General features: G+C 53.9%; 3 protein-coding genes, 1 long non-coding RNA gene and 3 pseudogenes across 6 annotated transcripts; 4 read left to right on the plus strand and 3 right to left on the minus strand.

The window, feature by feature from the left end:
* Window positions 1-7329: 7329 nt before the first annotated feature.
* On the minus strand, window positions 7330-10516 carry LOC140650823 (uncharacterized). Its single transcript, XM_072859621.1, is given in 6 exon segments — window positions 7330-7759; window positions 7857-8000; window positions 8195-8239; window positions 9456-9533; window positions 9650-9724; window positions 9850-10516. Coding segments are annotated over 6 exon segments (1341 nt in total). The 3' UTR covers window positions 7330-7427.
* A 750-nt stretch (window positions 10517-11266) lies between these two features.
* Window positions 11267-14315, plus strand: LOC140650444 (C-type lectin domain family 5 member A-like; annotated as a pseudogene).
* Window positions 14316-20950: 6635 nt separating this feature from the next.
* Window positions 20951-22482, minus strand: LOC140650825 (uncharacterized; annotated as a pseudogene).
* A 1082-nt stretch (window positions 22483-23564) lies between these two features.
* CD72 (CD72 molecule) lies at window positions 23565-26904 on the plus strand. The gene is made up of 7 exons (XM_072860030.1): window positions 23565-23649; window positions 23735-23824; window positions 24035-24124; window positions 24672-24986; window positions 25245-25393; window positions 25732-25865; window positions 26766-26904. Exons 1-7 carry the CDS (start codon window positions 23565-23567, stop codon window positions 26902-26904), a joined length of 1002 nt encoding a protein of 333 aa, XP_072716131.1.
* Window positions 26905-28536: 1632 nt separating this feature from the next.
* Window positions 28537-40645, minus strand: TESK1 (testis associated actin remodelling kinase 1). Of its 2 annotated transcripts, XM_072860120.1 has the most exons (10): window positions 40258-40644; window positions 33232-33353; window positions 33072-33120; window positions 32691-32837; window positions 32442-32524; window positions 31984-32074; window positions 31656-31739; window positions 31099-31188; window positions 30796-30946; window positions 28537-30553 (listed from the first exon to the last, which is right to left on the minus strand). In XM_072860120.1, the coding sequence occupies exons 1-10, from the start codon at window positions 40474-40476 to the stop codon at window positions 29511-29513; spliced, it is 2079 nt and encodes a 692-aa protein (XP_072716221.1). In that variant the 5' UTR covers window positions 40477-40644; the 3' UTR covers window positions 28537-29510. The 2 variants fall into 2 exon arrangements, with proteins under 2 accessions (XP_072716221.1, XP_072716222.1); XM_072860121.1 differs by lacking the exon at window positions 31099-31188 and having other exon boundaries at window positions 40258-40645.
* A 6725-nt stretch (window positions 40646-47370) lies between these two features.
* LOC140650586 (uncharacterized) lies at window positions 47371-53392 on the plus strand. Of its 2 annotated transcripts, XR_012042080.1 has the most exons (3): window positions 47371-47721; window positions 50829-50939; window positions 52529-53392. It is a non-coding gene; the product is annotated as an uncharacterized lncRNA (long non-coding RNA). The 2 variants fall into 2 exon arrangements; XR_012042079.1 differs by lacking the exon at window positions 50829-50939.
* A 2799-nt stretch (window positions 53393-56191) lies between these two features.
* Window positions 56192-100619, plus strand: LOC140650826 (uncharacterized; annotated as a pseudogene).
* The last annotated feature ends 1240 nt before the right edge of the window (window positions 100620-101859 follow it).

A 101859-nucleotide genomic window follows, 5' to 3' on the forward strand; every position in this document is an offset into this window, starting at 1 on the left:
CCCCATCCCCTAGCCCTGTGTCTCACCCTCCTGCTGCCATCCCCAGCCCTCGTCCCATGTTAGGGACCCCTCACAGCTTCAGCCCCAGTGTGGAGGGTGCTGGGTGAGGGCCCAGTGGGAGCCAGGCACCCGCAGACAGGAGATACAGCTACAGATGGAGCAAGCCCAGCCCCAGTGCATGCTCCTGCATTGCTCCTGCCATGGGGCATCTCTCCAGGTCCCTCCGCCGGGGCAGCACCACACTGCGGGTACCTGTCCCATGCATCTGGGACAGAGCTGAGCATGACAGAGCCAGCCCAGAGCAGGGACAAGGGAATCTGGGATGGACCCGGGGCATCAGGAACCAGCATTGCCGCAGTGGCACCCTGTGCCACAGCGCCTGGAAGTGTGAGAAAGCAGCGGGGTGGCAGGGGATGCACAATTTTGCATGGATGCACAGGCCATGGAGATGAGGGACAAATGGCTTAGCTGTACCCACAGGGACAAAAGCATTGCAGGGGTGCTGTGTCAAGGGACAAACAGCAGCTGCCATGGTTGCATGCTGGGGGGGAGCAGCGGACAGGGAGGGGGGGACACTGTAGCATGGGAGACTGGGCAAATGTGGCGGTGATGCAAAGCACCATGATTTTTAGCTACTGGTAATTTAATTTCTTGGAGAGGCTGGTGGGGGAACCCACGGGGGGGGGCGGATTTGGGACTTTATCCCTGGCAATTTAGATGAGGGCTGTTGAAGAGCTGCTCTGCTGAACGGAAAAGCCACTTGAGTTGTGTTTAACTTCATCAAGGGAACTGCATAGAAATCAGGGAGCTTGCTAAAAGAAATTAATAGAGCAGCCAGGAGGGCAGAGCGCCTGCAGACAGCACAAGAATTGCTCAGAGCAGCATGCTGGAGACTTCCAGTAAATGAACGTGTCCTTTAACAAGATTTGCAGGGCCAGCATGGCCGAGGAGCGGGCGGACAGTTAGGAAAGGGCATTCCTCAAGGAGGGGAACTGTGTCAAACTGAAGAGCGTGGGAAAGAGGATGGAGTTACATGGAAAACCAGAGCAAAACAACCCCCAAAAAGGCTGTGAGGAAGATCTTGGCAACAGTGTAAAATTGCAAATAATTTTGCAATGCCAACTTTGAGGCATTGCTGTAGCAATAAGACTTTGGGGGTGTCCAGGGGCGCACCAGAGCACTGCGACCTGGACCTATCTCCTTCGGATGAGTCTTGGGATAGGACCCGCATGTCCTGCAAGCCTTTGCCTTTTGTGTTAGGACAAGGAAGTCAAGCGTTTCTAGCCCTGGAGCAGACATCCAGTGCCCATATATCAACACAAAGGGATGCCAAGCTGAAGGAGCAGCCTCAGTGCATTGCGGCCGGTGAGCAGGGAAAGGATGTCCCGCAGGCTGCAATTGTGAGAACAAAGTCTACGAGTACAAAGTGCAGCTGTGCTCACTGTCAAGTGGTAGGAAATTAAGGCTGTTACTCTCATGAGAAATCAGTCTCGCACCAACAGAAATCAAACTGTTAAACCAAATGCAATCCTGGATAAATTTATCTTAACAAGCAAGCCTGCAGAGGAGGATAAAACCATGTTAGCAGAGGCTGAGAACATTTTCCATGGGACGCAAAGCCACCGTTCCCTTTATGGCTTGCAGATTAAAGTTTTCTCATAAAAAAACATTTCCCCCACTCAAATACCACCACTAAAATTTCCCTTGAGAGAACCAAGTGCTAAGCAATATGTTGTTATGTATGAACAGTGCTCTCAATGGAAGCCGTATTAAAGAAATCCCATTGAATCTTCCTGTTGGAGCGTGAGTGGTGCTTACACCGAAGGGAATATTACAGTTTATTCTTACTTTATATAAAGATGCTTCACCACCTCCAGGGATAAAACCCAGGGCTCCACATTTCTAGGAGGAGTATTTTGGCTAAAATTAAAATGGACTCGGAACAAGTGTAATCTGGAAGCGAGGTCAGGCTCTGGAAGCAAGGTCAGGCTTTGCAGGAAGATTAGAGAGCTGTGGTTCGTATATGCAGGGAGAAGACACGAAAGGCCAAATCTCAATTAGAGTTGAAACTGGCCAGTGTTGTGTCAGACAACAAGAAAGGCTTTTTTAAGTATGTTAATAGCAAGAGGAGGTCTAAAGAAAACATTGGACCGATACTTGTTGAAGATGGTCACCTGACTATTAGGAATGAAGAAAAAGCGGAGGCATTCAATGCTTTTCTTGCCTCAGTCTTTAATAATACTGAGAGACCTTGGACTGCCCGGTCCCCTGAGTTGAAGGACCACGAGTGTGGGAACAGTGCCTTTCCATTTGTGGATGCTGAAATTGTAAGGGGCCAGCTGTATCAGCTGAATGTTCACAAGTCTATGGGGCCTGATGGGGTTCATCCCAGAGTACTGAAGGAGCTAGCGCATGTTATGGCAGGACCCCTCTCAATCATCTACCAAAGGTCTTGGGAGTCTGGGGAGGTCCCTGCTGACTGGAAGCTAGCCAATGTTATTCCAATCTACAAGAAGGGTGTGAGGGAAGACTCAAGAAACTACAGACCTGTTAGTCTAGCCTCAGTACCTGGAAAAATTATGGAGAAGATTATACTGAGTACTATTGAAAGGCATTTAAAGAATAATGCAATCATCAGGCACAGTCAACATGGGTTCACAAAGGGAAAGTCCTGTCTAACTAATTTGGTATCCTTCTATGATAAGGTCACTCACCTAGTGGATGAAGGGAAGGCAGTGGATGTAGTTTTTCTGGATTTTAGTAAGGCTTTTGATACTGTCCCTCACAGCATCCTTCTGGACAAGTTGTCCAACTGTGGGATGAGCGGGTTCATGGTGCACTGAGTGAAGAACTGGCTGAATGGTAGGGCTCAAAGGGTTGTAGTGAATGGGGCTACATCTGGCTGGTGACCGGTCACCAGCAGTGTTCCTCAGGGCTCAATTCTAGGGCCGGTTCTGTTCAATATTTTTATCAATGGTCTGGAGTGCACCATTAGCAAGTTTGCTGATGATACCAAACTGGGAGGTGCTGTTGACTCTCTTGAGGGACAAGAGGCCTTGCAGAGGGATCTAGATAGATTGGAACATTGGGAAATCATCAATGGCATGAAATTTAACAAGAACAAATGCCGGATTCTGCACCTGGGATGGAGTAACGCTGGGCACAAGTATAAATTGGGAGAGGAGTGGCTGGAGAGCAGCCCTGCAGAAAGGGATCTGGGGGTGCTGGTTGACAGCAGGCTCAACATGAGTCAGCAGTGTGCCCTGGCAGCCAAGAGGGCAAACCACATCCTGGGGTGCATCAAACACAGCATAATCAGCCAGTCAAGAGAGGTGATTATCCCACTGTATTCAGCATTGGTGCAGCCTCACCTTGAGTATTGTGTGCAGTTCTGGGCCCCACAATTTAAGAAGGATGTGAAGGTCCTTGAATGCGTCCAGAGGAGGGCAACAAAGCTGGTGAAGGGGCTGGAAGGCAAGTCCTATGAGGAGTGGCTAAGGACTCTGGGCTTGCCTGGTTTGGAGAAAAGGAGGCTGAGGGGTGACCTCATTGCTCTCTACAGCTTCCTGAGGAGGGGAAGCGGAGAGGGAGGTGCTGATCTCTTCTCCCTGGTATCCAGTGATAGGACGCATGGGAATGGTTCAAGCTGCATCAGGGGAGGTTCAGACTTGACATTAGGAAGCATTTCCTTACCGAGAGGGTGGTCAAACACTGGAAGAGGCTTCCTAGAGAGGTGGTCGATGCCCCATGCCTGTCAGTGTTTAAGAGGCATTTGGACAGTGCCCTTAATACTATGCTTTAACTTTTGGTCAGCCCTGTAGTGGTCAGGCAGTTGGACTAGATGATCGTTGTAGGTCCCTTCCAACTGAAATAGTTCTATTCTATTCTATTCTATTCTAGTGGCCAGCTGAAACTGCCCGATGATGGTGCAGGTCACCTGCTTGCATCCCCGGGCCGGGGGCTCACCAAAAAGGGGCTGGGGTCCAGCCCTGCCCCACTGCCTCTCTTGCACTCCCCTATGCCCAAGCTGGGGGGGGCAGGGGGGACCCCAAGCTGTGCTGCGTCCAGTGCTTTTGGGGCAGGGCAGGGGGACAGGCGGTGCCGTGTGCGTGCCATAGCGTGCTCCTGGCAGGACACCCCCATTCATGGCCAGCAGCTCACTCCAGGCACCCCTGCACCGGAGGGGGGGGAAGCAGCACCCGGGGGGGCTCACCCCCTTTGCACTGAGGGGGCGACCCCCTGTTCTGGGGGGGCAATCCCCGCCCCGGGGGTGGCGATGCCCCAGCCATGGGGCAGGCTGGATCAGGCCGGGGGCTGAGCCCCCACAGGAGCCCCGGGGGCTGCCCCGGGCCTTCCCGCCCCGCCGGAGATCCCCCTCGTGACGTCACAGGGGAGCCCCCCTTCCCTCACCCTGCCTCTCCTCGCTGCATGATTGGCCGCCCCGCGTTTGCTCCGCCGCAGCCTCTGCGATTGGGTAGAGTGCCCCTCAGTCCCACCCCTCCCTCTCCTCCCTGACCTCCTATTGGCTGCCGAGCTGTCACTCTAGCCCGGCCCGCGATTCCGGCGCACCAGCTCTGCCCCCGCTGCCGCCCCACTGTACCCCCCCTGCAACCCCACTGTTGTAATAATCAAATATAGATATAGAAATTCACTTAAAGATTGATGCTGTTATAGAAATTCACATAAAGATTGATGCTGCTATAGAAATCCGCTGTAGAGCCCTACCCTATCTCCATAGGAACTTAGACAACGTACCTTTGTCTAATAAGTAGGATGTGGCTGTCGAAAAGCAGAAGTGTAACTGATGTATTACTAGTCTAGTTAGTAAACCATGAAGAACCGCTTGGATCTGCCAAAAAGGTAGGAAACTAGGGGACAGGTAATTCCTGCAGGGGGAGATTGCGACCACCGACTCACGGACCACCTACCCCAATTATACCTCTGACTCAAATGATGAAGTTGAAGAACAACAACTAAGCATGCGTACTAATTTACATGCTGGGCAAAGAGATTTTAGCCAATCATTTAATAGGAGAATACTGCATATGTATTAGGAAGTTGAATATGTTAATGCTTTGTCTATAAATAACTGTTAATTTGAAAGCTGTGTGTGCTGTCTTGGGACAGGCACCCATATCTGCGCAAATATGCAATAAAATACCTCTGCTCTGTGTGTATATTGGCATTTTGCACACCGGGTAAACAAACCCCGATTTTTTTGGGACTACACCACCGCCACCCTACTGCACCCCAATGCGCTCGCACTGCGACCTCACTGCACCCCACGCACCCCGTTGCACTCCCAGTCTAACCCCACCAGTTCCCAGTACTGCATGCCGCTGTCTCCCACTGCACCTCCAATGCCACCCCATGAACCCCCAATCTGCAAACTGCAGAGCACCCCACTGCAGGCCCCATCCCAGGGCCTGCACCCCACTGCAGGCCCCCACCCCACCCCTCACTGCACTTCATCTCTGGCTAGGGACCTAACCCCTCTCTGTGTGGGGGAACAGCCTGCCCCACAGCCCTAGTACCCCCAGGGCTCGGGGAATGGATGCCACAGTGCCCCATGGCTGGAGGGAGGAGGCTGTAGCCTCTGGTGGGGAGCATGGCAAGATGATGGGGAGCACAGCAGGGCGGTGGGGAGCTCGGTGGGATGATGGGAATCACGGCGGGGAGCTCGGTGGGATGACGGGGAGCACAGCAGGGTGGTGGGGAGCATGGGCAACCACAGCCCAAAGGTGCCCTCCCATTGCAACCTCACTGGTTGCAAGCAGCAGGGTTCAGGAAGAGGGATCCCACCTTCACCCACTCTGACCAGCTCCCAGGGGAAAGCCAGGGCAGAGCTATTTGCAGGCAGCAGCACTGCTGCTGCAAGGTTCAGGGCCAGAGCCACTGGCCAGCAGCCAGCCGCTTTCTGCTCCCTGCTTAGGAGCACAGAGGAGGGTTTGTGTGTGGCCATGGGAGCAGTGTCACTGCTGGGGCTGGCCCCGCTCCCGGCAGCCCCCGCAGGCCCCGGCTCCCTACCCGCTGTGTCATGGGACTGGCGTGCCTCTGTGCTTACGGCCCTTCTCTCTGACCTAGGGCATGTAGCTGGCATGGGATGAGGGATGGCACCGCGAGAGGTAATGGGCTTTCCCAGTACTGCTTGCCCACATTTCTCCCCTGTCAGATGCCAGCTGGGCTGTGGCATTGCCACTTGCCAGTGCCCTAGCCCCTGCTGTCCCTGGCCGCCTCACTGGCAGCCCTGTTGGCCATGCTCCCGGCCCCTCTCCATGGCCCAGCCACACGTAGGGTGCTCAGGAAGGGCAAGAGTTCAAGGACTGGGGAGCTACAGGGACATGTACTGCAACCTCACCCTGAAGGTCATGCACATGTTGAAGTGGGCGTCCAAGCAGTGCTGGCCCCATTTCAACCCAAAGATGGATGACAACTGCTTCAACATGGACTGGACCACCTGCCCATCTTCCTGGCTGGGCTCAACCCAGCGTGGACCGGCCTCTACATGGGGTCCCTCTTCTACCAGGAGAAGCAGCAGGTCATCTGCCAGCCCACCAAGCAAGTGGCATGTGGTGCAGCAGGACTATCACCCTGATGTCTACCTGCCCTACGCCAGTGGTATCAGCTACGTCCTCTCCCTGGATGCAGCCGAGAAGATCCTGGAGGTGGCTTGGTATGTCCACCCCATCCCCGTGGAGGACACCTACATGGGCATCCTGGCGGAGGTGACAGGGGTCTGGGTGAGAGCCAGCGCCCGCTTTGCCAAGCGCAACATGCCGTGGCATGTCTGCAGCTACCGCTACCTGATGGTGATCCACATCCTGAGCCCTCAGGAGCAGGAAGGGGCTCACTGCAGCATGCTGCAAGCTCCCAGCTCGCCCGCTGGAAGTGACCTGACAAGGAGCTGGTGACCAAGGGACAATGGCCGCAGCACATGCTGCCTTCCCAGCCCCGGTGCTGCCCAGCATCGCCCACCCTGGTCCCTTCCCTTGCAGAAAGATGCAGCCTGTGCCCCGGCTGGGCTCCCTGCCCTCCCCAGCCCCAGCGGCAGCCCCGCTCCCCTCCACAGCCCAGCAGCATGTCCTCCAGGCCAGGGTCCTGCTGGCCCCAGGCCCAGCTGGAAGCTGTCAGGGAGCAGGCAGGGGCAGAGAAAGTACATCTGCCCTGTGGTCTGCAGCCTGGGAGTTTCTTGGAGGCTGTAAATAGCCGAGTTCTCCTTCTGCTCATCTCAGAAGCAAGAAGGGGAACTTCCCCCGGAGAGGGGGAAAGAATCAGTCAATTGTTGCCGCTGGTACAAAAGCTATTTTTAATTTTATTAAAATGCGTCTCTTCTATAAACTTTCAAAATATCTGGGGCCTCTGCTATAAAGATTTGTGCCGCGGCTACATAGCGAAGCCGTCGCCCCTGGGGCCAGGGATGGTGGCACTCATGGGGGGGTGCAGCTGGCGGCAGGGTATGCCCGAGGCTCTTCTTTCTGATCTGGGGAGGTGTGGGGAGCACCGGGGGAGCAGGGCACCCCGGGCCTGCCCTCGAAAAGGGGCACATGGGGGACGTAGCGGCCGAGAGGGCTGGGGTGGGTCTGTGGCAGGAGCTGGTGCAGGGTCTCGCCCACCTGCACCAGGCTGTGGGAGAGGAGGTGGAGGTGGGAGATGGTGTCGCTGGCCAGGCTCTCCAGCAGCGCCTGCTGCTGCCGCAACGTCTGCAGGATCTGCACCAGCAGCTGCTGGACACTCTGGAGCAAGCCTGCCACGCCGGAGCCTGCAGCAAGAGGGGGGTCAGTGGCAGCAAACCCTCACCACAGCTCCAAGAGCCCTGCACGTGGTGCGGCTGTTGGGACGCTGCAGGGAGGACCCACCGTACAGGCTTGTGTCTGATGCCTCTTCACCCGCTGCCAGCTGCTCGATCACAGCAGCCGTCCCAGGGGAGCCTGGGGCTGTGGCAGCCACTGGCAGCACTTGGTTTCCTCTTCCCATCCCCAGGGATGTCTCACCAGGGAAACCTGCCACGATGGTTTGGCATGGAGGGAGCAACCAGGGTGCTGGAGCCACCCAAGCCCTGTGCTCAGCCTGATCCCGCCGCAGAACCCCGGGTGGGCACTGCCTGCAGGAGCCCCTGCCCTCCGTCCCCATGGGCAGGACAGGACAGAGCTGCTCCCCAGAGCAGGGGGACTTGCTCGAAGCTGCAGACCCTTACCAGCCTTTCACTCAGCTCTTTCCTGCTTCAGGGCAGTGTGACAGCCTGGAAGGAGAGCAGACCCAGCCCGTGAGCTGTGGCTGCCTCCTGCCCCAGGGCGCACAAGCACGGCCGCCTGGGCATGGTACTCACCCAGGAGGGGAAGGGGAGGGAAGCAGAGACCGGCATCTGCAATGAGAACCGTGTCAGACCCTGCTCGCAGGGCTGAGGGGGTTTACCAGGCCGAGTGGGGCAAGGAAAGCCTTACGTGGCATGGCGGGGGGGAGCAGACAGCACTCCAGCAATGTGGTCCCCACCAGCTGCTGGGAGAGAGCAGAGAGGAGAGATGTGCCGTCTGACTGGGACCTGCTGGGGGATTGCCACCAGCCTGGGGTCTGCCTGGCTTGCCCCAGCCAGCCCCACAGCCTGACATGCCCTAGCCACAGCTCCACAGCACCCTTCAGGGCTCCAAAGCGTTTCACGAGCTAGATACAAAAGCAGGCGTCACTCACCCACCACTGCAATGCAGCCACCTCTGGGCTGGAAGGCAGCAGCACACAGCAACGCTACACAACATATTAGGACTGGAAGTGAAGGAGAATCCTACATCCACTTGAAACTGCAGGGGGAATTTAGGGAGACAGAAGGCAATTAATTGCCCAGTGCGGATGCTGGCCGGGGCACCCACGCAAATCAGACCCAGGGATGTATCCTGCATCACCTCAGTGCCAAACCCCTGGGAGTGCACACAGCGAGGGGGGCGCAGGATCCGCCCCTGGGTGCACTGCAGGGCAGGGGAGCTGCAGGCACCTCTGGCCCTCACACCCATTCCTAACTCATCCGAAGCTTTATGGTGTTACTGGGGAAGAGGGGAGCCAGGACCTGCCAAAGGAAGGGGAGTCACATGCCCTGCAGTGCCGCACAGCCATGAGAGCCCCCTGGGCTGGATTGGGGCCACTGTCCCTTAGAGACCTTGAGCCTCACGACCTGCCCCAGGGCAGCCAGCAGCCTTGCCATGCCCTGAGGCTGGGTCAGAGCAGGGACCCCCTCCTGCCCCATCTCAGCCGTCCTCATCCCCTCATGCTCTGGGGCTGGTTTGGAGCCAAAGCTCCCAACACTCCCATCTGTGAGCATCCCTGCCAAGGGACCACAATGCGACAGATCCCTCCTGGGAAGAAAACACCCCTGACCCTCTGAGCCCCCCGTTCTCATCATGCTGGCGTGGGCTTGGGCTGGAGCCGTGGCTGTGCAGCCCAGTGCAGCAGGGCAGACCAGTACTTACGTCTCTCTGGCTCGTCCTTTGCACACTGCAGCAGCGGGGACAGCAGCATGCCCAGGGCATCCCTGACAATGTCGTGCTCTGCAGAGGGAGGGTGAGGGGGTGCATAAAAGAGCTTCAGTAACCAGGAGACAAGGAGTCCCAGCCACCCCATAGCAGGGACAAGTCCCACTCCAGCTGCCTGAGCCCACAGGTACCTGGCGGCTCTGGCAAGGACAGAGAACAGGCGGTGATGGCCAACCTGCATTTCCTGGGGGGCAGCTTCACCAGGTCTAGAGGAAGAGAAAGAGATCATCATGGGACCCCAGGTGGCCAGGCGGCACCAGCACTCCCTCAGCATCCCATATCCAGCCGCCCCACGACCCGCCAAACCCACCAGCCCACCCCTGGCACCCACCTGGCATCCTCCGCTCGCCAAAGATAGGCTGCCCAGCTGCCTTCCAGATGTTCTTCATGGCTTGGTAGTGCAGGGGCAGGCAGGGCGAGTGGCGGCCAGCCCTCCGGCGTGTCTCCCGCTCCAAGTGGAAAGCCTGTTTGAGTGCCTTCCACTTGGAGTGGCACTGGGCCACGCTGCACCCGTAGCCAGCTGCCGCCAGCCCCTGGGAGATCTCCCACCACAGCGCCTCGTTGGGTCGCGACGTGGAGGCCATGAGCAGGGCAGCCTCCCCCGAGCCCCCCACCAGCGCCAGGAGGCTGCTGACCTCCGCCTGCGTCCAGGCTCGCCTGCGGGGCATGCTGCCGGGGGCGAGGGTGGGTGCCGGGGGAAAGCTCGGCCCCGGGCCGGCGGTGAGGCTGGGATGGGCAGGGCTCAGCCCCGGGGCTCGGCCGTGTGCTCTCGAGGGCGCACGGCAAGTCTGCCGCGCCGCGCCGGGAGCTGCACCAGAGGCCGCGGGGATCCGCACCGGGAACCGCCGGCGGCCGCACCGGGAGCCGCACCGAGCGCCCCTGCGCTGCACCGGGCGCCGCGCCGGGAGCTGCCGGGAACCGCCGGGAGCCGCACCGAGCATGTACAGCCCCGGGAGGAGCCGCTGGGAAACGTAGTCCTGACCGCGCCATCCCCTCATCACCCGCCAGCCCGGCGGAGGGGGTCGTTGCCTGCCCGCAGGCATCCCCGCCCCTGCCCTGCCCGGCTGTAGGGGTGGAAGTGCGCGGTGCGGCAGGGAGCCCGGGGCAGGACCACCCCTGGGGGGCTGGGGGACTCTGCCCCCCACCCCCGAGGGCATGGCAGGGATGCCCATCACGGCAGCCCTCAGGGCTTGGGGAGGGGAAGGAGCACCCCAGCCCCCGACTTTCCAGGGCTGAGATGCAGCTGCAGTCCCATGCAAAAAAGGCAGCAGAAACCACATATGAGCAAACACTCCATGGCCTTGATGCTTCTGAGAGTGCAGAGCCTGGGGACGCGGACAGGGCCCCGTGTCCTGCTCCCCAAGGATGCCTAATTCCCCCGCACAGTCCCCAGGGCAGATCTGCTGAGCACCGAGTGGTTGGGGCAGGGGAAGCCTCCACACGGCTGCCTAGCCCAGCCCTGGCCCCACATCTGAGCTAGCAGCCATCCCCACCACTCACAGCCCCGGAGCCAGGGGTGTGGGGTTCCTTTGTGCAGGGAACGCCTGGGTGCTGGCCTCGCCGGGGCTCCCACTTCCCCTAGGCACTGGCAGTGCCGCAACCCCCCAGGGTTGTGGCCCAGGTGGTGCCTCTGGGGACCCTGCCAGGAAGTGGCACTTTCCATTTCACGTCACGCCCAGCTGCCAAAGGGAGCTGGGGGGGGGTTGCCGCTTCCCCCGTGGGGCGCAGAGCGAAAGACCGAGGGAGGGATGGAAGAGGGGGTCACGTACACCAATCTGCGCTTGCCCCCCACACCAGGTAATGGCACGCTGCTCCCTGCCCCTAGCACCCCAGCTCTCCCCACGGCTCCCCGGGGCTCAAGGGCAAAGGATGCTCACTGCACCCCAGCTGCATGGCACAGCGCACACAAGCACCTCCTGCTCTGTTCTTCCCTCCCCTCATGCCAAGCACTGTCTGCAGGAAGACAACTTCTAGGAGGGTCAAGGTGCTGCAAATGGGCTCTCCCTCAGTTTTCCTGGGCTCCCCTGCTGCTTCCTGAGACCCTGCCTGTGGCTCACAGACCTTTCCTGGCTGGGGGCTCCCCACCACTCCCACCAAGCCCCCAGGACCCAGGACCCAGGTTAACTCCCTCTCTCAGCTCCTCAGCAGCCGGTGCAGCTGCCCTGGTGCTGGGCAGCCCTCAGCCTGGCTCTTCTCCCTGCTGCTGCTGCTGGCACACATCATCCTTGTCGGCTTGAGCTTCCACTGTGAGTACCCTGGACCTCTCCGGCTGAGGGCTCGAGGTTGGCACTGTGGGGTCTGTGTGCTGGAGGGGTACTAAGCCCCAGGGCTGCTGGAGGGGGCAGCTGCCCTGGCCCTGCTGCAGCAGGCAGCAGAACTGCAGCCTGCCCACGAAGCTGGGCCCTCCTGCTTGGGGCTGAGGGCATTGTGGGTTTCTGGGCTCTGGGGCAAGCAGGAAAATTGGTAAGGCAAGACCTCACCTGTCTGGCTGGGAGAGGAAAGCAGGGAGACAGCATGGGCTCAGGGACAGCACCGGGGCATCCTGCTTCATCACATGGCAACAAAATGAAGACAGGAGGGAGAGCAGTGGCACTGAAACCAAAAGGCAGAAGCACTTTCCCCGAAAGCCTGTCATGTGATGGGCTCCCAAGCACAGCAAAAGCCGCAAAGGACCTTGGCAGGCTTGGCTGGCAGGTCACCTAAAGGGGGGGATGCCCTCAGCCACAGCTGCGGGGCTGTCCTGTGGGAGAGGGCACTGGATGCTGCTGGGAGCAAGAGCCCAGGGTTGGCAGGGACACTCCTGTGCTCCTCTTCTGTAGATTTAGGACAACAGGCGAGCTGCACCCATGGTCCCTGGAGCATGGAGGAGAGCCCTAGCTATGGGTGACAGACACTGCGAGGTAGGAGAGCCTGGCAGGCTCCTGGGTGAGGTTTGGAGAGGGCCTGGCTGCTCCTTTCAAGAGGCAGGATCTGTCCCTACTCCAGAATGTGTGTCCCCCCTCCAAGTCTTCCTCCACCCTTGCTGCCTGTCCCCTGGCTCACAGCATGGAGAGCTGCCCCAGCGCTGCTGAACAGGCTGCGCTGCTGGGATCCCTTTGGAAGAGATGACCCCAGCGCGGCTCAGCATCACCTGGGCACGCCACCAGTACTAGGCTCACAGCTGCCACGAGCATCCGCATGCCGAACGGCATCAAGCGTGCTCTTTCAACCAGCCTCTAGTGAAGCTGAAATCCCGACTGCATTCTCAGCACTTTGCAAATTATGTTTGTATCACCCCCAAACTTGGAGCTCCCCTCCTCAACCCACCTGCCTGATGCCAGCACCTTCATGTAACCAACCCATCTCCCCTGGGGCTCCCGCTGGGGAGCTGGGGCTGGTATGTGGGAGCTGGGCTCCAGAGTAAGGGCAAATGGAGTGTCCTCTCCATGGGGCAGCTGCAGGAGCACGCTGAGTTGGTTGGCACCCTGGCTACCCCTGCTTCCCTCTGGGCTGGGGGCTGGTGGCAGCTCCTGCTGGCTGCATCGTCCTGGCTGCTCCCCCAGGCTGCGTTTCTGGTGTGCAGGGTGATGCCAGTTCTGCCCAGCCAGCTGTCTCTGGGATGCGGGGCAGTGCTACTACTTCTCTGCCAAAAAGAGCTGGGAGCAGAGCAGAGAGGACTGCTGCTCCAGAGGGGCACAGCTGGTCACTGTCTGAGCCAACGCCACCCTGGTGAGTGCACCCAGCCTGGCCGGTCCAACCCCCCGTGGGCATCGGGCTGTGTTGGTGACCACCTCAAGGTCCCTCAACAGTCACCCAGCCATCACCAGCATCATCTCAGCTCCCCGGCTCTGGCCCACGTGCCCAAAGCCTAGCCAAGTCTCCAGGCAGGGAGCCGGCAATGCTGTGCCTGAACTGCGCAACCCCCGTTGCTAATCGCATGGCTGGGGCTGGGTGTCCCCCCGGGGAGCTCACGTAGGTCCTCTCCTGCACTAGGCTTTCCTGGTGCACATGGCCAACATGGAGGTCTTCCATGTGGGGCTGAAGCGGGACAGCTCCAGTTCTGACTGGAAGTGGCTGGATGGCACTGCACTGAAGGGGTGAGGCTGTCAGCTTGTCCCCAGCCAGAGCTGCTGAGGGTCCAACGCCAGGGCTCGGGGAGGTGACAGGAGGGACAGGCAGCCCACTGGAGGGCAGGGACGTGCTCCACATCTTGGCCACCTCTCAATTCCCCAGGGCTGCACTGGGGCATTTTAGGGAAGGGAAGATTGCAGAGGCCTGACCCCAGTGCCCCCACCCTGCTTGGGTGAGGGTTGGGGGGGTCCCCCAAAAGCAGGTTCTCAGCATGGGGCTTTGCTTGGTGCAACTGGTGCCGAGCCCTGCCAGGAGGGGCTGGGGGCTGCATGCCAAGCAGGCAGGGGTAGGGTGGGGGGGGAATCAGAACAATCAGAGCATGTGTCCTAATCGGGAGGAGGGTGGCAGGGGACAGTGCTCCATGGGGAAGGCGAGCTTTGCCCCCACAGCATCTCTGCGCAGCCTCCGGTCCCTGGCTGGAGGAGTTGCTGACAGGCCAGCCCCAGTCCATCCCACCCATCCCATCTCAGCCCACTCTCTCCCTGCAGGCTCTTCCCAATCCAGCGCTTCACCAGCTCCTTCCTGGCCTGCGGCAGGGTGTCAGGCTCAGGGCTGTCCGGCGGCCTCTACAGGGAAGCCCATGGCTGGGTCTGCGAGAAGAACACAGCAGCCCTGCAGTGGCTCTGGTCTTCGCCCCCTGCTTTCCTCTGGGGAAATACCACCTACACCTGTGTGGGGCCTTGGTAACCATGGGGACCTCCAGCCCGGCTGTCCCACCACCCTGTGCCCCCCCTGCAGCCGGAGGCATCCCTGGGCACCGTCGCCTCCTCACCCAGAGCTCTTCACCTCCCCCAGATCTCTGCATTTTGCCAATAAACTCTGGCACTCAGACACTGTGGCTGGCTTTGGGGAATGAGGGTGGTGGGATGGAGGATGTGCCTCCTCCAGCTCACTGACTCAGTCACATTGCTGCCCAGTGGAAAACAGCAGCTGCTGCCACTGAAGGAAGGGGCAGGAGCCAGCATCAACCCAAGCGTTCCCATGGCCTGGTGGCATCATGGAGCAGCTCCTGTGCAGGATGGAGCAGGTCCCCCAAAGCTCTGGGCTTTCTGATCATGGTGGCTGCCCAGGGTTTAAGCTTCTCAGGGAAGGCAGCTAAGAGGTGACCCTTTGCCTTCCCAGTCCCGCAGAGGGCTTGGGCTGAGCAGCAGCTTGTCTCCTGGTGCCTGCCCAGTCTGCGGAGGTTGCAGCAAACACACTTTGCTTTGAGGCTGGGTGATGCACAAGAGCCTAAAAGGCCTGCTGGGGCTTGGCTTGGAGGGGTTTGGTCCTGGGGGCCATTACGGGTTCAATAGAGACCACCTGGGTCGTGCCAGTAGCACGCAGCTCCCGCATGGACATATCTGGGTGTCCCTCCTGGCACATGTGGAGGACCAAGCCCCTTTCTCCTGGCAGGGGGTGGGATGAGGAAGGTGAGGCATGGCAGGCACGGCCCCACTGTGGCCACTATGCATGGGCTCCAGGGGCTCCTCGCAGCCTGGGGAGGCGGATGCAGAGTGTGCTGCCCAGGATGGAGCTCGTTCCCCCCCCAAAGTGAGAGCGACCTCAGAAATAAAACCACTTTTTGCAAATAACGCAACTACTTCTACTTGTCTGCACATGAAGAAGTGGCTCCACCCTACACGGTCTTGGCCACAGCCTGCCACCTGACTGCGGCGGAGCAGGGCAGGACCGAGTCCCCGAACTGCTGCTGCCCGGGGCAGCACCTGCCTGCATGGCCTAGAGCATGGTCTACGCCGATCTGAGGTTTGCCACGGCTCTGCCGCTCACCACCCCTGCCTGCCCCACAGTGCCCTCCGAGGCCGAGAGCCCCTACGAGAATGTGCAGCTGGGGCTGGTGCCCGTGGCAACCAGCCCAGGTGAGAGCCTGGCTGCAGCCGCCACCATGGGGAGGATGGGTTGGGGGGGCACCAGGCGGTGGCAGCGGGGATGCAGGGTGATGCCCGTGGCCGCTCATCTCTTGCAGGGTGCTGGCCCTGGCGGCAGTGCATCCCCGCGGGGCTGCTGGCAGCCAGCCTGCTGCTGCTGCTGGTGGCCACCGTGGCCCTGGGGGCTTGCTGTGAGTTGGGGCGGGAGCCACGGGGCGGGGGGCAGCTGGGGAGGGGGGCACTGGGAGCGGGTTTGGGGCTGCGTGAGGGCTGAGCTGCTGGGGGGCGGTTGGGGCCAGAGGGTGCCCGGGGATGGGGGCCCCGGGCGGCGCTGCTTCTTGCTTGGCCGCCCTGAGCTGCCCTCCATCTGCCTGCACTGCCTTCCGCTGCCTTCCCACTGCCTTCTCGTTGCCTTCCTATTGCCTTCCCCCTGCCTCCCATTGCCTTCCCTTTCCCTTCCCATCGCCTTTTCTTTCCCTTCCCTTTCCCATCCCATTGCCTCCCATTGCCTTTCCATTGCCTTCCCATTACCTTCCATTGCCTTCCCATTGCCTCCCCTCCACTTGACACTGTTGGGGCTTCTCATTGCCTCCCACTGCCTTCCCATAGCCTTTCTATTGCCTTGTGGCACCACGAGCCCTGGGTACCAGTCCTGGCAGGCTGTGGGGTGGAGCATGGCCTGCCCCGGGGCTCCTGGGCACCAGGTGGGTGCTGGGCATGGGGCAAGCGGTTGACAGCTTCTCTGCCCCCAGCATTTTGTGCAGGCACCTAGTGCTGCCTACTGAATTGGAGAGAGATATCAAAATCATAATGATAAACCTGAGGGGCTGGATGAGAAGCCGTATAAAGAGTAAGTTGGTCCATCTTGGCCACTGCACCTCTCCCACCTTCATCAGCCATGGATAGAGGTGCCGGGCACTGCCCAGGTGTCTGTCCTGGCCATGGGGCCAATGCTTGGGCATGGGCAGTTCTCTGGCCTTCCTGTCCAGGCTAAGGGGCCCTGGGGCTGCAGCTGCGTGTGGGGCACAGTGGGGCTGGCAGCAGGCTGGGAGCATGGTGGTGGCACCTCTCAAGTGCTTCTTCCCTTCTAGGAACAATTAGTTCACCCACTGTGCAAAAATGGCCTCTGGGAAGACAAGCTGCTCCTTCTGCTCTTACCATTTTCCATGGATCTGTGAGCAGCCCCCAAATCTGAGCAGCCCATCCAAGTCCCTCTTTCCTCTCCTGGTCTAGGGGTTGATTCTGAGACCCCCTCTCCATCACAGGACTGAGGGACAGGAGCTGGGGATGCACGGCAAAGACACCCTTCCCCTCCTGCACAGCCACATCCCTGCGCACCATTGCCTCAATCACATTGCAAAGCTCTGGGGAGACAGGTTGGGAAAAAAGGTGTCTGCATTTTAAAACAAGACTTATGAAAAGAGACTGTATTTCTCTGTCTCACACTCTCACCCATGCTTACATCCCCTACCCCTGCCCTCCAGCCCCGTCTCCCATGACTCAAGGAGGGGATGCTGGTACCGAGCCCTGCTCACCTCTGTTGCCTTCCTCTGAGGCTGGTGACCATGCGCTGGTTTGGGAGGTGCCTCTTGCACCTTGTGAAGATGAGTATGATGGTGCCATTGGTGTCTCCAAGCTGTCCCCCTCAGGGAGTCCTTTGGTTTTACTATCTGCCCCTCGCCTCTGTCACTGTCTGTCGCTGGCTCCTGTCCTGCCCTTTCTCCTCCCTCCATCACCTGCCCTCGGCCGCAGCCTGTCCTAGGGTTGAGCTTTGTTCTTCTGGTGAGAGAAGAGCCTTGATCCTGGGAAGAAGATGGAGCATGTCCTCCTGGGCATGCGATGGTGGTGGCTGGGGGGATCCAGGCAGGATTTACCAAGGGCAAGTGGCGCCTGCCCAACCTGCCTGCTGCCATGGGAGAACTGGGCTGGGGACAAGGGGAGAGCAATGGGGGCCATTTATTGTGACCCTTTGAGGTCTGGGACATGGTTTCCCATGGTCTCCTCGCTGGCAGAGTGGGAAGATGTGGCCAGGAGAAGGGGAGAAGGTGGGTGGAAACCTGGATGGTGGGAGGGCTGCAGGGGGGTGTCAGCGGTGCCCCATTCAGCTGGCAACATCCCTGCAGGGTCAATCCTGGGGCCAATGCTCCTTGAAGCCTTCACCGGTGCCCTGGATGATGGGATGGGGATGGCCTCAGCCAGCTGGGGGGGCAATAACAAACTGGGCAGTGATGGGTATATTGGAGGGCAGGACTGTTCAGAGGGGCCTGGAGAAACCAGCTGATGGGAGCCTGCTGATGTTGGATGGGGGAAAGGGTAAGTCCTTGTATTAGGTTTGCATGGCAAAGTTTTGATAGCAGGGGGGCTGCAGGGGTGGCTTCTGAGAGAAGATGCCAGAAGCTTCCCCCATGTCTGACAGAGCCAGTTCCAGCCGGTGCCAGGATGGACCCGCTGCTGGCCAAAGCTGAGCCAATCAGTGACATTGGTAGTGCCTCTGTGCTAACATATTTAAGAAGGAGAAAAAAGCTGCTGTGCAACAGCAGCCAGAAGAGGGGAGTGAGAATATGTGAGAGAAACAATTCTGCAGACACCAAGGTCAGTGAAGAAGGAGGGGGAGGAGGTGCTCCAGGCACCAGAGCAGAGATTCCCCTGCAGCCCGTGGAGGACCCCACGCCAGAGCAGGTGGATGCACCCGAAGGTGGCTGTGACCCCGTGGAGAGGAGCCTACACTGGAGCAGGTTTGCTGGCAGGACTTGTGACCCCATGGGGGACCCATGCTGGAGCAGTCTGTTCCTGAAGGACTGCACCCTATGGAACCATAGGACCCATGCTGGAGCAGTTTGTGAAGAACTGCAGCTCCTGGGAAGGACCCACGTTGGAGAAGTTCGTGGAGGACTGTCTCCCGTGGGAGGAACCCCATGCTGGAGCAGGGGAAGAGAGTGAGGAGGAAGGAGCGGCAGAAACAATGCATGATGAACTGACCTCAACCCCCATTGCCTGACCCCCTGCACTGCTCAGGGGGAGGAGGTAGAGAATTTGGGAGTGAAGTTGAGCCCAGGCAGAAGGGAGGGGTGGGGGGAAGGTGTTTTTAGATTTGTTCTTATTTCTCATTATCCTACTCTGATTTGATTGGTAATAACTTAAATTAATTTCCCTGAGTCAAGTCTGTTTTGCCCATGGCAGTAATTGCTGAGTGTCTCGTCCCACTCGGTGGGTTGCGAGATGGGTGAATCTTTTTGATTCCCCGACTGTTTGTGTACCGACAAAGGCCGATCTCTGCTCGGCAGAGCCGCGTGGCCGGTAGAGTCACGACAATGACTCAGAGGAACAGGCTGGCCAGCAACTTTATTAACTGGTGAATTCAACAAATGGACAAACTTAATGAACTAGCAAGCTCAACGAACGAACAGAGGCGATTTGGCAATGGAGCTATTTTCCGTGCAACCTGTCACAATTTATCCCAAACTTACATATATTGGAAGAGTAGAGGAAGAGAGAAGTAAGAAAAGGAAAGGAGAAGAGAGGAGGAAAGAGAAAGGAAAAGTATCACCACCCTTGGATCCCGCGATGATGATGACAGACGTGGCAATCCTCCAGTGGTGGGCGCGTGCGCGGTTCCCTGGAGGGCGTGTCTTTTATAGGCTAATCCCCGCCTCCAGGTACGCCCCTTGAGGACTTACATGGTTCTTGTTCTAGAAAGTTCTCAATCTTCTGCACAGGTGCTGGGGGAGGGGGATGGTCACGAGGGGTCTCTCGGGTGGTCGCAAGCCCCTTCCTCAGATAAACCCTTTGTGACCTCTGGCCATATATGGTAAGGTCCGTCGGAACCCAGAACCGTGCATCCTCCGACGCTCTCCATGTCCCGCTCTCGCTCTCCCCCACCCGGTGCTCACCGACCTGCCGTCGCCATGCAAATAGCGCCACAATATTTGAGACATTAACTCTTTCAGTCTCTCACACTGAGTGACCTCCCTGTCCTTATCTTGACCCACGAGCCTTTCGTTAGAGTTTCTCTCCCCTGTCTAGATGAGGAGGGGGAGTGACAGAGCAGCTTGGTGGACACCTGGCGTCCAGCCAAGGTCAACCCACCACAGTCCTGCAGCTGGAAAGGAGAAACCCCATGCGTCAGGATGGGTGAGTAAGCAGCCGTGCTGAAGAGGCCTAGGGGACCTGCAAACCAGAGGCTGGACAGGAGTCAACAGTGTGTCGTTGTGGTGACAGAGCCCAATGACACTGTGGGCTGTGGTGGCTGGAGCTCAGAGCTCCAGGGGAAGGGAGCCTGCTCCTCTGCGGGTACTGGGGAGACCACATCTGGGCTCCCCAGGAGAAGCCAGACACAGCAAGTCCTTGTTTCACACAATAGCTGAGATTGCAGACCTCCTGTAATCCTGTTCCAGCCTCCCAGCCTCACCATGCCATGGGCTGCCTCCATCAGCCTCCTTCCACACCTCTTCTCTCACAAGCTGCCCAAGTCCAGCTTAGCAAAGTGGTTCCCACCTCCCTCATTGCCCCCCTGGCAGCTCAGGGCTCGCCAGTCCCACCATGGTCTTAGGGATCTTTCCCCTGTGGTGGCAGGGCTCTCCCCTTTCCCCCGTGTTCCCAAGCCTCCCCAGGGCTCCCCCATCTCTCTCACTGTCTTAAGGCTCCTCACTGTACCCCTGTTTCCTCCCATAGCTTCAGGACTCCCTCATTTGCCTCCCATGATCTTGGGGATCTTCGCTGCACCCTCAGATCCCCCATGGTCTCAGGGTTCCCTCATTTACCCCCCATGGTCTCAGGGATCCTCATTGCACCCCATTTCCTCCACAGTCTCAGGGCTTCCTCATTTGCTCCCCATGGTCTCAGGGCTCCCCAGCACTCTCCAATCTCCCCCATGGTCTTAGGGCTTCCCAGCAATTTCTCATGCTGATGGTACCACTATCTTTACCTTCCGTGGGCAAGGCCCAGCCCAAAGCCCTGGGCAGGTGATGGAGGCAGGAGAAAGGGCAGGACGAGAGCTGTCGATGCTGAGGGAACAGGCAAGGGACAGGCAGTAAATCCACAGGAATCCCCAAAGAGGACAGGTCGGGGACACAAATGGCACCGTCATCCCCCAGCTCCGAAAAGATGCAAACGGCACATCCCACAGCAGCACACCACCAACAGCCTCAGGGGAGCATGGCAGGCAGGAGTTGGGCTCCGCACCAGAGTCCTGGGTCACTGCAAGCTGTGCTGGCTGGGGCACATGGGGACACGCACCTGGGTCTGGAGAGCTGGTGCAAGGTGGTATAAGTGTATGCGTGAGTGTGAGAGAGGGGAATAAGGTCTGTTTTCCATGAGCCTTGCTTTAAAATACAGACACCCTTTCCCAGTGCTTTGCAATGAGGTTGAGGCAATGCATGCACAGGGGAGAGGGCCTCGGGGTGCACCCCCAGCTCCTGTCCCTGAGTCCTGCGACGGAGCAGGATGGCAGCACAGTCACTCCTTGACCAGGACAGGAAGGAGGGTCTTGGATATGCTACTCAGCTTTGGGGGCTGCTTGCAGATCCACTGGTACTTTCTCCCGCATTTTGAACTCTCTATTTTCCCATTAGCTGATAGCCCGCAGTCTACAGAATGGTCGTACCTAGGAGAGAGGGCACATCTCAGAGGGGCAGCGACAGCATTCCCACCATGGAAACTTCTTCCCACAGCAGCTGAGCGGATTTCTCTTTGCTCTCCCACGAGGTGGTCTTCTCCACTGAGATGAAGAGGCACTTGCCCCTGTACAGCACCCAGCCCGAGGGGCAGCAGTCTGGGGGCAGGGGCATGGCTCAGGCACTCAGGGGGCTCAGCCTGGCCAGGATCGGCCCCCGCATCTCCCCAGTAGCATCACTGCCTGTCTCCCCACACTGCCACGACCCTACCTGCATTCACGCAGGCATGCAGGCGCACTGTGCTCTGGCCCACACCAGCTCCAGCCGCGTCTGCTCTAGGCTCTGCTCCCATGCGCTCACCTCCTGTGAGAGGCAGCCCCACTCGGCCACATGCTCGCGGGACGCATCCCACAGGCTGCAGGTGACCTGCCAGTCTGGGGACAGTCTGGGTGAGCTGGGGCATGGGGATGGGACAGTCCAGGCAAGGGGACATGGGACTGCCCCTGCTCGGGGGGCTGGGCGGGTATGGCCCTTGCAAGGGAGAGTGGGAGGCAAGTGTTCGGCTGCAGGCAGAGACAGTCCTGGGGGTGCCAGTGGGACGGGTAAGGAAGCCCCAACAGTGTCAAGTGGAGGGGAGGCAATGGGAAGGCAATGGAAGGTAATGGGAAGGCAATGGAAAGGCAATGGGAGGCAATGGGATGGGAAAGGGAAGGGAAAGAAAAGGCGATGGGAAGGGAAAGGGAAGGCAATGGGAGGCAGGGGGAAGGCAATAGGAAGGCAACGAGAAGGCAGTGGGAAGGCAGCGGAAGGCAGTGCAGGCAGATGGAGGGCAGCTCAGGGCGGCCAAGCAAGAAGCAGCGCCGCCCGGGGCCCCCATCCCCGGGCACCCTCTGGCCCCAACCGCCCCCCAGCAGCTCAGCCCTCACGCAGCCCCAAACCCGCTCCCAGTGCCCCCCTCCCCAGCTGCCCCCCGCCCCGTGGCTCCCGCCCCAACTCACAGCAAGCCCCCAGGGCCACGGTGGCCACCAGCAGCAGCAGCAGGCTGGCTGCCAGCAGCCCCGCGGGGATGCACTGCCGCCAGGGCCAGCACCCTGCAAGAGATGAGCGGCCACGGGCATCACCCTGCAAGAGATGAGCGGCCATGGGCATCACCCTGCATCCCCGCTGCCACCGCCTGGTGCCCCCCCAACCCATCCTCCCCATGGTGGCGGCTGCAGCCAGGCTCTCACCTGGGCTGGTTGCCACGGGCACCAGCCCCAGCTGCACATTCTCGTAGGGGCTCTCGGCCTCGGAGGGCACTGTGGGGCAGGCAGGGGCGGTGAGCGGCAGAGCCGTGGCAAACCTCAGATCGGCGTAGACCATGCTCTAGGCCATGCGAGCGGGTGCTGCCTCGACTGCCCTGATGGCTCCTACTCCTCCGCGCTCCTCCTCCCTGGGCCTGGACCACCATGTGCTCAGGTCATGCCCCATCTGTTTCCTGGGGATTGGGTGGAAGCTGCTCAACCTTTAGCTTTCCACACCTCCTTCTTGCCCTCTTTGAAGTTGGCTGTGATTTTTGCCTTTCTCCAGTCATTAAGTACTTCTGCTCTTGTAGAGATGATGGAGAGCGGTCTTTCAACGCTGTGCTCCACCAGCACCCCTGCACACCTCCAGTCCTGTCCCAGGAACTGGCTGTGTCCAGCTGTGTCCAGCTGGTCCCCAGCTCAGTGCCCCTCTCTGAAATGTGCCTTTCTCTGGATGTGGTTCAGTAGAGGCCTCTGAGATGCTGAGAGGCTGGAGGTCTGGATGGAGGAGGAGATGCTGTGAACACTGGGGTTGTGGTCTGGGGAAGGGAAGGCAAAGCGGATGTCATTGCTCTCTGCAACTCTCTGGTGGGGGTTTGGAGCAATGCCAGAGCTGAGGTCTTCTAGGAGGGGACCAGGGAGAGGACGAGAGGCAGCGGCACAAGCTACATCATAGGGAAATTCCCATTCCCAGAGCCTGGGAGGGGAAATCTGCATCTGCGGAGACCTTCAGCCCTCCATGGGGCTGGCCCCAGGGCAATATGCTCCTGTGTCCAGGCTGGCCCTGCTCTCCTCCAGCTCTCCCCTGGCCTAGGGATTTGGGTCTGTCCTTGCTCTGCCAGTGCCCTGGCCTCAGGCTGCGCTGCCCTGGCCCTGCCACATGCCCGGGGGGGGACCATGAGCACTTTTGGGGCGTAGGAGGGGACGGACTGGAGGTGCTGGGACCAATGAGAGCATGCTGTTCCCCACAGCCGTGCCTCACTGGTCCCATCTGCTACAGCTCAGAGCAAACTTCGGCTTCTGCAGACACTGGCTGCACTTCTCCTTTGCACCCCTGAGAGACGGTGCAATCACTGGGGAGCAGGACCATCCCTGAAAGGCATCCCAAAGGCAGGGTGGCAGCCAGCAGGACGGGAGCCAGCAGGGCTTAGGGCTTGCCCAGTGCTTGCCCACATGGCCCAGAGCATGGTTTATGCTGACCTGAGGTTTGCTAAGGTGATGGGGGGCTGGAGAACGGCCAGCCAGACGCTGGAGGCAGGTGAGAGCCCGCGGGAACACCCCCAATGCCCCCGCCATGCCCAGCCCCATGGACTCAGCCACTCTCCCCTGCCTTCCTCCAACAGCCCTTGGCATGGACGAGGCAGAGAGCCCCTACGAGAATGTGCAGCCAGCGCCAGTGTGGCAGGATGGGGATGGGGCCCAGCCCAGCCCAAGTGAGTGCCCAGCTGGAGCCCAGGGGACCCGGGGAGGTCTGGCGTGGGTAGTGGGTGGTGTTTCAGGGTGCTCCTGCTCCCATCCTTGAAGAGAGGAAGTGCCCACACTGTGCCACCTGTGCCATCACGCTGCCATTCTGCTGCCTGGGTTTCCTGGTTTCCAGTTGGAGGTGGCAGCAGGTGATGCCCGTGGTCGGTTGTGTCTTGCAGGGCGCTGGTCCCAGTGGTGGTGCATCACTGTGGGGCTGCTGGCAACCTGCCTGCTGCTGCTGGTGGCCACCGCGGCCCTGGGGGCTTGCTGTGAGTTGGGGGGGTGGGCACTGTTGGGGCTGGGGGTGGCTGGGCAGCACAGGGAGAGGGAGGCAGCTGGGCTGAGGTGGGTGCCACGGGTGAATAAGTGGGTGAATAGAGGGATGCCCACACACATTGCTTGGGGCTAGGTCCCTCTGTCCCATCTGCCCCATGCTGTCCTGTATCCCTCACATGTCATGGGTGCCTCACTTGCCTCCCATCACCCATCTTCCCCACCTTGTTCTCCCTTTCTGCTCCTTTCCCTTCCCTTCCAGGCCTTGCCCAGCCTCGTATTGCTGCACTCTCGCTGTCCCTGCCCTGCTCTGTCTGCTCCTACACCCTGTCCTGCCTTGCCCTGCTCTCCCCTGCCAGGTCCTGCCCAGCTCCTGACCATGCACTTCCCTGCCATGTCTTTCTCATCCAGCATGGACACCTCCCTGCCTTGCCCTGCCCGACCCAGCCATGGCCACACTACCCCCCTAGGCAGGGGCAGTCCCGTGTCCCCCTGCTCGGGCTGTCCCATCCCCATGCCCCAGCTCACCCAGACTGTCCCCAGACTGGCAGGTCACCCGCAGCCTGCGGGACACCTCCCGCGAGCATGCGGCCGAGTGGGGCCGCCTCTCGCAGGAGGTGAGTGCGCGGGAGCAGAGCCTGGAGCAGACACGGCTGGAGCTGGCGTGGGCCAGAGCGGAGCTACAGCGAGCGTGGTGGGAGGGCAACAGCAGCCGGCTGGAGCTGGGGAGTCGGGACACCGAGCTGGCACGTGTCATGGGTGTCCTGGGGAAGATGGAGAAGGAGATGCAGGCGGTGCAGGGGAAGCTCAACAACAGTGAGAGCACTGTGGCCATCCTGCGTTCCTGCACAGCTATAGGTAGGGTGATGGTGGACCAGGGATGGGGTGCCTTGGGGGACCCCAGCACCCCTCAGCAGATGCAGTGCCGAGGCACGGGCACTGGCTTTTTGGCCACATGGTGGGGACGGGGTGTTCCAAAGGCTGAAGCTATGCCTGGAGCAGAGGCTGAGCCTGCGATGTCTGCTGGGGAGATGTGGGGGCTGTTCCCGGTCCAGGCTGGCCCCCCCCCGGGGATCTGTGGCTGAGCAAGCACCTGAGCTGTGCTCCTGCCCCCAGACTGCTGTCCCTCAGGATGGCTGCTGTACAGGGGCAAGTGCCTCTTCATCTCATCGGAGAAGAAGACATGGGAGGACAGCAGAGATGAGTGCGAGAAGAAATATTCTCAGCTCCTGGTCACCAAATCCTGGAGTCGCTGGACCGTGCCGGTAGGGTGCTGGGGGAGCTGAGGGCAGGAGCTGGTGCATCCAGCCCTGGGCTCCCCAGGTGGGCCAGCACCGCTCTGGGGGCTCCTACCCTGCCAAAACATCGGAGGGTACAAGGCCGATCATTGGAGCACATGGCTGGTGGTGGATGTGGGGTGGAGAGGCTCTGGCACCCCTGGATGCTGCCCAGGCTGGAGCGGGGCACCGGGGCTGCTCAGCTGTTCTGCCCCATGGAGCTCTGGCCCCAGGGGCTCCTTGGGGAGATGGCTACCCCCCGCAGACACCGCAGTCCATAGATGCTGTGGAAAAGCCATGAAAAGGCCCTTTTTCCCCTTCCTCAGACCTTCCTGAAAAATGCAGACATCCCGTACTGGATTGGGCTGCAGAAGAGCAGTTTCCCCTGGTACGACTACGGCTGGCTGGAGGAAGGGGACCTGGACGCCTGGTTCTGGGTGGACGGTTCCCTTTACGAAAGGTACCTGGTGGCACAGCCTCTTGCCAAAACCCCCTCTCCTCCAGCACGGCTTTAGGAAGCGTTTTAAATCCCAATGGTACCCAGTCCCGGGCACAAGCACTGGGCAACAAAGAGCATCAAAGCAGCTGAGGCCAAGGGGAGGCAGGTGCAGTGGTGTGATGAGATGCTCGAAGGCTGTGCAAAAGGACAGTCAAGCCTTGGGGGGCATGTGCAGGGCTTGTGCAAGCAGGAGGCAGCGAGAGGGGACAAAAGAAACCGCAAGTTTTATTTGGGGTCTAGACAAAGCGTTCGAGCACCACCTCTATCACCCATGTGCCTCCTGGGTCCCTCCTCAAGGGGAAATCAAGTCTTCCCGTCCTGGGCTCCTCCCCGGCTTGCCACCACTTCCTCTTGCGGTATCTGAGAGCAGTGGGGAGGAACAGACCTGTCTGGCCCGGGTGCTGGGTACCCAGCCCCTGCTCACTGCCCACCCCTCCATCCTCAGCCCCATGGCTCAGGGCAGCGCTGCAGCTGCTGGATGGGCAGCTCCTCCAGCGATCCACGTGCCCTCGGGGAGGACTGGGCTCTCCCCACCACCGGGCGCTGCAGGGATGAAATATCCCCCAGTCACGAGGCTGAGATTCAAGCAGGGGGGCTAAAGGGAGTCGCAAGTAATGCAAACCTCAGGCAGAGGGGTTTCTCAGCCTGCCCGAGGGAGGGCAGGGATGCATCGGCCGAGACTTCAGCCTGTGAAACCAGTAAGGGAGGACTGGGGGATCCCCCCTTTGACTGCAGCATTCAACCCCTCCCCAGCGAGCGTGCAAGAGGGAACCCATTGGTGGCCCCGGCTTCCTGTAGCCCTCGGCAGGGGACGGTGGATAGTGCGGTGGCAGCCCCCTGATGTGCCATTTCCCCATCCAGGCCATGGAAGTCAAAGTTGAACGGGTCCTGTGCCATAATAAGCCGTGGGAACATCAAACCTACCCAGTGCGCCGGTCCTGATGACTTGCACCTCTGGATCTGCGAGAAGGTGGCAGGGCCAAGCTCCCCTTTCATATGATGATGGCCGCTGGCCCTGGCACCGCTGTGGTGAGTGTGCCCATGCCAGGCTCTGCCATGCCCTGGGGTGCGTGGGGCCTATGGGCTGTGCGTGGAGGAAAGTAGGGAGCCTGAGCCTCTGTGTGGGGCATGTTGACCCCTGGCTTAGCAGGAAAGGGAGAGGGATGCAGGCACATCCCCATACTGGACGGAGCCTGCCTCCATCCCTTCACTGCCACGGCAGCCCCTGGTCTGCAGTAGCTCAAGAGACACCCCCCCCCAAGCTGTGGGGCAGCAAAGGGGCAAGATGGGGGGGAAACCCCTTTGCAAGCTGCCTTCCCAGTCTCACTGCATGTGGGGGAGGCTGGGCAGCACCTCACCCTCACCCTCTGCCTTCCCTTGCAGTGCCTGTGCCCCGCACCACCTCTGCTTCAGCCTTGCTGCACCCCTGTCTGGGATGTCCCATCCACACAAGCAACCTCCTTTCCCTCTTGCAGACCCCTGCCCAGGTCTTTCCCACCTACTCCCCTGGCCACAGTGATGCTCGGCATCATGCAGGTGGGGGAGGCAGTGGCGGTGACTGTTCCTCCCCAGCTGACATGCTTCAGCAGAGCAGTACGGGCCCCACAGCTCAGCCCCACACCTGCACAGGGTATACACTGGGTCTTCCTGAGCACAGGGGCTGGCGCACCATGGGGAGCCCAGACCAGGCTGCAGAGTGGAGTGAGCCCTGATGCTCAGTGCTGCAGCCGTGCAACAGCCCCAGCATGGAGCGAGCTGTGGTGCAGGGATGCAAAGACGCGGGAGCAGGGGACGGCACAGCCCCACACCTGGCCAGGTCCCCTCCCCACAGCAGGGACTTTCTGCCTGGCCCCATCCCGGGAGCAGCTTGGCCCTGGCTTTCAGGCAACCCAGAAAGCAACAGCCTTGGCAAAGGAGAGAAGCTGCACCTGAACTGGCCAGTGCCTGTGCTGGCGGTTGGGGTTTTTTTGCTAATTAGGAAGTAGAGCAGTGACCTTTAGGATTGTACTATGTGACAGTGCCTTTCAAAAGCAAAAGCAACTCCAGCACTTGCAGCGGACTGACGCTTTGCGAGACAAATCATCAGGACTTTAAATAGTTACTACACATGTGCACATGCGAAGATTAAGCAAAATAGCCCTGATGTAACACTGCAGCCAGGCAAGAGCAGAGGAAGTCATGTTCAACCAGGCAAAGACACTCTCAGTTTATTATGGGGTTGTGTGTGCCATATATAGTTAATTAATTGCTACGTGAATTAGCTTGCTTGAAGAGCAAAAGGGTGTTAAAGGCAGGCGTTTTGGAGGTGGCACGTGACACTCTTGTCTGCTGGCTGAGCCCACTTTGTAGCAATAAAGAGACACAGCTTGTCTGCTCTTTCTTGTGTACCACCACAAACACGGACTCAAGGGCATGAACCCAACGAACCTAAATAATAAATGGGAATTTGACAAGCCGTTTCAACTGAAATGGTCACTTTGGGGGCGTTAAGACCTGGGCTGAGCCAGGCTGGCTCATGGTCCCCAAGGGGGGACCCCAGAAGCCCTGGGCAAGCCTGTGCCACCCTCTGGGGTGGGGCTCCCCTCCCCATCCAACATGCATCCGAGAGACAGAAGCGGCAGCCCAGGTCACTGGGACATTCAGTTTTTATTGAACACTTTAAATAAGCTGGGTATATATTACTAGCAATTATTATTATTATTATTATTATTATTAATAATAATAATAATAAAAAAAATCACAAGAGTTTTGCATTCACCAGTGCATTGTGCAGGAGGGAGGAAAGCCAGCTCCCACCCTTGCCAGAGGCTGGGCAGCCTGGCCACACTGTCCACCGGCCCCTTCCCCCCCAGCCGCCTGGGAGGCTCTGGGGTGGGACACCGGGCAGGACAGCACCCCAGCCCCTTTGCCAGCACCCTGCTCCTGACCCCATGTGTCAGGGGGACATGGGGCACCGTACCGGCTCAGCACCCAGCCCTCATCATTGGGCGGGCAGGGGGCAACCCCAGTGCTGGCAATCCTCCCTGGGCACTGCCCCATGGGCATCGCCCCTTTCCCAGCCCCCTGCATGCCTCTCCCCACATCAGGGACTGGGTGCGCTCCCCACGCTTGTGAGGAAGCACGGGGCCACCCACCAGCCCCACAGGGTACCCCAACACACACATACATACACTGACCCCTCTGCCCCCAGCTCACTGCACACCCCTTGGCGAGAGTCTGCGGAGGGGTGAGCCCTTGGGGAAGGGGGGGTCCCGCATCTAGGGCTTGAGCCCTGGGGGCCCTGTGGGGGACCAGCCCTGCTGCCCAGAGCAGCACTGGACCGTGCCTGGGGCAGGGGTGTTATTGCACTTCAGTCCCTGGCAGGGACCCAGCCCACCCCTGGGTCTCTCTGCAGACCCCCGAGGTCAATCCTGGCAGGATGGGTGCCTGAGCAGCACCATGGTGGCCACGACACGGGGCACTGCAGCCACCAGTAGCCATCAAGTGCCAAGTGAGTGAGGACAGACTGCGGGGACATGCTGGGCTTCCGCACCTGCCTGGTGCTGCGGCCACAGGGGGGTCCAAGGGGCGGCTGGACACCGCCCCGCTCTCCAGGGGTCCCCGGCACTAGGACTGCGCCTCCGGCAGCTTCAGGCTGGGCTCCACCAGCACCGGCCCCGGGGCTTTCTGGTGGCGGCCCCGGTCGTGGCAGAGGAGGCTCTTGGCCTCGCAGTTGAGGTTCTGGTAGCGGGGCGGGCTGGGTGTCGGCCGGCGGCAGACAGAGGCCAAGCTGAAGCTGAAGGGACCTAGGCAGCAGCTGGGGCAGGGCAGCACCTCGTTCTGCTCCAGCACAGTGCCGGAGCTGTGCCCGGACAGCATGGCTGAGTGTTCCGTCTGCTCCAGTACTGCCACGCAGGGAATGCTGAGCTCAGAGAAGTCGTGCTCCAGCCCGCTGCCCCAAGCCAGGGGTTTGCTCACCACTACATGGTTGTTGTTGAAGAGGAGCCCGTTGGGGACTCGTGGCTCCGGCTGCCAGGTTCGGGCGCCCAAGGCTGCCGTGTAGATGAAGTTGCTGTTGGGGGGTGGTGGGGGGGGCTGCGGCAGCTTGGGGCTGTCGGGGCCACAGTCCATCTGCTCCTCCGCCCCAGGGCTGGGGGGGGAGGCTCGTCCCCAAGCCCGGGGGAGGAGGAGGGCAGGGGGCTGAGGGTTGGCGGTGGGACGGGGGGACCCTACGCCCAGCACCAGGCCCCCTTGGCAGGGCAGCTCAGGGGAGGCAGGCAGCGAGTGGCACTTGCGGGGGGCAGCGGCAGGGGCCAAGAAGTCACACTGCACCTCCACAGCAGGCTCGGGCATCACAGGGGTGCTGAGCTGGGGCAGGGCGGCAGGTGGCAGGTCGAAGGTGAGCGAGATGACTGACTTGCTCGGCGTGTCAAAGAGCTTGATCTTCCCTCCCTTCAGGTCCTCACGCTGGGAGAAGGGGTTGACGCGGGGTGGCGGCTCCTTGGTCCTGGCCCCGCCGTAAGGCTCCAGCGGCCACAGTAGGGTGGGCGATTTGGGGGGGAACATGTTGGACTGGCTGCAGGACAGGCACTGGTCCGGCTGCAGGTGCTGTGTCCCCAGCTCGTGCAGGGGCAACTGCTCAGCGTGGCTGGCTGCCCTCCCGGCTACCCCTGGGCACAGGCACAGGAGTGGGTTACCGGCCGCCAGCAGCTACTGGCACAGGATGCCACGGGGTGCCAGGTACCCAACAACCCAGGGGCATACCCCAGAGGGGGAAACAGTGATTGGCTCCATCCTGTAGACCTCGTGCAACCCCTGTCTCCTTCCCTGATGGCTGCCGGGGTAGGATGGGACACCCCACAGCCCCCCTCCTTGCACACCCCTATGGCCTGTCCTCAGGGTGCCCACGTACCATTGAGTGCGGCCGCCGTCCCAGGAGCAGGCAGGCTCTCCCTGCTGCCAAAGAGGGTGGCCCCAGTGCCTTCGGCGCCCCGCTGGTGCTGCAGGACGCTCTCCAGGCACTGTGTGATTTCCAGGAACGAGGGGCGGGAGATGGGCTCCATCTGCGGGCAGGAGGAGTTCCCTGTGAGGTCTGCAGCACCCCCAGCACCCCAGGGCACCCTGCCCAGCAAAGGCAGCTCCCTGCCTCTCCCCCTGCACAGGCAAGGCTGCCTGTCCTGCCCGGCTGCCCTGGCAGCGGAGATGGGAAGCTCACACTGCAGCAGTGGAAAGCGAGCTGGAGGAAGGCCACCGGGCAGTCAATTCCCACCATGGTGCGGAAAGTGGTGATGTCCAGGCCAAAATCCTGCACCAGGGAAAGGAGGAAGAGTGAGGCTGGGTCTCCCGGAGCACCACATAGCCCAGGGGACCCAGGGTGGCCTGGCCTCCCCCACCTGCTGCGCTGACTGCATGTCACCCAGGGCTGCAGACCTGGCAGCACCCCAAGTTGGGTCAAGGATGGGGGATGCTGGGACACAGATCCCTCCTGCTCTCTGCCTGAATTCAACTGTCCCCTTCTCCCACCCGGGCTGACTCTGGGCTCTGAGGACGAGTTATCATCAGAGAGCATCCCTCCCCGGGCAGCAGCACCTGCAGCACCTGCTGCCAGGAGACATTTGGGACACAGCACCCCTGCCCCGAGATGTGGGGCAGCTCCTTCACATGGGGCTCTGCCCCACGCAGGAGGATGGTCCCCCTAGTTTGGTGAAGCGGCCCCAGCTGCGGTGCCGCTGCCTGCTGCCCTCCCTCCCCGTCCCCATCCCAGGGAGTCACCTCGGTGCGGGGCAGGTAGTCGGGGTCAGCGGGGACGCGAGCAATGGTCTCGCACAGGATGATGCCGTACGCGAACACATCCGCCTGCAGAGAGCAGGGAGTCACTGGGGGGGGCCTGCAGCCCTGAGGTGACGTGCCCACCCTTCTGTAAACCCACAGCCCCCCTCCTCCCCATGGAGCCACACCGGGGGCCCTGCCACCTTGCTCCTGAGGGATGCCCAGTTCCTTCCCTCCATGTGCCTGACCGCCCCCAGGGCCGCAAATCCTGCAAACCACCAGCGGCACAAGCCTGGATAAAGCCCCGCATGCAGCAGCCACGGCGCATCACCTTCTCGTTGTAGATCTCCCCTCGCAGCACCTCAGGCGCCATCCAGTACGGGGAGCCCACCACAGCCAGTGGCTCCTTCTCGCTGCCCTCGCTGGGGGACATGGCGGGATGTCAGGGGCCGCCTGCAGGCCCCTGCCCCCGTCCCACCTCCCATCCTACCGCTGGGGCAGCCCCAATTGCCATCTCCATCTCCCTTCCTGGGCCAACCCTCCTCCATGCACTCCACGAACTCATGTCTCCCCACCCACACCATCCCCTTCTCCATCCCCTCTTAGCTAGCCCTAAATGTATCTGTCTGTCCAATGAGTCCTCACTGATGGGGACCACCCCCACCGTCCCCCATCCCCACCCTTCTAGCTGCACCCCAAATGTCCATCCCTCCCCAGCTCCTGCTCCAAGTGGGCTGTAAACCCCCCACTCCAAGGACGGGGATGGATGGGTGGATGCTGCCCACACACCTGTAGGTGGGGATCTTCTCCGCCAAGCCGAAGTCACCCACCACAGCCGTGTAGCCATTGGCCTCGCAGCGCACCAAGCAGTTCTGGGGGGCACAGGAGGACTCCTGTCACGCCACCCGCGCCAGCCCTGCCTCACCAGCCACTGCTCCTGGGATGCCCTGGGCACAGCGCAGCCTCCTGCTCCCTGGCCAGCTGTGCCCGGGCAGCAACGTGGGTATGGGACAACAAGGGCAGTGGAATGCCCTGTACCTTGGAGGTGAGGTCACGGTGGAAGATGCCCTTGGAGTGCAGGTAGTGCAGGCCATGGGCGATGTCGAGGGCCAGCTTGACACGCATGGACCAGGAGAGGGGCACAGAGCTGTCCAGCAGCTGTTCTAGGTTCCCACCGTTGATGTACTGATGGGAAGAGCCGGGCCATTGCATCACTGCGCCCCTCCTCCCTCCCGTAAAGCTGGATCCCCATCTCTCACCCCAACGCATCCTCCAACCATCCCATGGCACAGCCCCCCAGCAGACCTTGTCCTGCACATGTGTCACTGGCCAAGAAAGTGTCCCCATAGCCATTGCTGTCCCCTCCCCAGGCCCTGCCCGCAGGAACCCCGAGACTTGTGGCTGTCGCCCCACTCTCACCTCTGTCAGCGCGTGCAGCTGTCCCTGGTGCACGCACACCCCCATGAACCTGTGAGACAGAGGGGACCTAAGGATGTCTGCGGTGGGGACCAGCCCCAGGAGCTTGCCCAGCCCCAGTAGCAGCTCCAACTGGGGATGGCTGTGGGGGAGCAGGTCCTACCTGAGGATGTTGGGGTGCGAGAGGCGGTTCATCAGCTGCACCTCCCGCAGCATGTTGCTCCGGTTGCTGGTCAGCTTGTTCATCTTCAGCACCATGATCTGCCCAGACTGGCGGTGCTGCACCTGGAGGGGGGTGCAGGGGTGGCTGAGCCCCACGTGTCTCCACAGCCCCCCCCAGATGCCAGCCTGCACCTGGCGCCCACCCCCAGCCCTAGAGGTTGGAGCTAAGCACCCCACACACCCGAGGCATGGGGCACCTCAGGGACTGCTAGGGTTAGGGGGGGCTCTCCCAGCACAGCAGCACCCCAAGGACCCCCAATGCTGATGACGCACAACCCCATCCTCCCCGGGGCATCCTGCTTGTCGCGCTCCCCCCACCACACTACACTGCCCAACCCTCCTGGAGAAGCAATGGCAGCTCCTGCAAGCCGTGACCCCGACCCCACTGAAAGGACAGGCAGGTGCAGGATTGGGGCACACCAGGGAGAGCTTTTTCAGGTCGGTACCACCCAGCCAGACCCCACCAGCATGAGGTGGAGGACAAAGGAGGCATATCGCCCCCGAACAAGGCCCGGGGGTGGCCAACGCTGCCCTGGCGCATGACCCCAGCCCCATGGGGCATGGTGCTCAGACAAGGCTGTATATTTAGCCATCCCCAGCCTGACACTGTCATGCAAGCTGGGGGCCTGGCCCCCCACCAGGAACAGCAGCTGAGAGCGCAGCCAAGCACAGACACCCCTGTCCTCTGGCAGCCCCTGGCACATGCGGGGCAAGGGACAGACATAGGATCCCCTACCCCAGCACCGCGCCAGAGGGCTGAGCCAGCACTGTGGGTCCCCTCCTGAGCAGGCGCTGGTGGTGGGATGGGACCCCCCCAGAGCAGCAGCTGGGGGGGAAGACACCCTGGCAGGTCCCAGCTGCCCCCCAGCACACACTGAGCCGCGCATGGAGGTGCAGGCATTCCTTGGCGCTGCCGTCAGCTCCCTGCTCTTCTCCTTTTTAGTCGATGCTGGTTGAAGCTGCTGTGCCGGTGCCAGCCCCTGGCCTGCCCCACACCTCTGCGCTCCAGGGATCGCCTCCCCAGGCAAAACACAGGGGGCTGGCTGGAGGCAGGGTCCCCAGTGCCCCCCATCCTGCTCTCAGCTTGGCCCCTGTCTCCATCACAGGGAGGGGGAGGCTGATGTGCTGGGCCCTCCGGGGCTCTCTTCCCACACCACGGCAGGCATCACTTCAGGGAGCGTCCTGGGGTGCACACCGAGATGGGGACCTGTCCAGTGCCCAGTACCCAGGGGATGGGCAACAGCTCCCCACCACCAAAGGGCCTAGGGGGAAATTAGGTCTTTATGAAGATTCTTCTTCATGTCTGGGTGCACCAAGGCCAAACCAGCCCCAGGCAGAGTGGAAGCGAGAGGCAATAGCCTGGCCAACCCCTCCATGCCACCACCAGCTCATTTAGTTCATGGAGAGGCTCTGAATAATTCAGCAGCCACCTGCCTGAAGGCATCCCACTCCGGTACACCTGCATCACCTCTGGGCCAGCTCCAGCCAGCCTGCTGGGACCCCCGGCCTGCCTCCTCCTTGCTGAGCAGCAAAGTGCCTGGGCTTGGGGAGAGCCCGTCCCAGGGTGACGGCACAGTCCCTGCTGCGGGGAGCACACTCCTCCAGCCCCGTGCACACCCAGGGTGCCCCATCTAATGGCACCCCAAGTCCTCCCCGTGCCCACCACCCGGCTCACCCCACCCCATCACTTGCAGTGCCTGGCACTGCTGTCAGTCCCATCCCCGGGCCCACACCTGCACCAGTGGGCAGGGCAAGGGGCACCCCCACATCATCTCCACCATCCCTGCTTTCCCTCCACCCCATCCCCGCATGTGGGGCAGCTGGAGGCAGCACCAGTCACAGAAACGGGGCTCCCAGCCTGGCCCCGGTGGCTGTGTGTGCTTTAAGGAGGGGACCTGCCTGGCCAAAGCAGGGTGGGCAGGGTCTCCCTTGGCTCCTCCAGCTCCCCACAGAGCCCCAGCCCAGCCCAGGCCAGAACCTGCCCGGGAGCACCCCACTGCTGGCCCCACGGACGAAGCCAGCAGGACCCCCCAGCCCCACTAAGCCTCCGGTGCTGGGTTCTGCCTGGCAAAGCCCAGTGTTCCCGACCCGGCTCGCCCAGTGGCAGTGCTACCTTCCCATGCCACACGGGACTGGCAGGACTGGCTCAGTTGGTTTGGCTGGCAACAGCAGCTGCCAGGCACCGAGACCTGGCTCGATGGCGCAGGCAGGCTCAGCCCCACCAGGATGGCTGCGGGCGGTGAGGCTCCGGTGCCACGTGCCCACGATGGGAATGCTGGGTGGCACACACAGCGCTGGCACTCGGTGGCCATGCGCTGTGGGGCTGGCCTGGTCCCCGCCAGCAGTAGTGTCCCTGCATCAGGGAACAGCCCCCAGCAGGCATCAGCTCAGCCCCACATCAATGGGACATGCCCGTGGCTTAATTCCTCATTAATAAGCCTCCTGCCATTGCAGTAGGCTGGGTCAGGTCCAAGTGCAGCCGTCGACGTCTAACACCTTAATCCTGGAGGAGAGGCAGCCTGAGGGAGGGAAGGTCCAGTGAAAGCCCCTTCCCTGGGATTTCTCCCAGGGGCCCCAGGAGCCCCCAGCTGGCACAGCGCTGCCCTGGTGCCCTGCTCCAGGACTCCATCCCCAAGGGCAGGGAGGGCTCCAGGGGCTCCGAGGACAGCCCCAGCCCCATGCACATGGGGAACTGCCTCCTCGAGGGCGTCCAGTGCCCTGAGCTCGTTTGTGAGGCCCAGTCCTGCTGTCTCCCCTGCACAATCTGCAGCTCAAGGCCAGCCCCTGCCCAGGTCAGCAGGGAAGGGGTTACGCTCCCCTGGGCTCCCTGTGGGCTCCCACATGCGCTGGCCAGTTTACCCAGTCCGGCTGCTAGCACCAGCCCAGCGACCCGGCCACCGGCCACCCTCCTCCGGAAGCAGACTTAGCAGAGGAGGGAGCAAGCCACGACCCCAGGCGGGACACAGCCCCGTGCTAAGGGGGTTTCCTTCCCTGCCGCCGTCCGGGGAAGGGAAGGGGCAGCAGAGCCTCCCCAGGCAGGACTGCATTCCCCCTCGCCTCTCCACGCTCTGGCATGGTGCTCAGGAATCCCAGTGCATTCCCCGGAGCTGAGTTCAGCCCGGCAGCCGCCGGGGTGCAGGGGGGGGACAAGCCACGGGCCCCCACCCAGGAGCCAAGCGAGCCCTCGCCCCTCGCTGATGCCCCCCAGCACCCTGCACGGCCCCTCCATCGGGCACCTCGTGGGGGTACCACGGCCGAGCCGGGGTTCCGTGGAGTGTCGGTCCCCATCCCATCTGTTGCCAGCATGCGGGGCTGGGGGATGGGACAGGGCTGGCTGCGGCCCCAGCCTGGGCACAAGGGATCTGAGCTCTTTTAACAGCGGAAATTAGAGTCTTATTTAAAGAGCATGCTAATCAGAGCAAGCAGACAGCCTGCTCCCTCCCCGCAGCCCACGTTCCAGTCTAGACACAGGGCAAAGCCCCCACCCACCACCCCCCCCACCCGGGGGTCTCAGCAACCAGCCCCTCCCTGCACCGGGGCCAGGCTCACATATCGCCCCACTCAGCGCACCTCCCCTTGCCCCAGCTTAGTGCAGGCAAGGCACAGTCACGCAGGGACATCATGTTGCACCCCTCACCCCTGGGAAGCCCAGTGGGGAAAGACAGGAGGGCAGGTAAGGGAGCTAGCAATGCCACTGGTAATCCCAGAGCCGCCCACAACAGCTGCGTCTGAGCTCGCAGGAATCCCAGTAGCGCAACAGGTCTTTTACTAGGTGGGACTGGAAAACCTGCTCATCACAGAAAAAGCAGAATCGGTCAAGACAGACTTCCTCTGGGGAAGCGAAAGGAGCAGGGCACGCAGCACTGGCTCCTGATGAACGCTTGAGCATCAGTAGCCCTCACCTCCCACGCTCTCAGGAGCGGTACCACGGGCACAATGGGAGCCGGGACAGTGCTGGCATCACACCGCGGTGGCAGGGTATTGCCAGCCCTCACCGGCAAGCCCGGAGCACACTCCGTGACAGCGCAGGAGAGGTGCCTGTGGGTCCTGGGCTAGTCAGCACAATGCATTTCCAGCGCCCAGGGCTCCTGAGTGGCGACAGCGGGGCCGGGGCTCCTCCCAGCCTCATCGCGGCTGGCTGACCTCGGCAAATTCACTTCCTCCCCGGCTGCCTTAGTTTCCCCATTCGTGCTGCCTGTGTCACGCTACTCCACCCTCCTTTGTAAAACAAGGCAATGTCCACTGATGAAGGGCAGCAGATAAGAGGGAGGGAGTTGTGTCATTAGTTGCACTGGTAAATTGGGAGTAAATGCAAAATCTCAAAGGTTGGCAAGGAAGCGAGCAGAGACGGATGGGCAGCAGCTCTGGGAGCTGCTAATCCCACCCCGGCACCATGGAAATGGGGTGCTGGGCTGAGCACACTGAAGGGCTGCGCCCTGGGAAGCAGCGTCTCTGGGAGGATGTGCAACAGCGGGGCATAAGGGGCAGAGCTGGATAAGCGAAGGCCTCTGGATACAGCCCCTGGGAGAGTGAAGCCAGGATACTGCCCGCAGCCCCTGCGTCTGCTGCAGACCGCACACAGGAAAGTAAGAGAGGGATTTGGGGAAGAGATGCAACAGCAGTTTAAGGGCTAGAGAAAATGTCTGGCACAAACACACCTGGCTCAATCTGCTCAGTCTATCGGAGATGGAGAGGCAGCTCGCTGCAATGTCCGTGTACTCGAGAAAACGGGTGGGCCTAGCGCCTCTGAAATTGCGCAGGGAAAAGCAATGGGAACCAGCTGCTTCAGAGGGAAACGGCCCAGCTCTACAGCACAGCGGGGGATTGGCAGGGAACAACCCCCGTGGAAAAGGGCAGCTTTCCATCACCGGTGTCTCCCGTCCGCTCCGGACAGCCTTCCCAAGAGAAATGCTTGGCTGGAGTGGGCTAAGGCTCAACCCAGGAGCAAGCTTGGGACACCAGGGCTCAGACGCTGAGCCCTTTGGCTTTAACGCTGGGAACACAGTCAGATGCCTGTGCCGGTACCTCAGCACCCTGCCTGGCCCTGGCTCAGCTGCGCACCAGAGTTGAACTACCTGGGTAGGGACACAAATGTCCAGGTCCCCTCTCTGTCCCCCATGCCCACTAAGGCTGGAATGAGGCAGGACCCAGCAGCCAAACGGAGGAGGGAGCCGCAAGTGCCCATGGCCATGGAAAGCACAGCAGGAACAAAGGAGGTGGGAGGAAAATGGGTCCTGCGCTGCCCTGCCAAGCTACATCCTCCTCGCAAGCTCAGGCAGCCAAACCCCAGCTCAGATCCCAGGCCTGCCCCACCATCCTGCTGAGATCTTGGACTCAACCCACCGCACAAGCACAAAGCCCCATCTGGCCCCCTCTTGCCCCTGCCTCCTCTCCGGCATGCACACACATCGGCTCCTGCAGCCTGATCCCGCTCCCACCCCCCAAGCTCTGCCGCTCCCCCAAATCCTACATGCAAGTGGCCCCGCAAGAACATGAACAATGGGTGGGAGCATTTTGTGGCTCCCGCAGGGCCTGGGGAAGCAGAAACAGGGAGGCAAGGAGAGACTGTGGCCTGGCCAAGACACGGGAGCATCCATTATTAAAGAGCCGTATCCATGCCTGACATTATTAAATGCCCCCCTCTGCTCCGAGGTGCTGCCGCGAGCTCCAAGCCAGAGATCAATAGCAGGAACCCGGCCAGCAGAGAGGCCATGGCTCCGCAGGGGCAGGAAGGAGCACGGAGGAGAGGGACCCCTCTGCACGCCTGCCACAGCCCCTTGCAGGACACCTCTCCTGTGGCTGCAGAGGAGCCGGGTCTCGAGGTCTCCTTGCTGAGTAGGGAACAGCACCAGGGCTGGGAAGGGACTCCAGGTTCCTGCCGGGGCGCGGCTGCCCAGCCATGCTGCACATGGGAGCATAGTCCCACACGGGGGACACAGCACAGTGCTGCCTGAGACCTCAGCGACTGTGGTGGGAAGTAGTGGGGGTCCTGCCCAGCCCAAAGCTGCTCTTTGAGGGGGATGAAGCCACCAGAAGCACGGCTTAAGGGCAATACTTGCCCGATGGCTTGCGGCACCTTGAGCCACAACAAGGACGAAAACAACACGTGCATACACCTACCCTCAGACAGGGAGAGGCGGCTGTGGCAGTGAGGCAGGGCACAGCCCCTCACACCCCGGCAGTAGCGCGTGGGCTGGCAGGGTACTGCCACCACGCACCTCTGCTGCACTGTCGGGACCCCGAACTCCCCACCAGCGCCCATGCACCCCTAACCAGTGTATGAGCCACACACGAGCATCCCTGCTCTGGCAGTCCCAGAGAGGACAGGGGACAAAGGCACCTCCGGGCTCCCAGCTGGGGGCCAGCCCCCGCGCTGCTCTACAGCATCACACACCTCTCCCAGACTCGGTCACCTTCGGGAGGCTTCCCGTGAGGTGCCCCACACATCTACCTGCCCAGCGCAGGCTGGAGCAGGCCCAGCAACGCTGGAAACCACCTCGGACCGGCTGCAAACACTGCCTGCATCCCCTGCCACAGGCACACCCTGGGCCTGGCGGGGTCGGGGCTCCAGGCTTTTGACAGGGGTCCCCGGGGCTGGGCTGCCCGCCACCTCACCGGCGCCCCGGTCCCCCACGCGGCCCCGCTGCGACCCACGCCGCAGCGCTTCGGAGCGCTCAGCCTTCCCGAGCTGTAAACAGAGCCGGCGCTCCCCTCCCCCTGCACGGAGGGATGGAGGAACAACAAACCCGGCGGGGACGGGGCTCCCCGGCACCCCAGGTCCCCGCCGCACGGCACCACCTCGTCCCCCTCCCCCCTCCCTCGCCCAGCTGCCGGGGTTGGGGGCCCAGACAACCCCCGCACTCCACCGAGGGCCTGGCCAGGGCTGCGTGGGAGCCGCGGTCCCCGGGGGATGCCCAAACAGGCGGGATGCCTCGGGGACCGACATCCCCGTTCCCGCCCCGCATACCTTGAAGACCTCGGAGAAGAAGCCGGCCCCGATCTTCTCGCAGTAGAAGTCGTCGATGCGCGCCAGGGTGGAGACAGCGCTGCGCAGCGCCCGGTACGAGGAGGGCCGCAGCCGCCCGCAGCCCGGCCAGGGCCCCGCCGCCTCCCCCTCGCCCTCCCCGGGCCGCCGCGGCAGCTTCTCCCACTCCATGTCGGTCCCGCCGAGCACACCCAGCGCCATTCACATCCCCGGCCGGGGCGCCGCCGCCCCCCCCCCCCGGGCGTTGCTAGCGGCAGCGGCGGCGGCGCGGGGCAGACGGCTCGGCGGGGCGCACGGCGCTCATGGCCCGGCAGTGGCGCGGCGGCGCCCCAACCCCCGCCGCGGCCCGGCGCTGCGCCTCCGCCGCTCCGAGCGCTGGCACCGGCGGGGCGGACCCGGGGCGGGGACAGCCCTTAACTCCTTGGGACCCGCCACCGCTAGCCCTGCCGGAGCCCCCCCGCACAAGCGGGCAGCGGGGACCCCGCACGCCCTGATGTTCGCATGCACCAGCCCCGGCCCCTGTGGAGGGTCCGTGGGTGCCGAGCTGCCATCTCTGTGCACGCCTGCATGGGCTATGGGGCCCTGAGCTCCCCGTGCATGGCTTGGACAGACCCCATGGACACAGTGCTCTGAACCTCCCCTACTCTGGGCCCTGCCCGGATGCACCTTGTAGATGTGGGACTCCCTTTCTCCCCTGGGCCCTGCCTGGATGCACCTTGTGGATGTGGGAATCTTTCTCCCCATAGCGCCCAGTCCCTGAGCGGATGGGCCAAGGGCGTGGGGATCTGATCTCCCCATATATCCAGCCCCACCTCATATGGGGTCATGGGTCCAATTCCCCCATACAACCAGCCGCTGCCAGGATGGGCCCCATTGGTACAGGCTTGGATCTCTTCACAGCCATCACCAAGCTGGATGGATGCTGTGGATGTGGGGCTCTGCTTCTCCCCATCCACCCACCCCTGTCTGGACGGTGTCCCTGGGGGCTGTGGGGGTCTGTCCTCCGGAGGAGCAGGAAAGTGCAGTCTGTCAGTGACAGTACACCCAGTGCCTCCTGTACCCCTTCGTGTTTCTCCTTTTCCTGGGATCTCCCACTTCTCCCCAGTTTCTTCCTGCTTCCTGCTCCCCCCCAGGACTTTTCCCTGCTCCGAGGCTGATCTGTCCTGTCCTTCCTGCAGCTGGATCTGCCCTTGCTCCATCCCACACATTTTGCTGCTGCTGTCCTGGGCATCCACCTGCCTGTGCTGGCCCAGCCCTGCCCCAGCTGCCTCCCCAGGCGCTGCCACAACACTCGTGCGCTGCCCTGCTGCCACAGTTGCCCCGTGACTGCTTTGCTCCAGCTGTTTCCCTGTGCAGTACGGCTGGCTCCACATGCCCTGCACTGCTCTAGCTGCTTTCCCTGCTGGGAAAAGCAGCCACATGGAGTGTGTCCTGGCATGGCATTTTTTGGCCCGTGTTTGGCTCCAGGTGCCACCAAACACAGTGTAGACACCAGGGACCAGGAGCCCTGGGTTTTCTTCCTTGTCCCAGGAGGAGAGAATAACCCTGTGGGCTAGAGCAGGGGAACTGAGCCTCTGTTTTCTTTATAGTGGGTGTGTTTTCTTATAGTGTAGTGTTCTACACTACACTGTAGTATAGTGAAAGTTCTTACACTTTCTATAGTGTAGTGTTTTCTTTATATTCTTTTTTCCTTAAAGTTTCTTTATAGTGTTTTCTTTATATATATTCTAATTTTCTTTATAGTTTCTTTAAATGCCTGGTATTTCTGCTCTTCCAGGTCCACAGAGGAGAGTGGGTCTGTGCAGGGCAAGTTTCCTGCATGTGGGGAGGCAGAGCCTGGGGACAGGGCTCTGCCAGTCCCTATCTCGCAGGGTCTGAGCCATCTCTTTCCTTGCCAGTGCTGCTCCAGCCTGGTGCCTCCACCTGCCAGGGTGATTGATGGCATGTGCCAGGGAGGCTGCTGCAGCTGTGGGGAACCACACTCTGCAACAGGCCACATTCCCAGGCTTCCCGGGCCTCACACGTCTGTCCCACTGACAACGGCCTGACAGAATGACAGGAGCAGCTTCACGGGCCTCTTGTGATGGGCATGGAGAGGAGAGACCAGTGTCTGCGTGTGGGGACAGAAGGCTGCAGGCTCTGCCTTTCCACCACAGTGGCCAGCTGCAGCTGCTCAGATTGCAGCAGGTGCCTTCCCTGCCTGCCCGGGCTCAGCCCTGGTACCCAAGATTTGAGCACCCTGCTGCACCCACATCCTGGTGACCTCCAGCTCCTCAGTGGTGTAGGAAGCCGCTCAGAGGAGCAAAGCCAGCTCAGCTGGGACCAGAAGGAGAGCAAATGTTGCCTCTCCCTTTCCCTTGAGTGCACGTGAGCAGCAGCCCCCTGAGGGTCAAGGCACCTCAGCAGAGATGGGGAGTCCTGGTGAGGCATCTTGCAGAGAGAAGCTCAGGACCACTGCCTGTTCAGGGCTCCTGCTGCTTGCAAGTGACTGAGTTTACATCCAATTAAGTTGTAATGGATAAATTAAAGCCCTGGAGGCAGCCCTGTCTGTGAAAATTGCTGCTGCAGGATTTATGGTCCCTTCTCTCATCAGCACTGGTAACTCTATTGTGCTATTTCCACCCCGTTCTGTTCCTGCCTGGCACAGCAGCATTGAGCTGAGACATGGCTAAAGGTCCCTAGTGCCCCAAATCCCTCCCGTGGTGCAGGCAGGTACACTCTGGGCAGCTGGGTGCAAAGCCAGGCTGGGCTGAGCCTGCAGCAAACCCCGAATTAAGCTCCTCAAGCCCTGGTGAGGAAGAGCAGGAAGGAGGTCTCCCTGACTGTGCTCTGCTCCTGTGGAGCTGTAGGGGGGAGAGGAGGGGGTCTGTGTCCTCTTTGCCCTTCTCTGTCTGGGCTCCACACCCTCCCCCTCATGGGGAGAAGGCTCAGGGATTAACAAACATCTTCTCCCTGCCTGCTGGGGCTGATGCATCACCTGGGCAGAGCAGGGGCAAGAGCCTTCAAACAGCCCGGAGAGGCCGGTGCTGGAGAGGTGCAGGGGCTGGGGGTGTCCTGTAAGGAGCGGGGCATACCATGGTCATGGGGTGGCCAGGCTGTGTGCAGGGCATCAAGGGGTGCAGGGGGGGCTTCCATGCAGAAAGCCTGGTACTCGCTGCACCCCCACCTCTATTCCATGACAGCACCTGCGGCACCGTGTCCTTGCAGCACAGCTCTGGTTGGGATCAGCCAACAGTAACCCACCCTGACCAAAGGCTTGCCCTGCTCAGAGCCCCGGAGCCAGACCTGCAGCAGTCCCCTCCTTTGCACCCATGTGCAAGAGCCCATCTGTACCTGAGGCTTCTTCTCTGCAAACACTCAGGAACATCAATGGCTGCTGCTGAGGGGGATCCAGGGATGGCTGCAGGGAGCAAGTGTGTGAAGCTGTGCCAGAGCAGGCACAAGGCTTCATTGCAAGATGGTTTTCCAGCCTGCAGGGGCTGTGCAGACCCAGAGGTGAGCAGGACAGGGGAGCATTGACTGACTCAAATGACTCCCTTTGGTGCTCTCTCCCAGAACGTGAGTGCAGCCTCTTGGTCCCAGGTGTCCTCTCGCCTCCTGTCCCCTGACAGCCTCTGCTCTTTTCCCACATTACCACACATCACCCAGCAGATCCCTGCACCTGCCCCTGTCCTGCATATTCCCCAGCTCCCTGCTTATGAGGTCTCTGACAAACCTCTCCCTCTTCTGCCCCATAGGAAACAGGAGATGGGGGCACAGCAGGGTCTGTTGCAACCTGCTAGGAGGCCTGGTCAGTGCAAGGAGCCCAGAGTACGTGGGAGAAGGTCCCAGCCCCAGTGGTTCATGTGCAGCCTGGTTATGCTCAACAGCACACAGTACAGGTGATGCAGCAGGACTACATTTCCCAGTGCGCTGCACGTTGCTGAGCTTGGCGAGCGCAGGGCCATGCACGCTCAGTGCCCAGCACCATGGCTGCAAGCTGCAGCAGCCCTCGTCCAGCTGTGAGCAGGGGCTGGTAAGGTCCCCGCTGTGCAGGCACGTTGCTGCCCCCCATTCCCTCCCCGGCACTCCAGCTGCAAGGCCAATGCGGGGCTGTCTGTAGCAGGAGGGCTGCAAATATTTGTTGTGTCATTAATTTTCTGTGAGCAGAGTCAGCACAGCACCTGGCAGCATTTGCTCACTGTCTCCTGTTAGCTCCTGTTGATGCTTCTCACACCTGGGTGCTGGTACCATGACATCTGTGCAGGCAGCATCCACATCCCATCCCTGTCTCTTAGTGGTGGGCAGTGATTTCAGCTCCCTGCTTTGCTTCTCCTCAAACAAGCCCTGGTGCCCCTGCCAGGGTGCACAACAGGGTGGCAGGGCACTGAGCAGCCGATGCCTGAGCCCAGATGAGTGCATCCCTGCTGGAAGCCCTGTGGGCTGTGAATTTGAAAACATTGAGAACACTGATAAAAAACCCGAACCACCACCTCTGAAAAGGAGGGACAGGCAGCTCTGGCCATGCCTGCACCACCTGTGACCCACAGTGATGTGACATGCAGCCATGTGAGCACAACTACATCCTTGCAATGAACCAGCACTGCAGGGAGCTTCACTGGTCACCAGGAGCTGGTCACCTCATGCCAAACAAGTAGGGGAAACGCTACCACCTCCAGCATCTCCCACCCTGCTCCTGAACCAGCCTGAATGGCTTATCTCCCAATACCTCCCATCTTCCAAGGCTGTCCAGCAGGCAACAGGGCTGCTCCTTGCCCTCTTGACCTGGCCCTGGGCAATGGGGCTCTCAGCAGCTCCACACTCATCCCAGGAGGCTGTGCCAGCCTTGCTCCATCTCCTGCCTCTTGCCAGGCTATTAGTAATACTCCCCAGCCACAGTGCAGCATCCCTGAAGTGCTTGTGGTTCTGCCAGATGTGAGCCAGGAGCAGAGAAGCTGGTCTGGCTGCAGTGGTGGGCCGAGCGGGACCACATCAGAGCGCTGCCTAGGACTGGCCTTGGCTGAGCTGGTGGGAGCAGCCCTGTGACCCATGCCACCAGCTGCAGGAGAGCAGGGCAGGGAACAGGGCTGAGAGTGCTCAGTGGGTCTTGGCCTATGGCTTTGGGGAAGAGCCTTCACCTGTGGTTCATCGCTGCCCTTTGATCTGCACAGCTTGACGTCGCTGCATGGAGGAACTCAGAAGCAGCACGGCAATGTGGAGGGAAAGGCTGGTGAGGGCATGCATAGCTCAGCACAGTGCCTGCCAGAGACCCTACAGAACAAACCCACATGCGCAATCCACCCCAGAGACCCTACATTAACAAACCAACATCCTCAGCCTTTCCCTGGCTTCCTTACCCATCCCAGAGCTGACAAAAGGAAAACCTGGAGGAAAGCAATGCATCAGGCTGGAGAACCATTCCCCTGTGAGCTCTGAGCTTCTGTTCTGGAAGGGTGCATCCCACCCTGGCCACAGCAGCATGGGTGAGAGAGATGCTCCCAGCCCCTTCTGCTCTCCTGTCCCCAAGTAGAGACTGTGGAGCCCTGCTTATTTTCCTGGATGCCTGAGCAAGAGGTAGGTGCTGCAAGGGGCTCCCCACCCTCGAGCCAGCAGTCACTCAGGCTACATCTCTCTGAGTAACTCCTTGGCCTGAGCATAGCCCTGTAATCCACACTGCTCAGTTGGTTCCCTGACACAGTTTTGGCCTGTGCCAAATAGGACAGGTTCAAGGGAGGTTACGGGCCATGGCCACCTCCAGGCAGAGAGGAGAGTTGAGCCGAGTGCCTGGCCTCCTGCAGCTGCTGCCTTCCCTTTTGGCTTCCCCTGTCTGTGCTGGGGCACAGAGGAGCAGGGTGACAATGCTGGGCTCTGGATGTCCATGGGAGCTTTTTGCCTGGGGGTCACTGATGCCAAGGCCACATGGGGACAGTCATGCTCTGTCCAGGTGTCAGAGGGGCCAGAAAACAGAGCATCAGCTCTCTGTGCACCAGCAAGATCAGGAGCTCCCTGTGGCTGGGGGCACTTCCCAGCCCCTTCCCTTGTCCCTGTGCCCTGGCCAGACCCTGGCCAGGCAGGGCAGGCTGAGGTAGCACAGGCTGGAGCATGGCCCAGAGTGGGGAGGGAAGGCAGCTGTGCTGTGTTCAGCATGGAAGTCGCTGTCATGCCACTGCTTGCAGCTGATTCAATCACAGCTCTTTATTGCTTCTCCTGGCTGTTGAGAATCTCATTAGGTTTAGCGAGCTCTGTGAGCAGCGCTGCCAGCCTTTCTCATCTCCTGCCTTCTCCCATGAGTCAAGGCACCCTGTCCTCCAAGGAAGTGCATCAGCACGCTCCATGGGGCCTGGGCCGAAAAACCTTCCCGTACCCTGGCGTATGTGAACGGGTCTGGCGCAGACAAGGTGTGCCAGGGTCTGCCATGAAGACGCATGGTGTAAGTGCAAGGAAAGGAGGTGTGGTGGTGTTCTACATGGGGACATCTCTACAACACAACAGGACAAGGGAGCAGGGCTGTCCATACACAGCAGCGTTGTACCCCATGGTGGGTAAAAAAATCAGAAAAGAGAGTCCTACTCAGCTACATTAGAGGCAAATATGTGAGGCCGATGCTCCCAGGCCAGCAGCAGCAGAAGCAAATGCTACTTGAGGCAGGGCAAGTGGTGGCAGTGCTGCCTTAACCTGGGGTCTCTGCAGGCTCCAGCAAAAGGTAGAGCTGAGATGAATGGGTGTCGTGGTTTAACTCCAGCCAGCAACTAAGCACCACACAGCTGCTCGCTCACCCTCCCCCCTGGTGGGATCGGGGAGAGAATCGAAGAGTAAAAGTAAGAAAACTCATGGATTGAGATAAGAACAGTTTAATAACTGAAATAAAATAAAGTAAAATAACAACAACAACAACAACAACAATAATAATAGAATATACAAAGCAAGTAATGCACGATGCAATTGCTCACTGAGGAGGAATTAGGCATAGCAGGAGTGAAAGGGTTAACAAGATTGAAGTACTGAGGGTCTGGGTTATGCCTGAGGGAAGGAGGCTGTGTGTCAGGAGTAGGAGTGGATGGGATTGGAGAGAGATAGGCGAGTGCGTCATTTTTTGTTGCGAAGAAAGGAGCTACAAAGTTGCAAAAAGATAGCCAATCGTATTAGCTGAAGGAACGCATGAAGGACACGTGAACAAGACATATAAACCAATAAGAGTTCTCTCAGTAGCGCATGTACAAACAATTAGAAAGTATATAAGCCATGTAATAGTTCAATAAAGGGTCTTCGATTTACCCCTCAATCGGAGTCCGTGCATCAATCCGCTACAAATGGCGCCCGAACAGGAGACTTGAAGTCTGCGGGACAGAAACTTGAAGTCTACGGGACAGAATCGCGGGAAAGAGCGACCGGTAGCGGAGCCTGGCTGAACGTATAATCAGCGGTTGGAGAGCTGAAAAGTCCGGACAAAGTAATCACCTAGATCAGGTGAGCAGCCAGGGACAATGGGGGCAACAATGTCTGCAGAAGAAAAATCGGTGGTAACTATGTTTAAGAAGATATTAGAAAAGCGCGGCATTAAGTATGATGAGACGCAACTGCGCATGCTGCTCGCCTGGCTTAAAGGCCGAGGTGTAGCTCCAGAATTGACTGAGATATTTGAAATATGTACATGGGAAACAGCTGGACAGGTTTTATGGGACGCGGCTACTAGGGGGGATTCCAGTGCTACGGGCTTGTTAACGGCATGGCACTTAGTTACAGACTCATTAAAGCAATTAAAGGCAGATCGCACTGTAACAGCTGCTGCTGCAGCAGCCACTGTAGGAGAAAGACAAAAAGAAGCGGCAGCTGCCACAGCTAATGAACTAGCGCCCACTGCACCTCCCTCGCCCGATTTTCCACTGCCACCATCACCTATGAATATGGATTTGTCATTTGCAGAGGACCCGTACAAGGAGAAAAATAGAGGGGACTTTGAATGTGTTGAAACAGATTATAATCCAAGGAAACATTGGCAGGAGTTGCGGCAACAAGCCGAAAGAAGCGGCGATCAGGATATTGCTGCTCTCATAGCGTGTCCTGTAATTCGAGACGCTCAGGGGCGGGCAGAGTGGCAGGGGTTGCCGTTTGGACTAGTGAAAGAACTGCGAAAAAATGTTATGGATTATGGTTTTGGGTCACCATATGTACAGAATTTATTGAATAACGTGGTTTTTAATTATGAACTGACCCCGTATGATATTAAACAGATATCCATGTTAATATGTACACCTACGCAAAGGGTAATGTTTAACGCACATTGGCGGACTGCCTGTGAGATGGCCGCCATAACTAATTTTGAACGGCCGGATGGCGACCCCTTGCGGGGTGCAGGAATACCGCAGCTGATGGGGGAATCACCAGTACAGACACCGCAATTACAAGCTAGATTGAACCCTGCTATTCTGCAGCAGTCTCGCCAGTTGGCATACCAAGCTCTGCTGAAAACTCCTGATACAGGGAAGGCTACTCAATCATTTGTCTCTATAAAGCAGGGGATAACCGAATCATTTATGTCATTTATAGATAAGCTGAAAGAAGCAATAGAGAAACAAGTTGAAAATGAGACAGCAAGGGAAGTGTTAATGAAGCTAGCTGTAGAAAATGCAAATGTAGATTGTAAAAGGGTGTTACAGACCTTACGCAATCCCAACTTGGTAGAAATGATGGAGGCCTGTCAAAAGGTTGGGTCATTCGAACATCAGGCTCAAGCCATGGCCTCCGCATTCGAAGCCTTGAGATTTGATAATAGAACCTGTTTTAGGTGTGGGAAGACAGGACATTTTAAGCACAATTGCCCAAACGTAAATCAAATTCAAAACTCAGGACCTGGAGTTTGCCCCCGATGTGGGAAGGGGCGTCACTATGCTAATCAGTGCCGTTCCAAATGGGGTAAAGATGGCAAATCAATTCAGGGAAACTTCCGAACCAGTGCGAGCCGGCGGCGCGCACAGACACAAGTGCCTCGGCAAGCCATGACAACAGCAATGGCCTGCGAGGTCGAACCGCAGGAAGCGCTGGAATGGATGTCACCACAGATGCTGAAATAATAATAGAAGACCAGACTGTGCACCGAGTGCCATTGAATGCAAAGGGACCCCTGGGGGGCGGTTTAAGTGCCTTGTTATTGGGACGTTCTAGTGTGACTGTGAAAGGACTCTTTGTGCTCCCTGGAGTCGTTGATGCAGACTATGAGGGCCAGATACAAGCAATGATATGGACTCCCTTTCCTCCAGTTGTCATTCCAAAAGGCAGCTGGAGAGCACAGCTTGTACCGTTTAGAAGTCAAGTTCCAGTGACAGACTCAGTTAAAAGAGGAAAAGGTGGCTTTGGCTCCACAGGAACGCCCTTGATCTTATGGGCCCAAACAGTACAGTCACGACGGCCTATGTTAACATGTACTTTAAGTAATGGCCAAGGGACGCCTAGAACTATTAAACTACAGGGCATGATAGATACCGGAGCGGATGTTACAGTAATTTCAAAAGCAAAATGGCCCCAAGGATGGCCAATAAAAGAAGTTGCCTCTGCCCTATCTGGTATTGGAGGGACTACCACTTCGTATCAAAGCGTATATATGATACAAGTCATTGGGCCTGAAGGCCAGGTCTCAGCTACTCGCCCTTTTGTTGTTGCCATGCTGCTGATTCTTTGGGGGCGAGATGTTCTCAGCTCCTGGGGAGTCACTATCGGTACACAAAATTTTTAATGGGGGTCACTGAAGCGCGGCCTACCATTCCTCTACAATGGCTCACTAACGAGCCTGTCTGGGTGGATCAGTGGCCCCTCACAAACGAAAAGATCCGCGCTCTGAATTAACTAGTGCAAGAACAGTTACAACAAGGTCACATTGTTCCAACTACAAGTCCATGGAATACCCCTGTGTTTGTTATAAAGAAAAAAAGCGGTAAATGGCGATTGTTACATGACTTGAGGCAAATCAATGCAGTGATCGAAAGCATGGGGGCTTTGCAGCCGGGACTCCCTTCTCCTACTATGATTCCTGCGAATTGGCCAATAATAGTGATGGACTTGAAGGATTGCTTTTTTACAATTCCTTTAGCGGCCCAAGACTGCCCTCGATTTGCTTTTTCGGTTCCCTCAATTAACAACAGCGAACCCATGCAATGATATCATTGGACGGTCTTGCCTCAAGGCATGAAAAATAGTCCCACAATATGTCAAATATATGTCGCAAGAGCACTCTCTGGGGTTCGAGAACAATACCCACAAATACTAATATATCATTATATGGATGATATACTCATCGCTGGAGCTTCTGTAGATAATATACAGTTAGTAGTAAAAGACACAGTTCAAGCATTACAGAAATTTGGATTACAAGTGGCACCTGAGAAGGTGCAAAAGGAACTCCCCTGGCGTTACTTAGGGTGGAAAATCATGGAACGTGCTGTTGAACCTCAGAGAGTGGCCTTGAAGTGGGAAGTCAGCACTCTAAATGATGTACAAAGAATACTTGGTGCCATTAATTGGGTTCGACCCTTGCTGGGAATCACAAATGATACACTACAACCTCTCTTTGATCTATTAAGAGGTGATCCCGCATTAGATTCCAAACGTATACTGACTCCTGAAGCGAAGGAGGCCTTGGCTCACATCGAACAAGCAATACAGTCACGACAAGCCCATCGCATGCATGACGGGTATGGCCTCCAGCTCTATATCATTAACACTATTACATAGCCATTAGCTCTACTGGGGCAATGGGTAGCAACCAATAATGATCCTTTGCTTTTGATAGAATGGGTATTTTTGCCATATCAGCCTGTGAAAACTATTACTACCAGAGTGGAAATGTTTGCGATGTTAATTCGTAAAGGGCGGAAACGTGCTGTACAGTTACGAGGTGAGGAAGTGCATACAATTTACATTCCATTGACGAAAGAACATTTGGACTGGAGCTTAGCTAATAGCATACCGTTACAAACTGCTTTGCTAGGCTATGCAGGAACACTTAGCATCCACATGCCAGCTCATAAATTATTTATGGCATTTAAAGACATTGAAATAGTTGCTCGACCCAGATGCAGCCCTGTACCAGTCTCTGGAATTACTGTGTTTACCGATGGGTCAGGAAAAACGGGCCGAGCAGTCATAGTTTGGAAAGAAGAGGAACATTGGAAGGAAGAGGTCCATGTGGTCCAAGGCACTCCTCAAATAGTGGAATTAGTAGCAGTCATAAAAGCATTCCAAAAATGGAGTGAACCATTGAATATAGTGACTGATTCACAATATGTATGCGGGGTAGTCCAACGATTAGAGAAAGCATGGTTCAAACATGTTAATAACGAACAGCTGTTCTCTTTATTTAAACAATTATGGTATGAGTTAAATCGTAGGCAAAACGATTTTTATGTACTACACACCAGGAGCCATACAAATCTACCAGGTTTTATCGCGGAGGGTAACCGTAGAGCAGATCGCTTGACCGCTCCAGTTTGGGCAACCCCAGTACCACAAATTATAAAACAAGCCCAGCTATCCCATGAGTTTTTTCACCAGTCAGCTAAAGCACTAAGAAAACAATTCGGCCTCTCTTGGGATACAGCCCGCGCCATTGTACGTGCGTGCCCTGATTGTCAAACTTTTGCTGCCGTCCGCAAAACGGGGGTAAATCCGCGAGGTCTCTACACATTACAATTATGGCAGACAGATGTCACTCATATAGCTGAATTTGGAAGACAAAAATGGGTGCACGTTTCTATCGATACTTGTTCGGGCGCTTTATGGGCAACTGCAGAATCTGGAGAAATAGCAAAAGATGTCATTTGACACTGGACTGCGGCTTTCGCAGCCCTGGGGGTGCCATCTACTATCAAAACAGATAACGGGCCCGGGTACATTAGCCAGAAAACCCAACGCTTTTTACAGCTATGGGGTGTAGTACATGTAACAGGCATTCCACATTCCCCACAAGGCCAGGCTATTGTTGAACGCAGTCACCAAACCCTAAAACATATGCTTGAAAAACAAAAAGGGGGAATGGTGGGAGAAAGCCCTCAAGTATGGTTATGGAAAACAGTTTATACCCTAAATTATTTAAATATTAGGGAGACCGCAATGGAACAGCGACCACCAATTGTTCGACATTTTTAAAGTCTTGGTTCGACCGACAAGATAGATGTATCTAGCAAGGATGTTAAAGTGTGGGTACGGTCTCTACAATCGGGTCAATGGGAAGGACCTTATACATTAATAACATGGGGTCGAGGATATGCTTGTGTCTCCACAGAGCAAGGACCATGCTGGATCCCCGCTCGATGTGTAAGACCGGCCCTTGAAAAAGCGAATCATGAAGACACCAACAAGCCTGCCCTTGCTAATGACATGGGGACTGCTGATGCTGACGACCATAACAGCAGCGAACCCCATGTCAACGATAACCTAGAACAGTAGCAACATATGGGAGTCTTTAGCGCGAACGCTGAATCAAACTGCTTTTTGTGTATCTAGGGAACAACTGGAACAACCATTCCATACATGTCTTGTAGGATTGCCTATAGATGAGGTAGGGTTAATACAAAAAGAAGCAAGTGGAGTGCTAGCTGCAGGTAAATGTAATTCTACCACCAGTAATGTTAGCGCCTGCTTTGTGGATTGAGATAAGTGGGTGGCTTAAATCATTATTAAAAACTGGGTTATTGGTTATCGGTATATTTTTATGTATCTTGCTGCTTTTACCCTGTTTATTGTCACGTGTCCAAGGAATGCTGCAGAAAATGATGTAAAAAATATATGTTGTTGAAAAACAAAAAGGGGGAATTGAGGAGGAATTAGGCATAGCAGGAGTGAAAGGGTTAACAAGATTGAAGTACTGAGAGTTTGGGTTATGCCTGAGGGAAGGAGGCTGTGTGTCAGGAGTAGGAGTGGATAGCATTGGAGAGAGATAAGGCGAGCTTGTGATTTTTTGTTGTGAAGAAAGGAACTGCAAAGTTGCAAAAAGATAGCCAATCGTATTAGCTGAAGGAACGCATGAAGGACGCGTGAACAAGACATATAAACCAATAAGAGTTCTCTCAGTAGCGCATGTACAAACAATTAGAAAGTATATAAGCCATGTAATAGTTCAATAAAGGGTCTTCGATTTATCCCTTGATTGGAGTCCGTGCATCAATCCGCTACAGAAATCTGCTCTTTGAAGCATGGTTTGTTTTCCCACAGCAGAGGGATTTCCTCCCCACTGGCTGGTGTCCCTGGTCAAACACTTGGTGCTGGGCAGGTAGCCTGGACTCTGCTGTGGTGGGAAGGATCCTGTATTTCTCCCTGGGGCAGGAGTGTGAGGGCGTATGCACTGCTTCAGAAGGGTTTAATGACGGAAGGGGGGAAGGTGTGTGCTGGGGATGCCTAACTAGGCACGGACTGAGTCAGGGGTTTAAGGTCTGTCAAGGCTTTTGGCTGTCGCAGTGAAGTGTGTGATCTGAGGGTGTTGGGAGGGATCCAGCTGTGGGGGAAGAAGTTTCTTATCTGGACAACACACGTGGTCTCAAAGGATGGGGGTGGTGGCCACTGTCCTTTGTGGTGAAGGTCCAGGGTGAAGGGTTGAGATGATGGTGTGAAAACCTGCTACCAGATAAGGGAAGTTTGGTGATGCCCCTGTTCCAGTTTAAGGGAGTGCAGCCCCATGAGTGCTGGCTGCCAGGAAGAGGGCAGTTGTGGAGATGCGTGTAGCTGAAGAGAGGTGTTTCATCCTATTTTAGTGGAGGCCAACTCCTACCTTGATGCCTCCTCACAGACTGTTTGCACTGGGTGAGCAAGTATGGGTGACACATCTACCAGAGCAGGACAAGGCAGATTCATTTTGGGTGAAGTGTACAGAAAAGGCTGGGTGCATGGAGTGGGGTGTGAGCTTTGTGGCCAGTGTTGTGAACGTAGATGTGGAGGTCTGAGGGCAGGCTGTCGGTGCTGGAAGCTGCCTTGTGGGGCCAAGTTGGGAGGGTGTGCAATGGCAGCAGAGGCCCACTGGGCCTGGTGCACTCCCACAGTCCCTGTCTTTGGGGGAGAGAGTGCAGGACAAAGCAGCATTCACTGGGCTGCTGGATCCCTCTGGCTGGGATCCCTCTGCAGTGAGTGGGTGGGCAGGAGGGCCTGCAGGAAACCCTCTGGCACTGCACCTGAGGGTGCAAGGAGGGTTAATGCACCTGGGGTCTGGGGCCTCATCCTGGGAGGTACTCATCTCTGCCACCCCTCTGATGTGAGGGGGACCAGCACCCCTCTGGACAGGGCCTCCTCACCCCCGAGGACACTGCCAGAGCCCAGAGATCCTCAGGACTCTGCCTCATGTCCTTTGCACACAGGAAGATGTAAAGCTCCCTCCAACTGGGACCCCAAGCTGCGATTTACTCCAAACCAGAGCAACTATGCCTTGAACCATTTGGTGCAGCTGAGCTGTGCTGGGGAGTATCTGCCATCTGTCCCCCAGATCAGATGCATTTCCAGCAGGACCCAGACCTTGTGGAATGGGACTGCCATCTGCAAGGGTAAGCACAGCCCTGCATCACCCTGATGCTGGGGTCCTGAGCTGGTGCTCAGGATAACAGGCCAGGAATGGGGGACCTGGACACTTTGGCTTTTCCTCCTGTCCTGGCAGTGCCAGGGCACCTTTTGTCTCAGCATCTTGCTGTGGGCAGCTGCCAGGGGTCTGTGCTCCTGGGGAGGGGTTCAAAGGCAGAAACCCTTCCTGGCCAGCATCTTCTGCCTCCTCGTGGATAGCTGCAGCTGTGAAGCTGGGAGGAGGAGTAGCTGGAGGGGTTCAGCTTGAGGCTTTGGCACTTTGCCCTGTTTGAGAGTCCCACATTTCCCTGGGAAGCTTCTCTGGGGCTTGGGTGAGCTCCAGTGGGGGAGGCTGGTGCTGCTGCACCACTCACCTGGGCATGAGGAGGGCCAAGAGAATGGGGTCTCAAGCACCCCATGGGTGGGTGGAATCCAGGGGAGGCTTCAGAGTCCTGGAGATAGGGGTGATGATAAGCCCTGTGCCCCTAAACAGTGCCTGGGCACACAGCCAGAGTGGTGGGAGTAGAGGGACCCCTGTGTGTGTTGGAGTAAGTGGTCAGAGCCATGGGGGAGAAAGCACTACAGTTTTGGGAGCAGAGGCAGATGTGGGGCTGAGCCCCAAGGCTCTGGCTAACACTGGGCTGCCAGGTGGGGTGGGAGGGATGAGCTGCAGCCAGGTTTTTCTTTTGAATCAGGGGTCTGTGGGAGAGAAGAAAGCTGACACTTGTTGGTCTTGGCTGCCTCTTCCTGGCTGGGGTTCACAGTGGGCGAACGGGTCAGGGTGACCTGTTGCTGGAGCTGTACAAGACCAGCTCATTTGAATCATAGCATCATTTAGGTTGGAAAAGACCCTTAAGATCATTGAGTCCAACCGTTAACCTAACACTGCCAAGTCCACCACTAAACCATGTCCCTAAGCACCATGTCTACATGACTTTTAAATACCTTCAGGGATGGTGACTCAACCACTTCCCTGGGCAGCCTGTTCCAATGCTTGACAACCCTTTCCGTGAAGAAATTTTTCCTAATATCCAATCTAAACCTCCCCTGGCGCAACTTGAGGCCGTTTCCTCTCATCCTATCGCTAGTTACTTGGGAGAAGAGACCGACCCCCACCTTGCTACAACCTCCTTTCAGGTAGTTGTAGAGAGCAATAAGGTCTCCCCTGAGCCTCCTTTTCTCCAGACTAAACAATCCCAGGTCCCTCAGCCGCTCCTCATAAGACGTGTTCTCTAGACCCTTCAGCTTTGCTCTTTGGATGTGCTCCAGCACCTCAATGTCTTTCTTGTACTGAGGGGCCCAAAACTGAACACAGTATTCGAGGTGCGGCCTCATCAGTGCTGAGTACAGGGGCACGATCACTTCCCTAGTCCTGCTGGCCACACTATTCCTGATACAAGCCAGGATGCTATTGGCCTCCTTGGTGAGTGTGGAAGAGGTTGGGTATGCTGTGTCTTGGTTTAACCCCAGCCAGCAACTAAGCACCACACAGCCGCACACTCACTCCCCCCTGGTGGGATGGGGAAGAGAATCGGAAGAGTAAAAGTGAGAAAACTCGTGGGTTGAGATAAAGACAGTTTAGTAGGTAAAGCAAAAGCCGCACACACAAGCAAAGCAAAACAAGAAATTCATTCACTACTTCCCATGGGCAGGCAGGTGTTCAGCCATCTCCAGGAAAGCAGGGCTCCATCACGCGTAACGGTTACTTGGGAAGACAAATGCCATCACTCTGAATGTCCTCCCCTTCCTTCTTCTTCCCCAGTTTATATACTGAGCATGACATCATATGGTATGGAATGGCCCTTTGGCCAGTTTGGATCAACTGTCTTGGCTGCGTCCCCTCCCAACTTCTTCTGCACCTGGCAGAGCATGGGAAGCTGAAAAGTCCTTGACTAGTGTAAACATTACTTAGCAACAACTAAAACATCAGTGTGTTATCAACACTGTTTTCAGCACAAATCCAAAACATAGCCCCATACTAGCTACTATAAAGAAAATTAACTCTATCCCAGCCAAAACCAGCACAGCTGAGTGGGATACAAGCTGTGTGGCTTATGTCAGCGGAGGTGGGCAGCCCAGCAGGCTCTATGGAAGCCCAGATCTCAGGCAGCTTCATCCAAAATGAGCCCTGAGAGGGGGAAGCCTGCAAGTCTGCAGAGATGGATGGGACTCTGTGTGGGGATACCGCTTCCTGTTGTCCACTGTTCATCCTGCCACAAGCCTCTTCTGCAAGCTAAATAAGCCATATTCCCTCAGCCTCTCCTTGTATCCCTATCCTGTTAGGATAGAAAACCTCATCTTTTCAACAGTTTCGGGACTCACAGAGACTCTGGCAAAGTCTGGGACAGGGAAATACTCCCCTTCTAAGAGCCATCAATGCTGCCTGGTGACTGCAGGGTTCCCTGACATCCCTTGCAAGGGTCAGATCTAGCTGAGCTTGGGCTTTCCACTCACCATCTCTGCATGCACAGGCAGTGCTTCTCTTGCTCCTTTGCAGCCTCTCCTTCCACCTCCTATATAGTGTGTCTTGTGCTGCAGCTCAGTTCCCTGTTTAGCCAAGCTGGTCCCTGAGTAGTTTAAAAAAGACATTGTCCATTTTCTCACCTGGGGAGGTGGGCACACTTGCACCCTGGTGTCACCCTTACTGGTCTCTCTCCTGGTCCTGACTCGCAGGCTCCAATCAGGCCCTCGCCTGTTGCCCGTTCCATAGGAAAGCTCTAAAGAAACAAGCCAGTTCCAACCACCAGCATGCCACTGTCCTACCGGGGTGATGTCCTTGGAGCTGCAGACCCACAGTAGCCCCCTTCCCAGCGTGCTGACACCTGCCTCCCCTCTGCCAGCATCCCAGCGAGACACAGGCTCCACTTTGCCACAGAGCAGAGGATTTATGGGTGCAATGAAGAGCTGGCAAAGAGCTCTTCCCCCCAACCTCCAATGCCTGACCAGTCCCTGTCCCTGAGAAGGACTCTCACACTTTCTCCCTGACCGGAAAGCACCCAAAACCCCAGTGGGATAAAAGAGTCCAGTTTGCACCAAGCAAAAGCAGTTACGAAGAGAACGAAGAACTGACACTGACCTGCTCTGGAGATCTCAAGCCATCCTTCCCCAAGGTCAAATGTGCAAGGGAATTTCTACAAGTGAGTTCTGGAGATGCCTGGTGGGGCAGGAACAGCACAGGTGCCTGGATGCGCATTGAGAGGGCTGTAGGATGTATCAGTGAGGCAGCAGCAGCTCTCCCATGTCCCCTCTCTACCTTCACCCTTGATAGCCAGTTGTGACGTTACCCAGCTGAGCAGCAGGCAGGCGACAGTCCCTCCTTGGTGCTGTGTTGCCCATGCAAACTGTTGAAGAGGACAGCCCAGCCAGGAGACAAGAGACAAGGTAGTGCCAGCCAGGCAAGCCGGCAGCTCCTGCAGTGGTTCCTGAGCAGGCCAAGCATGGGTCCCTGCAGATGGGCACCAGGGCCTGGGGCAGGATCTGGGGCCAGCACCGAGGTGCCCACAGAGGTGCCCTGGTCCTTGCTGCGCCTCCAGGTGCCACCACGGAGTGCACAGGTCTGCTTGTCCCACTGCCTGCCCGTGCAGGTGAGGGACCCTGGGGGCATCTCCTGCAGCTCCAGGAGTTGGAGTGGAGGGAACTGAAGGGAGCCCTGAGTGCCCAGGGCTGGGTCAGCCCTTGGTATCAGGGTTGGAGGCTGTGGGGGATGCACCTGGGGGAAGAGCAATGCCCTCCCTCAGGTGATGGTGATGCGGGGCTGCCCCAGGCAGGGACAGAGCTGTGCTGAGTGTGGGGATGGCCGTGTGCAGGCAGCCCAGCATTCAGGGGAGATGGGTAGGGAGAGACAACCCAGGAAACTCCCTGCTTCAGGCTGTTGTGGATGGCTAAGAGTGTCCATGGATACAAGTGGGTGGATGGGGGTGGTTCATGGATGAGTGATTCTTCACGCTTTGGGTGCACAAGGAGAGTCCTCTCCCAGCAAGCCTTGCTGAGGGGTCATGTCATGGCAGATGGACGTGTCGCCTTCCCTCTTCCCTTCAGTGGCTGGAGGGATTGCTGGGGATTGCTGATACCCCACCACCTACCCCTGCTCCAGCTTATCACCTCCCACCCCAACTAACACCCACTTTCTCCTCTGCCAGAAACGTGCCAAAGGCCACGGTGGGACTCAAGACTCCAGCTGGCACCAGACCAGGAGAATTACAAGAAGAATTAAGAAGTGATGCTGAGCTGTCCTGAGGGTTTCCAGCCATCCTTCACCCACGTCAAATGTTCAGGGGAAGTCCAGCCATTCAGCAACAGGAAACCTGTATACACAGACCCGTGGCTGGGAAGGGACAGCAGAGGTGACTGGATCCACATTTGGTCCAGCATGGAGTGCATCTGTAAGGGAGGCATCAAGAGCTCTCCTGGCTGCCCTGCTCTACCCCAAACTGAATGATTGCTCATACGCCACCACCTACTCCTGCCCGACCTTGTCACCTCCTACCCCAACTAACACCTACTTTAACTTCCGCCAGAAATGTGCCAAAAACCATGGTGGGACTCAAGACTCCAGCTGGGACCAGTCCAAGAGAATTACAAGAAGAACGAAGAAGTGATGCTGAGCTGTCCTGAGGGTTTCCAGCCATCCTTTACCCACATCAAATATGTGAGCGAAGTCCAGCCCATCAGTCATGGGAAACCTGTATACACAGACCCATGGTTGTGAAGGGACAGTGGAGGTAGCTGGATCCACATTAAGTCCTGCGTGGAGTGCATCTGTAAGGGAGGCATCAGTAGCTCTCCTGGGTGCCCCATTCTGCCCTTCCTGAGCAGGGGAAGGAAAGCTGTGCATGCACAGGAGGTTTCAGGCTCACTGCCTGCCTGGAGAAATGGTAGGTGCTGCTGAAGGCAGTGTTGAGTCTGCCCTGTGCTTGCCCCGGGACTCCAGGGAAGCCTCGGTGGGGAGGGGACTGGTGCCAGCCTCAGTCCCTGAGGGTCCTGGCAGGAAGGGGCTGTGGGATCAGGGTGGGGAGCAGTGGCCAGATCTGCCCATGCCAGGCCAGGGCAGAGTGCCTAGCGTGCAGGGCTCCAACCTGCAATTCATGGGTGGGTGGGAGGTTTCTGGTGGAGGTGTATGGTGACATGGGGCTCCCTGAGGTCTTCTGGCAAGAGCATGTGTCGAGGGGAGGGGGGGGGCTACAGTGCTGGAGGTCAGACAGGCATGCATGGTAGAGGTGGCCAAAAGCATTGCCTCAGGGTCTGGGGGATCACAGAGCTCTGCTCCCTGTGTCTTCTCAGCCCGTGCAAGCAGGGCAAAAGCCTGACCTCCTCCCCATGTGCTGGTCTCCCCTCCTGGTCCCTGCTGCATGCCATCATCGGAGGAGTCAGCTTTTGGGCTCAGGGTTTATTGTCTTCTCAGGAGGTCTCAGGGTGTTGCGATCCTCTGTGAGGGAGGCCAGGGCCAGCTTGTGTTGGTGTGGGAAGCCCAGTGCGACATGCTGAAAGTCAGGTATGTGCTGTCCTCTGGCACTGCCCGACTCCCCGCATGCCCCGTGGCTCCTCAGGCTGGGCCACAGCAAGAGGGCTCGGGGCTGGTTCCCTGAAGGCAGCTGTGAGCACGGGGAGTGTGGGGACATGAGTGGGATGGGAAGGGGATGGTTCTCCTGTGGATCATTGAGCAGGGCCCGCGGGGGCAGCTCCATGCATGGCCCAAGCTTTCAGGGTGTTCTGTCCGGTCCCCTTGTAGCCTGTGCCAGTCCTTAATGTCACATGTTGCCAGGCTCAACCGAGGGAGCTGTGAGGCCCCAGAGCCAAATGTTGAGCTCTCCATCCCTGTGCAAGCTTTGAGCATTGCATCCCAGGTGCCCTGAGTCCCTGGAGCTCTGGATCCTCCTGGCCTTTCCTGGGAGGCCTGGGGGAAGCAGTGCAAGGCCCTTCTTGCCCTTATCCCCTTGCATGCTGGGGATGTGGTGTCAGAAGGCTGCTCCATATGGTGTCCTGGAGCGCCAGGGAAGGGGATCCCCCACTTCATCCCCTGGCATGCCCTACGGGGCCACCCTCTGCCCTGCTAACGCCTTCCCATCTTGTTGGTGCAGAGAAATTCCAGAAGTCCCAGTGGGACCCCAGGTTTATCTTTGACTCAGACCAGCTATCCTACAACCCAAATGAAGTGGTGATGTTGAGGTGCCCTGAAGGGTACTGGTCTTCTGCTACAGAGATCACCTGCATGAAACTGAACCCAAGGCAAAGGTCCCCAATTCCTCGGAGCAGCTGGCTTGTGAGGAACGGCACTGGCCGCTGGCACCCTATGGAGGGGAACATGACCTGTGTGGGTAAGTGAGAGAACCAGACACTTTTCCAGTGCTCTCAGTCTGTTCTCCCCAGGCAGGGAGAGCAGTGCTGGATGCGACCTGCATCGTTAGTGCCCTGTGCTTGGGGTGGTCAGGGCATGGCATGGGAATTCACTCCAGAGAAAACTGCTGCTGATGCATCCCAGGTTTGTGTCTGCACTGTTGGCAGCTGTGGCACCCTGCACAGCGCCGAGGAGGACAAGTCCTCGTCACTGTGCGTAGGGCCCCAGGCAGCGTGCCCAGACCAGCTGGATGGGTCTTTCTGGAGAAGAGCATGAGAGTCCAGGAGCAGGAGGGCAGGACCCTGCTCTGGCTGCTGGGTTTGTTGTCTAAGTCATTGTTGGTATGAAAGGGACTAGTCACTCAATCAGTTGCTAGCCCCAAGGTGGTGGCTGCAGAGTGGCCACAAGTACTTGCTCTTACTCTCCCACAGTCACTGCAGCACCCAGAGTACCCCTGGGAACAGTCCAGGGACAGAGGAGAGTGCAGGCAGTGCCTGAATGTTGTCTGGGAGAAGGCAGGATGGCCTCGTCGCCACTGTGCTGGGGACAAGCTAGTGAGGGAATGCTGGGGATGATGGAGGTCTGCTGCAAGGCTGGGAGGGGAAGGGAAGGAAATGACCCTCTTGCAATGTTTCCTTCACAGAGGTCCTCCAGGTTGTCCCTGGGACCTTGGAGATTTCCACAAACAGCGTCAAACTGAACTGGACCTGCAGGATCCCTGATGCCTGCCAGCGCATGCGGGCCATGTGCCGTCTGGAAGTGCCTTCTGGCAGTGCCTTCCTCCCCTCCCTGTGAGGCTGAGGAGGTGAAGGGAGAGGAGATGCTACATGGCCAGGAGGGAACATTTGCCTGTCCCCCTCTGCAGCCCTTCACTGTCTACAGTGTTGCCATCTCCCTGCCCCCCCAGCACGATCCTGTTCACACAGCTGCTCAGGACAAAGGAAATGGGTATGTGCCCACCTACATGAAATATAAAGGTGCCCTTCGCCTGGCAGCTCAGCCTGAGCATCTGCCCCCGCAATTATGGTCCTGCGATTTGGGCTGCTCAGAGCTTGTGGAGCTCTGGGGAAGGGGCTGTGCAGGGCCCTGGAGCACAGCACGTCCCCACCTCACTTTCCCCCTTCTCACCACACCATTGCTGCTCCTGCTGCTGCGGCACACGCACCTTTTGTGGGGGACAAACCCTGCTTGGGGGGGTCCCTTTGCAGCCCGTCCCCTGGACCAGGAGCTGCCTGCTCTGGGCTCAAGCCCCTCCTCATTAGCGCTGTGCGTGACCCCATCCTCCTGTGCTTCCAGTGCTGGACAAACTGGAGAAGCTGTGGCTGGATGCCAGCATGGGGTCCCTCAGGTGGAAGGTGCTGCCCTCCTGCAAAGGGAAGATCATTGGATACCAGGTACCAGGGGACCGCAGACTACCCATGGTCCCTCTCACCTTGCCAGGCGCCTCTCTGCCTGGGGCTCTGTGCAGGCAGTCTGGGGAGAGGTGTGAGCCCTCCTCGGCCGGGACCCATCAGCTGTATGCTGCTGGTGTTTCTGGTGGAGTCAGGTCCCCTCCTGTCCCTAGCCAGCAGTATCAGCCCCTCTCTGCAGAGCTGCCCTGTGCAGGAGTAGGAGGTCGGTGCGGCTCCCCACCAGCTCCCTGTTCTTCCTCTAGCTGGACATCACGGCCAGGAGAGCACACGATGGCAGCTTCCTTGAATTCAAGCAGGTGATGGTGAACCAGTCTGTCACTCAGTACATGCCACCTTGTCAGACACCTGGAAGCAAATACACGGTGACCATCCAGGGCCTCACAGTGGCTGGTGCTGGGGCTGCGTCGCTCCTGGAATTTCAAACCTATGTCTCGGGTAGTGGTTGTTCTGCCCTGTGTCTGGCTGAGGTGGCCTCCCTTGGAGCTAGCACTGAGCCTGGAGCAGCTTCCAGAGCTGTGTGTGCACCCACCCCGTCCCCACCAAGACAGAGGCAGGGAGCATGGGCACCCTGAGAGCCCAACTCAGCAGTGGGGGCCATGGGGCTGTGTGAGTCCTGCTTTGAGGGGTGCATCGCCTGGTCCCCAGAGCAGCTGCATTGCTTCAGCTCCTGTTTGTGTCTGTGAGAGCAGAGCTGGCCCCTCTACTCTTCCACTAAAGAAGATGATACTTATCCCTGCATACAGGTGCACTTGGGACTCAATGTCAGACAGCACTAAGGCTGCCGAGCCCTCTGTGTGTCCTCTTGCTGTGCGCAGCCTGGGTTGAGCAGGCTTCTAGACCCTCTGGTTGTGTATGGGAGATGGGGCAAGTTCCTGTGCTCCAGACGCTCCCTCCCTCTGCCCTGCCTAGCAGACATGAAGGCAGGGCAAGGCTGTGCCTCGCTTCCTGTCCCTGCAGCAGCCAGGATAGCCGAGCCTGGACACACATGTCTACACACATGCACACACCTGACACCAAGGTTGGGGCCATCGCTAGAGCATTGTCCAGGCTGTGTCACCCACTCCTGGCTGTGTGTTAGTTGCAGGGCAGCCTCTGGGCCCGTGGCCAGGGACGGTGGTCATGGTGGTGGTTGTGCTGTTGGCACTGGTCCTCCTGTCTGCAGGGATACTGTGGTTTGTGCTGTCCAGTTGAGTAGGCAGGAGACTTGGAGTCGCTGCTCTGCCTCAGGTCATGCTGTGCTGTGGGGTGTCTGGGGATGGAGAGGGGGTTCTCCCCGCTGCTCCCACCCTTCTCCAGGTGTTGAGGATGCAGCTGGCTGGTCCCACCATGGCTTGGCTGTAGGGCTCCTTTCTGGGGCTCATGAGCATCTTTCCCAGGGCTGGAGCAGGGACCATGTGTGCTCAGAGACCCCATCCCTTGTTGCTGTTGCTGCCACAGCTGCTGTCCCCTGGGGTGCTCATGAGAGAGGCAGAGGGAGGGTGTGAAGAGCCCTCCATGCCTCTGCCACTGGGTTCAGCAGGGCCCTGGGCCACGTCAGCCTCTCCCCTGACTCAGGACTGCCCTTTGCCTTCCCAGGAAAAGGAAGGCCTTGTAACCAGATGTAACCAAAATTATTAGTTTGTTCTTTTGTAACTAAGCAACATAGAGATAGGAGCAGGTTAGACAATGCTTTAATATTGTGTTTGTACACCTATGGCTATGGATATGCTACTATGCCCAAAGACAATTGGACAAGGAGTAGTACGGACATGCTGCTATGTTCCCAGTACAGCCCCAGCCCATCTTGACAAAGAGTCGAGGGTGGTTAGAATAATTGGTTTGTGTTAAGGGTGCCAAATCATTGTTAGGGACCATGCACCATGAAGAAGGGCAGCAAGTTACATAAGCAAGGTGGGATTGTGCATGTCCAGAAGAAGGGGTCAACTAAAGGACACACCTGTACGACCACCAAGGACCACCAGAGACCCCCACGGAAGCCCCTCGGAGCTCAAGGACGCGTGCGTAATGACCACGCAAATATGATAATTAGTTCCGGGAAATAGAATGAATATGCATTATCATTCCAGGAAATTTGATGCATATGTATGTAATTGGACAATATAAGTTTCGGCTGATGTAACCTGCGGTATGCACGCTAGGTGGAACGATCCCCCGTGCATCCGGCGCCGTAATAAAGAATGCCTGCTTCTTAATACTACATTGGTGTTAAGGAGTTGGATTCCCGATTTCGGTGACAGTTTTGGCACCCCAGATGGGACACTGCTTCTGAATTTCGACGGATCCAAGGGATCGCAGGACCTCCAGCCGGCACCGAGGGATTCTTGGGGAGAACCTCCGATCCCCGGACCGAAGAATTCTGAGCAAGATCCCCTGGAACAAGGTAACAAGGCATTCTTTTAACGGGTAACAGAATTTTAGGTAGGACGTGGGTTAGAGTCCCACTTTGCAGTATGTGGGGTTAGAGTCCCACTTTAGGTAGGACGTGGGTTAGAGTCCCACCAAAGGTAGGACGTGGGTTAGAGTCCCACCAAGCCTGCTCGTAAGGCGCGGCGAAAGCTACGCAGGGTTGGGCTAAGAGGTACCTCGGTTGGTAAGTCTCTGCTAGGCGAAAGCCTGTGGAGCAGGGCCCAAGGGGGAGTCTTCGACAGGGGGTTGAAGTCTCCAAGGTTGGGATTTCTGGCAGGGGGCTGGAATCCCAGAGGGAGCTCCAACAAGGGTTGGGGTCCCTCTGACTAGTGCCTGTGATAGTGCACAATCACAACCACTAGTCATCTGGGAGATGGGTACATTTCCGAGCAAGAAACCCATCCCACAAATAACACCTTTGGGATATATTTTAAAACATTGGAAAGATCTGGGGGGTGATCCTTTGACTCGGAAACAATTAATTGAATATTGCAATCATTGGTGGCCAATGTATACTTTGGAAGGTGGGGAGAAATGGCCAAAGAATAGTCCATTGCAATATAATACCATCTTGCAATTAATGTTATTTTGCAAAAGGGAAGGTAAATGAGATGAAATAGCTTATGAGGTATTTATTTTTGCTTTGCAAAATCATCTGGAGTGGCAGAAACAGTGTGGGATTATCCAGTAAGATTTTATGGTATTGACTTTGGAAAAAAACAGGGAAGGAATAAGAGTTTAAGATGATGTTGCTCTGCCTGTAACATTGGAAAAGGGAATGGCCCAAAGTGAGAGAATTGGATCTTTCACTACAGGCAATTAAGTTGATGACTCTGAATGATGAGGACTGAAGGAGACCAGGGGAGTCAAACCCAGCTGAACACCTGGTTACATTAAAGCTGGGGAATGATGAAGTAGAATTTTTAGTTGATACAGGGGTAACATATTCGGTATTAAATATATGCAAAGGGGGGTTTAGTCATAAAACTATGAGTGTTGTTGGGGCAGCAGGGTGGAAGAAAATCGGCGGTTTTTACAACCTCTGAAATTCAAATTGGGAAAGCAATGGGTAACTCATCAATTTTTGTATATGCCAGAATGTCCATCATCTTTGTTAGGAAGAGATATATTGAGTAAATTGAATGCACAAAATAATTTTTAAAAATGGGGAGACTCAGCTGTTAATACCTGAATCAAAAGCTGTGGAAGCGAGAATTTTTATGTTACAGAACACACCAAGACCGAAGGAAGAAATTCCTGCAGAAGTGGAGGATGCAGTAACACCCTTGGTATGGGCTAGTGGAATTCCAGGTCGGTCTAAATTGGTGGAACCAGTAAAGGTTGTTCTAAAATCTGGAACTAAACCGGTAAGACAAAACAGTATCCTATCAAGTGGGAAGCTAGAAAGGGGTTGGAAGAATTAATAACGAAATATTTGAATTATGCATTATTGATAGAGTGTGAATCAGAATATAATACCCTGATATTGCTAGTGAAAAAGAGAATGGCAAGGAATATAGGTCAGTTCAAGATTTAAGAGCCATAAATCAGATTGTTTAAGACATTCACCCAGTAGTAGCTAACACATATACTTTGCTGACATCCTTAAAAGAAAAATATAAGTGGTTTACTGTACTTGATCTCAAGGATGCTTTCTTCTGCATGCCTCTAGACAAAGATAGCCAGGCATATTTGCCTTTGAATGGGAAAGCCCCACCACTGGACGCAAGACACAACTCACCTGCACAGTGCTACCTCAAGGGTTCAAAAATAGTCCTACAATATTTGGTAATCAGTTGGCAAAGGAATTGGAAGTGTGGAAAAAAGAATAATATTGCAGTATGTAGATGACTTCTTGATAGCAACAGAGGCATGGGAAGACTGTTTACAAGTGACCGTCAGCTTGTTGAATTTTTTTGGGACAAGCAGGATACCGAGTATGAAAAAGCAAGGCCCAGACTGGGAAAGAGACTGTGATATATTTAGGCTTTGAAATTTTGCAAGGACAAAGAAGATTGGGTGCAGGCAGAAAGGAAGCAATTTGTCAAGTTCTAGAACCCAGAACGATACGGGAATTGTGGACATTTTTGGGTATGGTCGGGTGGTGTCGATTGTGGATCCTCAATTATGCAGCTTTGAAAGGATCCCAGGAGAATTACCTGTTGTGGACACCTGAGTGTTGGACAGCTTTTAAAAATCTGAAGAAGGCTTTGATGTCCACACCTGCGTTAGGACTCCCAGATTTAGCAAAGCCTTTTGAATTGTTTGTACATGAGCGATAACATCTTGCTTTGGGTGTGTTGACTCAAAAATTAGGAACTTGGAAACAGGCCATTGGGTATTTTTCTAAGCAATTGGATAATGTCAGCAAGGGATGGCCTGGATGTTTGCCAGCTGTGGCAGCAACTGTACTCTTAATTCAAGAAGCAAGGAAATTAACCATGGGGCAGAAAATTACGGTTTATGTCCCACATATGGTAACTTCTGTCTCAGAGCAAAAAGGGGGGCAATGGCAGTCCCCAGGCCGCATGCTTAAATACCAGGTCACTCTCTTGGAACAGGATGATGTGGAACTTAAAACTACAACAGCAACGAACCCAGCAATGTTTTTGAGCTCGGAAATGGGTGAGTCTTTACACCATGATTGTTTGCAAACTATTGAACAGGTATATTCTAGCAGACAGGACCTGAAGGACGAACCGTTGCCTAATCCTGATTTGGAGCTGTTTATGGATGGAAGCAGCTTTGTCTGAGACGGAAAACGGATGGCGGGGTATGCAGTGGTCACCACCACCCAAGTGATGAAAGCTGAAGCTCTCCCTGTGAATACATCAGCACAGAAAGCAGATTCACACACATGGAGCTATCTGGAAGGAAAGAGGACTGTTGTCAGCTCAGGAAGAAATTCTTCAACTCCTCCAGGACATCCAGCAGCCCAAGGAAGTAGTGGTAATGCATTGTAAAGCACATCAATTTGGACAAACCGTGGTAAATGTGGGCAACCGATTGGCTGATAAAACTGCTAGAGAGGCAGTGGAGCAAAGCATCCTTGCCCTGGTACCAGTAAAACAGGTAAAACTTCCAACCCCGAAACCAAATTATGGTAAATTGGATAGATTATTGGCAGAACAGTTGAGAGCAGTAGAAAATGAGGTGGGTAACATCCACCCGACAAGTCATAGTTACCCCACAAATAATGATAAAAATAGCAGAGGAAAAACATAGAGAAACACATGGGGGAATTGAAGCGATGATTGTGGATTTACAGAAATCAAGATTGCTGTGTGCACATCCCAAATGTTACAGCTGCTTTGAATGAACAAATAGATGATATGAAGAGGGTGGCACAGCAGACTCAAGGTTTAAGGAGTGAAATGCAAACAAATTGGTTAGGCCAAATTTTGGGACATTTTGGATTTCCTCTTAAAAGATGGATAACTGAGTTGTTACAGACACTAATCATTTTGATTACAGTTGTTTTGGTGATTTGTTTGGTTTATCAATGTTCAAAGAAAATGTTGACACAGAAATCGGCGATGAAGCATCGTACACCACTGCCAGGAGAGAAGCCACCTGCTTATGTTGAGTTATGAAAGATTAAGAGTGGAAGTATTGAAAAGATTATTATTTCAAAACTTCCAAAGGGGGGAAATGTAACCAGATGTAACCAAAATGATTAGTTTGTTCTTTTGTAACTAAGCAACATAGAGATAGGAGCAGGTTAGACAATGCTTTAATATTGTGTTTGTACACCTATGGCTATGGATATGCTACTATGCCCAAAGACAATTGGACAAGGAGTAGTACGGACATGCTGCTATGTTCCCAGTACAGCCCCAGCCCATCTTGACAAAGAGTCGAGGGTGGTTAGAATAATTGGTTTGTGTTAAGGGTGCCAAATCATTGTTAGGGACCATGCACCATGAAGAAGGGCAGCAAGTTACATAAGCAAGGTGGGATTGTGCATGTCCAGAAGAAGGGGTCAACTAAAGGACACACCTGTACGACCACCAAGGACCACCAGAGACCCCCACGGAAGCCCCTCGGAGCTCAAGGACGCGTGCGTAATGACCACGCAAATATGATAATTAGTTCCAGGAAATAGAATGAATATGCATTATCATTCTGGGAAATGTGATGCATATGTATGTAACTGGACAATATAAGTTTCGGCTGATGTAACCTGCGGTATGCACGCTAGGTGGAACGATCCCCCGTGCATCTGGCGCCGTAATAAAGAATGCCTGCTTCTTAATACTACATTGGTGTTAAGGAGTTGGATTCCCGATTTCGGTGACAGAGAGCTCGCTTAGAGATTTAATGGGGATTATGGAGGGTTCACCTCGCTCCATGCTGTCTATTCCTCCAGCCCAATAAGCTACTCGGCTGGTGATAGAATGGGGTGTATTTGTCGGGTCGGGTCCTAAATTTAAGAAAACTCCCGGACCCCAATAGCCACTTGCTTCATCCTCACTCAACATTATTCGGTCGCCACCACTGAGGCATACTCGCCACAAGTATTCCGTTTCAGTTTCACCTGGTTTTCTGCTATATCTCTCTTGCAAATTTGTCAATTGCAACGGATCCCAGGGGATGGTTCGCGTAGAATGTCACGGATGACCACCCCGAGGACCCACAGTTCTTTCTGTTTTAACGATGGGTCTGGCTTCATACTCAGGAGGATTTGTGGGGAACAAAGGGTCGTCATCTTCTGGCTCACTATCATCGGGCTCACCCCAGATGTCTCCATCCCAATCTTCAGGGGATCCTATTAGTTTCCTAATCTGTACAATGTCGGGGGGGCAGGGAGCCTGTATAAGCATCATTTCGACCTTTTCTCCCAACTTTTGTCTTTTTTCCTTTTCCTCCTGCAACTGCTTCTGCAGTTGTTCAATTTTTAAAGACAGTAACAACTCAGTTGCCTTTCTACCTTCTATTTCTTTCTCTAGGTCCTGCTCCTTTTTATTTCTATCATCTCTTTCCTGATGTGCAGCTTCTAAACAGGCACCTAGCATCTTACAGATAATTCCTTTCCCCTTTCCATCTTTTGTGTGGCCTCTAGTTACCTTTAGGTATTCTTCAATGGCTTCCCAATTATGCCAATTGTCACGAGTCCATTCTGCTGAGAATTTGGGACTCGAATTCACTCCATGCCTCCATAAATAATCGGTGATACTACTTGCCATCCTGCCGACTACGCCAATTTGTCGCAGATGGAGTGAGGGTGCACTTCACTCGTAAGAGAGAAGTAAAAATATAGTTTATTGATACAGAATAGGGAGTTAACAAAGTTCAATGCGACAGTGTTTTAACAAGATTTGATGGCAAGGCACACTTTATTATTTACTGCATAGAGGACAGGGTCAGACAAAACTGTCAGGGAGACCCTCCCGTTGAGTCATGAGGTTCGGAAAAAGATCCCCTTGCTTTCTAAACTCCTTCTCAGAGAGGAGTCTAGGTGCGGCTAGATCCAGTCCTAGTCCCAGACTTGGTCAATGGTTTATGTCTAAAGGATTATATGTGTGCAATCAATCCTTTATATCACTTAGCTAAGATTTCAAAGTTTAGCATGCTCTTAGTCACTTACCGAAGATCTGTTGCGGCAAGGAATCTCTCAACCTTGAGGAGTAACCTTGAGAGGCATCCCTGCTCAAGGGGAGATCCTGGCGTGCAGCCCACTGCTGTGCAGGAGAGCTCAAAGGGCTCTTGGGCTGCTCACTATTTATGGGGGATAAGATGATTGACCCATAGTCATATTTGCATGCTGACCACAGATTTTAGTTTCTTTGGTGGGTGCATTGCACAATAGCCCTAGGCTATTGTGTTGTTATCTGTCTCCTGAATGCACTTTGAGCTGATGCAGCCATCGTGACCAGATGCATCCATTACAATCACCACTGGTGGTTATCACCTGAGCAGGGTTGCAGGAGATAAAGGTTGGGGGTGGGGGAAGCACAACATCACACTGAGATGACCTGCTTGTGCCAGTAAAGACATGTTTTGACAGTCCTCCAGTGCTCTGGCTGAGCTGTCTGACCATCATTGTGGTACCTGCAACTGGCCCCTGGGACCAAAGCATCTCCTTCCCATGGGCTTCCGTGTGCGTGACCTGCATGCCTTGATGGAGCTGCTCTCAATGGATATCGGGCAAATAGGGAAAGAGGGAGCTTAACTTCGTGTGGCTGCTGCTGGTTGAGAAAGGGGAATGTGCAGGGTTGTGATATGGGGAAAGGGAGGGTCGGTTTGTGATCCTGCCACCTCCTAGGTTCTCCCCCTCTCCACTCAGTATCCCCATATCCAGTCAGACCCTGGGCTCTCTCTCGTGACTCTGCCTGCTCTGTCCAGACAACCAATAAAGGCTTGTGGTTTGGAGGGGGCTGCGCGCCCCACTACATCTCCTGCCTGGTCCCCTCATTGCCCTTGTGGGGTCATGTTCCCTGTGGGCTGCTGGGCTAACTGCACCTTGTTGAGGGGAGGCCATGAGGAGGGCTGCTGTGGCCTGGAGCCGTGGCTGACAGCCTCCCCAAGCCTCCAGGGCTGTGCTGGACAGCACTCACGTGCATTTGGATGGGGTGTGTGGTGGGAACCAGTGAGCGGTGGTGCTCCCCCCCATATGTCCTGGGCAGGAGTGTGTCCTGTGTCTGTGCCACGGGCAAAGCTGAGGGACAAGCATGGTCTTTGCTCCTCTGCAGCCCCCGTGTCTGATCACCCAGCCCTTTTCCTCCTCCCTGAGCTCCTCCCTGGCAGCCTGTGCAGCTGGCTCTGCACAGAGACACCCTTCTCTGTGGCTGTCCCCAAGCCTGGGCAGTCTGGCTGACATGCCAGCCAGTGAGGGGTCCTTGCACCTCGAAGCCTTCCCTACGTTTCCTGCTCCTGGGCTGAAGGTGCAGGCAGAGAGCCAGGCAGGGTGGAAGTGGGATGGAGTCTGTGGGTAGTAGCTGGAAGGTGAGCAGCAGCAGGCACTGGCTGGGCCGGTGGGCTGGAAGTGAGTGAGCTCCTGCCCTTGGGCACTGTTATGGAAATTACACATGCCAGCCAGCATAACAGGGTTCGACTCTATGTTGCCGCATAAGCCGAAAGATAGATTCCTTTATGAAAGTACTTTTTATTAATAGCGCTACAGCTTGAGCTGGGTGCCTCTGAAGAGGGACCCCGAACAAAGAAATCCCTGGGCAATTATACCCTTACAATCTAAGTTCCCCATCCCTCATGCGATAGTTGGGACCAATAGTAATATTAAGGTCTGGGGTCTTCTTGCTTTTTTATTGGTTTGATTTGTTTGCTGTTTTGTTACTAAGCGGTTGCTAAGTGGTTGTCATCTTATACAATATCATATCCTCTTAGGTCAGTTTCGGCCGATTCTGTAGTTAGCTATTTGGCATGTTGTAATATGGTTGTTACAGTTCATATACCACGATCTATAGGCTTTGTCTACTCTAGCTATGAATGTTTAAGCTGCTAGCTTTGTCTACTCTAGCTATTATTAATGTTTAAGCTGCTAGCTCCAAGTTTCAACTAACTTTTTCTACAACAGTCTTCCCTTTGTTTTTATTAACATTCCTGTTCTCATATGGGAGCAGAATATTTGTAGCCTCTAAGGTGTGAGCACAGTTGAGTACAGCAAATGTTACAGCACGGAATACAAAAAACCAGTATTACAAAGTTCATTATGAAAATTAATAACCCATAAAGAATTCATTTTGCCCAAGCTCCTAAATCTGGTACCCAGGAGGTGAGGATTCTTGGAATCCTGCTGAAGTATCGTCCAATTGTATTTTATGCATTAATTTTACTTGTTCCCACATCTTCCGGACATCAGCTGAAATCCTTCTACTGTGGTCAACGTACATGTAACAACTGGTATTAATAATTGTACATACTTCCCCTTGTGAAGCTAACAAAGTATGTAATGCCATTCTATTTCGCAGTGTAATTTTGGAGAGCTGAGAAACCTCTTCTTGTAATGCCGTAATTGCATCAGCAGTATTATTGCCAAGAATTTCTATTGCCGCTGAAATATTAACTAAGGCCTTTTCTAATTCACTCACTCCTAACCACGGAAGAAACCATTTAGCAAAGGAGTAGAAGGCGGTCGGCCTTTCTACTAGTGGATTACTATGTTTGGTCCTATGAACAAATGTTCGTAACCAGGATCCTGATTCCATAGTCAAATTTGAGAACACAAATATTAGGAGTAACAGCTCCTAAGGTGCAAGTTCCTGACCAATCTCCTGGTAATATTTTGCGAGCTTTCTTACCACATATCCAAACCCACCCTTTTCCCTCAGGTACAGGCCAGGGTGTATTAGAAAAGTCCCCAAGTATTCCCGCTATTCGTATTTTATTTGTTTGGTTACAATTGTTAAAGTTGCCCACAAGGGTAGTACCATTGTATAAGAGCTTAAGTTGACTGGGGAGGGCCTGATGTTTTACACATGTTGCATATTTGCTTTTTGCTTCTGGGATTGCCACCTCCCATTGTTGTGAATCAGTGTGGTCTCGATAGAAAGTAGTATTTGTCCATAAGGTAGTCCATGATATGTTATTTGATATAGGGATCCCTAACAGGGGAATGCTTGAAGCTGAGTGACTTGGGAGGTGAGTACATATCCAACAGTTAGTTTTCTTAGTAATTTGGACTATGGTTTGTGACAAGTTAAAATAGAGGTTTTCTCTCCACTCGTAATGGGGCTGTACAGACTTAGATATTCCTTTTACCTGTGTAATAAGCACAGCGAATGTTAGTAACTTCACCCATAAAATCTCCATAATCTCTCCTATAAGGGTGGTGTATATACCAAGAGGGGTAAAACCCCTTATTAACAGTCTCAGATGGTCTGCTTAACTAGGCGTCTGGGGAGTCCCACATCCAAGTAGCCCTGGAAAGGAAACAGAAATTACACAAATTTGAAACTCCTTCATCCTTCAAAAATTCAAATGGTTTCAGTCTCCAAAGTAGCGATCATGGTAGATTTCTCCATCGCCAGTCGTTGTTAATCTATTAAATGATCCTCAGGTAGCCATTTAACATGTGAATGGTGGATCCAGGCTTCCTTCCCTGTAACCTTTACAGCAAAGTAAGAACTTAATAAGACAGTATAAGACCCCTCCCAACTGGGTTCCAGTTTAGATTTATGGGAAAATACTTTTATTAAAACTCTATCCCCAGGCTGCAAATCATGTACCTGTATCTCTGGAGGGGTGGATTGGTATCACTGAGCATGCTCCCTTTTAATTTTGAAACTTTCTTGTAAATTTAGAACATAGTATGTTAAATGCTCATCTCCATTCAAGAGGCTGGTTTTGGCCGGGATATAAGTCCCTGGTATAGCTAAATGTCTTCCAAAAAGAACTTCGGTGGGCGATAGTCCTAAGGGTTGCCTTGGGGCATTCCGAATGTCCTATAAGGCTAAATTTAATGCTTCTGGCCATTTTAACCCTGTATGTGTGCAAATTTTAGTTATTGTCTCCTTAATAGTTCAATTCATTCTTTATACTTGCCCAGATGCTTGAAGGTGATAAGGAGTGTGCAGTCTTTTTTCTGTCCCTAAACTCTTATAAAGTTGGTTGATTATTTCTGGAGTGAAATGCGACCCTCTGTCTGATTCAGTACATTCTGGTACTCCATACCTAGGAATAATTTCTTTAAGGAGAGCTTTTATTACTCCTCCAGTGTCTGCTTTTCTTGTTGGGAAAGCCTCTACCCATCGTGATAATTGGTCCACTATCACTAGCAAATGTTTATATCCACACACTGCAGGCATATCAGCATAATCTATTTGCAATCTCTGGAATGGAAAAAACGCCCATGGTCGACGCTCCAATTCACGTGCAGGTTTTACATTTGTAAATCTCTGACAGGTGGGACAGGTATTAATAATTCTTTTAGCAGCTGCATAGACACCCAGTGCTGCCCATACTTGCTGTACTTGGGTAGCTACTGCTTCTACTCCTCCATGAGCTTTATCATGGAACCATCTAGTTATAGTTATCAGGTATTTCTTCGGCAAGACAGGTTTTCCCTCTATTGTCCATATTACATTTTCATCTTCCACTGCTTCCCACTTTTTTCACTGTTCCTTTTCTTCACTTGTCACATATGATTGGTATAATTTCTCTGGATGGTCGACATCGGGCCATGAGCTCTCATATGAAGCAACTACCAAAATCTTCACCGCAGGTTGACGAGCCGCGGCTTTCACTGCTGCATCAGCCAGGGCATTCCCTTTGCTGATGTGCTGGTTTTGGCTGGGACAGAGTTAATTTTCTTTATAGTAGCTAATAGCTAGTATGGGGCTATGTTTTGGATTTGTGCTGAAAACAGTGTTGATAACACACTGATGTTTTAGTTGTTGCTGCACTAGTCAAGGACTTTTGAGCTTCCCATGCTCTGCCAGGTGCACAAGAAGCTGGGAGGGGACACAGCCAGGATAGTTGATCCAAACTGACCAAGGGGCTATTCCATACCATATGACGTCATGCTCAGTATATAAAGCTGGGGAAGAAGAAGGAAGGGGGGGACATTCGGAGTGATGGTGTTTGTCTTCCCAAGTGACCGTTATGGGGTGGGGGAGAGCGAGAGCGGGACGTGGAGGACGTGGAGACCGTGTCGGAGGATGCACGGTTCCGGGTTCCGCTGGACCTTACCATATATGGCCAGAGGTCACAAAGGGTTTATCTGAGGAAGGGGCTTGCGACCACCCGAGAGACCCCTCGTGACCATCCCCCTCCCCCAGCACCTGTGCAGAAGATTGAGAACTTTCTAGAACAAGAACCATGTAAGTCCTCAAGGGGCGTAACTGGAGGCGGGGATTAGCCTATAAAAGACACACCCTCCAGGGAACCACGTGCACGCCCACCACTGGATTGCCACGTCTGTCATCATCATCGTGGGATCCAAGGGTGGTGATACTTTTCCTTTCTCTTTCCTCCTCTCTTCTCCTTTCCTTTTCTTGCTTCTCTCTTCCTCTACTCTTCCAATATATGTAAGTTTGGGATAAATTGTGACGGGTTGCACGGAAAATAGCTCCATTGTCAAATCGCCTCTGTTCGTTCGTTGAGCTTGCTAGTTCATTAAGTTTGTCCGTTTGTGGAATTCACCAGTTAATAAAGTTGCTGGCCAGCCTGTTCTTCTGAGTCATTGTCATGACTCTACCAACCACGCGGCTCTGCCGAGCAGAGATCAGCCTTTGTCGGTACACAAACAGTCGGGGAATCAAAAAGATTCACCCATCTCGCAACCCACTGAGTGGGACGAGACAGAAGGGTTCGAGATAATGACAGATTTGATTGGAATGTGCTAGATAGAATTTATAGCTGTTATTGCTGTTTAGCTATTAATCAGCAGGCTTCTGTGCTTGCCATAGGGCTTGCTTGCCTTACTGTATATTACAATCTAGGGCTCGTTAGTGGCTGCTTTTTTGCTTTTGCTGCTTGCCGTGCTGCTGTACTGCTTATCATCTTACACTGCTGTGCCTGGGAACATTTTGATAACAGCAATGGCCATATGCCTGGGCTGGCAGATGGCCAGGGCATCGCTGCTGTTTCTGTGCTGCTGTACTGGACAGGCTGGAACTCCAGTGTGAACTTGAGTCGAAGGGACTGTGAGCTGTGGATGAATCCACGTGGGAGCAGGACACCCCAAAGTGTCTGTGCCCATGGATAAGCCCATGCCAGAGCAGTATATCTTGAAACGTCTGTGGCTGTGGTTATGTCTGTGCCACAGCAGGTATACCTCTGAAGGGATTGTGGCCCAAGTGAAAGGGTTAAATCCCTGACAATCCCTGACTAAGACCTTACTGTGAGTTTCACTTGCATCCTTGTTCTCTTTTGTTCTCTTCCCCTGCAAAGATAGTTTTAATTACCTGCTGAGCAGAGCTGATGATAGGACATTTCCTGTAACTTCTTACCTGATAGGACTAAACAGGCCTGGAGCAAGCTCGTTAGGCTTCCTAATTAAATCACTGATAACAGGAACTCAGGACGATTGTGCCAAAGATAAGCACCAAAGAACTAGCTTAAATCGACCCCCTTGTTACATTCCAAGGCCGAAGGACTGATGAGCTAACTCAATGACTATATATGGACAAAGGAAGCCCAAAGTTCAACTAGCGGACAACGTGAGGAAGACTATGGAAGACCACCGGAAGGGTGAAAAGACCCTAACCCTAATTTTACTGTGCATGCTTGGACTATGTAAATGAATTCCGGGAACTCATCACCATAAAACTGCCCTTTTCAGGAAATCGGATGAATATGTATGATTTTTCTGTATATGAACTGATGTGTTGTGCTAACCTGGCGGAGCACTTGTGGCGGAGCGATCCCCAGTGCTGCCCAGCGCTGCAATAAAGAATACCTGCTTAATAGTCATCCCGACTATTGAGTCCTGATTTCGGCTTTTCACGGCAACGCAAGGATAAGTCCACGCTGGATAAGGTACACCTCGAAGCATCTGTGGCTGTGGATGAAGTCCATGCTACAGCAGGTACACCTTGAAGCATCAGTGGCTGTGCATGAGGCCATGTTGGAGCAAGTTTACTTCTGAAGGGACTACAGTCTGTGGATAAGTCCAAGCTGGAGCAGGGGCAAGGGGAGGAGTTCATTGCAATGTTAAACCCTATGCTCTGGTCCAAAGGGAGCAGGGGTGGAGATTGTAATGGAAATACCTTTAAATTGTTGTAACCCAGGATTTGAGTTGCATGTTATAGGAATTACTATAGCTGGAACCACCTGAACCAATGGAGGACAAGCCTTGCAAGAAGCAGTGCAAGTGCAGCAGCGACCCAAACTGAGCTGGCTTTGGTGCCCAGTAACTCCAAGAAACACACAACCTCTCCTGTCCTGAGTGACCACCATAAGAGATGGAGCCCAAAGTCATGGACTAAATGAACTCAGTGGACATTTTGTGGACATTTATGGACATTTTACAGACATTTCACAGGGGTGGTCCATAGACTAAGGAAATGATATTTGTGTATTATATCAAAGGATGGGAAGGGTGATGGTGGGTAATGAGAATGTATTGGATAATGTGAGACCTGAGCATGACGTAAATAGTATGGAATAAGGGGTGGAGAATGTGCTGGTTTTGGCTGGGATAGAGTTAATTTTCTTTATAGTTGCTAGTATGGGGCTATGTTTTGGATTTGTGCTGAAAACAGTGTTGATAACACACTGATGTTTTAGTTGTTGCTAAGTGGTGTTTACACTGGTCAAGGACTTTTCAGCTTCCCGTGCTCTGCCAGGTGTACAAGAAACTGGGAGGGGACACAGCCAAGACAGTTGATCCAAACTGACCAAAGGGCTATTCCATACCATATGACATCATGCTCAGTATATAAAGTTGGGGAAGAAGAAGGAAGGGGGGGACATTCAGAGTGATGGTGTTTGTCTTCCCAAGTGACCGTTATACGTGATGGAGCCCTGCTTTCCTGGAGATGGCTGAACACCTGCCTGCCCATGGGAAGTAGTGAATGAATTCCTTGTTTTGCTTTGCTTGTGCGCGCAGCTTTTGCTTTCCCTATTAAACTGTCTTTATCTCAACCCATGAGTTTTCTCACTTTTAGTCTTCTGATTCTCTCCCCCATCCCATCGGGGGGGAGTGAGCGAGCAGCTGTGTGGTGCTTAGTTGCCAACTGGGGTTAAACCATGACAGCTGATTACAGTAGTGTACCTTGTATGGGCTGGACTGTAGCGGATTGATGCACAGACTCCGATAAAGGATAAATCAAAGACCCCTTATTGAAATGTTCCACGGCTTATATACTTTCTAATTGTTTACACAAGCGCTACTGAGAGAACTCTTATTGGTTTATATGTCTTGTTCACGCGTCCTTCATGCGTCCCTTCAGCTATCTTGTAACCTTGCAGTTCCTTCCTTCACAACAAAAGTCACGCGCTCGCCTATCTCCCTCCAATCCCATCCACCCCTGCTCCTGACACACAGCCTCCTTCCCTCGGACATGACCTGGACCCTCCATACTTCATTCTTGTTACTTCTTTCACTCCCGCAATGCCTAATTCCTCCTCACTGGACAGTGAACCACAGCAATCTCTTTGGGAAGTTGAATTGCGTCCAACAAGTCCCAAATTTCTGTTCCATTAGCCACAGCTTTTCCCAAGAATGTGAGAAACCCCCGTTCTTTTCATAATATGCCCATTGCATGGCATACACCAAAAGCATACCTTGAATCTGTATAAATGGTGACTTGCTTACTGCTTCCCAGGCAAACTGCTCGGGCTAACGCAATTAATTCTGCCCCTTGAACACTAACTGTTGCTGGAAGGGGTCCGGCGACTACAACCTGCCATTGATCCACAATTGCATAGCCAGTCTTTCGTTGCCCATGTAAATAGTAGGATGATCCATCTGTGACTAAAACAAGATCTGGGTTTTGTAAGGGGAGGTCTGTGAGATCTGCTCATGGCTTACTAATAGTCTGGATTACCATGTCACATCAGTGATGCTCTTCCCCTTCTCCAGGTATTGGTAATAGTGTTGCTGGGTTCAGTGTATTACACCTCTTTAGAGTCATGTTATCTGCATTCAGAAGAATTAGTTTGTATTTATGTGCATGTTGGGGAGACAGAGCTTGTGTCGCATATTATTTGAGAAGTAATTCAACTTCATGTGGCACATAGATCATAACTGGGTGCCCTAATACTAAAGATTGTCTTTTCTCTACTATTGTAACTGCTTCTGTCACTGATCTAATGCATGTTGGGGCTCCTGCTGCCACCAAATCCAGTTGAACAGAATAATATGCCACAGGTCTTTGATGAGGTCCTAATTTTTGTGTTAATGCTCCACTAGCCACCCCTTTTCATTCATGTATATACAGATCAAAAGGTTTTGTGTAGTCTGGAAGTCCTAAAGCTGGAGACGAAGCCAAGGCCCCTTTTATAGCTCTAAAAGCTTTTTCCCATTCTGGCCCCCATGTAATGGGTTCTATTTCTTCATTTATTTTTGTTGCCTCTGTCAGAGGTTTGGTTAGTTCCCCTAATCCTGGTATCCATGGTCAGCAAAACCCAACTGCACCTAAAACCCCTCGTAGCTGTTTTGTCGTAACTGGCCAAGGAATTTCAATTATAGCTTTTACTCTTTCTGGATCTATCACCTGCTGTCCTTCCTTTAAAATGAATCCCAGATATTTTACTTCCTTTTGACACAGCTGGATCTTGGATAGAGATGCGCGATGTCCCTTGGTTGTTAAGGCAGTACATAAATATATAGTATCCTTTAAACAGTCATTACAGTTTCTACTAGCTATTAATAAATCATCTACATATTGTACTAAAATTGATCTGCCAAGTAACTCAATATCCTTTAAATCTTCTTTCAATATCTGAGAAAACATGGTGGGAGACCCAGTAAACCCCTGTGGAAGGCAAGTCCATGTCAACTGTTATTCCTTCCAAGTGGAAGCAAACAAGGGTTGTCTTTCTTCATCTATGGGAATACTGAAGAATGCTGCAGTCAAATCAATCACAGTAAAACACTTAGCCCAATGCAGTATTTGCAAGAGTATAACAGAGGCATCTGGTACTACAGGGTGTGGGACGATAACATGCTGGTTAATTGCTCTCAAATCTTGAACAAATCGAAACTCGGGGTCACCATCTTTATCCAGTCTATTTTTTCTTACTGGTAATATTGGGGTATTATATGGGGATTCACACACTTTCAAGATTCCTTGGGCAAGGTACTGATCTATTTGTTTTTGAATACTTTTCTCTGCTTCCGGGGGACTAGGATACTGCTTTACAGCAGGGGGCGCTCCTCCCTTTGTTTTTATGTGTATCGGTTGTGCCGATTTCAACAGTCCCACATCAGTTCCCGATTTACTCCACAATTCCCTGGGCACCGCTTCCAGGGTTTTTGGTATCTCTAGGTCGGGATCTTGGACTTCAGATATTACACATACTCCCGCGATTATCTAATCAGTGCCCCTGCGTGATAGATGTAATTGTATATCCAGGGTTTGGAGGAGATCTCTTCTCAACTCATAAACATTCTCTTCTCATAAACAAGCTGGGGACTCTTCTGCTATTACAAATCTTTCCCACACCCCTTTATTTCCTATTGTTAATAGTATTGGTTTACTTAAAACATGTTCTCTTTTTCCCGTTACCCCTTGAATTAATACCTTGTCCTGTAATACGGATCCCTTCAGTACAAAATTTAAAAGTGATAATGTTGCTTCTGTGTTGACTAAAAATTCAACTTCCTTTCCTTCTGTTTTCCCAATTATATGTTCCTTATGATTCAGATGAGCTTTCCACATCCCATAGACTCCAATTTCCACAGAATCTTCTGAGTCCCCTGCCTCCTGTCATTGCGGATTACTTCTTGATCCCTGTCTCACACGTCTCATGTTCAGTTCCCTTTGAGCCCCCTTTGGACAAAGTGGGCAGTCTTTTTGCCAGTGACCAAGTTCCCCACAGTAATGACACCTTTCCTCCCAGTTATTCCCAAGTCTTCTCATTCCTCTTTCAAATGTCTGGTCTGACCTACCTCTTTCCCTGTTTTGTTCTCTTGGAGGGGGAAATCTCCCTTGCCCTCTTGGTTGTAAAATCTGTGCCAGTGCTGCAGCTAAAAGACTAGCTTCTTGTTGCTTTTCCTGTTTTCTTTCCTTTTCAAGTTCAGCTTTATGTTTTTCCTCCCATCCATCAAATAACAAACACCGCCACACTTAGGATCTTTTGTAATGTTGTTATCCCACAAGTGTGAGGTCGTTTACCCGGTGTGCGAGATGCCAATATACACACAGGGCAGAGGTATTTTATTTCATGTCTGCACAGAGATGGGTGCTAGGTGGTCATTCCACAAAGCTAGAACAAAGTTTGGTCGTGCAGGTACAATATTTATATGGTCTAATTATACATATGCATAAGTAATTACACAAAGCAGTTTTCTATTGGTCTACATTTCTCTTATTTCAACTTAAAGCTACAGTGCTGATTTAATATTCTGCGCATGCTAGCAGGAGGTGTGGGGGGGTAGCTTTCTTTGGTCTTTAATTGAGTCGGTGGTCGTGATCTCCCCCTGCCGTCTTTATTTTTCCCCTAGATTCTGTAAATCTTGTTGACTTCATGTAGTGCCATATCCTCCCAGCCTGGCAATCTCCCTTAAACAAGATGTTTCCTTTATCAGTCCTTGAAGTTCCTCGTCTTAGTTTCTTCTTCGAAGGTTAGTGATTAACGAGGCCTGCATATTCCCCTTTTATCATTCTTTTAGCTCTTCTTCAAAGGCACAGTCGTTAGCAAGGCATGCGTTGTTTATACAAAAAGTGTCTTGTTTCATAAGGCCTCTGTGGCCCTTACATAATTTTTCCCCTTTGAGACTATGAGACTTTTCTTCATAGTCCTCATATGTCTCATTATTAGTTCTTATTAATAGTACATAATTTCCATCAGTAGCTTGTACAATTAGTCGTCTAACACATTTTAAGGCACAACTAACAACAATACAGATGATTATCATGATGATTACAATTATAATCATCGTTTGAAGTAAAATTGCCAACCATCCAGTTAGGGCGAATCCAAAAGTTTGTAACATTTTGTTTAACCATCCTCCTTCCATAGAGGCCTGAATATTTCTACTTGATTTTGCCACTTGTTTTATTTCGTCTATGTGTTGATCTAAATGTTCAGTTATATTGGGAATATGGATGCAACAACCTTTGTTTTTCAGTTTTAGGTACCCACATACCCCGTGTTCATGTAATAACATTAAGTCTAAGGTTAGCCTATTCTGCAACGCCATTTTTGAAGTTTCCTGTAATTGAGTGTTTTAAATCTTGTAATCCTGCTCTGGTTGCATTCGCTAATAGTTCTACTTGTCCTGTTAGATTGTACAACCACATTCGACTCTGAAAGGAGGTAATTTGGGGACTGAGGAAAGTTTCGGTTTAAATCTAAAGTTAAAATTCCCCACTCAAGGGGATCGGCTGCAGATTTAGGTAATGGTGAACAGGCTGTTATACTGCTGACATTATGGATTCTTCCAAAGGATTGGACAAGTTTTAAGACTAGATTTCTGTTACAAAAAGTAAATGCTAGGTTAATCAACGTCAGAGATGATAGATACAATTTTCATTATAACTATGCTAAATTAATAACACTTTCCGAGAGTGTCCTAGGAGTAATTTCAATAGTAGTTTTCTAAAAGAAAAACCTTGATACAATTCATTGACAGTCCCTGGTTAGTCGGAATTTCAGTTCTCCAGTTGGCATAGAGGTCCACTTGTCCTGGTCTGGTGCCTTCTTTACTCTAGTATGACGAATCCAGGAGTCGATCCCGTTCACCTTTACCGTTGTATCCAAGGGAATGGGAGTCTTCTGGTTTAGGTACCTATGCAGGGAGGATAAACTCTGCGAGAGAGAAATCAAATGCTCTTTAATGACAGCCTGTCCCTTTATATGCATTTGGTCTCCCTTCGTGGTTAAATGATTGATTGGATATGGTTTCCCATACAGGATCTCAAATGGACTAACACCCTCCCTAACTCTGGGTGTAATTCATACTCTCATTAATGCCATGGGTAGAATATCTACCCATTTCATTTGAGTTTCCTGACACACTTTAGAAATCTGTCTTTTTAGAGTTTGATTCATTCTTTCTACTTTGCCACTGGACTGTGGCCTCCAAGGGGTATGCAAATCCCATTTAATGTCTAGAAATCTAGAAACTCCCTGCACTATTTCTGCAATAAAGTGGGGTCCGTTATCGGAGGATATACCTTCTGGAACACCGAATCTGGGGATAATTTCTTTCAATAAAATTTTAATCACTTCCCTAGCCTTGTTAGTGCAACAAGGGAAAGCTTCGGGCCAACCAGAAAAGGTGTCTACCATTACCAATAAATATTTCTACAGATTACACCTTGGCAATTCCGTAAAATCTCTTTGCCAGTATTCCCCGGGAGTTATTCCTTGTTTTACGATTCCTCCCATTATTTTCTTTGCAATTTTTGGATTATTGGCGCAACAGCGCACTTTTTGACTATTATATCCGCTAGGCTTTGCATTCTTGGCCCAATGACGTGTCTTTTGGCAATTAGTACTAATGCATCTGCTCCCGAGTGTGCTTCTTGGTGCAGTTTCTTGAGTAGAATTTCCATCATATTTTCAGAAATTAATAATTGCTTCAGTGGTGTCACCCACCAACCCTGATCATTTTTGGACCAATCTAATTGCCCTGCCAATTGATTTTCCTTCTCAGTATGTTGTGGGGGTGATAATTCCAAATGGGGTACTGGAGTTAAAGCTCCTTCAAATTTCAATTTCTGTAATGCTGCTTCTTTTGCTAACTGGTCTGCTTTTCGATTTCCCTTCGTGATTTCATTGTTTCCTTCTGATGCGCTTTACAATGCATTATAGCAACCTCCTTCGGTTGAAGGACTGCCTGTAAGAGCTTCATTATTTCTGTTCCATATTTGATCGGAGTCCCGTGTGAACTTAATAGTCCTCTTTCTTTCCAAATTGCCCCATGTACATGCACTACTCCAAATGCATACTTAGAATCTGTGTAAATATTGACTCTTTTTCCCTGACTAAGCTCAAAGCTCGTGTTAGTGCAACCGATTCTGCCTTTTGAGCAGATGTATTACTAGGCAAAGGTTTAGCTTCTAAGGCCTGAGTATGTGTTACCACTGCATATCTAGCTTTCCGTCTTCCTTCCAACATAAAGCTGCTCCCATCAGTAAATAACTCCAGTTCTGCATTTGGTAGGGGTTCATCTCGCAGATCAGGCCTACTAGAATACACTTGTTCGATGGTGGTTAAGCAGTCATGATGCAATTCACCGGATTCGTAAATTGGGAGCAGGGTAGCAGGATTTAGAGCAGAGGTCAGGGAGATTACAACATCATCTTGTTCCAGCAGCACCACTTGATATTTAGCTAACCTGCTTGGGCAGATCCAATGATGCCCTTTATTGTCAAGGAGAGAAGACACAGCATGAGGTACAAACACAGTAATCGGTTGGTCCAATGTCAATTTCCAAGATTCTTCAATCAAAGTTGCAGTAGCTGCTACTGCCCTCAAACAAGCGGGCCAGCCTTTACTGACTTCATCTAATTGCTTTGAAAAATATCCCACCGGTCTTTTCCAGCTCCCCAATTTTTGTGTCAAAACTCCTAATGCCACTTGCTGTCATTCACGTACATATAATTGGAAGGGTTTCCTCAAATTCGGGAGTCCCAAAGCAGAAGTCTCCGTGAGTTTCTTTTTAATTTCATCAAAACTCTTCCTACATTCAGGTGTCCATTCGAGAACCCCCTCAGGTCCTTTCACAGCAGCATACAGTGGTTTGGCAATTAGTCCAAAATTGGGAATCCATAAGCGACACCATCTGGCCATTCCCAGAAATCCTCTTAATTGCTTCTTTGATGTAGGTGCAGCAATTCTACAAATTGCCTCTTTTCTCTCAGTACTTAATTCTCTCTGTCCTTCGGTGATTTCAAACCCCATATATTGGACCTTTTTTTCCCAATCGGAGTCTTTTTCTTAGAAACCCGATACCCTGCCAAGCCCAGAAAGTTAAGCAAAGTGATGGTGCCTTCCAGACATGCCTCATAACTGTCAGAACCAATTAGTAAATCATCAACATATTGCAACAATGTTACAGCATCATGATCATTTTGCTATAGTTCCAATTCTTTGGCTAGTATGTTACCAAACAAGGTAGGGCTGTTCTTGAATCCCTGGGTAAGGACAGTCCAGCAGAGTTGCGTCTTTCGTCCTGTAGCTGGATTCTCCCATTCAAAGGCGAAGATGGTCTGGCTCTGCTTATCCACAGGTATACAGAAGAAGGTGTCCTTTAAATCTAACACTGTGAAGTAAGTATTACTGTTAGGGATTGTAGTAAGGAGGGTATATGGGTTTGGAACCACAAGGTGGACATCTACTCTCCTTGCATTAATTTCTCCTAAGTCCTGTACCAGTCTATATTCAGAAGAATGGGGCTTCTTTACAGGTAGGATGGGAGTATTAAATTCCGATTGACACTCCCGTAACAATCCATGTTCTAAAAAAGAGCTTATTATAGGTTCTAATCCTTTTCGGGCCTCCAGCTTAATGGGGTATTGTTTCTTTCTTACCGGTTGAGCTCCTGGTTTCAGTTCAGTCTTTACCGGGGTCGCATTCTTCGCTCATCCGGGTATCTTTGATGCCCATACCAGAGGTATAACCGCATTCAGTACTTCCTCTGGAATATTCATTTCTTCATTAGGATCTTTCTCGGTTAACAAACATATCGGGGCTTTCCAGGCAGTCTCTGGAGGAATATGCAACTGAACAGAGTCTTCAGAAGAAGTTAGTGGTGCATTCAGTTTACAAAGTAAATCTCGTCCAAGCAATGGTAAGGGGCATTCTGGCATCTAAAGGAATTCATGAGTTAATTTAGTATTTCCAATTGAACATTCCATAGGCTGTAAAAACGGCCTTAAAGTCTTTTTCCCTGTTGCACCAACAACGCTTATTTTCGTTCTACTTAAGGGTCCCCTACAACTAGTTACTACAGAATGTGTGGCTCCACTATCAATTAAAAAAATCTATTATTTCATTGCCCAGCTTGACTGGAACCGGAGGATCGGCTGGGGAAACTTTAATAGATTTCTCCGGTCCCCTTCAGTCCAACCCAATCTCTGTCACGACCCCAATGGCTTCTTCTGTCCCTCTTTCCTGATTATTCGAAAGGCGTGGACAATCTTTTTTCCAATGGCCCTCCTGCTTACAAGATGCACACTGATTCATTCCCAAGGGAATGTCATGACGATTTCCACTATTATTTCTATGGCCCCTTCCTCGGCCACAAAATCCACCTTTCGTATTTTCTCTCCCTTTTTCTTGTCCTTCTGTCAAGGCAGCCAACAAAGAAGCTTGCAGCTTTGCTCGTCCCCGCTTCTCCTTCTCTTCTATTTCCTCCCGATTATTATACGCCTTATATGCGATTGACAATAACTGTGAGATTTTCATGCCATCCGCACCCTCTACCTTTTGCAATTTCTTTCTTATATCTGCAGCTGCTTGAGCAATAAACAGCATGTTAAATAACTTTGAATTGCTATCATCTTCCGGATCCAGATCTGTCCGTTTTCAAGCTACTTCACACAATGTCTCATAGAAGGCTGATGGGGTTTCCTTCTCCCCCTGCCTTACTTCATATAGTTTAGGTAAATTCTTAGGCTTTTGCACTCCATGTCGAATCCCATATGAAATTAACTTTTGATATTCCTTTACCCTTTGTAATCCATCATTAATGTTTGGATCCCACCCCGGATCCTCTTTTGGGAGGTACATATTGGTATTAGGCACCCCCCCGTGTTCTTGAGTTAGTCCTTCTCTAGCTTTCTCTAAAATTGTTCTTCTCTCCTCAGTGGTAAACAAATATTCTAGGAGAGCCTGTACATCTCCCCAGTTAGGATTATGAGTCATCATTACAGTTTTAACAGTACTATACATTCCTTCTGGATTGTTTCAATTCAATACAACAAGATTTTCCCTTTTTCTCTTTTAACACATATATTCCAATCTGATGTTTAGAATCCACTAAGCCACATTTCTTCCTAATATCCCAATCATTTCTTAACGCAAAAAACCCATATCCACATAAGGTATTTAATCCCATTTTTCAGTTCTCTGACAAAACAACATTAATTGCAATATAGTGTTATATTTCAAGGATCCCTTCTCAGGCCATTTTTCACCATCTTCCAATTGATATTGTGGCCACCATTGATTACAATATCATTTTAGCTTATTTTTAGTCATGGGATCCCCCCCAAATTTCTTCCAATTCTTCAGGATGCATCCTAGAGGAGAGCAAAGGGGTGCCTTCTGGGAAGCAGCAGTGCCCATATCGGTACCAAAAAACCCAGCGTTTCTACACAAACCAGAATGAGGGACCTCTCCCTTCGTTAATCAGAACAGAACAGAACAGCGTGTAGAAACAAACAAAATTATGCTACTGCCGCGTATCTTCCCTGATGCATCTTATGCAGAGCCCAGAACAAATGCTCTCTGCTTCCCGAGAGATCTTGCCCCTACCCCCCTTTTCTCATATCCCCCCCCCAAAATACCTCTTTTCAGTAGCGTTGCACCGTTGTGTCGCTTACCGCCCGACTGCAGGAGAGGAGCTGAAGGAGTCCCCGCTCAACAGGTCGGTGCGCGCTGGAGTCCACTCAGGTCTCTTCTCCCCGTCGGATGCGGCAAGACAACCCAGGCAAGACAAACCACTAAATTCTGAATTGCTGTCTGACAGTTGGCTCTGTCTCCTGCATTATTATAATCCCAATTTGGATCATTTGCCGGCCAAGGATTCCTATTTCCCCCAGCCTGTCGCGTCAACTCTGTATCCTTTTCAATTATTTTATCCCTTTTATCAGATCTAAATAACTCCTTCAATAATATTTGAGTATCCCCCCATGATGGATTATATCCAGTACAAATGTTTGAAAATAATTGGGCACACTGATCTGCATCTTCCCTCAATCTAGGCATTTTACTCCCACACACAGCTAAATCTCCTGGATTCCAGGGTTGATTAGTAAATACATGCAATACTGGAGGAGGAGCATTAGCTCCCCCCCGCTACAGGCTGCATCGCAGCTGGATTTGGAAGAACATTAGAAACCATTGGATAGATTCCAGCAGGAGCAGCAGAAGCAATAGCTGGATAGATTCCAGTAGGAGTGGCAGAAGCAGTAGCAAAAGATGGGTTAGAAGAAAGTGGAGAGGGGGGTGCATAGGGTGGAGCAGATTCCACAAGCATATCTGTTGGATCACTTATGACTGCTGCAGCTAGAGTCGTAACCCAGGTTCTCTGTGAACTTTTCCGACCACCTTCTTTATGGTGGTCATATGCCCAATTGTCCCATACATACCAAAAATCCATTTGATAAGGTTTTTCATCTTCCAGAATATGTCATAGTAAAGTTAATTTCTTTTGGACAAAGGATCCTTCACAGGGCCACCCTCCCAGTCCAGTCATTGCCGGCCATTCCTCCTGGCACAATGCTATTGCTTGGTTTTTTGATAGACTTGCAGCGCCATCTATTTTCCTCCAATTTTCTGGTACCTTGGCTAAGGGCATCCCCTTCTCTATGCTGGGTACATTCCCCATATCTGTATGCCAAATTTGTGCGCCTTATGCTGATCAGGCTGCACATATCTATCCTAGCGCTCTTCGGACGTGGGACTCAAACCCACTCGGTCTCAGAATACCTAGAGCGCTCTTCCGAAGTGGGACTCGAACCCACTCAAACTCAAAATACTTAGAATATGGTAGTGGAATTTTAGCATGCACCGATGCTTAGAATTCATTAGTGGAATTTTAACACTCACTGATTGGCACCTCCCGTCCTCAAAGTTCCCAGGTGAACTCACCCGATGATGGCAGTTGGACGTTTGGAGACGAGAGGGTCTGATGGTTTTTGCCTAGAGTCCCATCTGGGTCACCAAACTGTTATGGAAATTACGCATGCCAGCCAGCATAACAGGGTTCGACTCTAGGTTGCCGCATAAGCCAAAAGATAGATTCCTTTATGAAAGTACTTTTTATTAATAGCGCTACAGCTTGAGCTGGGTGCCTCTGAAGGGGGACCCTGAACAAATAAACCCCCTTACAATCTAAGTTCCCCACCCCTCACGCGATAGTTGGGACCAATAGTAATATTAAGGTCTGAGGTCTTCTTGCTTTTTTATTGGTTTGATTTGTTTGCTGTTTTGTTACTAAGCGGTTGCTAAGTGGTTGTCATCTTATACAATATCATATCCTCTTAGGTCAGTTTCGGCCGATTCTGTAGTTAGCTATTTGGCATGTTGTAATATGGTTGTTACAGTTCATATACCACGATCTATAGGCTTTGTCTACTCTAGCTATGAATGTTTAAGCTGCTAGCTTTGTCTACTCTAGCTATTATTAATGTTTAAGCTGCTAGCTCCAAGTTTCAACTAACTTTTTCTACAACAGCACATGGGCTCACCTGAGTTCCTTGGACTCGGCTATGACAAGCTGACTGTAGGATGTGCTTTTTATACCCCTAACACAGAGTCATTGTGAACATTTGCTTCAGTGTCATTTCTCTCCTTTGGCGAGCCTTTAGTTTTAATCCTGCAGAATCTGGTGAACAGTGCTTCCATATCCACCTTGCCCACAACCTTGAAACTTTGGTAACCCTCCATTGTACCTTCCCCTGCCAACCTGGAAAGGAGTACCCACTCTTCACTCTCTCCTCAAGAAACCAGCTCATCGTCTCCCTCCATCCTGTGTCACTTGCCCTTCTCTGCCTCTCCTCTGCTCTCCTGGAGCCACGGGCACCCAAAGGGCACACACCACTCATGGTGTGGGAGCACCCAGATTTTAGATCTTTGGGAAAGCGATGCCTTTTTCTGTCTCCTTCTCAGTACCCTCTGACAATATGCAATGTTTTGCTGGGTTTTTTTGGCATGATGTCTCTGGTCCCAGTCCTCTGAAATCATTGGCTCAAAGACCACTTTGCTGAGAGGAAATGGCCAAATCTGAGGTCAGTGTCATGTCAGCTTAGATGCTTCACTTGCATTTACCTCCTGAAGCTACCAGCCACTCTGTTTTGTTGGGCCCTTCTGCAGACCCTCTGTAGTGTACAGGGCATGTGAAGAACTAGCAGAGCTGAATATCTTCCACAGGCAACGTCCAAGTGATCCACAGGACTTGTGACTGTTCCTGCTGTTACTGCAGGAGAGACCCAGCTTCCCAAAGCCCCTCAAGGATGCTGATCAAGTGGGGCAACAGGGTTCCCTCCTCAAAGAGGAAGCCTCCTGTATCTCATGCAATTTCCCCATGTGGCTGTTTCCTTCCTGTGGTTGCAAGTCTTACAGTCAGTTACGGATGCCCATGCTCAGAGGCAGTGAGTGGGACTGAGATTTCAGTCCTGCCTGGGGACTTCATGCTAGCATGGCCCTGCAATTGCTGGCTCTGAGCTTTCTCCTGGTCCTTGTATCTCTGCTGGCAGCACAGGGCCAGGAAGAACCTGATCCCAAGGTCCAAGGAGTACCCTGGGAAACAGGTAAGAAGTGGTTCCTCCTCTCCCCTCGAGAGAAGATTTTGCTGCTCCTCCCCCTGTAAGTTTGATATGCATCTTTACTGCATGCAGCTGTGGGCTGGAGCCCAGGCGGACCCCTGAGGGCTGTGTCAGCTGGGGCGCCTGCTGTCTCTGGGAGACCCCGGGGGGCAGGAGCTACGGTGCAGTGTGGGTGCACTGGGGGTGCTGTGGGAAAGACAAGATTGGGCTGGACGGTCAGGGATGGGTCATGCCCTGCACCGAGCCATTTTGCTGATTGTTCCCTGGAGGCTGCAGGCATGAATCAGGCATGAATTCATGAATTGTGAATCAGGGAAAGGGTCTTCAGGGAGCAGGGCTACCACTTTCTGTAAACATCCTATCCCCAGGTGTGCCTGAGGGACACTGTGCCTGCTGAGAGCAGAGCAAAAGGGAACTTGCTGCCACTTTGCCAGCTGGATGGGCCTGGGTGTGGGGAGCAACTGGATGCCTGTGCATGGGGTAGGTCGCTGCTGTGTGTCAGTGGGACACAGCTGCTAGTTGCAGTGCTCAGCTGAGCATCTCTTGCCTTCTGTAATCAGGGTTGTTTGAGAGCAAAGCTTTACTGTAACTGGCTTGTTCACCAGCATGTCTGTACTACTTTGTGGTTGTTCAGAAGATGGCCTGAACCTTGTGAGATACCTTATCTGCCCCTTTGGGAGAAGGAAGTTTGTATTTTAAGCACTTTGAGGACTCCCAGAGACCCTTGCAGAGGCTGGAACAGGGAAGTGCTCCTTCCCAGGTGCCAGCATCCCTGCCTGTCAGAATCATTGACACAAAGCTTCCCCCCACAGCACTCAGCAAACTGCTAAGACAGGCTGTGCTTGCTCTGTACCCCTGGCCTGCTCAGCCCAGAGGAGGGAGAATGCGGTGAGGAGGTGTTGTAATAATCAAATGTAAGTATACAATTCACATAATGTTGATGCTGCTATAGCATCAGCAGTTGAACTGCTATAGCAGTTGAAGCTGGAGAAGCTGCTATCAGCAACTGCTATAGCAGTTGAAGCTGGAGAAGCTTCTCCAAGGTGCAACCACCCCTCACTGAGCTTGCGCTTTGAATTTTCCTAGCTTATACCTTTAAAAGCGAAGCAAGAAAACTTTACACCAATCCTAAACAAAGGTATGTATGACTAGAGTCACTCAAGCTCCACCTGAAAGGTGAAAAATAGTATAAAATGGCTTAAGAGAGAGAGAATGTTAAGGAAGACACCATCGTGTACCACTCTGACCTCTGGGATCAGTCGATGGGCTGAGCCTCTCTTCCCCCCCATCGGGACACCTTTGGGTAAGATTCGAACAGTTGGTTATACCAAGTGCCTCCCCAGGAAACTTAGAAATCTCTCTAGAGTTGCTTTATTATCTTTTAACGCGTTTGTGTCCAGCCGTGTTACTCATACTCTTGGTATTTGCACGTGCTTTGCAGAAAGTGAATTTATCACCGGTAATCCAAAGAATCTGTGTGTCTGTTGCTCTAATAAACTGCACTCTTCATTAATCTAGCTGTGGTAGTTCTCATTGAACACGACCAGACTCTTTAAGTGTGGCCATGATAGTTCATGCAACACGACTAGAGTGGGGGTGCAGCGCGTTATTAGTGAATCCGTAATCGTGAAGTTCAGTACGCTGAACATGACCAGACTTATAACGTTGTAAATTAATGCTGTTACCTTAATCGCAGTGAAAGCCCTGAGAGGGCTCTGACTCTGATGAGTGGCTACATATACAGTCCTTAGAAAATAAACCATTGACCAAGTCTGAGACTAAGACTGGACTTAGCCGCACCTAGACTCCTCTCTGAGAAGGAGTTTAGAAAGCAAGGGGGTCCTGTCTGAACCTCATGACTCAACGGGAGGGTTCCCCCCCCAGCCGCTCCTCAGACTCCTATGCGACAGTAACTCTTAACGCAACAGCTGCCAAACCTATATACTTTATTTGCTTCCATCCCTGAAAATAATATGTATTTTACAGTTCTAGATTTAAAAGACACGTCTCCAAAAAAAAAAAAAAAAGGCACAAATAGCAAAAGATAGAGTTTGATACCTGGGATTTGAAATCATGCAGGGACAGAGGAAATTGAGTGCAGAGTGGAAGGAGGCAATTTGTAGAATTGCTGTACCTACATAAAAAAAAACAACTGAGAGGATTCTTGGGTATGGCTGCATGGTGTCAGTTGTGGAATCCTAATTTTGGACTGATGGCTAAACCACTATATGCTGCCATCAAGGGTCCAGAGGGACTATTTGAATGGACTGCTGAGTGTCGAAAGGGTTTTGATGAAATCAAGAAAAGACTTATGGAAGCTCCTGCATTAGGACTTCCAAATGTAGAAAAACCCTTTCAGCTATATGTGCATGAGAGGCAACAGGTGGCTTTAGGAGTCCTAACTCAAATGTTGGGAAGCTGGATGTCGTGGTTTAGCCCCAGCCGGGAACTAAGCACCACGCAGCTGCTCGCTCACTCCCCCCCGGTGGGATGTGGGAGAGAATTGGAAGAGCAAAAGTAAGAAAACTCGAGGGTTGAGATAAAGACAGTTTAATAGGTAAAGCAAAAGCCGCACATGCAAGCAAAGCAAAGCAAGGAATTCATTCACTACTTCCCATGGGCAGGCAGGTATTCAGCCACCTCCAGGAAAGCAGGGCTCCATCACGCTTAACGGTTACTTGGGAAGACAAACACCATCACTCCGAATGCCCCCCCTTCCTTCTTCTTCCCCAGCTTTATATACTGAGCATGACGTCATGTGGTATGGAATAGCCCTTTGGTTAGTTTGGATCAGCTATCCTGGCTGTGTCCCCTCCCAGCTTCTTGTGCACCTGGCAGAGCATGGGAAGCTGAAAAGTCCTTGACTAGTGCAGCAACAACTAAAACATCTCTGTATTATCAACACTGTTTTCAGCACAAATCCAAAACATAGCCCCATACCAGCCACTATAAAGAAAATTAACTCTATCTCAGCTGAAACCAGGACACTGGAAGAGACCTGTGGGGTATTCCTCTAAACAATTAGATGAAGTCAGTAAAGGATGGCCTGCTTGTCTGAGAGCTGTTGCTGCAGCAGTGATTTTAATTGAAGAGGCCAGGAAACTGACCTTGGGACAACCCATGACTGTGTTTGTACCCCATGCTGTGATCTCTCTCCTAGAAAACAAGGGACACCATTGGGTTTCTCCTAGCAGACTGGCTAAATACTAGGCAGTTCTTCTGGAGCAGAATGATGTTACCCTTTCAATATCTGCCACTTTAAATCCTGTGACTTTGCTGCCGATCTCAGAACAAGATGAATTACAACATGATTGTCTGACAACAATTGAACAAGTTTATTCCAGCCGACCGGATTTACAGGATACTCCTCTTTCTGATTTTGATTTAGAATTATATACAGATGGAAGTAGTTTCATGTCCGGAGGAAAGCGGTGTGCTGGAAATGCAATAGTGACCAGAGACCATGTTTTGGAAGCCAAATCTTTGCCTTATAATACTTTAGCCCAGAAGGCGGAATTGATTGCTCTAAATCGAGCTCTAGAAATAAGTACTGAGAAAAAGGCTAATATTTTCACAGATTCAAAATATGCTTTTGGAGTTGCCCATGCTCACGGGGCAATTTGGAAAGAAAACAACTTCTAATCCCCGAAACGACAATGTAATTTGTCTTAAAGAAATTGCACCAAGAAACACATATGGGCTCGGACGTATTGGTCCTTACTGCAAAAAAATATGTTATAGGACCAAAAATGCAAAGTATTGCAGACATAGTGTTAAAAAAATGTTCGATATGTTGTGCTAACAATCCAAAGGTGGAAAAGAAAACAATAGGAGGAAATGTAAAACCAGGAATAAAGCCTGGGGAGTACTGGCAAATAGATTTTTCAGAGTTACCTAGATGTAACCAGTATAAATATTTGTTAGTCCTGGTAGATACTTTTTCTGGTTGGCCTGGAGCTTTCCCCTGTTGCACCAATAAGGCAAGAGAGGTAATTAAAATAATGTTAAAAGAAATAATTCCTAGATTTGGTGTTCCAGAAGGAATATCTTCTGATAACGGACCTCATTTCATAGCAGAAGTAGTACAGGGAGTATCAAAAATTTTGAAGATAAAATGGGATCTCCATACCCCATGGAGACCTCAATCCAGTGGAAAGATAGAGCGAATGAATCAGGCTCTTAAGAGGCAAATTTCAAAATTATGTCAGGAAGCCCACCTCAAATGGGTAGAAGCCCTACTTTTGGCCCTATTGAGAGTTAGGGTAACTCCAAGAATCAGAGAAAGAGTAAGTCGCTTTGAGATAATGTATGGAAAACCATATCCTACTAATGCACTCACAATAAAAGAGCATCAAATGTACATTAAAGGACAGGAAACAGTTAAAGAGTATTTAAACTCTCTTTCGCAGATCTTATCTTCATTACATAGGTATTTAAATCAGAGGATACCTTTGCCTTTGGACACCACTGTCCATCCTTTTCAGCTGGGAGACCTTGTCTACATTCGAACTTGGAAAGACGAGCCACTAAAGGAAAAGTGGAAACAGGATGGCCTAATAAGATTTTACATGGTTTAGGATTCTCCCTGACAGGATGGTTACAAAGTCTATTACAGAATTTAATTATCTTTGCAATAATAATCATAATAATTGTTTGTGTCATGTTTTGATGCTTCAAAAGTCTAATCACTAGACAAACATCTCAATCCTATGTGTTAGTTATACAAAATGGAGGTGAGACTTGTCAAAAAAATTGGATTTTGATAAGTCTCAAAGGGGGGGGAATTGTTGTAATAATCAAATGTAAGTATACAATTCACATAAAGATTGATGCTGCTATAGAAATTCGCTGTAGAGCCCTACCCTATCTCCATAGGAACTTAGACAATGTACCTTTGTCTAATAAGTAGGATGTGGCTGTCAAAAAGCAGAAGTGTAACTGATGTATTACTAGTCTAGTTAGTAAACCATGAAGAACCGCTTAGATCTGCCAAAAAGGTAGGAATCTAGGGGAAAGGTAATTCCGGCAGGGGGAGATCGTGACCACCGACTCACGGACCACCTACCCCAATTATACCTCTGACTCAAATGATGAAGTTGAAGAACAACAACTAAGTATGCATACTAATTTACATGCTAGGCGAGGAGATTTTAGCCAATCATTTAATAGGAGAATACTGCATATGTATTAGGAAGTTGAATATGTTAATGCTTTGTGTATAAATAACTTAATTTGAAAGCTGTGTGTGCTGTCTTGGGACAGGCACCCATATCTGCGCAAATATGCAATAAAATACCTCTGCTCTGTGTGTATATTGGCATTTTGCACACTGAGTAAACGAACCCTGATTTTTGGGACAACCACCTTGCCAGGCGCCTCTCTGCCTGGAGCTGTGTGCAGGCAGACGGGGTGAGCGGGGAAGGGAAAACTGTGATGACTCGTGGTTCCCCTCCAGTCCTGGTGAGCATCTGGCTGTGATGAGCATGAGCGTTTTCTGTCTCACCCTCGACATTCCTCATGCTGTGGAGTTGCTGGGAGAGGTGGTGGATGCTCCCTGCCCTTTGGGCTTCCTCCCCAGGTCTGCTCAGCCTGGGGTTTAGCAGACTTTGCGTCTTGGTGTGCAGCACTTGGTGATGTGTCTGCTGGGGTGGCCTCCCAGGGTTTCCAGTGCCTCTTGCATGCTTGTTTCTGGTTCCTGCCACAGGAAAGCCTGTGGTTTGAGTTGTCCTCTGAAAACCCCTCTTCCTCTGGGAGAGTTGCACCATTCCTTTGAGCTTTCCACAGTGCGTGGCAAGCAGCGCCTCCTCTGTCTGTGAGTTTGGGTCTCTTCCCACAGTGCAGCCCTGCTTTCTAGCACTGGGGTGGGGGACAGACCCTTACCATTGTGCCCTATGCCCTCTCTGAGGACAGACCTCTCCGTGGGGTGACAAGGGACCCAGACATGCTGGTTCTTCGTGCCTCTCTTAGCTCTTTCCTGGGGAAACCAGCAAACTGGGGCCCTGACGGCATTGCTTGTGCGTCTGTTCCAGCTGGCTCCCTGCTCCCAGATACCTCTGTGACAAGAACCCTTTTTTCTGGTTTCAGTTAGCTCTTTTTTTTGCATATTCCCAAGATGCCATTTCCATAAATACCCCAGCAGCAGCGAGGCTGGCCTGGGATCTCAGGAGAAATTCAGATGATGCATTGGCACATGGGGAGTCTCAGCCTGTATCCCATTGTGGGAACTCTGTCTTCCCCTTTTCATGTAGACAAAGCCTTCAGAGTCCACCTTGCATGGGAGGAAAGAGAAGTTCAGGGCTCCTCTTGTGGAGAATGTCACCACAGTGCCTGCTGTGTTGAAATACCATACTAGTGACCTGGCCTCAGGCTCATTATATATATATACACCTCTTCAAACGAATGGCCTCCCTCTTGCCCTCAGCTCTTCACAGAGGCTTGGTCCTTTGCTCACAGAGGTAGCTGCTCTGACATCTTGAGCATTGGCTCCAAATTCCTCCTCTCCTCCTGTCTGCTTTGAGGTCCATGCATGGAGCCAGGGCTCCTGGTGGTTCCTCTCCAGGAACTTTCCACAACTGTGGCAGGTGCAGAGAAGGGGAGGCTTGCAGGCGTGCTTTGCTCTGTCTCGGTGTGCTGTGGGCAGGTTCCCAGAGGGCAGGTTGGTGCTACTGCCCTCCAGCTCTGTCTCCTGTCCCCAGCTGAACACCACAGTCAGAAGCGTGCAGGACGGTGGCTTCCTCGAGATGGAGCGGCTGTGGCTGAGCAGTTCCATCACTGAGCACTTGCTGCCTGAGCACAGCCCCGACAGCAGATACGTGATGACCATGCAGGGACTCATGGCGACTGGAGCTGGGGCTGCGTCGCTGTGGAAGTTTCAGACCAACAGCTCGGGTAAGGCTCTCTGTGCTCCGGTCCCTCCAGGGTGGCCACAGCGTGCACCCTGGCTAAGGCAGCTCTCTGTCCCCAGCTCTGTGGCCTCCCAGCCAGCGCCAAGGAGCTTGGGCACAGAGGAGCTGTGCTCTGCAGGCTGCACTGCCCGGGGCCGCCCCTGCTCCCCACACAGCCCCTGACATGCTGCCCACTGATGCTCATCCCCCAGGTCTTCCCCTCCAGACACCCTGGACCCTCTTGACATCAGCTACTGTGGTGTCCGTGACACCTCCCCATCCCAAGGGATGGCCATACTTCCCCTCTGCCCCATCGCCCAGCCCCCCACAAGGCAGCGAGGTGAGTGCAGCCCCTGGCAGTTCTGCTCTCCACAGCCCCAAGATGGGTTTCCCCACCAGCAGCGCTTGCCCGCAGCTGCCTCCATCCCGCTCTCCCTGTCCCCATCTCCCCCAGCCCTCTCACCACCCTGCCTTGCAGGGAGCACCAGCTCATTGTGGCCGCAATGCACAATGGCACGGCGATGGAAGGCACCTGCTTGGGGGAGCCACAGCCCTTCAACACCAGCCGGCAGCCTGGCGCCTATGTGGCCGCCGTGCTCAACCTCACTGCCCCCACAGACTTTGTGCTGGGCGATGGGATCCGCAAGCAGGGTTACCACAACGCTGCCCTCTGGCCGGTCTGGGACTACATGGCCCTTTCTCCACCTCATCTGCCGCTCACAGCAGGTACCCATCACGGGGGGGCTCCTGCTCCCCGGGGACGCTGCCAGCTGGGGCCGGGTCCCTTGGCTGGGTCTGGGCCAGCCGCCAAAGGCAAAAGGCAGTGCCGCACGGGCTCTGCTCCCGGCCCCTGTGCTGAGAGCCCGGGCGCCTTGGCAGGACAGTGTCCCTGGGGTCCTTGTCCACAGCTGGGGTATTTGGTGGCTGTGGGTGGGAGGCCTTTGCCCCCAGGGTGGGCAGTGGGGCAGGAGTGGCCTGAGCTCTCCCTCCCATCTCCTCCAACAGGCAGAGAAGTTCACCTGTGTGTGCTACAGCTTCTCTGTTGGTAAGTGGGCTCCTTACTCCCTGTGCCCGAGGCTCTCTCCCGCATCCCCCCCTTTTCCCAGCCTGGCTGCTTCCCATGGAGAGGAGCTGGCTGAGCACAGGAGTGGCAGGGTCTCATTGTGGGGGTGTAGAGGAAACCTTTCTTTTCCCATACATGGGGGTGATCCTCCATCCCACAAGAAACCTAAGCCAAGACGCACATGTCTACACACTTGTGCACACCCATTGCCATCGTTAGGGCCATTGCCAGCACGTGGCCCAGGCTGTGGCACCCACTCCTGGCTGTGTGTTAGTTGCAGGGCAGTCCCCAGGCCCGTAGCTTGGGACTGTGATTGGGGTGGTTGTGCTGTTGGCACTCATCCTCCTGTCTGCAGGGATCCTGTGTTTTGCGCTTTCCAGGTGAGTAGGAAGGGGACAGGTTCAGCAGGGCCATGGGCAATGCCAGCCTCTTACTCAGAACTTCCCTTTGCCTTTCCCAGGAAAAGGAAGTCTCTGCCCAGAAAAGCTAAGGAGGATAATTAAAAAGGTAGGAAAATGCAATTCCCTGGACCACCATCACAGAAAGGGCTGTAGGGCTGGGTGGCAGCTGGGAGGAGAGCAGAGATCTCCCAGGAGAGCCTGACCCTCAGGAAAAACATCTGCTCATCCTCTTCACTGACACGTCTCCCCATTTGCTGCAGCCCTGTGGTGCCATGGATGGTCAGGATGGCTCTGCCTGCTGAGCCCCATGCAACAGCAGAGCATGGCTCCAGGCAGTGCTCCCAGCCTGGAACAGGGGCAGGGGCAAGCAAAGACGAGCATCCCAAGGCTCAGCCCTTTGAGGGACCCGTGGCCATGGGTCTGGGCCATGGGGGAGTCACTCCCCAGGGGAGCGATCTGCTGGGAGAGGTCACAGGAGGGACAGGCTGAGGGACTGCTGCTCTCGCCTGGGCACCCGTGGGCACCTCCAGGGACCTGTGGTTGGGCATAGCTGGGATGAAGGGGTCAGGCTTTGGCAGGCACTGCCCCGTGCTCCAGCCTGTCTTGGACCCTCACGTGTGCAGGCGGCTGTGGCAGCATGAGCTCCCCGCTCTGCCAAGGGCATGCAGCAGCCTCTGCCCTGGGTGCTGTTGGTCTCCCCAGGTAAAGGTGGCCAAGCTGGAGATCAGTCGCTGCAGCCCCTGCCCAGGACCACAGGAGACAGAGCAGTGAGGGAGCAGAAAAGAGGAGGAGGATGACCCCAGCTCAGTGCTAATGGCTGCCAGGCCCTCTGGCTCTCCTGTGACTGTGACCAGTGCTGGGGGTCCCATCCAATTCAGCAGAGCAAGAGGAAAACAGGAGACCAAGGAGGGTCGTGAGCTTTTTCTTTCCTCACCCCCTTCACCTCCCAGCTTTCACTTACCGTTGTTGTAAGGCCTTTGAATGGGACTTTCTGTAGTTCCTTTTTTTTTAGGCTTTGCTTTCATTTTTGCTTTCCTGGAAGCAGGAACTGTACACCAGATTTCCCAGTCCCTGACTCACATGGGCTCAGGCTGAGGGATGGTCCATGCTCCTGCCATGTCCTGGGTTCCCAACCCCTGTCCCCCTCCATCTGCTGATATTCATCCAAACCCAGGGCTCTGCTGGAGCTTGGCCTGACTGGGCTGCCTTCATGACTCTGCCTGCTGTCTAGACAACCAATAAAGAATTGTGGTTTGGAGGGGGCTGCCTGCCCCACTACAGCTCCTGCCTGGTTGCCTCATTGCCCTTATGGGGTCACATCCCCCTGCAGGGAGCTAACTGCACCTTGTTGAGGGGAGGCCATGAGCAGGGCTGCTCTGACCCCGTGTCCCCGAGCGGTGTCTGACAGCCTTCCTGACCCCCAGGGCTGTGCTGGGCAGCTCTCACATGACTTTGGATGGGGTGCGTGGTGGGAATCAGTGAAGGGTGATGCCCTCAACGCACATCTTGGGCAGGAGTGTGTCCTGTGCCCATGCCGTGGCCAGAGCTGAGGGATCTGTGTGCTCTCAGCTCCTTTGCAGCCCCCGTGTCAGGTCAAACCTGGAAGAAAAGTGAAGATCAGATGTCACCACCACCATGGCCACACAGAGCCTTTATTGGTGAGACACAGAACAGAGCCATGGGGTCAGTCCTGGCTCTGAGGCCCCTTGCCCTTGAACAGCAAAGGCAGAGCTGGTCTCCGTGGTGCAGAAGCCCCTCCTGGGCAGTAACCTGCAGGAACAACATCCAGGGTATCTAAGTTGAGCCGCTGCAACCTGGGATTGCTATGGTGGAGCCAGACAGGCTGGTGAGGGAGCCTCTCTGGAGCTGGCATGGCTGTGGCACCTGGATCAACATCAGGAAGATGGAGCTCCAGGAAGGGATTGTGTGGGATGGGAAGGACCAGGTGCGGCAGTGTGCTCCCTGCCCCCCCCCCCCCCCCCAAGCAGTAACCACCAGTGGGAGTCATCCTGATAGCTGCATCCAGCTTATGCTGGACCTTGAGGATGAACAGCAACAAAGTAGCCAAGGGCTGCCTGAAGCAGTGATCCAAAAGTCTTGCTGATATGCAAATATGACTATAAGTCAAATCATCTTACTCCTTAAATAGTGGACAGCCCAGGGCCCTTTGAGCTCTCCTGCACGGCAGCAGGCTGCACGCCAGGATCTCCCCTTGAGCAGGGACGCCTCTCAAGGTTACTCCTCGAGGTTGAGAGATTCCTTGCCGCAACAGATCCTCGGTAAGTGACTAATAGCAGGCTAAACTTTGAAATCTTAGCTAAGTGATATAAAGGATTGATTGCGCACATATAATCCTTTAGACATAAACTGTTGACCAAGTCTGGGACTAGGATTGGATCTAGCCACGCCTAGACTCCTCTCTGAGAAGGAGTCTAGAAAGCAAGGGGGTCCTTTCTGAACCTCATGAGTCAACGGGAGGGTCTCCCTGACAATCTGGTCTGACC

The sequence above is a fragment of the Ciconia boyciana genome, chromosome 4 (genome assembly GCF_034638445.1).
Source record: "Ciconia boyciana chromosome 4, ASM3463844v1, whole genome shotgun sequence".
NCBI lineage: Eukaryota > Metazoa > Chordata > Aves > Ciconiiformes > Ciconiidae > Ciconia > Ciconia boyciana.

Bases quoted from the DNA above. Each gene is read 5' to 3' on its own strand.
- CD72 (XM_072860030.1), top strand. From the start codon at position 23,565: ATGGCCCAGAGCATGGTTTATGCTGACCTGAGGTTTGCTAAGGTGATG. The intron at 23,825-24,034 runs GTGAGTGCCCAG...TGTGTCTTGCAG, and splicing joins TGGGGCCCAGCCCAGCCCAA to GGCGCTGGTCCCAGTGGTGG. The intron at 24,987-25,244 runs GTAGGGTGATGG...TCCTGCCCCCAG, and splicing joins GCGTTCCTGCACAGCTATAG to ACTGCTGTCCCTCAGGATGG.
- TESK1 (XM_072860120.1), bottom strand. From the start codon at position 40,476: ATGGCGCTGGGTGTGCTCGGCGGGACCGACATGGAGTGGGAGAAGCTG. The intron at 33,354-40,257 runs GTATGCGGGGCG...ACCCCCCTCCAG, and splicing joins TCTTCTCCGAGGTCTTCAAG to GTGCAGCACCGCCAGTCTGG. The intron at 32,838-33,071 runs GTGAGAGTGGGG...TCTTCCCATCAG, and splicing joins AGCTGCACGCGCTGACAGAG to TACATCAACGGTGGGAACCT.